This window comes from Copidosoma floridanum, unplaced genomic scaffold (assembly GCF_036245765.1).
Source record: "Copidosoma floridanum isolate Cflo_tuat_1 unplaced genomic scaffold, Cflo_Japanese_pri ptg000011l, whole genome shotgun sequence".
Taxonomy (NCBI): domain Eukaryota; kingdom Metazoa; phylum Arthropoda; class Insecta; order Hymenoptera; family Encyrtidae; genus Copidosoma; species Copidosoma floridanum.
In genome coordinates, this window is record NW_028321888.1 from 6,486,848 (window position 1) to 6,631,026 (window position 144,179).

Consider the following 144,179-nt stretch of genomic DNA (forward strand, 5'->3'; position numbering starts at 1 on the left):
GCCAGTAGGATGTTGTGATTTCTGCTTTCTCTGCTATCACCGGAACCACTTTTAGTGGGCCTCCTTTGCTGTACCTCGCTCCTTAGCGTGGTCCAATACTATTAATGTTCTTGATACTCACACAAGTTGCCTCAGCCAACACTTTATACCTTACGTGTATAAGGTACTCACGAGTCGCGAGAGTCAAGATTTGACTAAAACTTTAGAGGACAGGTGACAGACGTAAAGAGAGCAATTTTTCCTCTTGATGGTGAGTTTTTATAGCGTCAGAGCGAGTAAAAGAGGCCTTTGGTTGAATTAGGTCAACCAATGAGCGATGTTTATTGCAGACTGCGTTGACAGAAAAACAGTAGGCTTGCACGATGATGTTACATGTTACGATTGCTTATACTAGAAAATAACAATACAACAGTACCAATTGCATTTTTTTGACAAGTGCGATTGAGTCTTTTTTGGGTCAGTGATGATAAAAGCTCGCATCAGCAATATAAGAATGCCAAATACAAGTTCAATTGTGACAGTAAGTTTACAAATTTCGAAATTAATCTTTCTGGGAATTTTACAGTGAATTTTGAGTATGATAAAATAGTGTATTAATTAAAAATTTTAAAATCAGTGTTACTAGAAGTGGACAATCAATGCGCAAGTAAATTATTCATTTATACATACAATACGATTTCAATACATAAGTACATTCTTACAAAGAGGTTGGCTGTATCATATGTCAGCATATTATTGAACATTTACCTTTAAGCTATTGCACACATACATATAAATGACGTATGAGCTCCTCTTGTCATATGAGCTTGCCCTATATTCACAATACGTCTTGTCTGAATTTGACCGACGGATAGCTATTAGTTATAATATAATTCGTATTAACTCGGGATGTAACATGTGTGTGTACCTGTTAAGAAGTATTAAATTGATTAACCTTATTTTTTTCCCGTAAAGATTTATATATATATATATATATATATGTATAAATATATATATATATCTTTTTAATCTCTCTTTACAAGGTTTCTTATATGACCTGTTATTATTTAACTAAATCAAAATTTTTATTTTCTATATCTTTATTTAGATTTTATTACTCTCATTTATATTGATGAGAACAATATTGGGTCACGTATAATAAATTGACTAGTAGTACCTCTGACAAAATTAACAGACAATTAAGCCACACTCGATGAGTATTAGAAAGCTACTAACTTAAACGGCACGAGAAGAAGTGTACCTTGCACGAAGCTTTAGTTGAAACTTGTTTTTCTTACATGCTATGGGATCAGTCCTTTCTGACACTATGTGCTTAAGCTTGGTAGTCACTTGAGTCACTTATCCAAGAGCCACGAAGGACATACTCAGCTTTTTTTGATGACTACTTTCGTTAATTATGACTCTTTTCAGAGTTTTAGAGTTTTATCATTGAGAATGGTGATAAATATGATGTAAAATATAAATTAATAAAAAATTTATTCATTTACGCAAGTCGTCACTCAACACGATAATTAAATGAAAATTGGCGTATATCATTTATCATATCAATGAGTTGAATAAGCGATTCAATTCTTCAATTAATTTAGCACAAGTTTCTTACATAGAGCTTCAAACAATAAATTGGAAATTACTAATTCTTTAGCATGCCATACACTTCATGGAAAAAGAATCAATCACAGTTTAGTAAGTCTGTATTAAATAAGAATAGCTATAGTCGTCACGCATCATAATACAAAAGAACCTTTCAAGAGTTCATATCAGCATTATACAAAAAATGCTTCACTAATACTTTTAGAAATAACGAATAAAAGACTTTATAAAGCGGAATGCGCAGAAAGAAGAAGACTAAATATAAAAAAAAATGTACAGATAAGGTAATAATACTTAGAAGTCTTATAGGAACCAACATCTTGATCTTGACAAACCTCCAAAAATAGTTAACACGTTATAAGAATAATTCATAGAAAGATTGAAAGCAAACTAAGGAAATCGTTAGAGTTGATACCAGAGGACAAAGAAATTCTCCATTATGACATACTTTCATAAAAGATCCACCTATCAGCGGAGGAATGCTTATTTTAAAATATGGTAATGATCAAGAAGAAGTAGCTGAGAAAAAATTAAGAAATGATCATAAAATAGAATTTAGTTATTGCAGATGGCATATTGATAAGAAACTATCCATGTTAGCATTTTCTCCACATGGCCTTATAAAAAATGATAGACTTGTGGAGATAAAGTGGCCCTCACGTTACTGCTATAATGACTTTTGAAGAGGCCTTACAAAAGTGTAGGCCAGTTAAATTTATGTTTGACTGTAAAGATATATGTTTAATAAACAAATCACTAGATTTTTACTATCAGATTGAGCTACAACTGAACATTACTTGAAGAACTTATGTCTATTCATAAAGTACACACCAAAAAGCTTATATATGATTGTAGTGCCTGTTGACCATGTTTTTTAGACAGATAAAATGAAAAACCAATGAGTTAGACTTTATACAGAGTGTCTCCTCTCAGAAATTCTAGATAGTAGACATATTAGACATACCTGGTATTAGCAATTGTGGTGTTTGACTAGTGGAGATCCTGCTGGAGATAATTGTTTATTGAATACTGCAAAAATAATAAGCCATTTTTTGAAAATTATTCTCACTTAAAAACCTATACCGTTTCCAGTTAAAAAGAAAGAAAACTAAGAGCAAGAAGTCGATGAAGAGAAAGAAGAAAACGAAGAGAAAAAAAAAGAGGAAGAGGGAGAAGAATACAGCGAGAAAGATGAAGAGTTGGATGGGAACGTTGATGATAAAAAATATTCTGATTGAAGATCAGACGTAAATCAATGTAACAAAAACAACAGAGCGCTTTTGAAGAAAAGGTCAGAAATATTCGAAGGGAGGTCAAAATCAAGGGCATATGAGATAAGATAACGTTCTGATTAATAAAGTGACAAATTCGCTCGTTATTATCGCAGTTAGTTACTTTCTCACGAAAAAAAGTTTTGGCCTAGTTAATAACTTTTGTGTGTTAAGTCTACCACTTTTTTTCGATGAGTGTTAGCTAGGTGGCTAGATGGAAGTTTTAGTTTGGTCAGTATTCTTTAATAAGATTTTGACAATGCAGTAAATTAGTTTGATACATCTCTGCTAAGTCTAACACTACGACTCGTCTCTGTGGTGCTCGTCAATGAGTTTCTCATCTCCTTTCCTTAAAAAAAAAAATTTAGTTTACAATCTTACTTTTTGTAATTAATCAGTAAAAATAATCCAATCGTATAACTTCTAAGTTTTTGTACTATTTCATTTCTTACTCTGTCCAAAAAAAAAATTTAGAAATTTCTACTAGCCAAAAATTAATGAACACATCATCAGCTTTAGCTTCTTTTTTAAAATATGACCAAAATTGGTTCATGTCAAAAGTTTGTCATTAACTCTGACGGGATTGCTGCATACTTATTTTACAAGTATTAGTTTATTACAGTAGGATGCATGCTGGTTTGGTAGAGTTCGATGCTTCGGCTATATGGAAACTACGTTGAGTATGAGTTTGTATGGCTTCGGCTGAGTTATTCACTATTCTTTTACGGCAAAATGTATTTTATCCTGTGTTCATTTGCTTTAGATGACCAGCACAGTGAGAAAGATAGCCACATTTGGAGAGTTAATGAAGGAAAAGATTTTGTCCTCATAGCCAAACCTCTGCACGTATTCTTCGCATCTCTGGAGGCTATTGAAGCAATAAATGAGCAAGTGAGCGGGGGGGAGGGGGGTAAGCACATGTTTTCATAGTAGACAGAAAGTACTACGTTACATAGTTTAAATTACATCTGTATTTTCTTAAGATTCATACGATGTAACTCCAAAAAGTATTGTCCTACAGTATGTTGTGCACGCCTGACTACAACCAAAACTTCTACGTCTACAATCAACAAAAAAGTATATCTTTTAAGTATTTTTAAGGCCATTGTGTATTATTGGTCTGTGTAGATGTACTTGATATATGTTTTGTTGCTTGACAATATAGGCATTCACTTCGTCGTTGTAATACATTGTTCATAGCTGTTAAGAAATGCCATACATATAGATATACATAAATACATGTTACAGTTACAGGTTATATTAAAGCTAAAATACTTTAGTCCTGCGCACCTCCGTTAAACAAGTAATTTGTAAAATTTAAATAAATAAAAATGCCTTGACTATTTTTCTTAATGATTTGTTGTATACTTTTAACATATATAGCCAATGTTCTACTTTTTAGTGTACATTTAACCTAGAATATTGTACTAAGTTCATGAACAAATACAACAAAGAATATTCTGCAGTTATTTATAAAAGTCTTAGACAAAAATTGACTTTAGTGCTTTAACAGCTGTTTGAGAAAATCTTAATATACCAAACTAAAACATAGGAATGTTCTAAAGGAGTTATTTTACTCATGACGATTCAAACTTTTTCAGAATTGTTTTACTCCAAGAACGAGGGAGAAATGTCCCTAAGACCGCTGATCAACTCTCATTGACAAAAGTGCTCGAAAGTGGTAGCACAAAAGCATTAATTACTTGGATTGTAATTATACATTTTTGTGAAATCTATAAAATAAAGACTTATCTTGTATGGTATGGAGATGCTATATTGGAACCTGTAAAAAAAATTTGCAGAGTCATGAGAAAGTGATTGATGTAACAAATTACTAAGAGCATATTATTATAGTCTTGAGGGAAATCTTTTAGGGGGGTAAATAACTTTTCAAATATAATAAGTCATGTGTGAACTTAGATATTCATTGACATGTAACTGGATCTAACTTTGTTTGATTGCTTGTCTCGTTAAAAACTTCTAACAATGTTATTTATACTTGAAACAGTGTGAGAAAATTTTTCAAATTTTTAAGTGAACTGAAAAGACGGTAAGACAGTGTTTTCCACAAAAGTTGGCTTAGAACCTAAATTTGACCCAAAACAACATGTTAAAAATCTACTACAACGTTGTTTATACTTCAAACAGTAGGCACAAGATTTTTTAAAATTTAAGTTCATTGAAATAATAGTAAGGATACGTTTACTGGGGTCCAAAGGTCTGGAGACTAGCAGACCCATGAGCTTTTTAAAATTGTATTTGAATTTTGAAGCTTGGAAAACCAAGAAATCCAGGACTTTCACTAATTTTCAAATAGTTTACTTTTAAGGGTCTTATTAATTTTTTTCCTTTCAATCATACTTTAGATATTGAGGTTTTTTGTAGAATAAGTTACATGATTCTTGTTACGTTATGTTATACTTAGTTATGTTACTAGAATTAATACAAATGTGCTGTTAATGTAAGTTATGATACTATAAACTTAAACTCAATACATAATCAAATTACTGATTCACTTGGTTGATTCGCTTTTAATATTGTGTAGTTTTAAAAAATGTTTCTATAAATTATCGTTAGTTATTACATAGATTATAAGTATATTTGAACATTAATTTTTTCATCTCATAAACTTGATATTTTATCCTATACATTATCTTATACATGTCGAGTGGTGGTTTTAGCGGTGAAGAATGATATTTTTGGGTTGCGGCATCTTCTTTGAGAGGAAGAAAAAGTGATTTCAACTGCCATTTTTTTGTTGGCTAAAGGTTGGTCTAGGTCTTAAGGAGGATGTATACAATCCAAAGTTATTATTTACTTCTGCCGAAGTTACTTTTGATACTTTTCCAGATATATCTGAATAGGTATGTGACCCAACCGAAGAGCTGAAGAAAAAGAAACACAAGAAAATTAAACAAACGATATTAAAATAAATATATAGTGTGAAGTACAAAATTATATTTGTTTTTTTATTTAATAAAGGATTTTACGACTATGAATTGGATTTTTATTTAATCATCCCGATTTCCCTACAGTTTATAGTCAAAATATTTCATTATATTATATCTGTACATGAAAATAAATCGCAGAAATATTAAAATACAATATTCTGATGCATGCACGGACAACCACTTGCATCTGTACAATGTACGTATGTATCGCCAAACTGCGCCACAGCGCCACACTACTATGTTCATACATACAGCCGCCGTTCCTTACTGCACATAAAGTAAATGTGTATATTTGTGTAACGCAAAAATTTACGTAATCATCAACCAATTTAAGTGAGAGGAAGATAAAAAATAACTTTTCGTTCCTTTTTTTTCTTTTATTTTATATGTATGTTTGGCTACGTGAGAAGGATGAAAGGAAAGAAAGAAGGAAAGATGGAGGGATACGGAAAAGGAAATAATAATAATATAAGTGTATGACAATACTAATGTATGCCTCGTGTGAGTAATTTGATATGTTTCTTAGAGGGTAATGTTCTGGTCCCCGCAATAAGATCGTAAATAGTATCTGTGTCCTTAGAAAAGCACGTTCCTTGAGTAGGTATATGTTGCATTGATGGTCTTGCTGAGGTTGCAAAAATCTTGGGCTCTTAGACCAGTTGTCTTATGTTTAGAGATATTGGACAATCCACAGCGTAGGACCGTTGGCTTCTGATTTGATATGACCAATTTAAACAAATCTTGTAAGTTATGTGTATGATGATTACGATAGTTAGATTATCTCCAAATGTTGTAGCAAGATAGATTTTTCCTGGAGATTTTTCTCTCTTATGGTCTGCAATTTCTCTCAGTCTTCTTTTGATATCTTGTAACAACAAGGCATCACTCGATTTAGACCATTTAATAATTATTATTTGCTATTCTTCCTCTAAATCAAGTGTGTTATTCGTAATACGAGGAAGTACATCTCAAGATAATAGTATGAATAAATTTAGGCTTAACTCAGATTTGTATATGAAGGTGTTATTTAGTTTTATTAAGTTTATGCTATATAGGGTGACATCACGGGAATGTGCTGTGCACTGCCCACTTAAAGTTAGAATCCTAGTACCGTTAAGTGTCAATTCTTGGCGATGATCATGATCACAAATTATACGAAGTGTAAGAGAATCTTTAGTAGAATATGGCCATTCCTGAGTGTATGTATACCTTGTCCAATAAGATTTTTCCGATTTATACAACATAATTTCATACTTCTTAGAACCTCTTCTGTAGCTTTTGTAAAAAGGAGAAATTCATAAGTAGCGTCGTCGATTTCTTCCATTATTCCATAGGTAGATTCACATAGTAGTAACTGACCATTGTATTTAAATTCATTTAAGTAGTTTTTAGTAGCTAGAAAATAATTTTCTTGGCTGTGGTTTATAATTAAATAGTCTGTTTTGGGCTTATTACTGGGTAACCTTGTAAGTTTTGGTATATATTTTGTGGCATAGGTAGTGGATACATTCTGTAAGTGCTATATTTGTCGTTTCCGATAAAAGAAAATGTCATTGTAACTGCTAATTGTCCGTCATTCATTACAGCTGTTGTTCAAGAAAAGCTATGTAATTTTTCAACGGTGATTCGTTCTTATCTATTGGTAGAGAATGTTTGTTATTGAATGAGTAAATTTCTTTTACTATTTGACTCATCTGCTTGTATGAGAGTAGAATAGGGTAGAAATAACCTTCGGCAGCAGTTTCGATTGCGTTAATCAATGTTTTATAGGATTATAGTATGTAATTCAGAAATTCCTGAATATGTATAACCCATATACTAGTTGATCGTGAGATTGTATGAATTTTTACCTGTTTTGATAAATACGTGGTACTTTTAGTTAGTTCTCGTATCTGTTGGGTAAGCTTCAAATTATTGATTTTTGTTCGTTCCATTTTCTTGTGAACGTTTCTAAGTTTGATAGTACGATATGCGTTGGGTTTGCGATAAAAACAGAAATATTTTTCGTTTTAAAATAGATATTGTTTAATTCAGAAGCATTTTCTTTTCTATCACTTACGTCCATTGTTCCAAAAACTTTCTTAGACATCCATCCCTCGAGTTTAAGAGGGGCACCTCTTTTCTTCATACTATGAAATTAGATTTTTGAGGAGTCAAAGACTTCAATGGTTGGTGAGAAAAATTGTTGTATCTCGAATTGTAATAAGTCGTTGTTTTTAAGTAATTGTCTTAAGTGTGATAGAGGTATTAGTTTTTTGCATTGGTTCGTATTAAGCTGTTCATGGCAGTGATTTGACAAATCATTCATTTGAAAACCTAGTTGTTTGGTATAGTTTGTGAAATTCTTACAGACCAAAAGTACGGTTATTATTCATTGTGTACGGATAAGATGAACTTCATTCTGGTACACATAATAAATTCTAGGATTGTTGGATATTTCTTCATTTTCGTTAAAGCTTTTCAAAGAAGAGTGGTCCATCAAATATGCTAGGAGTTCTTTTGTTATTATAAGTTTCATTATAAACAACCTGAAGATCATCTTGTTGAGTTGTTGAGATTTTCGAAACATGAGAGAAATCTCATTCGTAACTGCGTTTCACTTTATCTAAATGTTTGATAATTATTTTCCCATTTTCTGATTTAAGTGTTTTGTGATCATAATTTTGATTTATATAAATGATTTAAAAAATTGTATCGTAATATTTATCCAATTTTCCTTTCCAAGGTTCTTTTATTGCATAAACTTTCATACCAACTTCTAAATTCTCAAGTCTAGCATATTTATCATAATTTTGTTTACTTGTATGTTTACCTTTAATAAGCTCATTTTTTCATTTATGAGCTTTTTCATACATGTCTCTTGAACAATGGATCAAATTGATAAGACAATTATTATAATACAACATTTGATTTTCAGTTGAATATGAATTTGGCAAGCCTGCTTTTCTGCCAAATGCTAATTTATATGGTGTAAACCCGGTAGCTGTAAGCAATGATGTATTGTATTCATGTATAGCAAAAAGCAAAATTTTGTCTCAGTCCTGTTTAGGTGTAGTATTTATTTTTAAAAAGCTTGCAAGCATGGCATGGTTACGTTCTAGTAAATCATGAGATGGGAAATGCTAAAGTGTTGTATTCTCAAGGTGAAAACCGAAAATTCGGGCAAAATTTGTTAGTATATTATTTCTAAAACTCTGTCCAAAGCATCTTTATGCGTTGATCTGCAAGCAGTGGATTGCAGCTTCGAATTTTGTTTTATTTTAACAAACTGTTCATCTTATAATGTGCTTAGTAAGTCAGTGACAAACTTTTATCCTACTGATTTTTGAGGTGCAATTTCAATTTGTTTATTTGTAGTAGTCCTAAAAGTTGATGGTTATGCTAATGGGTTAAATATTTTTTCTAAGTCACTGGCTCCAGTAGTAGCTTCTTGTTGTGACTAATTATCTGTTTTGGTTTTATTGGATGATAAATCTGGTTAAGTGTTCGAGAGGCTAAGAATAAGAGATTTATCTTTTTGGGATATCAGTTTGGCTGGTTTTCTTCATCTTTCGATGTATCTAGAATTTCTGTGTCACCAAAGTCTGAAGTGGTCGTGGATCTCTCTGTAGGACATAAATTTTGTTTTTCTTGAGCTTCTCGCTTAAGTAACCTCTGAGCTATTGACGGTCCAGTGAGATCTTCTTTTCCTCCTTCCATTCCTGGTGATGTTATGAGAGGAGAATTTGTAGAGCCCTTTTTTCTTCCTCTCGTTACCTGCTTCGCTGTAGTAGTGGATTTGAGCTTATTTGAGTTTTGATTGATTATATCACTTGCTCTCTTAGCACGTACAATAGATGTTTTTGGATTTTGGGAGATTTTTTAAATAAGTTTTAAATGTAGCATAAGGGACTCTAATGTTTTATGGATACTAGACTCGCTGTCAGAACTCGAGCTGTTAGAGCGACTACTGCTTTGGTTACTGCTGAATGTTTGAATTTTCCTAACTTTTGTACGCCTTTCCTTAAAATCTATGTCATTTTTACAGTATTTATTTCATAAAAATCTGTAGAGTTACACGATAAAGCGTCAGTATTTGAATTCAAACGTCCAGGTTTGTACTTATAGGTGAAGTTGTACCCACGGAGTCTCGCTCTCCATTGATTTAGGCGACTCACAGGGTCTTTTATTGATTTGATCCATATCAAAGGCTCATGATGTATGTAAACTGTTAATTTTCGTCCGTATAAATAGTGTCGAAAATGTTGTACGGCAGCTATTACTGCTAAACACTTTTTTTCAGTAGTGGATTAATTTCTTTTGCATTTATTGAGAGTGCGAAGCATGTAGGCTACATGAAGGTCTTCTCCTGGTTATCCTTGACTTAAAACAGCACCAAGAGCTAAGTTGGAAGTGTCCGTAGTTAGAATAAGTGGTTTGTCGAGATGGACACATGCAAATACTGGGGCCTCACACAGGGGTGATTTAAGTTTTTCAAAGCTCTCTTCTAGAGTCTCAGTTCAATCGAGTTTTTGTTTTTTCCGTAATAAAATGGTTAAAGGTTCTGTAGTTTTAGCATAATCTTCAATAAACCGTCCATAATATCCCATGAGTCCAAAAAATTTTCGAATTTTTGTACAATTTGTTGGTATTGGGTGCTTCAAGTTTCTTGGGATTCATCAGGAACAGTTTTCGTGCTTAATTTTCTGCAATCTATTACAAGACGATGTCTCTTTTCTCCGTTGGGTCCTGCTTTTTGGGGACGATTCACAGTGAACTTTTTCATGGGCAAGAAAAGTAGTTAATGGTTCCTTCTTGTAATAATTAATTGATCTGATCTCTAACTGTTTTGAGTAGAGCAGGAGAATATATAATTGCTTAATAAAAACAGGTTTGTCTTTAGTTGCTGGTATATTATGTTGTACACACGATGTATGTGGAGTAACATCACTTTTGATATACCATAGATGTGAATAATCTTTTACTATTTAGAAAAATTATTTATAACTTGTCTTATTATGATAATGCCAGCAAAATTTTTCTGTGATACATTTAATTCTTTCCTCTGTTCTTGTGTTTGAAACATCATCACTAAAATCTGAGTCGAGAAAATTTTCTGAATTATCTAAATCAAAAGGTACGAGATTTTGTGGAGGGATCTTGATTTCTACTGGCTCTTCTCTAGTATTAACAGCCATCGTGAAAGAGTGGCCTTTATCGTATGTTACTGCTGTTTTACCTTTGAATATACCAGAAGTAGCTTATATCCAGTGTAGGTGTGCTTGCCCGTTGCTGTTAGTTTACATTACAGAAATTTCAGAAATTTCTATGGGAACTTTTATTCTGGCTGGTATTTTGTTTACACGATTTTTACCAAAGGTACTCCTGTGGGCTTAAAATGTTGAGAAGTTGGCAGAGATTCCAAGTTGTCATTATTAATGTTAATATCATCCATAATTTCGTAAAAATTATTTTGTTTACTCATTAATTTTGTCTTTGTATCAAGCTTTTAAAAAGTACGTTTTTCGTCGCTTATTGTTGCAATTCTTGCTATAAATAAAATGAAAATTATAGGTCTTCTTTTTAGTATTAAGACTCTTATGTTATAACAAAGCATGGCCTGTTTTTTACCTAGGAATCAGTTTCCTAATATTTCTGTCTCACCAAAGGGTGTTTCTGTTATAAGACTTCAAAAGCGTAATTTTTATTGAATATGTTAAGCGTTACTGTTCCTAATGTTATAATATTTTGAGAAGTGAATTCAATAAGAACAATTTTTGTATTAGTATTTATAATAATATTTGAAAGTAATCAAGATAGCTATATTTTAATAGCATTCACGTCTGCTCCTGCATCTATAATATAAGTGTCTTCACTTTTATTTAATTCTAAAATTTTAGGTCTTAGTATAGGTGCATTGCCAACATTTCTTGCGACGGACACTCGGGCGATTGCACAAATTGGTTTATCAGTGGTTGATGATTTAGGTTTTTGCTCGCTGCTGCGTCTGGGGTACGACCACCGTTTTCGTTTAAAGATGGCTTTGTTTAGAAGAAAAGGTCTGAACTTTTGCTAATTATGGAAAGAATTCAATCTTAAGTGAAAGCGAGTATAATTTCACGATTCTTGTGGTATCTGAATGTTTTTGCAAGTACAGGGATAATTTCCTATTAGAAAAGTAGACAAGTTACCAAATACACACTGCAGTAAGCTCGTGTGAAATGGGTTATTCCTATAGGCTGATTCTTGATTATGATGTTGTATTGGTTGTGTGGAGCCAAAATTTTGATGATCTTTCCACGAATCGTTCGAAGGTGGATAAGATTGTGTTTTATTTGATTCTTGTGACAATTTTATAGATTGACCAATAGAGTCGTTTCCATATTGGAAAGCTGTATGTGATACTTCTTTGTCATATGAATTTAACGTAATAGGAACAATTTTTGATTCTTTAGAATTGTAATAGTAAGATACATTATTGTGACTGTATATGTTGCGATCATCAAATTCAACATATTGTGTGCTGGTTTGATTAGGTTGAAAATGTGAAACATGCTCTTATCTGCCCTGCTGGTGTACTGATACATTTTGTTTTGCTGTAGGGTCTAACTGCTGAGCAAGGTACATGTGTGAATTCCGATGGTACATGGTAGCGTGAAAAATGGGGTATAATTATTATTATTTACCAACTCCATCTACACCTAAAGATATCTGTCAACCACTGGAAAACTAGTTAAGACAATGACGTGTAATTTTAGTGTCGAGAAAAAAACCGGAAGACGCTTGGTATATTCGTTCTAGAGGCATTTTAGAAACCTTTTCGTCATTCCACCATAACCTTAAAATGGAAGAGATCGGAGATAGACGCAAGGTGTTGAAACGTAAAAAAAATCATCAAGTAATTAAATGGAAATACAGAAACATTTTAGTACGTCTACCAACTAATGTTTCCAAAAATCGTCATCTTTAATCTTCGGGTGGTTTGCGTGCACTTATTTTTTTAAAATCGGAAAAAAAATCGCAACAACTCCGATTGGAACTCAATGAAAAATTCTTCGTTTTTTTGTAAAAAACACAAAAAATATTGTCATCTGTTTCTGCTAGGCAGTTTATAAAAAAATTTGCGCTTGAAGTCTTATTTTTCACGTTATTTTCGTTACAAATCGTTAAAAAATTGCTAGTTTTGTTCAAAAGAGATCACGTTTTTATACATATAAGAACATGTATAAATGTCCAATTACTTGGGAGGTCCAACTAAAGCATGTATAAATTTTTATTATTTTTATTATGTTAAGACTACAGATTTTTAGAAAAATTGTCATACGTAGCAATTGAAAAAAAGTGCCACCTCGACAATTTCTAATATTCTTATGTAACATATGAGCAGGCGTTGATAGAAAAATCGCCGAAAAACTATAAAATGTAGTAATTGTAGAGAAGAGTCACTGAGACATCAATGGCGAAATTAGTAACGCACTTTCCTGGCAAGAAAAGAGTTCCAGGTTCAAATCCTGGTTGAGGTGGCACTTTTGTTTCCATTGCTACGTATGACAATTTTTCTACAAATCTGTAGTTTTAACTGAAAAAAATCGAGTTGCCTTGGCAATCTTGAACTGGATGCGAAAGTCGATAAGTTGAATTACTTGCATGAATACTTACCTATCAATAAAATTAGATTTATTTCTAATATTCTCATGTAACATTTTTATTATGTTTAAGTCCATTTTTCAACCCCTAGGGGGTGATATTTTTGAACGCCTATTGTATTCTTTCGAAACTACTTGTGTCTTTGTTATTACGCTTAATATCATACGAAAATAGGTAAGTTACAGTAAAATTGTCAGTTTGCATGTATTGGTAGATATTTTAGGCCGATTGCAACATTTAGTTTCATGTGCAGTTCTTTATTTAGGAGGTTTATATTTAGAATATTTTAAAATGCTTTGCTCAATTGCTACCATTTTTGTTCTGCATGACATTACATTCATTTGACGGTTAGAAAAAGAACGTTTCTTTGCTGCACGAAGATACTTGGTCAATTTTGAAAAATTTAGCTCTTAAAATATGTCTATGGTAGCTAATTTATCAAATATACATATTTTCAGAGACTTTATCAGTTTATCTTATTTTTTGTATAAACATAATGTATAGAAATCATATAGAAATCATGCGAATAACTCAATCACCTCTTTTTAATATAACATTAAATTGTACCACAAATAATATTATGTACGTGCTATCCTGCCTTAAAAACCAGATTGGTCACGTGATGAAGCTTTTTTTTCGGTGTGATTGGTTTACAAATTAATAAAGCGTCAGAATAGAAAATTTACTCATTAAAATGAAAGTAAAATACATTTAAATGAGACTATTAGAAACAATGTCATTTATTTTTGTCGAAGAGCAGCTAGCTACTTGATATTTCTCTTACAACTATGTCGTGTAATGCAGATTGAAAATGGTAGCAATAAAGTGAAGCATTTTGAAACATTCTGAATATGGGCCCCATAAATAAAGGACAACTTATAAAACTGAATGTTGCAACGGACCTCAAATGTCTACTAGTACATGCAAACTGATAATTTTACTGTAACTTATCTATGTTTGGGCGATATTAAGCGTAATAACGAGGACAGAAGTGGTTCTAAAAGGATACAGAATGCATTTATTAATGTCACCCCCTATAGGGGGTTGAAAAATGGGATTAAACATAACAAAAACAGACGACATCAATACATGTCATAGTTGGACCTCCCAAAAACATGTAAAAAAAACGCCATCGGTTTTAAACGATACTCACAATTTTTGAACGATTGTTAACGAAAATGACTTAAAAATTTTAACTTTAAGCTCAAATTTCTCACAAACTGCTGAGCAGAAACAGATGACAGTGTTTTTTGTATTTTCTACAAAAAAAAATAAAGAATTTTCCATCAAGTTTTGATCAGTTTCGTTACGATTTTTTTTCCATTTCAAAAAAAGTTGGTACGCACAAGCCACCCGTAGATTTTAGATGACAAATTTTTTTAAATGTTAGTTGGTAGACGTACTAAAATGCTACCATATTTCCATGTAACTACTTGACGAATTTTTTTTACGTTTTAACACCCCCCGTCTATCTCCAATCCCTTCCCATTTTGAGGTTATGGTGCAATGACAAAAAAGTTTCCAAACTTCTTCTAGAACTGAAATACTAAGAGTCATCCGCCTTTTTTCTTGACACTAAAATTACGCGCCATTGCTCTGAATAAACGTTTTTGGTACGTTTGACATCATGTTGGCTTTGACTTCATCAAGTAGGCTTCGCATAAATTCTTTACGGCCAACCATTTCTAGATATAACTTACAATCAGACTATTAGTGCTCAGAAATGTTGTTAGAAGTGGCTTTTTTTTTGCTGCTCTAGAGCTTGATTGATGAGTTGAAAGATTCCCTCATAAAAATCGCGAACAGTTTCTCCCTCTTTCATCTGAGAATTATTGATGTCGGTGATATATTGAGCATAAATTTTAGAAGAAGTGAAGTGTGCCTATAAGTAGTTTATAAGATCATCTAATGTATTCATTGTTAATCTATCTCGACAACTTTTTTTTTTGGCCTTATTGTAAACGAGTACATATAGCCTTGGTACAGTAAGGCACATTTTACATTATGTGTGTTACATATTACAAGTATTGGTTACATATTACATTATTGGTTACACATTACTGGATAACACTTTGAAGTTTTTATTGGTACGGTGATGATGTCACATAGACCACCTCAACGAGAGTGGAGGATCTATGTGGAAGGCAATTTTTTCTGCGAAAAGGTCGCCCAAACCCTTCACGAGAAACATTGCGTGGTGAAAAAGCCCATGTGAAAAATCACAGAGGTACTTGCTCGGGAGAGTCGCACTGGCCGGGAACCGAACCCACAGTCTCCCGCGTGCCGTCCCACAAATCAGCCGACCGAACCACCGCGCGCTCATCTAGACAATTTTTTGCCTTATCCTTTAGCCTAGGAATGACTGTTTACCATTCTTAACATCTTGCAAAAAATCTCTGAGAGTTGTATTATGATCACTGTATATGAGTGTGTGTAAGGCAGCTTGATTAATACGTAAAACTGAATTATTAAGGGCTACGTTACGTGATAATTCAAGGAACTAAAGCAATTTTTACAATACAAGTGATTTTTCGGCTTTCCTTGTCCTATAGTATTGTTCGGGTAACTCTACTCTTGTAGCTAGATCAGCTATCTTGCTCATATCTTTAAGTCTCTGATCCATTACAAAATAAGTTTTTGAAAATTGATAAAAGAAGACAATAAAGAAATTTTTTTACATAAAAAGGAAATAAAATGACAAAAAAAAAATTAAAAAACTGAAAAGAAACAAACCAGAAGGTATAATTACGTCATAGGACCCACGGTAAAAACGAAGTTACTTAAACATAAGATAAGTGCCGAAAAATAATTAAATATAAGATGTGTGTCGAAAAACATTATAAAATAAAAAAACACGATGTCTCAGGTAACAAGGGGGTTGCGAGACCCATAAAAAGAACGGAGCTCTATAAGAATAAGTACTGCATTCATGTAGTGCAGTAAAACAAAAACTTGAAAAACGAATGAAAAAAAAAAAAATGAAAGAAGTCGTTCAGTACTCACGATGGTTAAACTTTGTGAGTACTGTATTTATGCACGACGTACTCACGAAGCTCAACCATCGTGACTACTGAACTACTTTTTTCATTTTTTTTTTTTTTTTTCATTCGTTTTTTAAGTTTTTGTTTTAATGCACTACATGAATGCAGTCCATATTCTTATAGAGCTTTATTCTTCCGATGGGTCTCATGACCCCCTTGTTACCTAAGAAATTCTGTTTCTTTATTTTATAATGTTTTTCGACACACATCTCATGTTTTAGGACATTACGATACTAGTGCGCGAGGAAGGCGATTGACGCACTCGTAACAGTTCGTACACGAGCGTTTGCGCGTGTACGAAGACACGCGTGTGTCAATCACCTAACTGCTCGCACATGTGGTGTATACGACTGTTCGACACATCGTGCGCAGAGAACAAAATTATGAGACACCTAATGTGGCTCTAAAGATCTTGACGTACACACGCACTCGCACGAGTGCGCAGCACAAGTTGTGAGTCGCGTGTGTAAATCGAGGTCGTTAGAGCCATGATAGATGGCTCATAATTGAGATCCCTGCGCACGGTTTGTCGAAAAATTATTTTTCGGCACTCATCTCATGTTTAAAAAACTTTGTTCTTACCATGGGCCCCACAACCCATTAATGCCCCCTAGTTTGTTTGCTTAAATTTTTTCATTTTTTAAAAAATTTTTTTAAGTTTATTTTTTTTTTAATTTCATTTAGGCTTCTTTTTTTTTCTAGTTATTTTAATTTCATTTTTTTATTCCATTGTACTTTTTCATGTCAGTTTTGATTATGTTTCTTTTTTTTTATTTTTTTTTTATTACTTTTTTGTTTATTTTACTTAATCTTCTTTTTTTTATTTTTTTTTTTATTTTATTTTTTTTTCATTCCATTGAATTTTTTCGTGTCTTTTTTTATTTCATTTCATTCTTTTTTTTTCAATTTTCGTTTTATTACTTTTTTCTTAAAATTTTTTCTAAATTCATGTCCTTACTTTTTTTTTTTTTTGTTAATATTGTTAGTTTTTTTTTGTTTAATTACTTTTTTTATCAATTTTTTTACTTACTTTTTTTTTACTTTTTTTTTTATTCCACTTCTTCTTTTTTTATTTCGATTTTTTATTTTTTGTCATATTAATTACCTATTTTTTTTTCATTTTATACTTATTATTTTTTTTGTTCACTTATTTTTTAAATTTCATGTCATACCTTCCCTTTTATTTTCATTTTTAATTGTTTATCATTGCATTTTGTTAAACTCATCACTTCCTTTGACTTTTTCGATTTCTATTTCGAAAGACTTGAACCCTTTGAACCCTTTTCAACTGAATTCATTTACAACTAAAATTGTCTTCTAGGCTGTCAACTGTATCACTACCAATGACTTCAAAGCCATAGCATTAATTTAATTTCGAAATGTTTAGCTAAAAAAAAAGCTTAAACTTAAAACTGAAAGTTACAACTAAAAGAAGAGTTGCAACTGAAAGTTGTAACTCTTCTTTCTTCCAGTGGCAACTTCCAGTTGCAACTCTTCTTTCAGTTGCAATTTCTAGATTTAAGTTTAAGCTTTTTTTTTAGCTAAATATTTAAAAATTAAATTAATGCTATGGCTTTGAAGTTATAAGTAATGATACAGTGGGCTGCCTAGAAGGTAATTTTAGTTGTAAAAAAAATTATTAAGTTTAGCTAGGGCCTAGTAAACGAAGATTGAAGAAAAATACTTTTAGAAAATCGTTCTAACAACTGAAACAAACATTCAGACGGTCCACTATGTATATGTCTCTATAGATGACTACAAATCCATGGCATTACGAAAAATTCGAAATTTTTGAGATGAAAAACAGCCAAAACTCTTAACGCCCATATCACCGTAAGTAATGGATAAATTCAACCAGTGGATAGTGGGTGCTTGGGCATCCAATAATGAAGTTGTACTTCTTAAACATTCTGTGTCAAACAATGCATAAATAAAAATACCGAGAAAAATACCTTGTATGAAACGATATTTTAAATAATCCTATGCGATGTATCGCAGGTGGTGCAGTTATTTTTTGAACTATCATATTTGGTAATTGGGTGTGGCTTTAATAAATATTGTAATATCAAATAAATAAACAATTATTAACAACATATTATCTAGATAAGAATAGTTTAGATTAAAGCCACGGCACGATGTGCTGACTAGCTGGCCAGTACAAGACTGTGTGCTTTCATCTCCAATAGGGTAGTATTACATCATTACATGGCAGTGAACGTCACTGCAGGAAGTTTATCACACGTACGTTTTTTGATTGATATCATTGAAACGTGCATTTGTTATAGCATAAAAAATGCACACAAAAAATTGTCGTTTTTTGTACCGTTTTTTATATGATTAATTTGAAAAAAACCTCAATTTATTATTTAATTTTATGAAAGAATCACGTGAAATTGCATTTACAAGGAAATGATCTGTTGAAAGCTCCTAATGTTTTGTATAATAGATTTCTATTATATAAACCTATAAAATTTTGAAATTATTCCACAAGTTGTTTTTTCAATAAAATAAGAAAGAAAGGGTCAAGTATTCATAAGAGCGCATGTATAGGTATATTTATATGAAAAAAGTAATTGCCAGCGTTGATACATATTTGCGCTTCTGTTACCTCTCTAAACTTTCCCCTCAGAAACTGCGATGAACGTTCTTAACTCAAAAAAATCACCTAAGTTTCGAATACAAAAGTCATGAAAGAATTAAACACAATGAAAATTAATTAACGTATTTATAGAACCTCTTATGAATAAACCATTGATAAAAAAAAGATAGAAAAAATGTAAGACTGTTGGAAAGAAGTTGCAAAACTTTGAAAAATTGAAAAAATTGTAAAAATAGTTATTTATTGATTTATTTCAAAATTAACAAATTAATTAAAATTTAATAAATATTCAATATAGTATGGAAAAGCTGCTGCTAAAAAAGATTTTATTTTAAAATTTGGAAAATAATTATTTAATTTAAAAAAAAATAGTTAGTCAAATGAATAATTTAAGAATTAATTAAACATATTATCGAGCCATGTCAACTTATAATCACTAAATAAATATTCAAATTAATATTGAGTTACGAACCACAGTATAAGTAAAAGAAACTGAAATCCTCATGTTGAAAGCGCTCGTAGCAGAGTGGGTAAGATACTCAGCTAGTATGCAGGAGGTCAAGGGTTTAAATCTCTGGAAAAGTTTTTTTCATTTTTTTTATTTATTTATTTATTTATTTTTTTTTTTTTTAAGAATTGTAGAAGAAAAAAATTTAAGATTTCGTAAAAATTATTGTGGAAAAAAAAAATTATGATTTAATGAAACATTCATTGCTCGGTGTATGTATGTGCTTTGATGATGTAGTGCGAAGGGAAATGGCGGGGCGAGGCAAAACGGGAAGTGATGAGAGGAGGTGTGCAGGAGACTAGTACAGCACAGTTGGAAGAGATAGGGTGAGGAGAAGTGTGTAGGAGACTGATGGTAAGGATGACGGAGTAAGGGGGGAATAAAATAAATTAGAAGCAAGAGACTTCCAGTAAGCGACTACCGTTTCATAGAAATCTGTCGTTTTTAAAATTACAGCCCCCCAAGCACGTGACATAAAGAAGTTCGTTCTAAAAAAAAATAAAAACAAATATTTTTATTTAATTAAAGTATACTTTAAGTAAACTAAAATGCTTAATTCCTGATTTAGTTTTGTTCATCAAGAACTAGCCGTCAGCCCAAGGGCCTCATTTGCTTTTACTTACAGTATACTTTTCTTTTAAATCGTTGACTTGGCGTTGTGGTGTTAGGTTTCACTGAGCGATACGTAGAGAGTGGTGTACGCTGAGCTAGCAGTGACTTAGCGTCTGATCGAGGTCTTTCGATATCTTGCAAATCGCTGCAGCCAGCTCACAGCGATTTGTGAGATATCGAAAGACCTGTATCAGACACCTCTGTGGGTTTATGTTCTATATCTTACAGTAGTAGCGTATCTTATTCGTTTTTGTTTTTCTCACGTCCTTACAAAAGTCTTTGTCATATGTTGTTTATTAAATTTTTTCATGATATTCTATTTATTCGTCAGAGTTAGAATTATGTTTCTAGAATTTTGAATCTTGGAATGTTTCATATAATTTAATAACTAGATCATTTTAAATTGAGAAAGTAAATTTTGATCAACAACCAAGTTATGTCTTATCTTATAATTTAATTAATTTAGAAAAGCTGGAAATAGTTGATTTTACAAATAGTGTAAATTATAAAATTCATATTCCCATTTACAATGATTATAAAACTTATAGTTTTTTTTAACTTAACTTACATTTATGATTGTTGGGTAGCTGCTGCTGGCGTGCACGCAGTCACAAGATCTTACAAGGTTTACCACAACGATGATCCTAATCCTATAGGAGAGTACTGGTGGCAATGACAATAGTTAGGCTGCTGCTTTTAACGTTGAAACCTAAGTTAACGGTCCTTTCTTTCTTGTTCCTCCTTGGTTTAATTTTCAGCCGAGTTTTCAGTAGCCCGGTGTGCTCGAGCTTTTCTCACTTAGTTTATTGACTGAACTAAGTCTTACATTTGCTTGAAATGCATGCTTCTAACACAGCTTAGTCACCAAACTAAGTATTACACTTACTTAAAAGATGCAACAGAACTATTTTTCCAACCTTTACAGTTACTTTAGAGCTCTTGACCAAAGAGAAAAAGCGAATATTCTCATGTGCAACGAAGTTTTTTGTACTTTTGTATTAAAGGAGGACAAATCAGGTTGGAGATCTGAATGACCGATCAGAGCTTAACCTAATTACTCTCGATTAACACGAGCACAGTCATAGTGCAACAACTACACAGTAATTAAAGGTTAAAACTGCTGATCTTTTGGATTTCACTTTAAGTACAAGTTGTCAAAATTGTGTGATATTTCTTGTGGACGTACGCAATAAGGAATATTGAAACTGTTGATTATTTACCGTCTTGGATGTACCACTGCAAATTGATGTTGTGAGATGGAAGCTTTATACGATCGTTAGAGGTTATACGTGCAGTTTAAGTTTTGCGACGGTAGCTTGTTTTAAAAGAAGTGAGTTGTATGTCATGTGATTGCAGAAACAGAGATACCGCTCGATGTTTGAAGATCGCTGAGCGCTTGCTTTTTTAATTTAAAAAAACGGTACTATGTATTTTAAAGTCATAAATATGAAGTATACGACTTGAGATGTTATACTCTAAAAGAAAAAGGTTATTTGTTAAGACTTTAAAAGTATAAAATTGATTAAAAATGTACAATCAAAATTTTTTTCTTGCAATTACAAAGTTTTACAACCAGATAAACAAAGTCCTAGAGCCTAGTCTTTTTCATACTTTAGGGTAACAGATTATAACTTAACTTTTTTCCTATGACTGCTGACGTTAGTAATTAAGTGGTACACTATCTTCCGTGGCCCTAACGTGGCTTATCTGATAAAAAGGATTGATACATATTGAGTAAAAAAAATTTTGTACGATTTAGTGATACTAATCGTAAATTTTAGGTCTTAGGAGGTTTGGGAATATTAATAAAATGCACGTATTATAATGATATTAGGCTTCCTTGATAGTATAAAATAATACCAACGTCAAACAGAAGTAAAATATAGATGAGTTTGGAAGGTGCAAGAGGGGGCGCATGGTAAAAGAAACCAAGTTGCACGGACAGGGGGGCTGCTTCCTTCTTTTTCCCTTTAAATGATACTCCCGAATCTCCTTTAAGAGAAATAACATCTTTTCAGCAAATATCTATAATATCTTATTTCGAGCCCTCTGTGCTTTTCTTTAAATTGATGTAAGTTTCATCGATTCGAAAAAACAATTTAGGCAAATTATTTTTAGTTGACAAGTCTTGATCTCAGCTTTTATTTAAGTCAAGTATGAACGTTCCAACTAAGCAAGCAGCTTACCTATACGCAGAAACAGACACAATTTTTTTTTAAATTAACTAAAACTCGCTTTTACGAAGTGTCTTGCATTTTTTGACAATGTAACTTTATAGTAAAATAGTTTTACATACTTGTTGCATACGTTACTTAAAGAATAGAAATCCATGTAAAACAATTTTTTTTAAATCATTTTTTTTACGTTTATTTTTAAAGTTTGGTTCAAGGTACAGCGAGATAACGCAGGTATATGGGGAGATCTACACAAAAAATTAGATTTTTTTCCTCAATTTGTAAATAACAATTTTTTTGGCACATCCTTAAGATTAAGCTTTTTTTCATTACGTGTACTATGGGGGAGAAATTAAAATAATGAATGAGTGTCAGTATTGAAGAAAACGTTTTTCCGAGGCTTACGTGTTAAAATCGGATATGTACAGATTTTTTTTTTTGTAGTGCTTTACGTCCGGCTCTCTTGTAGAGGCACTACTTAGGGCACTTAGCACTTGGGAGTGGGAAGAAGTTGGGATGGAATTCGAAAGGGGGAGAGCCCTAACAACTGCTCCGCATTTGCTCATGACAATTGACATGTGGATTAGGAAAACCTGGGACATCTCCCGTAGGAAAAACCTGATCCAGAACAGCCCGGTGTATCTGCCTCATTTCTGACCTGGTGTATAATCTGCAGACTTAGACAACGGGGCAGAAATTTGGCACTCTCCCGCTCACGATGTCAAAAAAACAGTGAAACAGTCAATTAATCCACGAAGCAAACAGCAGAGGCGAAACGGCGAAACTTGAACGGTCACCCATCCAAGTACTTAGCGCTGCTTAATCTTAGTGATCGACGGAGCTGCAACTCTATCGCTGAGCCATCGTTCGGTGTATATGTATAGATGATGTGCACTGATATAATAATAGCATGTAAATCACAGAAAAAGATGTCACTCTGTCACCTATATTGAAACCTGTGTTTATTTGTTCCTTTATAGAGCACAACGTTACGAGTAAAACAAACCCAGTTCAATGGTATACTTCCAAAAAAAAAAGTTTTATCTAAAAATTGAGCACAAAAATGCGATACTCTTTGTGTATTTACTTATATAAGAAATAGATTAGAGCAAGTTAGTAAGCGATGAAAATTCAAAGCACTTATCTATTTTATGCATTTAACATAAGATTCTTTCATTATTTCGGATAACTTAAACTCTTGTCTTGTCTTGTTATTTATTTCACTATTCGGTACCTAACTGGACTCTGTTGGGCCAGAAGCTATCACAGTGATAATGGAACATGTCGAGAAAAAAACCAGCAGAGGGGCTGCGAGAACATAGAGCGGAGATTGAATCCTAGCCCTCCAGGTGGAACGCTCTACCACTGACCTACTTGTAGCTCATAAATTTAACTTAAATAAACTAATTTAACTAAAGTAGATTAGATTTTCGAGATATCAAGATTTTAAATTCAATAGAGACTTTTTTTGCCATTTAAACAAAGTCTATTAGGCATTCAGCGTTACATTTTCAATAGAGACATTATTCAACTTGATATGCAAGGGAATGCATTTCTATAAAAGGGATCGGCAACGGTATTCAAAGTAAAATACCATCTCATATACATGTATGTAGTATGAACGTGTACGTGCATACAATAATACAGAAAAGTAATTATGATATGGCAAACATACTTAACATTTGTTTAGTGATTTATCATATAATTAACGATGCTTAATGCAGATTATGTACTAGCGGCTTCACCCAAGATTCATTCAGCGGAGCACCTAAGTGTGTTGATTCGTTATGTTAAATATTCTTAGTGATCTGCAATACTTTAAAATTTCAAATCGATTGTTCACACTTCTTGGAGTAAAAAAACTATGGTTAAAAAAATTTCTGTTTCAAATGCGTGCAGTTTTGGTCGAGTAATGAGCTGTAAAAACGTAAAGAAAATGTTATGGTGCTGAAAAGTGTCATACGTTCCTTCTGTCATATAATAGTTTTTGGCACTAAAAAGGCCGTTGGTTTCCACTTTCTAACGTTACAATATATTTTTGTTATCCCTGACAGTAAAATTTATTGTTGACGTCCGTGTTGGGGACAATACGAACCCAGTTTTTGTACCTACAAGTCCTTATTGTCTCCTATCCTTCTTAAAGGTAGATCCATAAAATAATAACATACATTAATATACGACGTCAGATATCATTACCATTTAATAAAAGTATACGTTTAATTTATAATTGACAAACATCTATATACAATCACGACCCTCACAGTACATCAGCTTCTTTACAGCCTCGTGTCGTAATATACTAAAATAAAAGGCTGTTCGTAAAAGTCGTAAGGACTCAAAGCTTATAACAAACGTAGAAGTTAAAATACCAAACATCTACATTTGGTGTTTATGGAAGTATCATTGAAATTATGAGTTCAGTTGATCATTTTAAAATAAATAAGAGTTATGATTGAGGATTTAAATAAAAGTTATTTATCCAAAGACTCGTAAATTGATTTACGATTCCCTAGTACTGCAGTCCAATAAAAACCAATAAAAAAAAATTTTATAAGACAGTGATGTGCGTTTGCACCCGTAATTTAATACAAAATCCATAGCAAATCAAATATTTATTTGTGTTTATGGGAAATACCTTACAATTAATAATGTGATGTTATGATGATATGCAAATATTTAATAAATAAGAAATGTAGCGGTATTCATAACAAGCGACTTTTATAGGATTTTATGGGAAACATATCAGCATATGTTAAATACTAATTCATTGTATTGGATTTTATTCAACTGGAAAAAAAAGACAGGTCACTGAATTATTACTTTTATGAGAGTTTACTGGAGAAGCCTAGTAAGAATTATATTCACCTTTATTGGTCATAGTAGAATTTGGTAATGTCATTTAAATCATGTTTTTATTGGCTTTTACGACTATTTAATTTAACAATTTTTATAGGACACTACTATCATTTTAACGAACTATCGAGAAGTAAATCAATGATTTGTTGGTGCTTACGGAAAATACCTTACAATAAATCAATGTGATTTTACGATGATGTGCAAATATTTAATAAATAATAAATGTAGATGTATACACAACAAGCGACTTTTATTGGAGTTTATGGGAAATATATCAGCACTCATTGAGAGTTAAATAAGCTTTGTCCAGTAAATGAATTTTTGTGGAAATTACTGCATAATGGATTTTTATTGAACTTTGCAGGTGTATCTAAAATCTAAAAGCCCTGAGTTAAAATTTATCTTTGTATTGGAATTAACAAGGAAAATCTAAGCACAGCACGATACTTTTGTGGAAATATTGGTTTTTATTATACATAAAAGCGATTTAAAGCATTGATATAATTGGTTCTTATTGGGAATCCCTGCACAATTTTAATTATAGTTATTTGGTACTACTAAATTAGTGTATTTATTTTCTATTATGATTTTTAACAGCATTTGTACTACTACATGATCAGTTTCTTATGGATTCTTATCGTCATTTGTAGACATACCTGTAGCTCTCCTTTAGGCCGATAAAGTTTATTGGAATTTCTGAAAAAAATGCAATTTCTGCGTGCGATTGTTTAAAATCTGTTGAAACTTATTTTACTTAACAGCTATTTATATGATTATTTCTATTGATTCGTATTGAGTAGTATACTATTGTATTGAAAATCGTATAAGATTCGATGTTAGAAAAAAAATCATCCACTGAAGAAGACGGCACATTAAACTGAACGTCAAATTGATCGTAAAAAATAATTTATTTCAAAAGTACTGCATATTGATAATGACCAACATAGGTTTGTCTATAGTTTTACGATTTGTACTCATTTATATGTAAGTTTTATTGCCAAAATTGGATAAGTATCAATAAAATTTTATTTGCTATAAGCGCTAACTGTACAATAAATAACAGACAAATAGTCCAATGTACAGATTATAAAAAGTGCGTATAACATTAGCTACATGTAGTATGCAACAATTACGTATGAGATTAATTAACTATGTATGCTATGAAATAGTGGTTCTCAAATTAAAATACAAATAACTGATGAAGACAATATAATTATGAGTCAAAATATTTCTAAATAGTTATACAGAAATAAGAGTTGACTAATTCCTATAAAATTGAACTCATACTAAATTCCACTTCGCAAATAACACGTTAACTATTCACCAAAAATAATGTATGGGCTGTATACGATAAGTATACATAGAATTAATTTATCGCATTAAAAGCATGAGTGACGCAATGGTTTTACAGATGAGTCCCAACACGTTTTTTTAATGTTTTTTTGTCAGCTGTAAACTTTTTATATATAATGTAAACTGCAAAAATAAACATCGAATATTACACACTAGTCAATGTAGATATTTGTTATTTAGCTAAGTCAAAACGATAATTATTAGAAAACATTACCTGTAGCAGAATTAAAGCTTGTTACAGCATACATGCGTTATTAAAATTAACTAGTATCCTAATAAAAAACAAAGTTTTAGATAAAAGGATCGATGCCTAAAAATTAAATACAATAGATTACGGCCATCGGCATTTGCACCCGTATACCCTAATTCGGATATGTAGAATTCTAATCATATGTTAACTTTATGAGCATAGTTGAAAAATTTACTTATCTTTTAAATTGCAATAAAAAAAAAAAAAAAAAAAAATTACCTGATACATTTGACACATCTGATAGAAGATACATGAGGCAACGGTTTAAGACAATACTTTTCAATAAAAATTTAATTGGTTATTAATAAGAAAAAGTTATTAAAATATCTGTTATCAAATAAATAAACGCAGATAAAAAATACGATGAGAGTAACAATGGGAATCGTCACATAAAAATAAAAAATAATTAAAAAAAAAAAAAAATTTTGTACACTGATGAATCAGGAGAGACAAATAAATTCCAATACGTTAATCAGGCTATTGGCTTAATATCGATTCCCATTCAGTCATATAAACTTGCAAACGTTTGATAATATCACAAGCATGATTACGAATTGTGATTTGACTATAAAATAAAATAATAAAATTATAAGAATTATCTGATAAATCTTCCAATCGTTCAAAAAAATTCTTTTCAGTAAAAATTTGAAAGGTTTTTGCTCATAAACCGTATAACAATTTTATCAACGAATAACTAGAAACACACATAAAATGTATGATAGGATTACCTCATACGATTAGATTCAATTTTATTCCTATAAACTTTAATAAACTATTTATTTGGCTCTGAAAATACGATCTTAAAAACTAGTATTTGAAAAAAAATAAGAAATGAAAAAAAAATAAAGAAAAAAATAATTAAAAAAAAAAAAATTAAATAAAATATGAAAAAACAACGGAATAAAATATGAAAAAAAATAATGCAAGAAATGAAAAAAAAACAAATAAATAAATAAATGAAAAAAATATAAAGGAAATTAAAAAAACAATCCAGGGGGTATAAATGGGTCATGGGACCTACGGTAAAAACGTGGTTCTTTAAACGTGAGATGAGTATAGACACAATTTCTCAGATAACAAGGGGGTCACCAGACCCATAGGAAGAACGAAGCTCTATAAACGTTAGTACTGCATTCACATAGTTCACTAAAACAAAAACTTGAAAAATGAATTTAAAAAAAAAATAAAATAGTTTAGTACTCACGATGGTTAAACTTCGTGAGTACTGTAATTATGCCTGACAATTCATTACTTTTTTTTTCATTTTTTTGTATTTCCTTTATTTCATTTCTTTTTTTATTTTTCTATTTAATCTTATTTTTTGTCTTCCATTTTTTATTTTATTTTATTTTTTATTCCATTGTATTTTGTCATGTGTTTTTATCTTTATTTTTTGTTTTTTAAATGCATTTCGTTTTTTTTTTTTTCAAATTTTATTTTCCGTATTTTTATTTCATTTCCTTTTTTTTTTTTTTTTTGTTTCATTTTATTTTTTTTAATGTCTTTTCGGATTTCATTATTTTTTTTTTATTTTATTTCTTTATTTTTTTTTATATTATCTTCCATTTTATTTCTCTTCTTATTTCATATTTATTTATTTTTTTTTTTTCATTGAATTTTTTTATTTTGATTTAATACCTTTATTTTCATTTTTATTTTCAATTGTTTATCATTGCATTTTGTTTAAATTTGTTTCATTTAATTTCTGTGTATAAATTTTTTCCAAATTATTTTTTTTCTTACTAATTTTTTCGCACTTGTATAGCTAATTAATACAATTTTTGTTTTATTTTAAAACTTATATTTTTATGGAAGGGGATAAGAAATAAAACATTGAAATTTAATGTAAAATATCTTTGTTACTATAATATAAAAATACAAAATCTGCGAGTATGTTAATATATATTTAATTACATACAAAAAACTGAATTTTAAAATTAATCACATTCTACAACAGCAACTATTGGTTTATGGTAACTAAAATAAGATACGTATGTTTCTGACTGTATTTTATTTAGATATCAATTAAAAGGACATCTATCGTGGTCTCATACTTTGTTGTATGCTTTTCAGGATCATTATTCATAGTTAAATTTAATTTTTGGAAGAGGAAATTGGTCAATGGCTCGGAATTTTTATCAGCAAAGTTTATATTAGAATCACCAGCTAAAATAAGTGTAAGTTTATTAAAATCTTTGCCAAGCAATTGTGCACCTCCTTCAGTATACTCCAGTAGTGTTGTGTGAATTGTATCAATTATATCTTCTATTTTTTGATTCTGAACATGTATGGCTACTATTACTATTTTTTGGCCATTTTTTATTGTAGACATGGCTGAAAAAGTGTCTGCAATATCTGTTGTTCGGACATTAAAATCATGGGTATTTTGTACAGTCATATCCGTATTTGGACCAACGATGTTTACTGGATCATCAATGTTATGATACATTGCAACTCTCGGTGACCGTGCCTTGTCATGTTTAAAATGGACGATACAGTTAAATTGTGGTATGTCGATTTGTTGATTAGTGTCCATCCATGTTTCAGTGAACATTAAAACATTACATTTTCTAGTGACTGTATCATTCAAATCAAGTAAATGTTTCCGTAGACTTTGAGTATTAAAACATAATATAGACATATTTTTTTTACCAGAACTGAAATTGGTAATCATTTGAGCTTTATTTTCAAGATAATTTAAAGAGAGCCTTTGAAATTCTTGTACTAAACTTACAGTCGAAGCAGCTTGTCGACGGTTATGATGAAATTTAAACTTAGTCGGATCGTTATCAGGTGTTACAATATTCAAGCCTTCAAGACTTGTTACACGAGAAAGTGCAACGTAAACGAGTGATTGCGAATACTGATAAACAACTTGATTGAACGTTCCACCTTGTGATTTGTGAATTGTCATAGCACAAGCTGCTATCAATGGGAAATGTTTTCGTTTAACGGTAACTTTATTGTCTCTTGTTAAAGAAATATTCGATGTTCGTAGTTCGATCGGTACGGCAGATCTATTAATTCCATTTTTTATATCGAATGAAGCAGCTTTTTTCTGATTTTTTCACCAATTTTAAAGTTACCAGAAAATTCTAACCAAACTCGACAAGCAATATTATCTTTATCAAAATCCAAATGTGCTAACTTACTAACAGCACTGTTGGCTAAGCAATCAGATACATCAATATTTAAAGTAATAAAATAATACTTATCTTTAACAAAAGTAATAATGTAAGATAAACCACCTGTATCTATTACTGAGATTTTGTGTTTTTTTGTCTAAAAGCACTTTTCTGTCGAGCATATTGTGATCCAACAATGACATCATTGGCTGTAGAAATTATTTTGTGTGGTGATTGTTGTAAAATTTCATTATTGTAACTATTAACATCTACATTTGTAACATATAAATGAACTCCATTAGGGCACAATCTTTGAACTTTAGATTTTGTAAAAAATCTTGATTCAAGAATATCGAGTTCAACATTTGATAATATTTTACCATTGCCAAGTTTTGTTAATGTAGAAAAAAACGTTCCATTAGCTTGCCTCATTACTTGAGTAAGATGGTAAAATTTCAATTTTCGCCATAAATAAGGCCCAACCATACAATTTTTAATTGATTCGTAAATAGGCGTTGATCTAACTGGTGGGAGATGACGTAAATCGCCAATAAAAATAACGTCAATATTTCCAAAATCATCTTTATGATTTCCCGTAATTTTTTTTAGACGCGTGTCAATCTTAACCAAGAGTTCTGTACTGACCATGCTTATTTCATCAATGAAAAGTACTTTAAGGTATTTAAAAAGACATCTGTATAATTTTAAAAGTTCTGATAATAACGGTAATAGATTTGAAAGAGAAATTTTGAGAGCAGTGTGAATGGTTGTACCGTCAATTGCTACAGCAGTTTTACCAGTAGAAGCACAGGTTATGTAAGCATTGCAATAACCATCGGTGTCAGTGAACCTATTGTATAATTCCATAATTAGTTTGACAACAAATGTTTTAGTACACCCAGCAGGACCAGTCAAAAATATTTGAAAAGGTGACTCATGTTTATTCTGAAGATGATCAATAATGATATCTAAGAGTTCTCGTTGCTCTTTGTTTGCAGATCTCATTAAATTGTAAAACTGTTCAGTATCCATTAAATTTTTTTTTTTTTTTTTGCTATGACAAAAAATTGATTTAAAGATTCACGTTGCAAATCAGTGTTAACAGCACCTTCAGGATCGCAAAGCAATCTTTCATACGGGTTGGGTTCAAAAATTATGTTAGCTTGATTTTGTAAATCTTCGTTTTCAACGGCGATTTCATCATTTTCTCTATGCAACTGCTTGCAAATTTCGAGAGTTTTTAGAACAAAGTTCTTTATGTCGCGTTACTCGGGGGGCTGGAATTTTAAAACCGACAGATTTTTTTTTTTTGAAACGAAAGTGGTTTACTTTTCCTCTCAAGTTTCCCCCCCTTACCCCGTCCCCCTCACCGACTATTCTCTATACACTTCCCCTCTCCCCACTATATATGTGTATCGGCCAACCGTGCCGTGTTACTCTTCCACACACCTTTGCCCACCATTCTCCCTCACAGTCCCAAGCAATTATTATTTTCCCACAATAATTTTTATTTCACTTTGAATTTTTTTTTTTTTACAATTCTTAAAAAAAAAAAAAAAAAAAAAAAAAAAAAAAAAAACATTTTCCAATAAAGAGTTTTGAACCCTCGACCTCCTGCATGTGAGTCCAGTACCTTACCCATTCTGCTACAAGCGCTGCCGTCTATAGAAACTCGATTTCTTGTACTTATGGTGTGGTTCGTAACTATAACATTCCATTTTTACATGCTTTCACTGATAATACATTCGAATCATGATAAATTATATTTGTATTTTTTTTCTAAATACTTGATTAAAAAAAAAAAAAAAAAAAAAACATGTGGAATAGAGTTGAAGAATGTATCAATGGTTTTTAGAGGTGCTTATTTCGAATTCGATAAACAAATTATGTTACATTATCACATAATTATATAAATAAAGTAATTCAAAGTAAATCAATTATAAATGAATTATGTAAGATCATTATATAAATATAATTCGAGTTTCATATCATTTTCATGGTTTTTAAGGGTACTTATTTTAAATTTGATAAACAAATAATGGCACAATGTCATTGAGTAATTATATAAAAATAAAATAAAAATTGCATTTATAAGCTATAAAATCGCAAAAAAATAAGTGAAAAAAAAAATTTCAAAAAAAATTAACGAAATGAAATATGAAAATAAAATGAAATAAAATTACAAAAGACATGAATAAATACAACGGAGTAAAAAAAAATAAAATAAAAAAGGGAATGAAAAAAAAAGATTGAATATGAAAATAAAAAAAGGAATTAAATGAAGGAAATACAAAAAAATGAAAAAAATGTATTAAAATGAAATTTAAAAAAAAATTAAAACAAGTAATAAAAAAAAAAAATTAAAACAAGGAACAAAAAAAAAATAAAACAAGAAATTAAAAACAAACCAGGGGGTATAAATGGGTCATGGGACCCACGGTAAGAACGAAGTTCTTTAAACATGACATGAGTATAAAAACACAATTTCTCAGGTAACAAGGGGGTCGCCAGACCCGTAGAAAGAACGAAGCTCTATAAACGTTAGTACTGCATTTATGTAGTTCACTAAACAAAAACTTGAAAAACGAATTAAAGAAAAAAATTAAAAAAATAGTTCAGTACTCACGATGGTTGAACTTCGTGAGAACGGCGTGCATAAATACAGTACTCACGAAGTTTAACCATCGTGAGTACTGAACTATTTTTTTAATTTTTTTCTTTAATTCGTTTTTCAAGTTTTTGTTTAGTGAACTACATAAATGCAGTACTAACGTTTATAGAGCTTCGTTCTTTCTACGGGTCTGGCGACCCCCTTGTTACCTGAGAAATTGTGTTTTTATACTCATGTCATGTTTAAAGAACTTCGTTCTTACCGTGGGTCCCATGACCCATTTATACCCCCTGGTTTGTTTTTAATTTCTTGTTTTATTTTTTTTTTGTTCCTTGTTTTAATTTTTTTTTTTTATTACTTGTTTTAATTTTTTTTTAAATTTCATTGTAATAAATTTTTTTCATTTTTTTGTATTTCCTTTATTTAATTCCTTTTTTTATTTTCATATTCAATCTTTTTTTTTCATTCCCTTTTTTATTTTATTTTTTTTTACTCCGTTGTATTTATTCATGTCTTTTGTAATTTTATTTCATTTTATTTTCATATTTCATTTCATTAATTTTTTTTGAAATTTTTTTTTTCACTTTTTTTTTTGCGATTTTATAGCTTATAATTTTTACATCCAAGTTAGATTCAAACTCTTTTCTGCGCTCTAAAATTAAATTGTCATTACCTTGATATATTTGAATGAACTTATTTTCAGCTAACACATCATTTTCTTCGCTTTTAAAAGGAATGTGCAACAGTACCATTTCTCGTGCATAATCATTGAAGTCAGACACTTCGTAGTTACGGTACCTAATAACTCTAGGCTTATGCCTTTCAATATATTCTCCTTCATTATTTAAATAATACTTAGCAACAAACTGTGCCAACGTAACGTCTTCGAGACTGTCAGGTCTTTTTTCGTAAACACATATTTATCAAACACATTTTTCTTCCAAATATCAACACAATCGTCATCCATTTCGTTAAGTTATTTTATAGTTTTTCTTATTCTCATACGTTCTGTAGGGTGAATAGTAGGTATATAAACGACTACTGAAGATGATTTAGCCATTGGTTTGCCCAATAAGTACCAAGCAGCTTCCTGTGCTGACATTTCATCAGAATTAAGAACGTCAACACTCATTTTTCTTGTAATTTCAACTATATCAAACTCAGGATTTTCATCCATAATTTCAATAATTTGTCGTTGTAAATTATTTATACCTCGATTGTGTTTGTTAACGTACTCGACAACGTAAGCCGCTTAAGAATAATCCATATTAGGTTTTAAATGATTCAAAACAAATAGATTGAATGTATTGTGTTATTTTTTCGACGGCGTTCGACGATAAAACAACTTTGGTCGAGTGATACCAGCATGGATAATGTTATAATAATGTTTGTCAGACATGATGACGTTGTGACTATAAAAATTATCAAAGTCTTTGTAATCGAAATTTTGTAAATTTTTTCGAAAAAGACTGTAATGTTTCTTGTAATTATTAAAAGTTTCTTCAGAAAAATTCGAATCAGTATCTTTCATGGGTATCAATGTCACAGTTTTTTTAGATGGCACGAAAAGTGCTCCAAATCTACAATTTTCTTTTTTATTTGGATCCATTTTTTTATAACAAGTAAAAGTGTGTTTATGGGTTTGAACTTTAATATTTCTCGATGCTTCAGATGCTGCTGCTAAAACTAATTCATCAATCATATTGATCACATCATCGTCATTTTTTAATAAATTTGCAGGTGGATTATCTAACCACAAAAGAATATGAGCATGAGGACTACCTTGATGTTGAAATTCTATTCTTTTACAATGATCTAGCACCCGGTATTTTCCAAATGGACTGTTTGTTTCGTTTTGCAAAATATTCAATAAACAATTTACTAATTTATTAAAATAAATTGCACAAGTAATAGCATCGTCATTGATTAGTTTGGCTTTTCTGACATAATGTAGCTTTGCAAAAAATTTATTAGAAACTTCTGTTTCATTATGTTTTAATTTATATAACAATTTCAATAAATTGTTCCATCCAACTTCATTTTCACTCATAGTCATGAAAGCTGTTGGTGCACCTAATTGTCTAATAATCGCAAGATCTTTTTTTTGATTAGCCCAATACCAAGCAGAATCAGGTATACATCGAAGAAAAGCAAGGTTACCTTCGATACAACTGTTTATATAATTTTCTGATTGAATTTGCTCTTTTGTAATATTAGTATCATAGCCAATATATTTGAAAGCTACAGTAACAGCATCTCGAACTCGCTGTCTCATAATTTTAACAGCCAAATATAAAAGATGTTGTGGATCTGCACCCCAACGACCTGTACGTCGAAGTTCACTCGTAGCTTGCATAAATGAAGTAACATTAAGTCCTTCCTTGTAATTTCTAAGCTGTCCACAATAAATGGTTGGAAATGAAAGCTCTTCAGCGTGTTCATCTAACAAAATACTAATAGGCACATTATTTTTGCCAGGTGCAATGTGTAACATTTTGTCTTAATTCCACATTAGAGTTTGTTGTTGAGCTTTCAGATTATCTTCCCTTCAAACATGTTTACTAACTTTATCATGATCAATCTTAGCATCATCTAAATAATTATTTAAGGCTTCCTCTTCAATGGATATATCATAAAATAAGTACAGTGGTGTCTGCACTAAATTTATCAACCAGTCCTTGATATTTTTTTTTTTTACAAGACCATGATCGTAACTCGATTTATGTATTAACTTTTTCCTAATGTGTACATAAAAAGAATGGTCATCTTGAATATTTCTTGGAAGTTTATTAACTATTGTTTTAACATCAATTGGAACATTATGAAGTTGTCCATAAATACCGAATTGGCCATGAACATGTCTGAGTCTTCTTATTTGCATAATAGGGATTCTTGGAGAAATAAGTCGCTGTTCAATAAGATTTAACTCTGGTAAATGTGATGGATTGACTGGATATGATAATCTGTTGTATCCGGATAATAATGGGATTTTTTGTTTGTCCAAAGATTTTTTACACGTAGAACAAATTGCCACTACAGTAATGCCATTAAAAAAATTCTATTAAAATACAAATAATTATTAAATATGAAAATTTTTTAAGAGTATAAATGAAAAAAAGTGATTATTTACCGGTAAAATTGTTTTTAAAATATTTTCATGTGCTGCAGGCGATGATTTTTTGCACGTAGAACAAATTGCCACTACAGTAATGCCATTAACAAAATTCTATTAAAATACAAATAATTATTAAATATGAAAATTTTTTAAGAGTATAAATAAAAAAAAGTGATTATTTACCGGTAAAATTGTTTTTAAAATATTTTCATGTGCTGCAGGTGATGATTTCAAATCTTTTTTCCACCCAAGCCTATCGCAAATTGCGCAAGAATGAGTAAGAGTATTATTTAGAAAATTTTTGAAAAAATTTTAATGTGCTTGTGTGTGTGTTGATCATAGTTCGTATATTTCGCCACAACTTCATTAATATCTATTTCCGAGTCGATGTCAGTTTCCGAAACATTATCTGAAGGCTCACGAATGTTTTCAATATCACTTCTGTTTGGTAAAATAATGTTTGAAACTGGAATTAATGGTGTGAAATGCAAGTTTGTTCAATGCAAATGGATAAAATTCGGAGAATAGTTCACTTTAAAATGAGCGAAGATTTGTCTTTCCATATTAATATTTACATCAATAAAGTAATAATGTATGCATATATTTGTATCATATAATCTTGCAAATATATGTATGCAGTCCATGTCTCCGTATTCGTGGTCACTAGAGAGTATCTCATTTGCACTTCTGGGATTCGAACATAAACACAAAAAAGGTGATTATTGTAGTAGCCGTCTCAGTTGTAAAGGTATAATTGTAAGATTTGAAAGTTTAAAAAAACAATAGAACAAATAATTTCTAGCTGGCTCAGATGGAATATCTCTGTTATGATTAAAAATAAGATGTGGTTGAGCACATGTAACATTATACTTAAACAGGGTATTATTAAATTCTATCGGTATACAGACAGAGTCCTGTATCAAACATGGATCATCGTGTAACGAGGCATTCGTCTGTAAATTTGTGCATATGTTTTGTCTTGGCTCCTGATTATTTGTTTTTTTGTCTCTAAAATAAGAATAGAAAAGAAAAAAAAATTTATCAAAACTAATAGTATGATATTAATTTAAAAACGAAAATTAACACAAATTGAAATTTTATTACGTTACAAAATTAATATTGAATTCATAGCAAATACAAAAGATGTATTTTTTGTTAACTTTAAGTAAAAAAAATAATTACGTGTAATACCCTTGAAGATCATAATTCTGTGAAGATAATGCAGCGTTAAGTTGAGACATTTGTTTTTGTAATTTAAGTTTTTTTCTACATTTTTGACAATATTAAGCATTTGTAGATGTACTAAAAAAAGTATAAAGTAGATTGTTTAAAAAAACTTATAAACAAAATGATAACTTACTGGTCAGATGTCTCATCAGAATATCGCTTTCGTAAATTTGACAATTGTAATGAAGGCGTACGTAATTGTGATATCAGTATGTCTGTATGTGTTTTCTCCAATTCATTTAAAAAAGGATATAGACTTTGTTTTCCTGTGAAGGATTTGCTTCTTTTTTTATCCTCATTATCACAAGATTCCTGTGATTTTACTTGAAACATAGTACGTTGTACTCTAAATTCCCTTACTCTTTCTGTTGAATTACATAATGGTAAAATATTGTTGTTACATATTACTGCTCTTTGTTGCTCATTTTGCTGTTGATTTTGTTGTCGATTTTTGTTTTCGTTAAATGTTACTGTATGTCTTTGATGTAGCCTTAACAATTGAGACGAAGAGTCAGAATTTGAATTGTTTTGAACTGATGTTTTGGAATCAACAAATGGACTCGTGTCTCCCCTTATGCTTGGATTAATTTTAAGAGCACTAAAATTCTGGTTTGGGGTGGCAAAATATGGACTCGTTTATGATGTGGCATACTTATGTACTTCAAGAGACTTTGTTTTACATTATGAGGAGATTTAGTCAATTGTTTTTTCGTCAATTCCTTTGACTTTTTTGTTTTTGATTTTGAAGGACTTGAACCCATTTCAACTTAATTTTAAGAACAAACAGATTCTTGAACTGTTGATGTAGTTATTGCTTACACGTACAAACTGAAGATTAAAACGCACTTTGTATTAACAGAAAATCACTATCACAAAATATTAACACTGAACTCATTGACACGTTGCAACACGATGACAACTAACCTCAAAATGAAATATACATGCTTTCTACGTAGCACTAAAAATCGCTTCTCCTTACAAAGATAACTGTCAGAGAGGGGAGCAATGTCTTAAGAAGCCTGTTGCGGTCGTAGTTCATAACTGATGACAGTTGGCGCCACCATGTGAGAGCCAAAAAAAACCTTAAGCGGGCATTCGAAAACTATTTGAAATACATTTCACATAGAATTTGATATATATATATATATATATATATATATATATATATATATATATATATATATATATAAAGAAATTATTAATATAACTATTTAATGACATTCCGTCGTTATTTGCTTATCAAATGCAAAATAAGCGCCCTTAAAAACCATTAAAATGATATGTAATGCAAAATATACATATGTAATGATCTTACATGATTTATTTATTATTGATTTAATAAATTACTATATTTATATAATTATGTGACATTGTAACATAATTGGTTTGTCGAATTCAAAATAAGCGCCCTTAAAAAGCATTGGTACGTTCTGCAACTATATTGTAAATGTTTATTTTAATAATTTATTTATTTATAAAATAATCTATTTATAACAGTAATTATAAGCATAACTTCAATGCTAAAGAAACATCAGGTTTAAAAAAAAATCAGTCGGTATTTTATGCATCAAAGGACAAGAAACCGGATCCCCACAGTCGGCAGCGCACGTAGCAGAGTGGGTAAGGTACCCGACTCGTATGCAGGAGGTCGAGGGTTCAAATCTCTTTGCTGGAAAGTGTTTTTTTTTTTTTTTTTTTTTTTTTAAAGTTGTAGAAGAAAAAAATAAAATTCAAAGTTAAATAAATTATTGTAGGAAAACAAAATTCATTTAAAATTAATTGCTTGGGAGTGTGAAGCCAACGGTGGGCCACGGTGTGGGGGAGAGTAGCAGAGCACGGTTGAAAAATATAGGGCGTATTTATAAGTAGTTTTAGTGGTTAGCAAACACAACGGTTTTTGAGACTTTGCTTTACATATTAGTAAGACTGAATTTTAGTTGGATGTCATGAAAAATTGATAATTCAAAGAGAAGTAGGTATTATTTTCTCATGCAAAAATTAAGCATGCACACATGAGTAGTTAAGTATTCACGGTTTTCCTAAAAAAAAAAAAAAGTATTTATTTGCAAAATTACGAGGATGGTATTAAAAGATGTTCAAAGAATCAAAACTAAACAAGTTAACTTCGATAATAACAATGATTTCACGCAATTGTACATTTACTTTTGCGTATCTTATGCTTAAGGCAAATTTCGAGACTAGAGCTAACAAAATCTTGATAGTACCTAAATGAAAAAAAACCCCTACTTGCATAACATAACTCTTTAAATTCGGTATGATAAAAAGCCCTCTTTGAGCTCGCCCGAATCGGGGTGGAGAGTAAACTAGACAAAAGAGAACTATTCAAGTATAATACTTATAGTGCTTTCATTCAATGTCTATGTACAGTAATTAATAGTGTGGCTCATGGCTCAGATCAAGCGGGACGACTTCCGCTCGACTGCTCTCCCCAACGGCCTCTCTTCTCTCCTTAGCTCTCCCCACTCCAGTCGCATGGATAGTGGGGTCCCCACATGGGATATTCCAATACGCATGGCGTCAAGCAGTATTCTCATGTTGTACGATACGCTTTAGTTAGTCTGCCACTGTGTCACCAACAGTTCAGTGAAGCTCATGTGCTCATTCTGTATAACTTAAATACATATACTTATACGTACTACTCATGTTACACGTGATTTGTGCATTCTAAGTACTTTCATGTTTGCTATGATATATTTATTAATACATGTACAAATTGTTGTTCATATAATGTAGAACAAAACAAAAATGTTCACTACATTGCCCCCAAAAAAAGTAATTTTGTCCAGTTATGCGGGACAAAACCTCCTTTTTTTTTAAATTACTATTCGTGCTTTTGATATGACATCATATATATCTACAATAAACTCTTGTTGCAATAACTTTAATAATACATGATAAAAACTAGAAAATGAATCAATTTATAGCTAGAACGTATAGGATTTAGCTTTGCTATCAAGATATGACTCATTATTTTTAGAATTATTACGACTGTTTGTGTAAATCCATGTAGCATATATTTTTTCACCTCAGTATTTGTTTTTTATACGCAAAATTACTTTTTCCCTTCGAGATACAACTGTTTTTTACTTTTGAGAGCTTAATATGTTATATCAAAAATTTTTCGGAGAATTTTTCGACATCCGTATTAATATTTCATACATGCCATTCCTAATAATAATTTTTTTGGGACTTTTTCTTTTGAAGATACAAGATACAAAATTGAAGTTATGTTTGTGCATAGTCCAACCCCCTTCTATTTGCGCGCATCTATCGTGTAATTATCTTTTAGAAAACCTGAAAATATGGTTATGTTGGGTCTATCTAGCTTCCTTTTTGAGATATAACTGTTTTTTAAATTTTGAGAGATTATCTTGTTATACCCCTAAAATTTTTCGAAGATGATGTACTTATCCATATTAATTTTTCAAACACAGCATAGAAAATACAACATTTTTTTATTCGTCCTTTTAAAGATATATTTGAAAAAAGAAACAGTTGAGGTTATGTTTGTGCATAGTCCAATCCCTCTATAGAGATATGTTTGCATATCGATCATGTAGTTCCCTTTCGGAAACCCGTGAACACTATTATTTTGAGCCTATTTTGCTCCCCTTTTGAGATGCAGCGTTGTTTTTTATTTTCATAGGTTAGGTTGTCGTATTATACATATTTATTATTTTATGCACATTTTTTACGTACATGTATACATATTAATTTGTTTGTAATGACCAGGACGTGCAACACGTACACATGTACACAATAGACAGACGTATACTTTGCTTAAAGTATAGGTATGTACATCTTTTTTTCTCTTCCTTTATCTCTTTGCCATACCTACACCTCAGCTTGAGCAAACGCATTGGTTCAGTCGTAGCGTAGAAACGTACATACCATATACCGATAATACTTGTATATATAAAGTTATAGTAGCAGTGTAAGGGGAAGGTAGCGCTCAGCGTATATGCGAGAGAGAGAGACAGAGTAGGAGGAAGTGTGTTAGAGAAGAGATTGAGGAGAGAGCCTGGGCCACAGGGTGGGTGGCTACGTTTTTTTTGTGACGCATTTCTTCTCACGCGGCTGTTCATGGCCCAACATGAGATTGCTTAACAGCTTAATTTCACTTCAAAAACTCTCAGCTTTCAGATGTTACCTTGCAATGCATAGGTAACCTTGAAAAAATTGGAAAAATTCAGTAAAGTATTCGTCAAGTCGTTGTATTGCACTTGTATGAGCATTCAGTTCTCAAGATATACATATACACACATAAAACTCGCACATATACTTTTAGCAGTGATACCAACTGACACATTTATTTTTGGGTAGATACCAGTGCTCACTGGAGCCCCCTTAATAAGTTTTTTTTTGTCAACATTATTGAAAATTAAATGTCAAAAAACTTACATAACTATACAAAGGCAAACTTACTAAGAAATCATAAATAAAAAAATAAAAAAGTAACTGCTCCTACAAATCAAAACCTTAAGGAGGTTGACTACCTTTGGAGGGGGGTGCGAGAGAGGTCAGACTTTGTTTTTTTTAGGTTCGAAATTTGTAATCATGTCCCATAATAAAATATTAAGTTGTATTAGCACTCCAGATTACTAATTAGTAACTATTTTTTAAACAACCTTATCAACCCGATTATTTTATATAATAAAAAGGCAGGTGTTAATTTACTGTTAACAATAGTTTTGTCCAAATCTGACTGTTAATTGTATTAGAATTTTTGATTATAAGAGTCACTTTTTACTACCTCCTATAAGAACGCATGTAAAATTTACTAGATTTGTTTAATTCATTTCTCGTTTCATAAGCACCCAGATTTGTTGAATCTTTACATAAATTTGATTTATATACTTTTTAAGCTCTGCACAAATTTTAGTTAAAAACTGACTGTTGATTGCTTCAGGTAGTCAACCTCCTTAAGTGCGAGAGCAAGTGGATCAATCCTAATTGCTCAGCCATCGATGCAACTCCTAGTTCATGCACCAAAAATCCAATAAAAATGTACTGTATAACATGTACTAGCTGGCATCCATAATCCTCAAACAGTTTTTTAAAAATTCAGTGACAAACTTGTTTTGGTATTCTCAAAGTGTTTCTGAAGTATTCTTAAAGTATTCCTATAGTATCTCACTGATGTCCCCTTTTTTTAATTCTTTGAGAGTTCACCAGGAGTTCTTTTTTCTACAATTTCAGTATTTTATGAGTTTCAAAAGTATTCATTTTGATCCCTTTGCAAGTCAAAAATAAAATTTAAATGAAAAACTATTTCGTTCAGAAGTAGATTTTTCCCGTCTGTAGTTACTAACTCCAACTTCTGATATACACTTATCCTATCTTAAAAAGATGATGGGTCACCTGATAAAGCCTGTTTATTCGTTGTGTGATTGGCCGAGACAGATCAAGCGCGGGTAGATTTGAAAATAAGATTTTGAAAAATCAGTGAAAAGTCATTTGTATATAGAAAATGAATGAGTGATTAAATTTGGGCGGTAGGCACGCGGAGCGCGCAGGGGGCGCAGCCCCTAGTAGAGCCCACCTATGACACAAACACTCTTTACCACTCGACTATCAAGGATTGGGAAGTTCAGAAAGATATAACGCCTACATTAACTGTATACAAATACTATGATCTTTGTTATTTAATTAGCTCATCGTTATTTTATAACTTTTTGTTTCACGCGCACTTGTTTGTACATATTATAGTAACGTCCTACGATCTAGATGATGTATAATTGTAAGTACATGATCGAACCACGGAAATTATATCAAAAACGAAGTCTTGAAACGTGTTATAATAATGATTATCAACACAAATAAATACCAAATTGAGATTGTTAAATAAATGTAATAATTATAGCAAGCCTTGATATTTTGGACAAGCTTCGGAGCTTCACTATAAACATGATTAAATCTTGACAATACGATACACAGAGCTTTCGTAGCATAGATGGCTCGCACGCATATATATCATTTTGTTTTTGCATTGTCGGGTTTGAATCTCAGTATTGACAATGATTTTTTTTTGTTTTAGTGGTCTTACTGGTTATTTTTTAATTCTTTTTCTTCACACTTTTTTACTATTAATACTTCTGCAAACATTTAAATTCAAATCAAGTATTAAATACCCTGAATAATTTTATTGTCACTATCCAGTAACCTCCAAGCTTGTATTTTTGTATCTTATGAGAATTACTTTTCTATATTTTTTTTTTCGATACAAAAAAATAAGTTTTCTGCTATTCTAAGAGAAAAATACTCAAGAGAATGTCGTACATAAATTTTTCATAACGTAATTATAAATCTTTAGTTTTTATTTTAAATTACACAACTTATTTCATGTCGTTGTAGGTGTAAAAAATGAAGCATTGTTTAAAAACATTAAAAAATTCATGCACAAACGATAATGTCTAAAAATTATTGATTTAAAAATTTTAGTTATTTTTATTTTTTGTAGCAACGTGCGAAAACATTTAAGTTTTGTACCATAATAAACATTTGCTACCGTATTTAATATGTAATTTTAACTTACGTGTATGCCTAATTAATAGTATTAGAAAACTTTGAGGATAAAAAAGTTTGTAAATAACTAATAAAACCGTCAAAATCGTAAAAAAAATGAGATTACATCGACGAAGATTCGAGCCCAAGAATGCAAAAACAAAACGATGAACTTGCATGCGAGCTATCTGTGCTGAGGAAGATCTGAGTAAACTACAGTCAAAAGTTACTTATGTTTATAATAAAGCTCCAAAACTTATCTTCAACACTGGGGCTCACTGGAATTATTACATTTATTTTACAATCTCAACTTATGTGTTCTTATTAATAATAGTTTTGATTACGGGTGCAAAAACTTTATTTAATAATTTGCATTGTCACAAATGAGAAATATGTGAAATTACATCACCGTAACCACAACCTTCGACCAGTACACATCTTGAATTTTTTTCCATTCTAAGGAGAATTAAATGAAATTATACGAAATTACGTACTTCACGATTACAGATGATTACATTGAAAAAAAATTGGCACTTGAAGATGACAAATTTACTGATATTTTACAGTTCAACAAATATTGAGCTGTTATATTTCTGAATTCGGGTTATGTTAACTCTGATTTAAATGTACGTCAATTCAAAAATATTCCAGTTACACTGTTTCCAAATTAGGAGTCCCGCAACACCAACTTTGAAGTAACTGACTTCAAAACAGCACTGACTGTTGCAGCTCCAAGCTGGTAGCGCTACAGCTCGGAGTTGGGCGTTTGAGATGCCTAACGTCGCGCGTCGGTGCTACGTCAGTTCAATGGTTTTTGGAATGTCTAGGCTCTTGTTTCGAGTAGCTTCGTTATAGTAATTTAAAAAAAAATTGGAATACCAATACATAAATTATTATATAATTCTAGAAAATATATTATGTAAATATAACTTCGTTGTAATCCCTATTGTTGCGGTCCAATAAAAACCAATAAAAAATTCATTGATTTTACCATAGGATTTTTCTATTGGTTTGTTATCGGTATTTGCACCCGTAAATCCAAATAAAATCCGAAATGGTCAAAAACAGATATTCTATATCATTTTTTATAACTAGGACATGATTGAACAAAAATAAATTGACAAATTTATGTCATACCATCCGGATGGTAACACCAAAACGGGGGGACTAAAGTATTTTTTACAAAATTCTAATAAAAATTAATAACTAACTTTTCTTTCAATTTACATATAAAATACTCTAATCCCCCCGTTTTGATGTTACCATCCGGATGGTATGACATAAATTTGTCAATTTATAATAAAGTAAGTTATAATAAATGATATAGAAAATCTATTTTTAACCATTTCGGATTTTATTTGGATTTACGGGTGCAAATACCGATAAGAAACTAATAGAAAAATCCCATTGTAAAATTTTATTGGTTTTTATTGGACCGCAACAACAGGGATACGTTATGTAGGGATGAAAGTAGTGCCATGTAATCAATTCTAAAAACCAGCCTAAACTTTAACCAATAAATAAAGAATAGAAAGTTGTACCAGTAAGTGCCATTTGCGGCAAGATTAAAATTCATCTTCTATTCAAAAATAGACCACGAATCTATTTTTTACAAAATCAAGCAGCAAACTCCCAAGCAGCTTATCCTCAATTACTTAATTCGATCACAAACCTAGATTCATCATTAGTTTCAACATAAACAAATACTCAACAAGTTAATTTCTGGAGTCCTGCCGCACTTGCAGGTCCATGCATAAAAGCTTTTCTTCAAAAATCAAAAAAAAATAAAACATCCAAGTAACTACAACTTATGTAAAATAAAAATTCAAACTAAATCAATGGAAGCATATACAAGTGAAAGTTAAGCTTTGGTACATACCATGAACATATGTGAATTCTTAGTACATTACGTCATACCGTATATTCCCAATACGCAGATTTTCACTGTCAAAAGACTTCCTTAAGGATAGGCGAATGTTCGTAATAAAAGAATTCTTTTAAAATTCTTATATTATTCAAAAAGATGACTAAAAAAATTCTTATTAAAGTAAATGAAGTATTCTTTTGGTACTCTTTAAACAATCTTATGTAGTATTTATACTGCAGTATCAATACTGTAGTATGAAAGTTATAGTGAACATTTTAATAAAAAAAAAACACTTACAAAATTCTTGTGCTGTGAGAAAACATCCATAATTGCAATAATAGGAATCTAACTTGACACTTTATTGTATTTTTGATGGTAAAAAAAATTTGTGTTGCATTTGGGTGTCAAAATAATCCATTTTTACGTCTTTGTTTTATCAATATACATCATTATAAAATATTTTTAATGAAATAATGATTAAGTTATGAAAAAATATTCTTATCAAATATTCCCTGTCTGTGACTATCGCATGAGATCTCACCTATGATCTCAGGTAACTATCTCATGCCTAAAAATTTACTACCCCGTCAGTGAAATATTATCAGCTATAATTTCATCTACTAATCATATCTGTATTTATAGCTATAGTTGGGAACATTAGTTTTGGACCCAAAGATTTTGAGTTCAAGACCAACGCTCGTATTTTTTTCAATTATTTTTTTTTATCTGATGCTTAAGAATATTGAAATATTCATTTATAAATTATTAACTACAGAAATGCATGCATAAATAAAAACCTTACTTCAGTAACCCAATATGCTTGGTCTACACGTTTTCAGATATACTTATTAATCTACATTTAAAGCAATTTACTGCTAGCTACCCAATACGCTCTACTGCCTGCACTTTTGTCTATTTCATAAATGAACAAAATTTCAAGCAGCTCATACTCAGCAACCAAATGTGCTTGCTTGTTTACACGGCTTTTTATTAGGTAGATAAACAACTCGTCAAGAATGTAACAACCAGTAATCAAGAGCACACGCTTCCATGCTCTTTTGCTTATTTACTAAGTAGTGTACATTGCAAGAGCGATTTCTAATATCAAGTAAGCCGAAGTGCTAACGTGGCCACGCTTAAACGCTTTTATTTATTAATTAAATATTCTACAGCTCAGAAACGTATATTAATGTCATATAATCCGAAGCACTGACTTGGACAGGATATTACTTATAAACTACATATTTGTAACTTTAAAAGCCTCATTCTTGATTATATGAAGAGCTCGCTTGTATGCACATTTGTTTATTCATTGAGAATTATAAATTTTAAGAGCCTAATACCATGTACATTTAAGCACTTGATTGGCCAGCTTTCATTTATGTACCATTTATTTTAAATTTTAAGAGTCTCATCTCAAGTATTTAAAAGCACTTGCTTCGGTGCACTTTTATTTATCTGTACAGTATTTTTAAATTTTGAGAGCCTCATTAAAAAAAATTGAAGCACTTGCATGTCTACGCTTTTATTTATCTGCAAAATATTTTTAAATTTTGAGAGCCTTATTAAACATATTGGAAAGCACTTACTTGTGTGCGATTTTATTTATCTGCAAAGTATTTTAAAATTTTGAGAGCCTTATCCCAAGTATTTTAAAGCGCTTGCTTGTATGTGCTACTATTTATCTGCGAAAAGTTAAAAAATTTTAAGATACTCATCCAAAATATTTAAAAGCGCTTGATTGTGTGCGCTTATATTTATTATTAAGTAATGAGGGAAATTCACACACGACATGCTCTTGGGTATTTTTCTCTTAGAATAGCAAAAAACTAATTTTTTCGTATCGAAAAAAAGATATAAAAAGTAATTCTCATAAGATGCAAAAATACAAGCTTGGAGGTTACTGGATAGTGACAATAAAATTATTCAGGGTATTAAATGTTTGATTTAAATATAAATGTTTGCAGAAGTAGTAATAATAGAAAAGTGTGAAGAAAAAAAATTAAAGAATAACCAGTAAGACCACTAAAACAACAAAAAGTCATCGTCAATAATGAGATTCGAACCCGAGAATGCAAAAACGAAATGATATATATGCGTGCGAGCCATCTATGCTACGATAGCTCTGTGTACCATATTGTCAAGATTTAATTATGTTTTTAGTGAAGCTCCAAAGTTTGTCCTAAATATCAAGGCTTGCTATAATTATTACATTTATTTAACAATCTCAATTTGGTATTTATTTGTGTTGATAATCATTATTACTACACGTTTCAAGACTATTTACAAATAAGTGCGTGTGTAACAAGAAGTTATAAAACAACAATGAGCTAATTAAATAACAAAGATCATAGTATTTGTATACAGTTAATGTAGGCTTTAAATGCTTATGGACTTCTGAATCCTTGATAGTCGAGAGTGGTGAAGCGTGTTTGTGTCACACGCGGGCTCTAGCTAGCTTGGATTCGATTCCACTTGGGTGCAGACTTTTTTTAACTCATATAAGTGTATGTCAGAAGTCAGAGTTAGTAACTACAGAAAGAAAAAATCTACTTCTCAACGAAATAGTTTTTTATTTAAATTTTATTAAGTTCCATTGGATCAAAATAAATACTTTTAGAACTCTTTCTGAACTGAAATTGTAGACAAAAGAACTCTTAGCGAACTCTCAAAGAATTCAAAAAAGAGGACATAAGTGAAATACTATAGTAATTCTTTAAGAATACTTCAAATAAACTTTGCGAATACCAAAACTAGTTCGTAACTGTTCGTCACAAAGAACTCTTTAAGAATTGTGGATGTTGGCTGGGAGCTACATTACCAATGGAGCCATGGTATTTTAAAATTTGCGCCAAACATACATATCTTGGCGATACGGGAGTCTACGAAGCTGCCATTGTAATTTTATTTAGCCTCTGAATGGTAGTATTATATTAATAGCTTTTGGATTACAGCAGCGTGCTCTGCTAGTTTTGTTAATAGATGTATTTTCTTAATATTATAGATTATATTCATTCCCAAATAATACTTTACTTTTTCAAAATTTCTCATGCAAATTGCTTTTTGACAGCTTTTCCCTAATTACATCAGTAGTCTTTCAACTTTAACAACAAATTAATTGATCATTAACAAATAAAATATCGTACGCTTCATCTTTCCCGATTTTTTTATAAATTCATAAAAATATTTAAACCAAGCTCTAGAGCTTTTTATTTAACCATACAATGCTCTTTGCTTTTTACATACTTTATTAGAATTATTGTCAAAACCGTGTGGTTGTTTGCCATATACCTTTGATTTAACTTATCCATTAAAAAACATAGTTTCAACATTTATCTGATCAATAATTAAACCTTCTTAGCAACAATACGATAACAGAATCTTTAAAGTACGCATCTTAGCTACAGGAGAATGAATATCTTTATTAACTTCCTTTTATTGAAACCATATCTAACTACTAATTTAGCTTTGAATTAGTTTTTATCTTCTTTTGAGTGAACCTATTTTACATCTAAAACTTTCTTATATTTTGGCTTATCCACCAATATCAAAGAGTAATTTTTATTTAAACAATTACTTTCTCTTTTCATCGTATTTTTCTAATTATCAGATTCAAAACTTTCCATTGCTTCATCAAAACTTTTAGGATTTTCTGCCCTAAAATAATTTACATAAATAGTAGTATACACGTAATTATCATCAAATTTTTCTGGAAGCTTAACATTTCTTTTCGGTTGCTGTTAACATTATTCTCTTTTTGATTTAGACATTTATTTTCTCTCTTGGTAATATCGTTGTCATTTTCATACTCAGCATCTTCAAATTTTTTACTTAAATCAAACATATTATCATATAAAATTTTATCTTCATTTTCCAGTTTATCATCTTTACAACCAATACAATATCATTTTTTTCAATGCCATCTACATGTCTTGCTACGATATCTCTATTATTAATCAAAATTCGATATCCTACATTTCCATAACCTACAATAATTCTTAAATCTGTTTTCCTATCCCATTTAGACCTTCGTTTCTGTTTTGGCAATGCTCTGGTATAAATAATCTGCTTCCATACATTTTTAAATGCCTTACATCAGATTTAGTACCAAAGAAAGTTTTAAAAGGTTTTTTCAATTCAACAGTATTTGTAACCCTACTAAAATTCCTCAGGTGAGATCTCAGGTGATTACTTGTTTAAAAATCTCACCTGAGAAACAAAAGTTCATGCTTCGATTTTTTGACGTTATCAACAAACTTAATTATTTTCCGACAACTTTTCAAAAATTTCGACGTAGGAATTTTTTTTGGAAATTTCCAAAAAAAATTCAAGTCTGAATTGAAAAAAAAATTTCCAAGTCCAAATTTTTCTAAAGTTGTTAGAAATTGATTAGTAAGTTGATAACGTGAAAAAATCAAAGCACGAAATTTTATTTCTCAGGTGAGGTTTTGAAATGAGAAATCACCTGAGACCTCACCTCAGAAATTTTAGTAGGGAAGCGTTCTGTTCCTTAAATAGGCTGCCACACATATGATTTCCAGCCAAAACCTTTTATCCATCCTAGCTTCACTTAATAAACATCTAGCAATTTTGCTCCGGTTTATTCCAATCGGTCCAGTGTGGCTTCCCAGCAAAATGCAGAAAATCTCGTTGTTTGAGCAAATATTCCAAAATTAATAACTTTCTTCTGTATAAACATCATCAAATTTAGCGGAGTTGTAGCTTTATGAGTAATCTTCAACAACCACACTAAATTTCAGCAAGATCAGATGAATAGTTTTTGCAAAACCACAGCTAAATGCAAAAAAAAAGGTACTTTGGCAATACGGCCTAAAAAAAGTTATTTACAACGTTAGATAAAATTTTTTAGTTATTCATTCCCAAGATATCGTTATTTTTAAGCGTGCTTGCAGTTTGAGCGTACTCGATCGATAACACCAGAGTCCAGCTTCAGAGAATGAACGTGATCTATGCATCGGCCGCTACAGCGGCTCATTGTCCCTCACGCCATGCGCCAAAAATACCCATGCGGTTTATCGTTTTTTAACCAACTTCCACACTGTAAAAAATTAGATACTTTGGTAAGTTGTAGAGCAAGTATTAAAGAATATGATTTTACCAAAAAATCGCATCCAACGTTATTAACAACTTTTTTTAGGCCGTATTGCCAATCTGCGATTCTGGTAATGTCCTCAATGAATAATTCACCTTTTTTTTCTGACACCGTAGCACTTGCAGCTTTCATCTCGTTCACTGATTTTTTAAACTCTATTATAAAGGCTGATGACTCCTGGTAATCTTTTAATCTGATTCTTTCCAATTTGTTTCGACACATTTTCTGCATCGCTGTTGATTCCTTTAAGTATATTTAATCGAACTTTTTAATTATTTTAAATGTCGTGTCCAAATCACCGACTAATATGAGCTGCTTATTTGAAATAGCACTGTATAAATGTTTGATGTTTTGAGAGCGGGATTCTTACAAGGCGAAATAAATACTTGCATGGTTATAAACTTGAAGAATAATTATTGACGGTAATAACATAAATGTTACAATAAGCAGATTGATTACGTAGAAAACTTGAGATTCATTTTGTAATTGTTTCTTGGCACGTGCTCCATCCACGAGTACGGTGCGCAGCACTTGCTTTTAGCTGAACGGCTGAGGGCTGAATAGGCTGAGATGGAGGGCTAGCTTCTGGCACCTCAGCTGAGGTGTTCCGCTGATGGAAGATGAGCGAAAAGGACAGCAACAGTACCACGGTGATCAGTCACGGCCCTGCTTGCTGCCTGCTGGCTGGCGCGAGTAGGAGAGTGCTTGACTGAACTAGTCAAACTCTTTCCTCGGCACTAGCGTCTGCTTGCGTGAGTGGTATGAAGGTTGTATGCTAGGTTGATTCGCTACATATATAATTAATGGCGTTTAAATCTATTTCAGCCCATTCGTCTTTCTTGTCCATCAATATTCTCTCTCTTTTTTTATTTATTTAGTAAGGTAGGGCTTAGCTAGGCTGCCTTGATAGGGCCTAGGTGGGCGTGAAATGGGGCGTGAGGTTAGTGCTAGATAGTGCGTATAGTAGTTAGGTAATATACATAGATATATTTGGCTTTTTCTTACTTCTTTAGTCTTACGTTACTTACTTGCTTACACAAATACACAGAGTACGTATTCATATGTGTTCTTCTATATTGTATTTTTCGACTTAATAGTTGAGTACTCCCAATAGCTATTTAATAATACATGTGACATAACCTACTCATCTTATGTTTAGCTGAGAATAGTTTAGATAATTAGTTAAATGATTGTTGAAAAATGAGCGGAAAAGTGAAGAGCTCCTTGTTACTAAGATCGAAAAAAAAGGATTCAAAAGCATCGCTCCTCGAAACACATGAAAATTTATGACGTGGGTGTTCAGGACCCTAAAGTTTATAAAAACTGCCCATTAGTTATAAAACGATAAATGTATATTTTTGTAGAGAGTTGAGTAGATTAATTTTTTATGATAAATTTTTACTATAAGTATGGTTAACACTAATAGTTATATTTTCTCTAAATAATAATACACCTAATGTAAAGAAATAACCTAACGTACAATGGGGGCCTCTACGTAAGGCCTACTTAGCACTCCATATTACACGGCACTATCTCACACTGTATATTAGCCTCGCTAGGAGCGAGGTGGATTAACTAGGCTCCCTAGTTAGGGCCTACCTATCGCATACTTACGCCGATTTCCGATCGGGGTGTTTACCAATAACTGTCGATAATAGTGGTATAGATCTGTTTGGTAAACTATCGATGAAATATTATTGTAAAACATACGTTTTTTAGGCCACGGCTTCATAGACAAGTTCAACTGCAATCGTTTACGTCTGACCGTGTTTGACGTCCGTCAGAATCGTGCCTAGTTCTTTGCTGCCAATGAGTGCAAACCTCAAATAAACTGCAAAAAAATATGAATGTACGGTATGTGTTTGAGAATAGTCATTTGAGGTTGGCAGCGAAGAACTAGGCACGATTCTGACGGACAATAAGTTAGTTCTTTTATGAAATGATTATATACAGAATATCATGAAACCTTTGTTACAACCAGCTTTTTGAGGAGGTTGGCATCTTTGAACAGAGAGGGAGAGTTGAGGGTGGCCGGAGTCGTCTTCGAGAGTATCGATCAGTAGTTGGGATCGAGCAGTAGTAACGATCCTGTGCTAGAGACTCTAGGCATGGAGAGATAGTGCACTTCTGCTGGAATTCCTTTTCACCGTTGGAGTTGGGTGCCACTGGTGGTTGGTTGGGCAGTAACTCACAGCAGTCGAGAAGATTCCATCGCCAGTGTATTTGCCTGGTCCCCGCAGTGGTTGGACAACATTACCACATAACACAGACAATAATGGCAAGAAAGGATAAAATAAGAGTAATAGTCGATACACAGAGCTTTTGCGTGGTTTTATACATTAGTATTTATTGCAATTCACTAACGCTCTAGCCTCTGCCTTAGCGCAGGTCTTGTCAAGCGAGACCCTGGCTTAGGCTCAGATCGAGTGAGGCTGGAGAATGATTTCAAGAAGTCGCACAGCCCTTCTTGTATACTATAAGTAGTATAAGCTACTTTCTAAAGTGCAATATATGTTTGCTAGAAACTAGTAGTTGCCACCTAGTGAGCTGTAGGTGGTACTATCAAGCGCAAAGTTTAAAATTGGAACCGCGCGTGACATTTTAAAAATCTATTAACGTAAAACGATTAAAATAAATGAATAGTAGTTATTTTGATAAAAATGGCGTATCAAATATGGTGGACAACATTTTTTTAAATTAAACGATTTGTTCCAAATTTGATGTTCAAGGGTTCTTGAGATCACTGATCACGAATCTGGAGTTATATTTGCAAAATTGAACATGGCGGATATAACATGGTAGACAAAATTTTCAATCATCAACCAAATTGTACCAAATTTAGTGTACGGAAATTTTTGGGGTCCTGGATTACAAATCTGAAGTTAGATTTGCTAAATTAAAAATGGTGGATTAAATATGGCGGACAAAATTTAAAAAAATTAACCGATTTGCTCATAATTTGGTGTACGGGAGTTTTTGAGATCGCTGATCACTAATTTGCACACTGGGAGAAGGATTTATTCACTGTTAACATGCACGTATATTAAAAGAAAGTTAGTTGGCATATTCATAACTACCATGATCTATTTTTTATCTGAATAGACAGAAGTTACTATACAAACTTTTTAACTGTAATGGTAAACAGATGGTATCTAAATATTTAATAGACAAAAATTGAGTTGCACCTAGATTACGACACGTGCCACACGCGGGGCAGCAGAGAACTAGCGACAGTGATTCAGGAAAATGAGAAAATTATCGAAATCCGTGATTTCCGCAAATTTTCACTCAATCAACACGAATTTTGGCTTATTTGATTCGTAAGATCATAGGCTATAAGGGTCCGATTCCTTCTGAGGTGTCATCCATTTTTACATATATGTTATCATGGTGTATATATATATAACAAATTTTAACAATTTGCATTATTTATTATAATAGAACAATGAAAAAAGTATAAAAACGACCAAACACATGAGTTTTATTCTATATGTCAATGAAAACATCCCAAATTACCACTTAGGTGGGCTACATATGCATATGTATGTAGTAATGGACACACATGCATACACACACACATACACAAACACATATATATCCATATTTCCTTATATACCAGCATAATACCCTCAAATGTGACTGGCAAACTTGCGGGAAATTCAAATTGGCTATATGGGCCAAGACGCAAAAACCCAGATAACGTGACGAAATTTTATACATAATAAATTAATACATTAACTCCAAGCTATTTAATCTTATAACCCAGGACGCTTACTGGCCACTGTATTAAATAATAAAATGTTAATTAATAACATAAGCTCCAATCACCAGACGACACAGGGCGCTAACTTAACACTCTTTTAAATAATAAAATGCAAATTAATAACATAAACTCCTATCACCAGATTATCTGGAGCACTTGCTGGCCACTCTTTTAAATAATACAATGTTAATTAATAACATAAGCTCCAAACACCAGACCACCCAGTGCGCTTACCAGCCACTGCAAAGAATAATGAAATGTTATTAATAACATTAGCTTCAATCACCAGACAAACTAAAGCCATTACTGGCCATTCCATTAACTTTATTAACTATTAAAGTAGCCAGTAACCGCCCTCGGTCATCTGCTGATTAGTGCTTATTAGATTTATTAACATTTTATTGTTAAATACAGTGGTCAGTAAGCACCCCGCGTCGTCTGGTGATAGGAGTTTATGTTCTTAATTAACATTTTATTATTTAAAAGAGTGGCCAGTAAGCGCCCCGGGTCAACTGGTGATAGGAGCTTATGTTATTAATTAACATTTTATTATTTAAAAAAGTGGCCAGTAAGCGCCCCGGGTCGCCTGATGTTAAGAGCTTATGTTATATATTAACATTTCATTATTTAATACAGTGGCCAGTAAGCACCCTGGGTTATTGGAGTTAATAGCTTGAGGTTGATGTATTAATTTAATATGTATGAAATTCCGTTGAGTTATCTGGGTTTTTGCGTCTTGGCCCGTATAGCCAATTTTAAATTTTCCGCAAGTTTGCCAGTGACATTTTTTTTTCTATTCGAGAAAAATTGTGAAACAACCGTTAAAAATTAAAATTTTTATTTCCTTACTATCACTGATTTCACTCGCCAGTCACATAATCCTGGGAGATAGAAAACATAGGTATTGTATCTTTGCATTTTTCCATAGTACTACTGAATTCCAAAGGTTGCAACCAAAATTTTTTGTCAACTACTTCACTTGAAGTAGAATGCTACTATAAGTGTGTGTATTTGTGTGTGCGCATGTGTGTGTCCATTATTAAATACGTATGCATATGTAGCCCGCCTAAGTGGTAATTTGGAATGTTTTTATCGATATATAGAATGAAACTCATGTGTTTGGTCGTTTTTATACATTTTTAATTGTTCTATTACAATAAATACTGTGAATTGTTATAACTTGTTATAAAGATACCTAGATTACATATATATAATGATGGATGACATCTCGAAGGGAATGGGACCCTTGTAGCCCATGATCTTACGAACTAACTAAGCCAAAATTCGTATTGATTGAGGGAAAATTCGCTTAAAGCACAAATTTTGATAATTTTTTTAGCTTCTTGAATCACTGTTGCTAGTTTTCTGCACGTACTGTACCAGCCGTGATAAGGGTGCAACTCAATTTTCGTAAATAAAATACTAAGATACCATCTATTTACCATTACAGTTAAAAAATTTGTAAGATAACATTTTTCTATTCAGATAAAAAATAGATCACGGTAGTTATGAATATGCCAACTAATTTTCTTTCAACATATGTGCATGTTAACAGTTAATAAATCCTTCTCCCAGTGTGCAAATTTGTGATCAGCGATCTCAAGAACCTTCCTACACCATATCAGTCATTTTTCTCTTTTTTACAAGAAGCTCATAAAGTCCCGGGTCTGTGTGTTTCATGTTTTACGTGAGAGTAATCGGATACAAGAAGTATTGCCAAGGAGGGAAAAAAAGACAAGAGAGTTACGGGAACCTATGTATCGAGAGTTACGATGTACAAAAACACACACACATATACTTAGTAAATAAGGATTTGTAGTACCTCGCCACATATGTGTACATGCTTGTTATTGCCGTGCCGCGAATAGGTACCGAAAGTATCGTCACCTATTGTTGTAAGCAGCGCCGTGCCCGAGTGTATGTGTATGAGCAGGAGTATATGTGTACGAGCAGGAGTAGCTAGTACGACTGTCGATATACCTATGTACGGATACATAGTGCGGTAATGTGTGAGGCTACACTAATTGGTGGGCCTGAAGCGTTACTTCTGTAGTAGCAACCGCGCAAACCAGAGTTCCCGAGTTTTTCGCCATTTCGGTAGTTGAGAGAGAGAGAAGGAGAAAAGGACAAGGAAAGCTAGTGATAACGATCAGCCAGCCGTACCCGACCTTGCGCTTGACGACCGAGGAACCATCACCGCCGTCATCAGTTGTCAACTGCGAGGTTAAGGTCACCAGCTGATTCAGTCGCTAAAGAAGAGAGTGAGATGGTAAACCTCGAGGTCAAGTGGCGTGTAGTGTTATCGCGAGAAGTAGTGCGTGGGAGCGTGTCTGTGTGTTTATCGACCGCGTGTGGCCAGGTTGAGCTGTGGGAGCCGACCCCTGGGATCGTGCATTGAAGAGATTAGAGCGACAGCGGGGAAGAGAGAAGCGTGATTGTCAAAATTCGTGCCGTGGCGTAGCGCCGGATCGTGACGAGATTTTCCGGGCCTAGACGCCCGCGTAATTGTAGTTACGAATAAAGTAAACCTAATAACCCGAGAAATCCGCCTTTCGTGTCGTTATTTGCAGTCCATTACCAGACAGCGTTTTCTTTCAGGTCGTGGGACTCGTTTCTTCCTAGGAGAGTAGCTTGTTTCCCGACGGGCTACCCCCGACGGGACTTCCTCTAGGTGAGGGTCTCCAGGAGCCGAGCTGAGCTTGGCCGAGCCACGAGCGTCGTTAAGCAGTGGTATTTTTCGTGTTTCAGGTGCAGTGCCATTCGCGTCGTTTCCAGTGCAGCCATCGGTAATAATTTAAGTGTCTTTGAGCGTTGCTTTGGGACTGCCCTGGCCGGGACACTCTACGTGTCACAGGGCGAGAAAACGCAACGTTACGAAATTTTGTCCACCATTTTTTATCTGTCATTTTTAATTTGGCAAATCTAACTCCATATTCGTAATCAGTGACCCAAAAATCTCCGTACACTAAATTTGATACAAATTGGTTAACTTTAACAACGTTCTTGTGTATACACAGTAATTTTACTATTGAAATTTGCTAAATGTATACATAAAAAACATATATGTAAAAAGTCATCGCTGGACTGAGGGAAGCATATTCTTATAAGTTATGTCTTAGGAGTAAAATAAGTCCAAAATTGATTAAATTAATCTAAAATTCGCGGGAAGCATGGATTTTGATAATTTTTTGAGCGTTTGAGACCACTGTGCGGCTTTTTAAATATAGATGGCGATCAATTTCTTATGTGCGGGTGCACTTAGGTAGTGTAACGTTTGACGTGGAGTTAGAGCATTGGCCTCGAAGAGGAGCATCGGCGTGATGCGAAGCACTGGTGCTGGTGTCTTGAAGACGGTGTTCGAGAGTGGATGACGATCCGTCTCTTCAGTTTAGGCGAGCTTGGGTGCTGTAAAGTCTGACGTGGAGTTAGCACATGAGTCTCGAATAGGAGTATCGGTGTGATGGGGAATACTGATGCCCGTGTGTTGAAGCGGGTGTTCGAGCATGGACGATGATTTGTCTCCTCTGTGTGGGCAAGCTTGGGTGGTGCGTCGTCTGAAGTGGGGTTGCAGCATGAGTCCCGAAGAAGAGCATCAGCATGATGCAAAACACTGATGCTGGTGTGTCGAAGTGGGTGTTCAAGCGTAGATGTCGATCCATCTGTTCAGTTCGGGCGAGCTTGGATGGTGTAACGTCTGACGTGAAGTAGGAGCGTAAGCCTCGAAGAGGAGTATCGGCATGATGTGAAGAACTGATGCCCGTGTGCTGAAGTGGGTGTTCGAGCATAGATGACAATTTGTCTCCTCTGTGCTGGCGAGCTTGGGTGGTGCGTCATCATGTAACGTCCAATGTGGAGTTGGAGCGTGAGCCTTAAAAAAAAGCATCGATGTGATGTGAAGCACTAATGCCGGTGTATCAAAGAGGCTGTTCGAGCGTGGATGGCGGTCAGTCTTCTGTTTTAAGGTGAGCGTGGGTAATGCGTCGTTTGACGTAGACTTGAAGTGTGAGTCTCAAAGGAGTGCATCAGCGTGATGTAAAGCACTGATGCCAGTGTTTTGAAGTGAGTGTTCGAGCGTGGATGGCGATTAGTCTCCTCCTCTGTGTAGGTTAACTCAGATTGGTGCGTCGTCCGACGTGGAGTTGGAACTTGAGTGCTAAAGAGAAGCATTAGCGTGATGCAAAGTATTGATGCTGGTGTGTCAAGCAGGCGTTATAGCACGGATGGTGATCAGTCCCCTCTGTACGGACAAGCTTGGGTGATGGCAGTGTAGTTTTGAGACAGTTTAACCTGGAGACCTAAGTGCCTGATGAGTTGGTTGAACTAGGTGGATGGAGGCTTCTGCATATTTCTTAGAGGATGACAATGCCATCTACCGACTCGCTGCTTTTTGTGTAAAGAAGTTATATTCCAATTGTAGCTGGGCTCGAATGACTTTAGTGGCAATGTTATACCAATGATTATTGCGGAGGCTGTTACCCACTTCCATTTTCTTTAGACTCTTGTTGCAGGGTGCAAGTATCCGTTGTGTAACGGGTGCTCACGAGTTTCAAAGTTGGTTAATTCTAGAAGTCCATATCCTTTTCGTGCTTATTGTTAAGTATTTTGTGTGTTAGGTGGGTCAAGCGCCCCTTGGCCATCCTCCCCACCTAAAAGGAAAGTTGTTGGTTGCTTATTAGGCGTACGTTAGTCGATGGTGATGGTTGACTCTGAGGCTTGCTGATACCTTCCTGTAGCAGCAGAGAGTTCTTTAAAAATGGCCCTACGTCGAGCGCGAAATCGTTACAACCGGTCTTGAGGGGGTGGAGGGATGGTAGGCGGCTTTCAACAAAGAGGGAGAGTTGAGGGTGGCTGAAGTCATTTTCGAGGGTGTCGATCAGCAGTCGGGATCAAGCAGTAGTAAGCACTCAGTGCTAGAGACTCTAGGCGTAGAGAGATAGTGCACTTCTGCTGGATTTTTTTTGTTTTTTCCGCCACTAAAGTTAGGTGCCGCTGGTGGTTGATTTTGCAGTGCCTCACAGCAGTCGAGGAAAGTTTGTTGTCAGCGTATTTGTCTGGTCCCCGCAGTGGCTGGACAACAATACCACGTATCAGTGAAAATAATGGCAAGAGTGGATAAAATAGGAGTAATAGTTAATACACAGAACTTTTGCGTGGGTTTATGAATTAGTATTTATGGGCTTGTTTCTAGCATCAGGTAGCGCTTATTTGCCCAGGTAAGATTTTCATAAAAGTAAACCTATAGGTTGAATGGATTTTATTTAATATATAGATATACTCCTGAGGAAATCTCACCTGGGCACGCTAGCACTACCTGGTGCTAGAAACAAGCCTATTGCAATTATCTTACCCTCCAGCCACTGCCGTAGCGTAGGTCTGGTCAATCGAGAACCTGGCTTGAAGTAAGATGAAATTAGCAGAAAAGCATAGTTAAATTTGCGAATTTGCTATTAGCGCAAAAAAAAATTGGTAGTAGTTATTCGGTTCCTAATCAAATCTTAATAGTCTTAGATTTCAAATTGTGTCAGCTGACGGCCCAGAAAAATGGTAAGTGCGGTCGAAAATGGTTTTTCACATCTAAAAAAAAACTGGTGAGTCGGACTAAAACGTTGTACTGTTGGAAAAGATGCGCAATTTTAAGATGAAGGAAATGGGCTCTAGGAAAATGAAATTGGCCCATCAGTTTGTTTGCAGTTTGCCAAAAAGAGCTCTTTTAGACCGTTCTTTTTTAAATCTATAACTCACGTTCATTTTAATATTAAGACTTAAAACGTCAATATAAGGTAGATCTTGTTCCCCTTAATATCCACACTTAATTTTAAAAAGATTGGTTGTAAACTTTTTGCAAGCCACTGCAAGAAGCAAAAAATGGTACCCCCACAAAAAAATTGGACTTGGCTAGTTTTTCAACATATTGCTATTTTTCAACCGGCATTATACTCGTTGAGAGTTATTCTACAACCTATTAAAACGTTATTCCGGTCGACATTTTGGAAGTACGCAAGAAATCGATGTCAAAAAGCAGTTATTTTCCGTAGATGCGGTGGTGTGGCAAACCGCCGACGTAGGCCACGCCTGCTCTTCCCATCATGACCGCGGAATTTCCGAGCTGCCACGTTCCAAATGAAAACGCGCATCTAAAATAACAATATCTTGGGAACCACGTAAAATAAATTGATGATTCTGTTTTAAATATGGCGTAGCTCTTAATACTATTGAGATTGCACATATTTTCAATTTTATACAAATAATTGGAGAACCTATGCAATCAACATATGTTGACAATAATTTTGAAAAAATTTCAACCATGTTAAAACCCTACAATATTCACACTTACCCTCTTATTAACAATAAACTGCAGCATATCGTCCGCTTAGGAAAAGATACAACGAATGAACATAAACAGACAAATGTAGTATATAAGTTTTATTGTAAAAATTGTCCTGCGTCATATGTGGGTGAAACAAAGCGAGCGGCGGAGGTCCGCATCAGTGAACATATGAAAAGTAAATACTCCGATTCCGTTGTTTGTGCACACCAAATCAATTTTGACCATGAATTCGATTGGGATAACTTTAAAATCCTTGACAAAGAATCCAATTATAAAAAAAGAATTATTTCCGAAATGCTTTATATAAAACTCGATAAACACAACATCAATAGAAAGGAGGATGTGCTTTCCTTTAATAGAGCATACCTTCCTTTACTACGAAAGTTTAAATGTCCCGATCGAGTTCATCGCCCTTTACCGTCTACCTTTGCGGCTCCGCCTATATAAGCGCTGGCTTGTGGTTGTAATTTATTGTCAGTCGACAGCACGACAGGTGACGAGTAAGTCAACCAAACTTACGAATACTCGCGTACCTGCGGTAACAATTTACAAAAAAATTTATTGTATTTTTGTGTTTGAGCCTTCCAGATCACTCATTGTGTGTTTTTAATTTTAATTTTGCAGCCTGATGAGGCTGACGCATATTGTCAGCGAAACGATGCGCATCAATAAATCAACGCAGAAAATTTAAATACACTTTATTTGTATTTATTTATTTTCTTACATTTCGCCCCCAACGGATCACTGATCACTTTGAATTTCCAATATTGATTTTGTATGTGCTTTGCTTTATATTACAATTATATATTAAATTACCACGAATTGAGCATCTACTTACATTAAAGGTTCTTTTATATACAAAATAATAAATTTGGAATTAAACGTTACATTATTTTACATGAATTTTCTATTTTATCATTTACTATATGGTTATTTATCATTTGTTTATTTTTCAAAAGAAAAATTTCATACAAATTTCGTACCGTCAGTATAAAAGAAAAAAAAGACTTTTTCTTGTCTTTGTCCTACGGACTGCGCCCCCCGATACATTTGAGCGACTTCTGGCGCTTATATCTACTTATTTTCTTACTGATTTATTTTATGTGTTGTGATCAACGATAGTTTTTTTTTTGTATATAATTAAACTTAACCGTATTTTGAAAAAAATACAATTCTTTCTTGGCCTTGTCCTACGGGCTGCGCCTCCCGATGTAGTTGAGCAACTTCTGGCGCTCACTTTCGTGTGATTTTTTTTATAATTATTATTACTATATTTATTATTATAGCTACAATTACCATGTACTGTGATCTACAATTGGTTTTTTTTTTTTTTTTTTTTTTTTCACATTAAGCCCTAAAATAACTTCCTTATTTCGGAAAACAGAATTTTTTCTGAGTCTTGTCCTACGGACTGCGCCCCCTCATATAGTTGAGCGACTCCCGGCGCTCATTCTCGTTTTACCCATCATTATTATTGTCATTATCATTCTCATGATATAATTACGTTATTATTCATATCATGATTACCGAATTGTTGTTAAAACATAGTTATTATTGACATTATAATATACTTGTCATTTCACTTATGTATTAATTATTCTTTAATTTTCCTTAATTTTATTCATTTTTCCTTCGGTAATGATAAGCACTGTATTACGTCACGTGTCTTATGCAGACTCGCAACCCTTCAAGGATGTTTCCATGCTGATTACTGGGATGTTAATTAGGCGACTTGGTGTCTTCTTCTGCATTTCGATAGATGTTGACTGAGACGCTGAAGGGTTTACTGCCATGGTCCCATCTCTTTCAGAGTTTCTTCCGCACTGACCACCTGCAAACTGACTTAGCCTTCCTGCTTTATTGGTAGGGGTAAAATTCTGTATAAATCGGCGTAGTCTTTATCTAACAGTGGGATGTTTATGTGGTATATTAACTGATTGTTCTGCATCAAAATTGTTGACCTAGATATATCTATTATCTCGAGCGGACTTATCTGAGATCCCGCTCCTGGAAAAATTAGCTCAGGTCTGGATAGTTTTACCTGTATTTTGGAGTTATCAAAAATCGCAAGCGATATGAGCCTCAGATGTACTAGTCCTCTAATCCTCTTGCCGTAAAGAGGTTTTTATTTATTGTGGAATCGCAGTCTGCCATGTACTGCTTCATGTTTCCATCCAGTGTATTTATAGCTGCAATTGTTGAACTATCTATTTTCATTAAGTCATCCATGCTTTCCATTTTCCTTATATCTGCTTTTTTTGCACCCTGTCCTCTGCATCGCTCACTCTGTTAGACATTAATTCTGTCTGTGTGGCCAAAAGTTTTCCTATATTATGCGTGCTGTTTTTATTAAAGTCGAGCGCATCTGTTCATGCTTCATGATTGCCACTGTCCAACGTTCTGAATAGAAATTTTATAATAGTTTTCCCCCAGGGCATCATTGATCTTATACGGCGGTTGTCTATTCCCTGTAGCAGGTTTGTCAATCGCTTGTAGGACTCTATTGCTTGCATTATTTCATCTCCTGTTGTTTGTAGTCTCAACCTCTGAGTGGCTTTAGACGCTAGTTGTTCACTTTTTTTCACAATTTTCTCCATATCAATCTTAATGTGGGTCCCAGCAAGAAGTAAGATTATAAGTATATTTTTTGTACAATTTTTTAATTCGTGCTAGTTGTAGCTAACGGGGAAATATTTTCCACGACTAATCCTGAATTATTTTATATTTGTGTTATCGACCACTGTATCTATTCTGGTACCTCCAATTGTGCCCTGCAATACATAAAGCTGTTAGCTATACATTGATGAGCACGCGGTGGCTCGGTTGGCTAGGTTGTGGATTAGCATGCGGGAAACCATGGTTCGATTCCCCGCCAGTGCGACATTTCGGGCAAGTACCTCTGTATCTTTCACATGTGCTTTTTCACCACGCAATGCTCCTCGAGGAGGGCTTAGGTGACCTCCTCGCAGCAAAATTGCCTATTTCCCCCTACCCCCCTCCTGTAATGGGAGGCCTCCCATCCTTTTCCTTGTTTTCTTGTCCCTTTCCCAAGTGCTAAGTGCCCATAGTAGTGCCCTTATTAAAGGAGCCGGATGTAGAGCACTATAATGAAAAAAAAAAAAAAAAAAAAAAAAGCTATACATTGCGCACCCTGGTTCCTGCCTTAGGGCCCGTGTTTTAGTTTCTGTGTTCAATACTTGTCCTAACACTATTCATACCCCATTGATAGCTATTTATTTAAGTGTATAACCGTATGTCCCTTACCATTTCTCTCATATTTCCCCTGCATTCGGTCAGCGTTGAGCTGCGAGTGTGGCTCTCTCCGTACATAAAAAGTATATGATAATGCCTGTATCTTTTAGTTATCTTACTTTCCTTTTTGTATAAATATTATTGCCTATTCATTATTTTTATTCATGTAAGTACTTTCGTATGTTTTAAAATTTCTTATCGCAAATATGTTTTTTTTTTTTTTTTCTTCCTTTTTTTTCCGTCTTAACTTGTTTTACATCGGCTTCACGTGCGCCTATGAGTTAGTTGTTGGGTTTGTGAACAGTTGGTTATAATATTGTGCGCCCTATCTTGTCTGTGGAGTCATAAAATATATTCAAGAAGTCTATATATTCAGATAGTTTGACGATCGGTTATCTTACATTTGACTTGTGTTTTGGTAGAGACGAGCTTTGAGGTGTAAGTAAAAAAGAATCATTTTACGGTGGTGCATTCCACATTTACGTTAAGACCTGTGTCGTTCATTTTTCTAGTGTTTTTTATCCTTATATTTTCTGATACTATGTTTTTCTGCTACTCCCCCTTTTTGTTTTTCCCGTTTGGCTTCCACCCTAAAACTTACAATAACAAAAAAAAAATGGATACTTTTCTTTATGATTCTTACGTTCCACCTCCTTGCAAACTACTTCATAAACCATTTAAAGAGAAAGAGAGAAGAAAAAAAACTCAACCTTGAGCGTGACCCGTGCACGGCTCTTAGTTACCCTTTTGAAGCCTAATATTTCGTACAGTCAATGTCAATAGCCAAAGCAATAATTTTACTACACGAGAAGTTGTGTATTGTATGTCAAGTCGAGAGTATAGCTCTACCCTTACATATCACAGTGCTTGTGCGCTGCTTAAATACTGTATACTGTATGATAAAATATTTATTATGTTATTGTACTGTTGAAAAAAAAGAACAAACAAGTACTAGTTGATTTCGATCATACAAATCTGTTGACATTCAACATTTTTATAAGATTTTTGCGAAGAAAGAAAAAAAAAAGAGAGAATAAAAAAATTTCTTTTTTCTTTGTTTTTCCGAAAAAACGTATTGAATACTGCTTTTTTCTCTCTTAAATAGCTATGGTTCATAGTAAATACTTAAAGTACTAGCCTAGTTATCATTTACTTATGTGGGCCATGTAACATCTATGCAAACGTGTTCGAAGAAAGTGTACGCGTGTATTGACATTTATGGGTACACGAGCGGATTGTTGTATCGACTTCGCTCTGTCGTATCGTATGACGCTGTGTATCATTCATAACAGAAAGGTGAATATCGTGATGCGGGTTTTTTTTGGTCGTCTTACGCCCCTTCCCTTCTAAGTTTCTTTATCATTGCTAGCCCTGGCCCTGTCATGTTGCGTTCTGTGGACTTCTTTCCAGTGCTCTTTGGTTCTTTTGCTAGTCAAATATTCGGCGTCCGTTGGTTTCGGCCCTTGCTTATTCTGTTCGCCACACTTTTTTTTTTCAAACATTACCCCCCTTTTATTATTTCTCTCTTTTAAACACAATGTCATCCTTATTCTCAAACGTGTCCAGTTTTATCAGCCGACGGCGAGACTTCGTTAGCTTACCTCATGACGATACGCGTAGCCCGGGGTTCATAGCTGGAGATGGCAGCATATGCCCTGTCTTGGACGGCGTCGTGATGGAGGAGGCGTTGGTGTGCCGTGATTGAATCCATGTAAGTACTTCTAAGCTTCCTTTGTTTCAATTGGTTCCTGTATGTAACTGTATGTAAATTCCTTGCCTTTCTTCCTTAGTCTATTGTGTTGTATATTGAGAGTACACATATAGGGGTGCCTTATGTGTGTGTGTGCATGAGAGCATTGGGGAACAATTTAGTATGGGGAATGCACAAGAATTGAGTTGGTAAGGAACGCGCATCATGACGGCGGCGTTTGGTAGTGGTCCGGGAGTGAGGCCTCGCTGGAGTGGAGCTCGCTAAAGAGAGCTCGGGTAGGCAGTTCAAGTAGGTAAGCCCAAAGGGACGACACAGGGATCAACGAGAGACCCATGTGGGATAGCCAGCACTTCTTGTTTGCCACTGGAACTCTCCAAAAGAAGCTAACTGCATCACTACACACTGCTGCACGATCGAAAAATTGTAAGTGTTCCCTTTGTCTGCTGGCATCGTCTTCTTATCAACTTTTGTTGATGAGTTCAGACTCAGGACAGAAAATCTCCCTGGCTGCTTAATTCATTCAACCAAGTGGTGGTCCTGAGTCAGCAACCAGTAACAAAGGAGGGCTATTTTCTTTGTGTGTTAAGTTTCTCGGTGCGCAGTGGTTTGGCTTTGAGGAAGATCCCCGGTGTTTCCTTGTGTTTTTTTTATTAGACGTCGCGTTTCTTTGGAAATTATTATTTGAGTCGTTGGTAGGAGCGGAGTATTTTTTCTATTTTTTGACTGGTAAATGATGAGCGTTGATCTCACTTACTGAGACCATTTAGTTGGCAGGTTGAAATCCCCGGCTGTTTAGTCAACCGAGAGGTGACCTTCCGACCGCTTGTTTATCATCCTTGGGGAGTTTTCGTTTGTTGGGAATCATTTTTAATTTTCCTTGATGAGTTTTTGATTGGGTAAACGACGCTCTCGTGTTCTGATCTGCACAGTGGCACGGGCTGTATGTGTACGCTGCCTCTGGATTTCTCTTTTCTTTTGATTTGAATATACCGTTTCGATACATCAAAACTGTAGAGTATGAGCCGCGGTGCATTTCGATGATATTACTTTAATCTATAATAATTTTACACGTAGACAGTTGTTTGTGGTGGTATTCCAGGACTGCCCCTGGGGTCCCCTTTACCTCTTTCGGGCCGTGTCGTCCGAACTCGGTGTGACGTCCTGGAGTCCTGGACTCCAGGACGTCCTATGCCGTGACTTTGGGCTGTGAGTGCGATGGAACTTTCCTTGCTCTGGTGGTCCATGTGGTGGTAAACGATCCTGGCGGATTCCCCTTGGGTGGCCCTGCAGCCTCGTGAGTACTGTCTTTCTCATACATTGTTTATTTTCTGTCGGCTTACATTGATTTTCCTGTTTGTTCTTGAAGTTTTTTTTTGTAGGTCCTACCAGCTGATGGTGGGCTATTCGTTGTAGTAGAGAGGCTGCGGTGCCCCCATCTTGCGTGAGCTGTTACGGTATCCTCGGTGCCTAGCCGACTTTGCCCGAACTGGGCCACGTCCAGCCTATGGAAGGAATGCCGGGAGCCACTATCGCGCGTCGATTCCGTGGGCGGGGATGAAGACGGGAGGACTCTTGAATGGATGAATATAAAAGAGAGAAAAAAAAAATTTTTTTTAATGATAGAAGTCGCGTATGTATGTAAAAAAAATACACCCCTTTGTTAAACAAAATTAGAAAACATTTTCCGAAACCATGTTATGTTACTTTTCTTTTGGTTTCGAGCAAAGAAAATTTAGATCTATTTGAATTACGATAACTTATACATTAATTTAAATAAGACACTTGCATTAGTTTGTTGGCATATTTCTTCTTTCACGTTGTACATGTTTTAATATTCATATATTTATAAATGTATCTTATGCAACCTTTACGCTAAAAAGTCATTGGTCTGCAATAATATGTGTATTTGTTATATAATTCTTTTTGTTATTTTATTGAAACGCTTGCATTAGTTTGATAAAATCTATTATTTATTGTACATCATACGGCACTAGTATGTGTCGAGGAAGAAAGAGCAGTTAAAAAAAAGTTCTCTTTTTTCTTGTACGTGTATGTGAAATGGTCTATTATGCGAATAATTCTCTGAGTACCAGGGGATACACAGTTCCTTGTTCCTACCATGCTTTTTACGCTCGTCTCCGTATTAATTATCCTAGGCACAGCTTTTCTCCTTTTTTTAGTTAACAGATTACTTAAATAAGGTAGCGCTATACGCCCTGCTTTTGTGTAGCTGGAGTTATTTGACATATTGAAGCCCTATTTTATTCGCTTACTATTTCCCCGATAATATTGCTCTTATCATTGTCTGTACTATTTGCTGACCTAATCCCTGCATCTCCTTTTCTACAGTTCTTTCTATCTCTTTCCCATTTTCTACTTGTATTTTCGCGTGCGTTCAGAGGCCGTGAAAATTTCGTTGTAAGTCTAGTTGATCCCTCCTTTCTGTCATATTTTCACGCCACGTCCAGGGCGAAAATTTTAAGCGAAGTCAAATGTTTAAGTCTGTACCTTTGTGTTCCTCACCCTGTTTATATTCTTTGGCAGTGCCTTTACCATACATGCTTTTTTGATTTTATCTACGTGGAATACTCTTATTTCGTTACCCCCCTGTAGTTTTACATTTTTGTTGATATAATCAGTACCTGTTATTTCATACGGGCCCTCGTACTGCGAATCATATTTACCCTTTGATGGCTCTTTCAGCACATAAACCATTTCTCCCTCTAAGAAATATCTTGTATTCAGTTGGCAGTCATAGTAATACTTCAATCGGTATTTCGCCTGAACTTGGTTCATTGCTGCGATGGTTCTAATTTTTGTCAGGGTCTCAACTAACTCTTTGGAATATTCGTTTGAAGTTTGATCCTTGGGTGACAGTTTGATACTAGATGGTGTTTTAGCTCTTTGTCCGAAAAGTAGTTCGTACGGTGAGTATTCCGTACTCTGATGGTCCATGGTATTATATGAGTGCATGCACATTGGTAGATGTTTGTCCCAGTAATCATTTTGTTCTACGTAGACCTTGATGAACTCCGTGAGAGTATGATGCATATGTTCGATGGCGCCGTTTGTTTGAGGGTAGAATGCTGTGCTGCCCATTTTGTCTATTTTAAACAACCTTGAAAATTCGTCCATACTTTTGTTCAGCAAATGAGTGCCTTGGTCCGATAATAAATGTTCCAGTGGCCCAAAGTACGCTATAAATTGATCTGTTATCGTTCTTACTGCTTCTTCGCCTGTTGCTCTTTATACAGGACGATACATTTTGTTAGCCAGTTTTGCATAGATAGTCTTTGTGTGTACTAATTTTTTCTGAAAGTTTACTGATGAGCTCGTAGACGTCAATAGAAATCTTTTCGAACGGTCTACTCGGTGTGTCGATGATAAGCATGGCTTGTTTCGTTTTAAATCAGACGAGTTTCTTTGGTTAACATGATGTGCATCCCAGGATAACTTGTCTCACATCCGGGTGGATGTTTCTCTAGTAGTAGTCTTTGGCGACCCTGTTATATGTCTTATTTATCCCCCTATGTCCACCTATTGCCACTTCGTGATATTCTCTAATGTTTTTATATCTTTAATCTGCTAGTGGGATCACTAGAGTGTTCGTGTAGATTACTGCTGGTTATTTAATATCTTTGAATATTTTCTCTAAGATATCGAAAAAGTTTGCCCACTAGGTCAGATTTATTTTCTACTGTTACCTCTTTAAGGGCCTTAATACATTTTATAATGTTCGATTGAAGCGCGCTTTCTTAAAAATGCGGCTTTACGTACATGTGCATGATTCTTATTCTTCTTGCATTTATCATTTTAGTGTCTCCTACGCCTTCTTCGTTGTTATTCATGCGTACCAGATTAATGTATCCCCTTTCGTGCAGCGCATCTATGACCTCTGTGTTGGGTACTGCTTGTTTTATAAAAGCTAGATTGTCTAAGTACCTAAATGGGTGGCCCTCAATCCTGTTTAGTTTTTGTAGTAAGGGTGGGTCTTCCCCCTTTTTTGGTGCCCATGGTGGCCTTTCCGTTGGTAGGCGTGTTCTGCACACTCTATATTTTTCCATTAATGTCGAGTATATAACTGTGTTGGCTTCGTTCTCGCTCTCTGTTTCACATAGCGCGCCATTTAACTCGTTGATCTCTTTCGTTCTCTACTGCTTTTTCATTGCTGTCGTCATCGCTGCTCATTTTCTATCTGTTCTCTCCCCGTTCTTTCGTATGTTTGCTTGTATCCACTGCTCTTTTGGAAGGGTCTCACTTTTTTTCCAAATAACTTTCGTCCTCCTTCTCCCGCTTGCCTCTGCCTACTCTTTCGTCTAATTAAGACCCATTCTTATGCTCCTGCCTTGTCTCACTACTGTTGCGATCTCTTTGTGGGGTCTCTATTTCTGACTCAATTTCTGCATTCATTGCGCTAGAAACTTGTATAAGAGGCATATAATGTGCATTTTTACCTACGCCTTCTAGATGTGAATGGCTAAATTTATTGTCTGTCGTAGCAATATAATGAGTGTAAGTATAACTTCCATTGGTTAATGCAAAATTAACGCAGATATTTTTCTTAAATTATTGAGAGAACAGATAAGTACAATAACTTTTGCTATACATTGTTTGCGACTCAATAATTTCCTTTGTTTCTTCGACCTCTCTGCATTTTTTAAATAAATTAGGGTTGTGCAAAAATGTTTGTTACTCAGCAGTTGAGATATCGAGTTCGTATAACCATATAAGGCTGTGAAACAAACAGTTTCTGGTGGGTCGTATGGTGTTTCCGATATTTTTGCCAGGGTACTGCCAGCTTGTGCGCATTCACAAGTTTTCCTTTACGTTTCGTTTTTTAAATATTCCAGCCACTTATCTGGGAATGCAACTTTCTCCAGCTGCTCCTTGCGTTTGTTTCGTACCGTGATCTCATTTTTCTCTGACTGAGGCATACTCCCTCAGTTATGTGTGTTTTCGTTTACTTCATCTCTTGTGTGTAGCGCTGCTTTGTCTGTTGTAACTATCTTTCTAGGCTCTCATATATCTATTCTCATTCCTGGTCTGCCTTCTACATTTTGCTTTTTAATGTCAATAATAACTAGAGCTAGCAATTCATCAGACCTTCTCTCCAATAATTCGGCTCTCCTCGTTTGTCTGTTGAAAATTTCTTCGCTTGTTTCGTGCTTCCTTCTTTTTTTTTTATATCAGTTCTCTGCTCTTCTATAAATAACTCTTAACTTTTATTTGTAATACTAGGTAACGGTGTGTCACAATTTGCTATTATTATTTCTTTTGACGGGTTCGGCATCAGTTGCGGGGCTGAAAAAGATGGTTTCTGTCTGTGCAAAGTGTCAAGTTTTCGTTTACGTACTTTTCGTAATTTTTTCTTTTTATTCTAATATTGCTGGCGTGCTCGTGACCATTATAATTTTCAAAAGCCTAGTTCTTTCACAATGTAGTCTAATTTTCTGTCTCCTGGCCCCTGTGAAATAAGTCCTCCTTCCTCCACAACATCTCGTGTTTTTAACTTGCTTAGACCCTTCAGTGCTTGCTGCGATGGCGAATTCTTTTCGTAAGGCTCCTCTGATTCAGAATCCGCATTGCCATTCTCTTGACTTTCTGTACTCATATCTGAACCTTTTCCAATATTCTCACTGCAATATCGACTTTTATTCTGTATTACAACGTTTGATTTTTCTGAATCGGCACAACGGATTTTTATTTTTTTTGGATTACCTTGAATTCTCTTCTTAAAAATTACTCATATTTTAAATATGCTCGCTGGTGGTAACTTATACCCTCTTGGATTCATTTTGAACTTGTTGAAACGAATGTCAGGTTTTTTAGATGAATGAAAGTGCTTAAGCGGTTCGTGATCTGTAACCACCGTGAATTTGCGTCCGTATAAATATGGTCTAAATTGCTCTTTTGCAAAAACAATCGCCAGCAATTCCTTGTCATATGTCGGGTAGTAGACTTCGCTCCTCTTAAGGTATCGAGACGCGTACTCGCATGGTCTATCTTTTTTGATCTCTCCCTGACTAAGAATCGCTCCAATCGCGTAATCTGATGCGTTCGTCGTGACAATAAAGGGTTTTTCAAAATCTGGCCCGATGAATACAGGTCCACTGCACAGTGTATCTACGATAGTTTTAAACGCCTGCTCCTCTTGGTCACCCCATTTAAATGCAGTACCCGCTTTTAAGAGCCTTGACAGCGGTTGGGCAATTTGTGCATAATTTTTGACAAATCACCTTTAGTAGCCTACGAACCCTAAAAACTGTTTTACTTTCTTTACGTTTGTCGGTCGAGGGTAGTTTTTAGTCGCTTCAAGTTTCTTTGGCTCAGTCATTATTTGTCCGTTGCCTACATTGTACCGAGCACTTCCACTTCTTTTTTTAAGAATTGACATTTTTTAGGTTCAATCGTGGGATTTGCAGCTGTCAGCCATTTTAACAGTTTCGTTAATCTCCTTTCATGTTCTTCAAGGTCAGCGGCAAAGACCATTGTGTCATCAAGGTACACTTCTATTTTATAGTCTTGCAATCCTACGAGTGCTAGTGCAATAGCCCGCAAAAATGTGTTTGGTGAGTCCTTGCACCCCATTGGCATTCTTTTGTGTTGGTAGTGCCCATCTGGGCCTGAAAATGCTGTCTTATTTGTATCGTTTTCATGTATTTTCACCTGGGAAAATTCCAATTTGAGATCCACAATTGTAATGTAACGTGCTGACGCGAGGTTCTGTAAGATATCACTCTGAAACGGTAGTGGGTAACACGAGCCTACTGTAACTTTCTTAATTAGTCGGAAATCTGTGACTACTCTCGCCCTTTTTTTATTGTTTGGCCCCGGTTGTTTTGCCACTATCCAGGTGTTCGAGCAATATGGCGAGGTGGAGAGTTCAATTACTCCTTGTTCGGATATCTTCTTTATTTCGATTTTCTTTTGATCTCTTATTGCCGGTGAGTATCTAAATCTCGATCACGATGAGTTTATCTGATGTCGATGTTTGTATCATGATTATAATTCGATATTTTAGCAGGTGTGTTGCCTTGAGAGGTACTCCGTCAAGATCAAATACATAAGGGTTTGGCTCGATCAGTCTTCTTACGTGTTCTATTTCTTCGTGGTTGCAACCAGCTATGTCTACAAGTTGCATTATCTTATCTACCCGTTTTTCTTTCTCTAGCTCCTCTTCGTCTCTTGCAAAATTTTCCATTTTTTCTTTATCATAGTTACTTTTTTTATTAAATAACCTTATTACTGCTTCTCCCAAACTTTCGACATTGTCCCCTTCAACGTCTTCTGAATGCTCCTGGTAAGTTTCTTCATAATCTAGCAGCTCTACTTTCGGAACAGGCACGTATTTTATCTCGTCACTCATATTAATGCATTCGGCAACTAATTTCTCTTTTATATTACTGGCTATAAAGTTTCCAAATAATATTTCCTCCTTTATCTCTTGGAGGGGTATCCAGCCATTTTCTGCTAGACTCCTGCTTTTAATTATTCGCGCATAAATTATTTGTCTCGATTTTGCAGGTATTTTCAAACACTCCGGCTTTAACAGTTGTATCTCAACATCATCTCATCTAATCATTTTCTCAGCGGCGCTTATCTGGCCCCAGTATCGCTTAAAAGTATCCCACCCTATGATTCCTTCCGCGTCAATTGGGAAGTCGTGGGGGACAACATGTAATGTGCACTTCAACCCAGGCAACTGAGCCTATACTCTGCCCAATGATTTGCGTGCTCCGTGAGTCACGCTGATAATAGCCACTAGATACCTACTGTCTATGAGCATATCTGGGCTAAAAAAATTTTTCTTTATAGTCGAAATCTCTGCGCCTGTATCTGCATAAAAAGTCGTCTTTGCATTCTTTAATTGTGGTCCCCGTAACTGGACCGATGGTGGCATTTGCCCTGTTCTTACGAGTTTTATAGTTATTTTGGGAAGCTGCTCTATTTCTACCTCACATTCTAAAAGCTTGGGTTCGTTATTCTCTTCATGTATGTCCAGTGCCTTTATCCGACTACTTTTTCTGCGGGATTTCCTGCCTTTCCTCGTGTGTCTGCCCCTCCGTTGTGTAGGAGTGTCTTCGCACTCGGCAGTATTGCGTTCTATATTTCCCCGCACTGCGTTAGTACTCGGGCTGTTAATATCCCATTCTCTCTCTACTATTTTTTGCTCCACCTTCTGTGGCTCTCACACGTTTTTCTCACCGAACACGCTTTTTTCCGTCTCTTTCTCTAATTTATGTTTGGCGTATGAGAAGCATGCTGAATATCTCACGAGTTTAAAGCTGCTGGTGGGTCTCTTCTACTGTCAGGGCGTAAACACCGTCTTCTTGCTGCTGTGGGCCCCTATTCTGTTCCAACCCATTTCCAATTAAATCTCTATTATAACCGTCCCTGCTGTCTTGATTTTTGTAGCCATTTCCATAACGGTTAAATATATTTCTATTGTTATTGTTGTATGAGTCTCTATTGTCGCGGTTGCCATAATAAGTATTACTTCTGGGGTTGTATGTAGTATACCTAACATTATAATTTTTATTTCCATTATAAGGCTCCGTTGGGCCATTGTAATAGTCCCTGTAATAATTATTGTAATTATTGTAATTACGGTTACAAAAGTTATCGTTCCTGTCTTTATAATTATAGGCATTTCTGTTGGCGTGGGTATTATTTATGGCTTGGTTATACCCCTCGTTTTGTCGTCTCTCCTCTTTCTTCCTATCTAGATTGCGTGAGCAGCAGCAGAGATTAGTAGGGAGATTGCTGACTGCCATGCTACGGAGTGTGCCCACTTTTTTCCAGTGGTTCGAGCGCCCCGCCGCGGCCAAGCGGCCGAACCAGGCGCACATTTTTTTTTTTATTTGAGAATCACGGTAGGGGTATGAGAAGAGTAAATTCGCGTGGAAATGTCCATATAGGCGCACATTTTGGAGACGCGTGAAAGGGGTATACCGAATGTACAAAGCAAGCGACGACACGAGTTTTGCTTTTTTGAGAGTCTTTGGACTCTGCAACTGAATACATGCTATGTATATATTTAACTGACTTGCTCTCGCTCTGGCTTCAATGTTATCTATAAATCTTATTTAATTAAATCGTGGAACTAAATGCTCATTAATTATATACACATAATTTTGATTTCAATACATTATGTTTTAACTCTCCCGTACTCTTGAAATTCCCAAATCCATTTATGTTTTCAAAAAATTAACCACTAATTTATTAATTTCACACATCCTAACTTCTGTAAACTGTAGGACAAGCTCCGGAGGATATCCATGAACATATGTGACTTCGAAAGAGTTACATCCCGTCCTTCGAATAGCTAAGATGGATAAGGCTTATGCCCCTACATAGATTGTTTTGCACTTAAGGGTTCAAATCCACTTTATGGTAGATATTTTTTTATTTTTTTTTATTCAATGTATCATTTTGTCTTCATTTCTTTTATTTATGTTTCGTTAAAATATATATATGTAGTCACCATTTTTTTTCGGATACATCAAAACAAATTAAATTAATATTGATACTTTGATAAAAGGCAATTCTATAATTTTATAATACTAAAATAACTTTTAAGGATTTTAACGTAATTTGTGTATTTTAAAACTCCTAAGAAATTGTGAACATCCTATTTACGACAAAAAAAGCCGAAGGCAAAAGAAAACTCATTCTTTTACTACGATTATATCAAATATGATCATTACCAGTAAAGTTCAACTTACATCCAATTATACGTGAATATTTATCTACGTACGTATATTATATTTTTGAGCTTATATTTACATCCCTTATCAAAACCTTGTGGTTGTTGCATTGACAAAATTTGTACTACATATCTATACAAACATAAAAGTAGATTCTTTAGTCTTTACAAACAGTGCGTATTTTAGATTAAAGAGTCTTACAGAGACTGAACGAAGCTTTTTTTCTTTAACACATACTTGTTTCAACCACTTGTAACTCAGACTATGGTTTAAAAAAAAAAATTTATATTCTGTGTAAGCAATTAATCTTTTTACCTATAACCAATTGTTATTGTAATTTTTCAGAAATAGTTACCGAAATTTTTGACAGTGCGTCAATCATATACAGTTAACAAAAATTGTTTTTCCTCTGTTTTGAAGGTGGCACTATATATATTGTTATAGATGAATAACTATACAAAATATCAAAATTTCACAATTGACATTGCTCTTTTAACTATTGCAATCGATCAATTAATTTTACATCGTATGCAACACACAATGATTCGCATAATTTTATTCGATTGTTTGTAGTTGATAAGATAAACCATCAAAAAACACCTCTTGCCACACAACGCAAGGCAGCTAATATTTTTTTTTATAGTTATATTAGCACAGTCGTATTATTGGTATCTTCAACCACGTGACACAGGTTGCTTTTATTAAAAAGTTCGCGGAACTCTCACGACGAGTAGCTTAACTTTAAAATCTTTAGAATGCCTTTTTCATAGCTCTACATATTAATTATTAATAATCATAGCTGAATTAATTTATCATAAAGAAGTATGCACTTAACTACAATAAACAATAATAGTTTGAATACTTCACGATTTTAAGAATAAAATGGAAAACTAGAATAAATAATTGGTCGATTTTTTCAGAAAACTGCAGATTTTTAAAAGATTTTGCACTACAAATGTATATGTTGATACTATTTTGAGGGGGTTGTCGTGGTACAGTCAATTTAAAAATTGAATTTTCGTGTTAGAAATGTTTTTGTTGTGATTATTCTTAACAAAACAGGTAAATAATTTAAAAATTAGGTGTATGGAACAGAAAAATGCCCAGGAAAGTAAACACAAACGTTAAAACAACAAATTAACCTAACTTTCGCCTCGGACTGTACCACTATTTAGGTATTCTAGTAACGTTGTAACTGAACTTTAAACTGTTATATTTTAAAAACAGTGAAGCTAAGCTTCCTCAATTTTAGTATACTTATTTCAACTATAATAAACCCTAACATATTAATTTTCTAAAAGATTCTTAAGAAAATTTCAAAAGTTATGAGTAAAAACGTGCATTTTCCGACAAGTCCATCTAAAAGCATGTGTATAAGTGGCCAACTTCGCGATTTTATTTCTCTTAAACGGTGAAACTAGGCTCTTTGAAATTTTAACATGTTATTTATGATACTGAAACATACCTATACAAATTTTTTCAGAAATTTCTTAAAACAATGAAATATCACAACATCCCCGTAACTTAATCGAAGTTTTTGCTAGCAGAAATAGACCCAGACTCAGTTTTTACTAATATAGAAATTCGTAGTTAAAAAATTTTGTTAGTTCTCACAATTCCTGATTCTAAATAATTTATCACGTTAGCATAATAAAGAGTCTTCTCAGAGTAATAGGCGTAAAAGAGCCTTTTCAAACTTAATATAAGAAAGAGCCTTTAATTTTTATTTCTCCGATTTTAAGTTGGTACTACATTTATGTGTGTATGTATATAATTGATCTATAAAAATGTATACATTACTACCTTAAAATAGAAGTAAACAAATTAGTTAAAAAGGCATTGATGTCTTTTTGTTAAACTCCTCGTTTTGCTCTCAAGTATAGAATAAATGTGTGGATTCGTACAGGGGTACGAGACCAACCGAGAGCTGGGTGAGGAGCAAATAAGAACTCAAAAATGTTGAAGAATAATCTTGAGTGATGATTCGTTGGGCTCAATCATACCAATCGACGCCAACACCTTCAGTGCGAGTGTACCTGTGTATAAAAAGGCTTTTTCTTTTAGTTAAAGAGGACTTTATTCTGCCCGAAAATTTAAAAAGACTCTTTCTTGCACTCACCCGATTGTATCATTTGTTAAAAGTTTTACGATGCTTTTCCTGCATTCAATATAAATGATTAAAGTTCCTTTATAATCTACAGCCTAAAAATATGTTTATTACAATCATCACCCTTAAAGGTAATTCACTTTTTTTTTTGTTTTTAACAAAATACTGCAGTATTATAAAAAATGTTTAGTCTCAGAATCTTGCCGAATAAATTTCATTACTTATTCATCGAACTGTTTCATTCATTATTGTTCTTCTGGCTGTCTAAAAATAAATAAAAGTAGCACACGTTATTAAAGATTTGCAAACAATTTTAAAATATTTACAAAACTATTTTATATTGTGTTCATTAAATTTATTTACTGATTAAAATTTCAACATTAAGTAAATAGCAGTAAACGGGCGGCTTTTTTTTGTCGCAAATAGGATGTTCACAATTTCTTAGGAGTTTTAAAATACACAAATTATGTTAAAATCCTTAAAAGTTATTTTAGTATTATAAAATTATAGAATTGCCTTGTATCAAAGTATCAATATTAATTTAATTTGTTTTGATGTATCCGAAAAAAAATGGTGACTACATATATATATTTTAACGAAACATAAATAAAAGAAATGAAGACAAAATGATACATTGAATAAAAAAAAAAAAAAAAATATCTACCATAAAGTGGATTTGAACCCTCAAGTGCAAAACAATCTATGTAGGGGCATAAGCCTTATCCATCTTAGTTATCCGAAGGACGGGATGTAACTCTTTCGAAGTCACATATGTTCATGGATATTCTCCGGAGCTTGTCCTACAGTTTACAGAAGTTAGGATGTGTGAAATTAATAAATTAGTGGTTAATTTTTTGAAAACATAAATGGATTTGGGAATTTTAAGAGTACGGGAGAGTTAAAACATAATGTATTGAAATCAAAATTATGTGTATATAATTAATGAGCATTTAGTTCCACGATTTAATTAAATAAGATTTATAGATAACATTGAAGCCAGAGCGAGAGCAAGTCAGTTAAATATATACATAGCATGTACTCAGTTGCAGAGTCCAAAGACTCTCAAAAAAGCAAAACTCGTGTCGTCGCTTGCTTTGGCTGTGCGTTCAGATATATACAGCTATATAGCCGATATTTCTACTCCTCTCCTCGTAGGCGCACATTCGGTATACCCTTTCCACGCGTCTCCAAAATGTGCGCCTATATGGACATTTCCACGTTAATCCACTCTTCTCATACCCCTACTGTGCTTCTCAAATAAAAAAAAAAATGTGCGCCTGGTTCAGCCGCTTGGCTGCGGCGGGGCGCTCGAACCACTGGAAAAATGTGGGCACACTCCGTAGCATGGCAGTCAGCAATCTCCCTACTAATCTCTGGCAGCAGTCTCTCGCATAGTGTCCCGGCTTCTGACAATAATTGCAATGCCCCTTTAGTTTTCTTCCGTTATCCCTTGAAGCCTTTTTGTTGTTTATCACCGCTAGTAGCTTCCGGCATTTCTCGACTGAATGCCCGGTTCGGCCGTCACAGTATATACAGCGTTTTTCGTTTGCTGCTACTGCATGGACCCCATTGGTAATTTCCGTTATTTTTTCTCTTTTTCTTGCTAGGTTTACTAGTGGCCCTCACTCAATTGTGACTTCATTGTATGCGGGCAGTGCACTTATTGGTATTGCGTGCCGCAAACTAAGGTCGCTCTTGATTTTTAATGCCTCTATGATGGCTTTCCCTAGTGCTCCCGGGTTAGAGCTTGCCATTCTTCAACTAAAAGTTAGGAGTAATTCATATATATATTGTTTTACCACTTTGGATTCCAAGTTTGCTTTCAGCGTTTGTTTTTGGATTGGAGGAAAGTATAGGTTTAAATCGTATAACATGGTTAATCTATTATACAATTATTATACTCGTCCGCCGTAGTTGTCTATTGCTTTACTGTCTTTGCGTTGTTATTTTTAATTTTTCCATGAGCGAGTCTACGTTGTTAATGCTACAGTATCTATTTGAGAGCTCTCTAATGAACTCTTCAACTGTTCTAAACTGCATTAATCTTGGAGCAAAATGTTCCGCTGCTTTCCCGAAGCTATTTGTAAAAGTGACTAAAAAAATAATTCGTTTTCCGGATCAATTGTTTGTGCAACCATTCTCACCATTCTCTCGAACAGTGGTAGGTTGATTAGGTCCCTGTCGAAGTATTTGGCGGTGGTACTGTTGCTATAAACGTGGCTTCCTTCATTCTTTTAAGTTCATCGCTTATATCATTTATCTTGTTCAGTAGCCGTTGATTGTGCGAGTCTCTTATCCTGGGGTTTCCTGGCTCTTTATATTCGTAGCAGTCTGCAGTGAAATTTGACCACTCTGTGTCCATAGCATATTTGTTTTGTCTGCTCGAGCTCTGCATATCTCTTCAGCTCTCCTCGCATTTTGCTCGCTGACTCGTCCAGATGGAAGACTTGCTTCTTCGTTTATACGTCCTGTGTTTACGTCTGTGTCACCAGATATATCCCTGTGATCTCTACCTACTGGTAAAAAATTCTGAATGATCTCTGTAACCACCTTGTGAGGGACATCCACCTCCTCTGCTTTCTTTAGCTTCGCTATAATTTTTGAAAATAAGCCCATAAATATTGTTTTAGTATTTTCGTCTAGGGCATCGAGTTTTTTACACCCTTCTGGTTCAAGCTCTAATTTAAACATTTGTTCTATTCATACTTCTCCTTCGCTGCCTTTTACTGGGCCCTGGCCTGCACATTTCAATTATTATATTATTACCCGGGCCTTCGTTATCGCTTTGCGATTCATGGGTCATATCGCTAAAGTGAATCATTTTTGTTTTCTAATTTTACACACAAATATATATACTTATCCCTATATTATTTAGTTGTGTTGAGAAAAGTGAGTCTCAGCCCCTCCACTCCCCCTCGATTCACATAGTTATTCGCTTGTTTTTACGTCATTTTTGATCAAATTATATTTGAGTAACCTCCCTTCTGCTCCCCCCGCTATTTGAACACCAATAAGAATACAATTTTGGAGGCCATTTCCCTTCAGCGCATGTTGCTTGTCTCCTTGACCCTGTGATTATCTGCAATTGATATTATGGTACTGTGGGCTTCCAGGCTGCTGTCACCACTGCTTGTAGAATATGACCAGAACCGTCGTCTTTGGTTGGATCCTTGGCCTCTTGATTTTTGATCGTTGTATTCTCGCAGCACTGCACTATGTGTGCTTCTCGGCGGAATTGTTTCAGACGCGTCAAAAAAATTTAAAAAAATTCTGACTCTTACCGTACCCCACACTTAGCACGAAAACTTTGACGTGGGAAAGAGATTGGTAAGGAGATGCGTCATGAGAATGATCAATACTTATCACCTTGAATACTTTCATTGAGAATACCTCATTTATAAGGTAAAGTCACGCGTGTGTTGCCGTTCTAGGCTCATCGTTTCCTTCCGTTGTAATCGCTCGTCGTCTTGATTTGGTAACGCTCGAGTATCTTGGTAACGCCCGATCCGCTTGAAAGCACTCAACTCCGATTTCCAAGTGCGTGAATGAATCCTCGAATGCGCGAATGCCTGACTGTCACCCTTGGCAATGTGCGAGAGACAGATACCCACGTTCGATGTTGTCTCCTTCTACTTGTGCTTCAGTGCCGTACATTAGAAAGCAATCTATATTTCTTGTATGTCTATGGTGTTCACACTTTTTTGACACATCGTGCGCAGAGAACGAGATTAAGGGGGCTTGGGCGTTTGGTGTCGTATCTATTGAGGGGCCCCTGTGGGGTACTTGTCATACAAATGATTCTTTGTAATATTTTTTTTATAATCATTTTGATTATACACATGTGTGAACAAAATAGCAATAATACGCGGAAAAGTCATTGAGAAAATCGATATTAAAAAATTTATTAGTTTTCCCGAGGTACCTTGTGTAAAGATGACGGCCATGTCACGATAAAGCTGACAACACTGTACTCTCTTGCTCTCATCTGCTATTATATACCTATACTTGTGTAAGACTTCTATTTTCATGCTTGTATCCCAGCCGGCCATCATAATCGCTGTGGACTCGGAAATAATTCATACATTTAATTCCTACCGAATTCGTTAAACTGAGTTCAATACGAATTCCAAATGTATTCATAACATTCTAATAGTATTCTTGTGGAATTCCGTAAGATTATCAAAACAAACCGATAATAGTTCTTACAGTATTCGCCAGTTGTTTAAACTATGTCCCGTAATATGAATTCTGTCAAAGTTCAGAACGAATATGTTTTTTGTACATCTTTTAAAACATATGTTAAATATTATAAAAACGTAATTAAAATGTCTAATTATTGTCTACTCAATGTATCATAAATTTTTAAGTTTTTTATCGACATTCTACGCATGAGTGCATATATGTTGAACGAAATGTTAAAGTTATCGTTACGTGTGTACTGTGTGCTCGTACACACGCAAACATGTGTGAGTGTATTTATGCTCTATTATACTCATAGAGATATATACTACATATATATTATATACTTACGTGGCGTTTCCCAATACGTGTATATATAGTATACGAGCATTACGGGCTGCTCAAGTGACAAGTCAAATAAGTTGATTTTGCAATGCACAACATAGAAAATATGGGCACAGCTGTTTTCTTACAAAACGACATTCAATGTAAGAAACTGACCCAGGTAATTTACAGATATCTTACATGGAAGAAACTAATTAAGTTACCTAAGGTAACTTACCTACCCACCACTGATCGTAACTCGTCTTGGGATTGGCAGGGGTTCTGACCTTACCTCCCGCACGTAAAGTAACAGTCAAAGCTCGAACTCGATCGCGATATCGAAGTGATCGATCGAACCCCCTGCATAGCTGCGTAGCACCTCTATGTAAATTTCCGTACAGTGACAAAGTTTGAAAGCAGTGAGAGAAGGTTTATGATTGACAGCGCCACCAGCTTTCCTATCCTTATACATAGTGGTACTTAAATCTTCGAAGCCCCGAGAGGAGGCTCTATGCTGCCAATCCCAATAGGTCCTCGTATATGTAACTCGTAACTCGCATAAGGTAGTATACGTGTGCGCGTGCTCAGCTGTTATTCAAGCGAGAGGACTGAGAGGGAGAGCTAAAAGCTGTAGAATTGCAGATCGTAGGCGAGCTTGGTACATTATTAGTAAATATTAATTTCTGATCAATAATTCTTACTTTGCATGAATTGTAATATATATTTTTACGCAGTGTCTATTCGCAATTATACTTTTTTGAAGGTGTAACGCACACACGTGGTCGTATTGTCGATAAGCCGGTGCTATATGAGTTGGGTACTTATAACGCAGTTGGACAAAACCGTTTTCTCTCGATTTGCTCAGATTCATAGCTAGTTTCATGATAGGTAAGCGTTTGTTTCGCATGTTTGTCTACGTAATACGCACAATTAAAAACTTCAAAGGTGCACTCTAATTCAAAAACCTTTGTTTACATATGTGATTTTCATATATCGGTTTTTTCTTTACCTAAAGGTACACTGATCGAATTGTGCTTGTGTGATTCGGTGTGTCAAGATCGAGGTGACTCTTTTACGGTATTCCAAGGTATACTAGCAACGTACAAGTTATTGTCGAACAAGTTGTGTTTTATTTGAAAGGTAAAGATCTTTACACATTTTTATTGATATTTTTATTCACTTGAAACGAGTCACCATGCATTATAAGCAGAACATATTGTTTTTTTTTTTCAGATAACTCTTTGTTGAGCGTTTGATTGCTTGGAACATTTCTAATTATTTCTTGGAGGGCAGAATATCGGATCTTATTTTATTGTATCCTGAATATACTGGACTTGATTAAGGTATGCAATAAGGATTTTTAAAGCATGTTATTCCCTTCAGTATTCCCTGCTCACGATTGACCCGGTTTCTAATTCACTATTCCAATGATTTGCTTCTTAATAATTTACTGTCTCACAATGGAGCCTTTATCATTTGTGGTCGTATCAGATTTTTTTTTACGTCGAAATTGTTAGCTAGCGTAAATATTAAAAACACATCCCTTCACAAATAAAAATACTAAAGTAAACTACGTAAACCTAATGGGAACATTTTTTAGATTATTTGTAACAACATAAATATTAAACCATTTTTTTGGATTTTTCAAAATTAATATTCTATTTAACTTCTGATTTGTCATTTTGTAAGTAGAACATTGTGGAATTCATTGTATTTTATGTGCCAAGTATAATCCCCAGTTTAGTTTCCCCAAAATATAAGCTCTGGGATTTGCTTAGTTTTGATGGACCCTAAACTTTCACTTTGCGCAGCCTCGACTAAAGAAAATTTAATGATGTACGACTTAAATGTTTTGTAGTCATGTAGATTTATTTTTCATTTGTTTCTACGTGGTATTTTTATTAATGACCAAGTTCAAACAATAACTTATTTAAACAAATTAGTAATTTTTCGAGTAAAGTTTCATATAGATTGCACATCATGTATACAGGTATAAGATAATATCAGAGGAAAACTATAATACAGTTCCAGCTTCATATTTAAAGAATTTGAGATATGGCGTATCTGATTAAATATATAATAATAAGCCCTTTTCGCATAGGGAGAATTACAAGTAAGGTGTAAATTTTTGTTATTGTTCATACATGAGACTTGACGGCTTTATTTCAGTTTTGTTGAGACAGTTAATAATTTAATACCACAAGTATAACATACGCGTTTCTTCACAGTTTCAGGGAGATACCATTTTTAATTGATACTGAATTAGGAGAAAAAGGCTTTGTCGATCATTTTCATCAAAATTTCAAATCTCAGCTTCTGTGATAGCTGCCGAGCTCAAACTTTATAACTTGCATTGATCAAAGACATTGAAGCCATGCTCAAAATTTAAGTTTCCTAGCTATCCCAGAAGCGTAGATGTGAAATGTAAGTGAATATGAGAAGTATAGGCCCCGAGCGTATAAAAAATATAAGGCGTCAATGTTTTGTTTCCCTTCATATACATTACAGCTTACTTTGGATTACTTATTTTGAAACATTTTGTAACTCAAAAGCACGTAATAAGAAACATTAGTTTCTCTAGAGCCATTGCGAGATTAAAATTCTGATTGATCTCAAATCTGAAGAAAAAAAAGCTTTGTCGGTCATTTTCATCAATATTTTACATCTCAGCTTCTGGGATAGCTGCACCGCTCCAATTTTGTACTTTGTATTAATCAAAGAAATTAAAGCCATGCTTGAAATGTTCATAAAAAAATGACCGACAAAGCTTTTTTCTTCAGATTTGACATTGATCGTCTCCGTGGCTCGTATATTATTATATTCTCGCGTGCGAAGCACGTATAGTTAATATTTTCTGCACGTGTTGTTGATGTCCGCCCCCGACCAGCAAAGCTTCGGCCCTGCAAATATCAGCGGGCATTAACCACCACATGCAGTACACCCAGCTGACCTGTCACCCTATCAACATTACAGCAGCAGAACTATTTGCTCCAAGATGATGCAGAGGTTGTGCCCCCTCTAGCCAAAATCAGGCAAAATTTCTTGCATGTAAACAAACAACTTAGAACATATATACATGCGTATAGCTGCTTGTGATTGGCTGGATAAGACAGCAGGAGAAGCAGCTGTACGCATGTATATATGCTCTAAGCCGTTTGTTTACATGCAAGAATTTTTGCCTGATTTTGGCTAGAGAGGGCACAACCTCTGCATCGGCTCGGAGCGAATAGATTAGGTATTTTCACTTTGATTTTGTCCCCCAGTGATTCCTTGTCTAACTCACTGATTATTATATCTATATATCTTTTTTTTCTCAGCGACTCCTTGTCTAACACACAGCTTACTATATCTATATAAATTCGTAGCAGACGATGTGAAAATACCTAATACAGCAATACAGCAGAAGTCGATCGAGTCTTGTGCGCCATGCTACGCGAAGAAGCCGCGAGAGCGCACTACTGTCGCAGGCCAGAAAATGAAGTTGTAGATATAGGTATAGCTGCGAGTGGACTAGCAGCCGGCAATGCTATTTCTTGGTTTATTATTGATTATCAAACGTACTTTCGACCGAGGGAGAAGAAAAATTGTATACGACCCATGTTCAGCAAGTTAGAAACCCTGGCGTGCGTTTGTGACCACGTAATATACTATTTGAGGCACACCCTTTACGCAGGGCTTAATTTTCTCTTAATTTCTCCCGCTATAGAGGATCCATCGTGAACCCGGGTTTTAGCTCTTGTGTCATCCTTTCTTCGTGATTAATATTATAGCAGAATAATCTATTTACACACACACACGCGCGCGCGCGCGCACGTTAAATTGTGTATATATGCGCATTAACAAATTTTTTAATAATTCTGCGTAACTTATAAGTTGCTGGGGTAACCTTCAAAGATAGCATGTTCGATTGTAATATTACAATGTATCAGCAGAGAATATAGAATATATCTCTTTATGTATAGAAGGCCAGGGCAGGCCTTTTCTTGTTTCCAACTTTTGAGGCACATAAATTTAGTTAGGTACCCCATGAGGCAGGTGGCGTTAGCATTAGGGGAAGTGTACCGAAGCAAAAACTGTCGTTACCATCATACTCAACAAGCTCCAGTGGGGAGCTATACCTATACTTTAACCTAAGCTCCGCCCACTTCCTACAACTTAAATATGACATCTTGTATAAAATAAATATGATTACCGTTAGCTGTGCGGTCTAAGTCTTTTGCTCCAGCCAAACATGCCAGCTATCAAATCTCGCTAATGTATTTTTTTTTTTCTTTTTTTTTTTACATAAATGCTTGGCGCATATAATGTGTCATTACTAAGCACAATTTTAACAAAGCTAAATGATAAATTAATTTTTTTTATTAAAAAATACTCATCTTTTTTTTTAATATAAACGAGAGAGTACATGAAATGTAATACCACGTTTATTTAATTATGTATATACATGTATAACGGTTTGATACTAAAACATATTTTTTATAAATACTTTGTACGAGATGAGGTATAATGGATCGGCAACAGTATGCACCCAAAATATTTAAATCAGCATAATTTCCTGTCAAGGGGTCGATATTCATCAGGTTCGATTTACAAAATGTACAGAAAATACGGGCTTAACGTGCCTCACCACTACAGAAAATGCTTTTTGTAGCATCGGCTGATAAATCATCTAATCACATTTTTACTCACATCTTTTAAAAATGGTCGGTGAGCAATACTTTTTAAAATACCAATCGGTTCCGAATTGCACGAGCTTTTTTTTTATTAGTGTATCATTAACAACTTACTTCGCTATAAGTACGTATTAATTCTTGGAAATACGTGTCAAAAAATATGGATTGCCATAAAAGCTCATGTTGCAATTTTTTAATGTTTTTCTATATAATATATCTAAAAAACACTCGATAACAAATGGTAAAAAAAGTGCATGCTGATTTCAGACAGTATAATGATTAAATCCATAAATATTTCGTTTTTTTTAATAAAAAAAAAAAAAAAAAGATAAAACAAAATTTATCGCTTGGAATATGAAAATTTTTATCAAAGCACGCTCTGTAGTTCATTCATTACGTGCGTGTTTATTTATTTAATTTATTTATAAGATGAAAAAAAAACATGAGGAAAACAAGTTCTAGACAATAAAATTAAGAAATCAGTTTAACATATTGAACAATCAAAACATTGGTATGATTCATGCCTGCTGCAAAAAATCAAAAAGGATTTTATTATTATTATTATTATTATGTATATACATAATTAAATAAACATGGTATTACATTTTATGTACTCTCTCGTTTATATTAAAAAAAAGATGAGTATTTTTTAATAAAAAAAATTAATTTATCATTTAGCTTTGTTAAAATTGTGCTTAGTAATGACGCATTATATGCGCCAAGCATTTATGTAAAAAAAAAAAAGAAAAAAAAAAAAAAAATACATTAGCGAGATTTGATAGCTGGCATGTTTGGCTGGAGCAAAAGACTTAGACCGCACAGCTAACGGTAATCATATTTATTTTATACAAGATGTCATATTTAAGTTGTAGGAAGTGGGCGAAGCTTAGGTTAAAGTATAGGTATAGCTCCCCACTTGAGCTTGTTGAGTATGATGGTAACGACAGTTTTTGCTTCGGTACACTTCCCCTAATGCTAATGCCACCTGCCCTTCGAGACTTGTATTGGTCTCGTTGGTCTCGGAGATCAATCTCTAGACTGAGTTTCGACACTTAAAGGGTTCTTGGAATGATGTCTATCGTTTTTTAAATAAAATTCATTTACGGAGAAAAGAAATACAGTAATTTTTACCGTGACTTTACGGTAATCTTGTGAAAAAGAAATTTTTTAATGAAAATCACATTAATTTTTACCATAAATAACGGTAATTTTTAACTGGATTTCAAGATATATTTTATCGTATTTTTACTATGAAAATTCCCTTTTTATACGATTACCGTAACGGCACGGTAAAAATTAATGTTTCTTTTTCTCCGTGTTCCAATATGGAAAAATATATATTTTATTTAATAAAATTAACAATTCAAATAAACTTTTTTTTTTCAATCCTATTTTTCATCCAATTAAAAGAATAATTTAAAAAAAGTTACCCGTGAATTGTATTAGTGAAACTTCTTCATATTTAGTATAATACATACATACAATAAATATAAAGAAATTTCACTAGTACAATTCACGGGGGAAAATTTTTTTAATCATTCTTTTATTTGGATGAAAAATAGGATTGAAGAGGAACGTTTATTAATTGAATTGTAAATACAAGTAACTGAATGAAATATTTATTTTTCTATATTTGAATGAATTTTATCTAAAAAAGGATAGAAATCATTCCGAGAATCCTGTAAGTCTTGAAATTGATTCTTGAGATCACCAAGACCATGACTCGAAGGTTTCGGAAAAAGTCCCATGAGTCTCAAAAAAATTTCGAGACCTTCGAGACTCTTGTGAGTCTCGGGAACTTTTCAAGACCTTCGAGACTCATCAAGACTCCGAGACGATACCGAGACGAGACGAGATTTTTTGGAAGTCTCGTCTTAAAGGGAGTCTCGCACTTACCTAATACAGCATTATTTTGTAAACTTAAAAAGAAGTCAACTTTATTACAAAATTATTTGTCAATAAATGTCATTGTCACGCTTAGAATTTTTTAAGTGAAGTTTTTTTTTATAAACAGCCTCACGGTCAAAAATGTTTTGTCTATATTGTAGGCTGCTTACGTCAAATCATTTGGAGGACATGATGAAGGGGAGGTCGTTAGATCCTGCTTGAGTGCTATCGTAGCTGACGAAGTTTTAATTTTATTTTCGTGGTCTGGCCAGCGCAACAAAAACAAAAAGAAATTTCAAGGAACTCAACTGTGTACGACTTTTATAAGTAAGAAAAAACAAATTGGCTTAATCATATAGGTTTCACAATTTAAAAATTCTTCGCTTTTATTGCAGATGGAATAAAAAAAATCAATAAAAATTTCACAAATGAGCAGTGTGAGAAAGAAATAATGAGACGAGTTCAACACACATCTGACAGACTGAAAAGTCGAACAAAAAATGCAACATTACCTGATGTGAATTAAACGTAGGTATTAAAATGTTTTGGTGAACAGGGTGATCTGATGTTGTGATAAAAGTATTAATAGTGAAACAAAAGTATTCTATAAAAAAAACTGAAGTCAGATCTAAATTACGATTACTGTTCGTTAAGGGTTTCACACTGATTACATCAATAATAATAGTGAAAAAACGATTTTTTTTTTTAAAGATTACTTCATTTTTTTTTATAATATATAAAAAAGCAAACAAATACCAAATACGAAAATCATAAAAAAAATATCAAAATGATAAAATCATTATATAAAATATAACGTGTAATTTGATGCGTATAAAATGTTAAAGTATATTTCATATAAATACAACAACATGTTAATCCAAAAACAAATATGTTTTTGTAAATTTTATTTCATTTTAGTTTTAAAAATTATATTTTTTTTTGTCATGCTCAATCAAACAAATAAGAAATATGACAATGATAAATAGAAATATCAAAATGATTAAATCGTAATATTTGATATATGTAATTTAATAGGTATTACACGTTAAAGCTTAGTATATATATATGAGCACAACAAAGTCCTAATGAGAAAAATCGAACATTGTTTTGTTAAATTTTATTTTTTTTTTAAACAAACAAACAAGAAAGAAAAAAACGATAAATAGAAATATCAAAATGATAGAATCACAATCTTTGATATGTGCCATTTGATAGGTATAACACGTAAAAGCTTAGTCTATAAATATATAAGTATAACAAAATCATAATGATAAATTGAATATCGTTTTTTTTTTTTTTTTTTTTTTTTTTATGTTGAAGCAAATAAACAAGAGAAATATGATAAATAAAAATATCATAATGATAAAATCATAATATTTAGTATTTGTAATTTGATACGTATATAAAATATTCAAGCTTATGTCGTATAAGAACAACAAAAATGTGAAACAGTTGATTGATGTAATAGGAATAATGTATAAAGTTATCGTAAGTTTATGGTTACTAAAGTCTAATTTTTATGTCACTCAGATTTCATTATGATCGTTAATTAATAATTGTTAAAAATTAGTCATATAGTTAAGCACTTGTTGATGTTTTTTTTTTAATTTTATATAAAGTGTAGGAAAAAAAAATAAATACTTAATTTATTACAAAATTAAGAATTCCATTTATTTTTACATACATGTAAAAAAAATTCGTATATTATTCTTTTTGAACTTTTTCAGAATTCCATTTTGTAAAAAAACAATTCTCTACGAACTCGCATAGTATTCATTCCGTATTCTTGTATACTATATAAGGTCTGCTCTATTTTTATTCGATCGTTTTTTTTTTCGTTGGGTAATTCTTTACGAGCACTGTAGGAATTCTTTTCATGGGACATAATCTAAATAACCACAGAACTCCTTAGGAATTCTTGTAGTTTATATTCCAAGCTCTTTAAGAATTCGCCAAAAATTCGCGAATACACAAGGAATTCAGTAGGAATTATGATTGCCGGCTGGGTATGTTTATGAATGTACAGCGCATGCGCACTTAAAGTACCTGAACAAAACAATTCTGATGTTCGATGTTTTCCTCGCTATTTTCTCAAAATTTAACGTGTTGATCCTATTCTTTTTTTTAAATAATAGATTCTTTATACTTTTAAGTTCATGTACCAATTTAATGTGTGGGCCCACAGCTTTTTATTGCGGTACGGTAGTCTATTGAATTTCGGGTTCCGTAAGGTTGCGTGTTAAAATGACGAATTTTCACAAGCGGTTTTCTCGAAAATAAATGTGTTGACCTACCTATTTTGTTTTCCTAAAAAAATCTAGCAAACTTTATCTATATAATCTCTGAATTTCAGACCTAGCCAGCATTTAATTCAAAATCGCCCAAGCCTCCTTAAGAGCCATCTAATGTGGCTCTGCAAGGATCTCGACGTACACTCGAGGCACTTCATATCCCTCGGAATGATTTGTCTACACACGGTTAATGATGTATCGTAACCTATAATATAATAAAGACTTACTGTCACTTAACAGGTAATATTTTTTACCGTTCTGACAAATACATAGTACCTTGAGCATATTCGCTATGCGCCTATGTCAGGTGGCGCCATTGAGTGAGAGAAATTGTCCCTCGCTAAGATCGCCAGAATGCGTGGAGTCTTATAGGAAAATTTTTTACTAAATTAAAAAGAAGGTCATTAAGAGTGAATTGACCAAATAAATTAGTGATTTGAGTGTGTCTTATGTTAGTGTACAGTAATAAATTTTGTTTGGTGTTGCCATGTGTACTACAAGATTGGAAAAAATGAAAATATGGATTGCGACTATGAGAACACAGCAAATTTGAGTGCATACACGTGCTTACACTTGTGTAAAGCTTAAAAAACAAAAGTAATCCATGAAAACGTAGTATAAAGGTGTAAAAGTTAACCTAACCTGTCATTAGTATTAATTTTTATTGAACACTGTGTTGTGAGAAATAGATAACTGTAAGCAGTACTTGTGTTTCTCAAGCTCCATACAAGTGCAAGCATGTGTATACACATATATATGTTGTGTTAGCACAGTCGCAATCCATGTTTTTATTTTTTCCAATCTTGTAGTACATATGACAACACCAACCAAAATTTATTACTGTACACTAACATAATACACACTCAAATCACTGATTCATTTGGTCAATTTACTCTTAATAAACTTTCTTTTAACTTATTAAAAAGTTTTCCTATAAGGCTCCATGCATTCTGGCGATCTTAGCGAGGGATTATTTCTTTCACTCGACGGCGCCACCTGACATAGGCGCATAGCGAATACACACTCGCAGGAGTAAGCAGAATGAGCTATGAGTCACGTGTGTAAATCGAGGTCTTTATACGAACTTTTATATCGAATATCACAACGAAAAGTTTGTAACCGATGCTTAATTTAACAAAATAAATATTATTTACAAATGGTTGTATGAAATTTGAACACTATTAATAAGTAGTATCTTAATAGTCACACATTTGACTCAGGAGTCATGAAAGAACCACCTTAAATGCGTGCGGGTGCGAGCGGACGTCATTAGATGGGAATATGTGGCCACGGCCTTTGAACGTTAAGATTTCTACAAGAATAAAAAATATTCTACATTTAACAGTTATTTAAGAACAACTGCCATAGCACACCGCTAAAATTAAACTACTTATAATTCATTGCTAGCTAATGTTCGAAGAGTAGAAAATCGAATTGATTATTGGATGAAATTTTGAGTTTTTCCTGTGACAAAAATAACTTTACCCTGTTGTTGCGGTCCAATAAAAACCAATAAAATTTTACAATGGGATTTTTCTATTAGTTTCTTATCGGTATTTGCACCCGTAAATCCCAATAAAATCCGAAATGGTTAAAAATAGATTTTCTATATCATTTATTATAACTAGGACATGATTGAACAAAAATAAATTGACAAATTTATGTCATACCATCCGGATGGTAACTTTAAAAACGGGGGGATTAGAGTATTTTATATGTAAATTCAAAGAAAAGTTAGTTATTAGTTTTTATTAGAATTTTGTAAAAAATACTTTAGTCCCCTCGTTTTGGTGTTACCATCCGGATAGTATGACATAAATTTGTCAATTTATTTTTGTTCAATCATATCCTAGTCATAATAAATGATATAGAAAATCTATTTTCGACCATTTCAGATTTTATTTGGATTTACGGGTGCAAATACCGATAACAAACCAATAGAAAAATCCTATGGTAAAATAAATAAATTTTTTATTGGTTTTTATTGGACCGCGACAATAGGGTATGTTTCCTCACTATGCTGGTAACATCTATACCCAAAGAGCTACTTTTTTCCAAGCAATCCACATTTGAAATGACAAAAAAAGTCAGTTGACAGAAAATCATTTTCAAAAACTGTTTTTTTCTTAACTTTATTAGCATAGAAAAATCGGAAATTGTAACGAAGAGCGTAACTTATACAAGGAAATTAACGTAATTATACACTAAGAAAATTGGTGTTAGAAGAAGTTTTACAACTATAATAAAAATAACGATATTTTATAGGGAAGCTGAGACATACTTGCCATATTATAAAAATTACTATGCTACACAGTAAAACTAAATTATGCTTAAATTTGCTATTTCACCATAGTCATTTTCACTCTAAGCAGAAAGAATATTTGTATAAAGTAAAAGAAGAAATATATATATATATATATATATATATATATATATATTCCCTAGAAAATATATATGTTAAACAAAAGACTAATATATAACATAGGTTTAAGTAAATATAGACTTTTTTTATTATTGTATACAGACACTCATAAATTTGAAACATATTATTTATTTAAAAAAGATCTGCAGCAGCCAGAAATTGAGCCTCCGTCCTTTGGTTCCCGAATCTGGCTCCGCAACCACTAGACCACGGGATATGATGTCCTTGCGAGTATGGGTAAAGTACATGTGGGAATGTGTACTGTTTATCACACACACAGTAAAGCTAAAAATCAAAGGGTTTTCTGGTGACCAATGTATCAACAACGGATAATAAGTCAATTCGAAATTAATTGTCTGCACGCATCAATTTTTAACCCTCATAAAGAAAAAAATGTGTTTCTCTTCATAATTACATTCGTATAACCTCAAATTTGAAACTTAATAGGCGTATACACCTATAGACATCGTACAAAATTACTTTTGAACATGGTAATTTTTATTATACTGGATAGCAATGCAATGAAATAAGAAATTTTACTACGTCACATAGCAATTTCTACTTTGGAAGTGGGACATTTAAAAACTATAACACTGAAATTTATTGTGTTGTATAGCAAAAATTATACTATCACAATTTTTACTGTTAGGCATAGTGACTTTTGTTATGCCGTGTAATAATTTCTGTAGGGCTACGGCTCCATAAAAATTATTTAAAATATGATAAAAATTACTTTTAACGTAAAAATTGTGTCATCAGGTAAGTATGTCTAAGCTTTCCTAAAAATAAAGTAATTTTTAGTATGGTTATAATACTTTTTTTAATACTACTTTTCTCAGCGAATACCAAGAATTTTCATAGACAAACTAGAAGTCGTTAAATCTATTTATAAATACATATTAATAAATACTATTATACACATATGTTCAGAAATATGTATATGTACAAGGCTATATTCGAAAATATTATTATTACCAATAAAAATATCTGTCAACAAAATAAAAAGATGAGGTAAATTAAATGTGCTTAGTAAATGTTTTGTCAGGAATTTCGCAAGCCTTTATACACTGGTAATAAATAGTATTGTTTCTATTGAATTAAGAAGTTTTGAAATCAAAATATAAAAACTGTAAAGACTTATTTTTTTGCGATCTGCATTTTGTATGACACTCATTGTATAATACTGTTTAGTACTCATGTTTTAACAGAATTGAGCTAAGTTATGTAGACTTTTGACTGGTACTTCATGCAAACCCCACATCAAATACAGTAAGGGGGTTGTCGTGGTACAATACGTGTTAAAAATTTGTGGTATCAAGATTCAAGCTGATTGTACACCCTCCTCTTTCTGTAATGATGAATTTTTATGAGTGAATATACTCGTGCATGCGCAGTTCGAGTCTAGTCATCTGTTCTGTTTTCTTCGTTTTCATCAAACTTTTGGAAAAATATGCTTCTTTACATTACAACATCTCATAAACTATAAAGCTAGGCCTTTTGAAATTTGGGACAATGCTTCTTAATATAGTCAGCTTTAGCATATTAGTTTTCTTCGAAAATCTATAGAAAATTAAACGAGTTTTATGAGAATAAGCATCTTTGACAGTGAGCTCACGACGACCTCTCCATAAAAGCCCGTGTATAACAGAAGAACTTTAAGATTTTTTTTCTCAAAAACTGTAAAGCTACTTCTTCTAAAATTTTAACACAGTATGTGCAGTAATACCATAAATGTCTCATAATTTTTTTCATAGTTCTATAGCGTATGAAATATCACGATAACCCCCTTAATTCTCTAAAGGAAAGAGAAATATTAAAATATGTGGAAAAAAATTGTAGTGACTGAGTTTCGAACTCGGGCTTTCTGGGTGCCAGCTTACAGCTCTACCATTGAGCTATAGAGAACTTCGACTCTAGAAGCAATCCTGTTCTACTTAATATGGAGTTGAATTTATTTTATCTTATTTCGCGTAATACTTACGAACAAACCATATTTTCTTCATCATAATATAGATTTTTTCAAAAAAATATTTAAATATCACCAATCATTATGCATTGTAATAAATAAAGGTAATGATGCAACACGTACACTAAAAGTATTTTTAAAGAGTTTATTAGGGTTTCATTTTATACTACAGTGTTGCCAGATTGCAAAAATTTGCACTTTTCTAAATAAGTATTTCACATGTAAACGATTTTGTATGTATGAAGAAGAATAATATTGTCGAAATAAATAATTAATTTTAGCTTTTAAATAAGTAAGTTTACATTATAATCGAAGTAAGGTCCAGACGTTGTCATGAGCACAGGGGTAGGCCAACGAACGTATGTAATCATACTGTCGTAACATATCTCATTGCTTATAGCAGAGCAGGGGAACTCTTACTTACTTTTGGTCGTAGAGATCGTGGGGTTCATTCCCCGAGTCTGATTTATAAATTTATTTTTATATTTTTTTTGGTTATTAAAATATTTGTGATTAAAAAAATTTTTTTAAACGTTTATTAAGCATTAACAACGACTCAAATTAATAGGTTCTAAATTATGAAACAATTAAGCAAATAATTTTACACATTGATTTTCAATCATACGAAAATTATTTTTCTATCAACCTTACTTACTACTAATGTTTGAAGAGTTATATTTTTTACTAAACATGAATTGCTAGACATTTACCAAACATGAATATTAAGGTAATATTTTTAACATAAACTTTATAACAAAAATCAAATTAAGTGTGCAATCATTGTTTGTTTTGTAATACGCAACCCCTTACTTACTTAACATAATTATTTATTCAAAACATTTTGTAATCATTGTTTTCATCAAAATAAATGTAGTCACCAAAGCGTATTATTCTACTGAAATTAAAATGCATTAATCAAAGTGTAAGAATTCAGTTAAGAAAAGTACATATAAGAGAGTACAACGCATTACCAAGAATAAGCTGTTAGTAAATACAATTATTCATAATATGAATTAAAGTGCCCACAATAAAGCATATTTCGAAATTTAGAAATATTGTATACAAACACGAAACTATAAGAACTTACAGACATATCGTACTTCAAAGATTTTATTTATCAAACGAAACAAATTCATTAAATTAGTGAGCAAAAATAAGCTCTACAATGATACATTCAAGTAACATCAAATCATCCAAAACATTGAAATGTAAGCTAACAAATCTAATATAATCATATCAACGGCTCAGCAGAAGAAGGAGTCACCTGAAGGTTTGGTTAAAGAAGGTGTCAGTTTAAAATTTCATTAAAAAAGGTGACAGCTCAAATTTTCCTCCAAGCAGGTGTCAGTTTTAAGTTAAGGTAGGTGTCAGTTCAAAAATAATTTTTTTTTCGTTAGTTTTGTAGTGAAAACATTGATCGTAGCTCAAATCCTATAATATTTTAGTCAAGTCTTAAAGACTTTTTTTTTATTTATTATTATCTAAGCGCTATTAAGTATAAAATGCACTCTGTACCCAATCCCAAGAAGTTAATTTTAATCAACCCAATAAAGTTACTGGTATTCAAATAATATTATACGTACTTCCTAAAAAATTTACCACAAACAAATTATTTCCAATAACCTTATGCACTTGGTTGCCTGCAGTTTTATTTATTCCCAAATAATTTAAATCCCAAACAGATAATCCCAAATGACCGAATGCGCTCGCTTGTCTGCCCTTTCGTTTGTTTCCAAGAACTTTGCACATTTATAAGCTCTTCTTCAAAATTAAAGAAAATAGAAACATCTAATAAGTAAGTACAACTTATGCTAAATTTAAAATAAAATGAATTTTTGTTTCGGACACATAGGTAGTGTGCAAGCTCAATTGGAGACGCACTTTGTTATAGACCCAAAGGTTGTGAACTCGAGACTCTTGAAATCACTTTTTTTGTACTTCGTATTTGTATAGATTAATATATTTATTTATTTATTTATTTAATTATAACTTACTATAGGAAAGCTTACATGCATAAAAAGTAACTCTAATAACCCAAAACACTCGGTCCACTCATGCTTAAATACATTTATGAATCGTGATTTGGAGAAATTTATTGTTACCTACGCAATACACTTTACCGCCTGCACTTCTGTTCATTCAATAAATAAACAGGATTTCCTGCAGCTTATACTGAATAACCTGATGCGGTTACTGATCCACTTGATTCTTTGATGAAGCCAACAATCCACATCTCTAGCATGTAATCGCCAGTATCCCAAAATGCCCGTTTGACCGCCCTTTTATTGATTTACTGATTATTCGATATTTTAACAGTTTAATTCCAAGTTACTCGAAGCACTCGCTTGTGTGCCCTTTTATTTTATTTACTAAGTATTTAAAAATTTTAGAGCGTATGCTAAGGCCAAGTTATCTAAAGCGTACGTTTAGCCATGCTTTTAATGCTTTTAAGTTTTTATTGATTAGGTCTTTAACATTTTAAGATCCTAATTCAAAGTTTTTGAAGTGCTTTTATGTAATAAATAAATATAATTATAATTAATATCATGATAAAAAAATAATTGTTATAATCAAAATTCAAAAGCAACATAAAGTATTAATATAATATTAGAACTGTTTACGATAAATAATAAAAGCGCACACAAGCGAGTGCTTCGAGTAACTTGAGATCAGGCTCTAGAGCTGTAAAATACGTAATAAATAAGTTGAAGCGCAGCAAAACGGGCGTTTTGGGATTATAAGCTCGTAAGAGCTGTTCTTCTAAAAGTGAAGGTTGAGCTTCGGTATGTATTATAAACATACTAGCAGCCCCCCGTCTCGGCTTCGCCCGAGACTTACTAAATAAAGCACCGTAGTGTGTTAACATGTAATGTGAAACATTTTAAGTTAGAAATTTTACACTTACTCCTGATACATCTCAAAACAAAAATCTGCTTATTGAAAACATACTTTTTTGGAATCCATATATTTTTTTTTGGTCAAATAATAAGGTGCAAAAATTAAAAAAAATAATTATGCTGAAAAGTACCGTGCGTTCTTTATGCCATAAAATAATCGGTGGCCGTAAGAAGCCGTTGATTTACAGTTTCTTCTGTGTAATTCACGAGAACGGCTATTTTTTAAAGCTGTTAAGATTCCAAACCCTCAAAAAATTTATGTTAAAAAAAATTTTTTTTCTCTTATCTTACAACTTTATCACCAGAGCAACAAAGTCCTGGACCTCGAACCCTACATTTTTATTGCCACAAAAACACAAATACATTTTCTGCTTATTCAAAAATCTGAAGTAGGATCTTTCAAAATTTCAAAGATTGCTGTGAGGGTACAATGAAAAGCTGATCTCTCACGTAATGGACTCTTTAGTTGTCGATTTTGACGCTGCTGTTCCAATCTCGATAAATTTTCTGCGTCAGTTTCGTGACGCCTTAGTAAAATCGTATTTATTAGATACACTTGAAGTTTTTCTTCCAATTCACCCTCTTGCGACTTTTGGCATGCTTAAAATTTTTGTGACCCCTAAAGGCTGTTTTCTGTCAACTTTGTTAAGTTTTAATATATTTGTTGGCAAGGTAGTTTGATGTCCGATGGCCCTAAAAAAGACCGGTGAGCTTCTTAAGTTAATTCTTTCTTGACTGCAGTTAACAGCAATTCCGATTGCCTGGATACCTTAGGGTGATCTTCTCTGGCTTGCTGTTGAAGACCCAGACTGATTGGGAGAAAAGTTACAAAGTCCGAAGCTTTGGGGATAGTTCTAGTGCTCTTTTCCAACGTCTCCCGTCATAACGTCGAAGATGTTGGTGTCTAAAGCACCTTTTTCATTTGCAGATTTAGTTGTTTTGGTGATCTTAGATGGGGAGATTGGTTAGTGATACTTGTCCAGTGGAGGCTGTCCCGTTGGCTCAAGTTTTTTTCCTTCATAGCTGTTATAGGTTTGCCCAGCGCAGACCTTGGAGAGGATCAGTGATTCCTGGTTGAATGCTTAGAGTCGAGAGGGTAGTACAGGGTCGTCGGTCACCGGGTTTTCCAGCCTTGCGAAGAACAACTCCACAGGTGACGTCTGCTAGTGAATGGCTGACTTGGTTTAATAGTGGCCATCTTTAGTTAAAATAGTCTTTTAGTCGACGAATCGCTTCCGGAAATGGTAATAAAAATGTAGTTGTTGGCAAGGTAGTTTACACTTAGGTGGATTTTAAAAAGAACCGATGAAATTGATGGTTAAGTAGGGAACGCAAATACTTATAATGGCCCTAAAAAGTGCCAGTGGTTAAACTTTCAGGCTATTCTTTCTAATTATTCCTGATGATGAAGAGCTGGCTACGGGTTGCTTGATTCTTACCCTGTAAGTTTCGATGTACGGAGACTGTAATGGAGGAAGGTACGCCGCTGACCAAAGAATATCTCGTCTCGGGTCGTTCCCCGGATAACCAATCGCTCATCGTAAGACGGGAACATGTGGGTAAGCACGTTGGGGACGCGACGACCAAGAAGGTAGCCGTTGTCGCTGCCCGTGCCCCTCAGAGCTGTTTTCCCTCGCTTACATTTGTAGCCACAAATTCTCTTACTGCACCAGGTGGGATGGTGGGACTGCCACACAACTATGAAGAGTTGATGCAGATTGTGCTCTGGCTAGATATATCTCCTGGTATTGTGGCAGAGACGGCATCGATTGGAATTAATTTTTTTTATATGATCGCACTCGTCGAGAATTAGGGTGAATGGACACCTAGGTCCCTTCCCCCTTAGAGAAGAGTGTCGTCCGTAGCCGGGATACCCAGCTGCAAGACTATTATCAGCATTCTCTATACAGCTCGTTGAAATGCCGACGCTCGACTACAACAGTACGGAGACGCTCCAGCCTATTATAACCGCACTTAATTAATTATTTTGCAGGTAGCTTCGATTTTATGTCGACGCCACCTAGCAGATTTTACTGAACTAAAGTGAAAAGCTGACGTATTTTTTCAAAACTTTGAGCTCATTTATTGCTATAGTGATTTAATTTTTTAAGATGAAAACAATACTAAAACCATCTAGGAAGTTATCATGAATAGTGTGCAAATGTGGTAGAAAAAAAAAATTTAATTTAACAAAAAAATGTTTACCTATCATTTTCTTATTTAAGAGTACTTGAAGCCCTCGGTTTTGGTGTGACTATATGGATGATGACACCACTAATAGCTATCATAATTACAAAAAAAAATAGATTTAACAAAATAGATAACATTTTTTCTTTGGAATTCGCGCAAAACTTATAGCTTTCATTAAAGCTACTATTAGTAACTAAATTTTAAGCTAACTTTTGACTGAGATAACTTTAAATTACATTTAATATATATATATTTAAGCATGAGTGAACTGAACGCATTCCGTGACTGGAGTTAGCTTTCATGCATGCAAGCTTTTCTATAGTTGATCATCCATGAAAAAATAAATATTTTAATCTATATTAGTACAAGAAAATAAAAAAAAAGAAAGAAAAAGAAAATGACTCAAAGAGTCCCGAACTCTCAGTCTTTGGGTCCATGAAAGAGTGCGTATCCAATTAATCTAAGACACTTCACAATGTAAACGACAAAAAACCTACATATGTATACAATACATACCGAAGCTCAACCTTCACTTTTAAAAGAAGAGCTTAAGAGCTAGTTAACTTAAGTTCTAATATTATATTAATACTTTATATTGCTTTTAAATTTTGATTATAACAATTATTTTTTTATCATGATATTAATTATAATTATATTTGTTTATTACATAAAAGCACTTCAAAAACTTTGAATTAGGATCTTAAAATGTTAAAGACTTAATCAATAAAAACTTAAAAGCATTAAAAGCATGGCTAAACGTACGCTTTAGATAACTTGGCCTTAGCATACGCTCTAAAATTTTTAAATACTTAGTAAATAAAATAAAAGGGCACACAAGCGAGTGCTTCGAGTAACTTGGGATTAAACTGTTAAAATATCGAATATTCAGTAAATCAATAAAAGGGCGGTCAAACGGGCATTTTGGGATACTGGCGATTACATGCTAGAGATGTGGATTGTTGGCTTCATCAAAGAATCAAGTGGATCAGTAACCGCATCAGGTTATTCAGTATAAGCTGCAGGAAATCCTGTTTATTTATTGAATGAACAGAAGTGCAGGCGGTAAAGTGTATTGCGTAGGTAACAATAAATTTCTCCAAATCACGATTCATAAATGTATTTAAGCATGAGTGGACCGAGTGTTTTGGGTTATTAGAGTTACTTTTTATGCATGCAAGCTTTCCTATAGTAAGTTATAATTAAATAAATAAATAAATAAATATATTAATCTATACAAATACGAAGTACAAAAAAAGTGATTTCAAGAGTCTCGAGTTCACAACCTTTGGGTCTATAACAAAGTGCGTCTCCAATTGAGCTTGCACACTACCTATGTGTCCGAAACAAAAATTCATTTTATTTTAAATTTAGCATAAGTTGTACTTACTTATTAGATGTTTCTATTTTCTTTAATTTTGAAGAAGAGCTTATAAATGTGCAAAGTTCTTGGAAACAAACGAAAGGGCAGACAAGCGAGCGCATTCGGTCATTTGGGATTATCTGTTTGGGATTTAAATTATTTGGGAATAAATAAAACTGCAGGCAACCAAGTGCATAAGGTTATTGGAAATAATTTGTTTGTGGTAAATTTTTTAGGAAGTACGTATAATATTATTTAAATACCAGTAACTTTATTGGGTTGATTAAAATTAACTTCTTGGGATTGGGTACAAAGTGCATTTTATACTTAATAGCGCTTATAGATAATAATAAATAAAAAAAAAGTCTTTAAGACTTGACTAAAATATTATAGGATTTGAGCTACGATCAATGTTTTCACTACAAAACTAACGAAAAAAAAATTAATTTTGAACTGACACCTACCTTAACTTAAAACTGACACCTGCTTGGAGGAAAATTTGAGCTGTCACCTTTTTTAATGAAATTTTAAACTGACACCTTCTTTAACCAAACCTTCAGGTGACTCCTTCTTCTGCTGAGCCGTTGATATGATTATATTAGATTTGTTAGCTTACATTTCAATGTTTTGGATGATTTGATGTTACTTGAATGTATCATTGTAGAGCTTATTTTTGCTCACTAATTTAATGAATTTGTTTCGTTTGATAAATAAAATCTTTGAAGTACGATATGTCTGTAAGTTCTTATAGTTTCGTGTTTGTATACAATATTTCTAAATTTCGAAATATGCTTTATTGTGGGCACTTTAATTCATATTATGAATAATTGTATTTACTAACAGCTTATTCTTGGTAATGCGTTGTACTCTCTTATATGTACTTTTCTTAACTGAATTCTTACACTTTGATTAATGCATTTTAATTTCAGTAGAATAATACGCTTTGGTGACTACATTTATTTTGATGAAAACAATGATTACAAAATGTTTTGAATAAATAATTATGTTAAGTAAGTAAGGGGTTGCGTATTACAAAACAAACAATGATTGCACACTTAATTTGATTTTTGTTATAAAGTTTATGTTAAAAATATTACCTTAATATTCATGTTTGGTAAATGTCTAGCAATTCATGTTTAGTAAAAAATATAACTCTTCAAACATTAGTAGTAAGTAAGGTTGATAGAAAAATAATTTTCGTATGATTGAAAATCAATGTGTAAAATTATTTGCTTAATTGTTTCATAATTTAGAACCTATTAATTTGAGTCGTTGTTAATGCTTAATAAACGTTTAAAAAAATTTTTTTAATCACAAATATTTTAATAACCAAAAAAAATATAAAAATAAATTTATAAATCAGACTCGGGGAATGAACCCCACGATCTCTACGACCAAAAGTAAGTAAGAGTTCCCCTGCTCTGCTATAAGCAATGAGATATGTTACGACAGTATGATTACATACGTTCGTTGGCCTACCCCTGTGCTCATGACAACGTCGTGACCTTACTTTGACTAAAAAAAATGTTTTATTTATTCTTCAATTAATTATTATACTATTTTTATTCTAGTATAAAGGTATATGTTTCGGCCTATACTCACTATGTTTCTGGTCATAAATTGTTGATTTATCGGTTTTATGGCAAATACTTCGTCGAAAGATAGAAATGATAGGCTTGTTGCAATTTGGTAACGCTGCACAGGAATTTTTTTAAAACACTTTTGAAACATTTTTCAGTGGACATAACCTGATTATTTTACGAATACATAAAAAAATTTATTAAAAATACTAATAAAATTAAAAAAAATTCATAATAAATCAATACTGAGTTTTTTTTTATGTATTTATTAAGAATTTATCTTCATGAATGTATGTTGGGTATACATTTATGTACAAAATGTAGGTGGTGCCATACAAAGTCTGACAGATTTTATATTTTGATTTCAGAAGTTTTTAAGGCTACAGATTTATTAGAAAAAATTCTTTTTATTGCCAGTGTATATAATATAAAGACTTTAGAAATTTCTTACAAAATATTAACTCAACACATTAAACTTACCTAACCTTTTTATTTCCTTAAAAGGTATTTTTATGGAGATATAATTTTTAGGGAAAATATCATTTTTTAATGATTTTTTCAAAAAATCTTATAACATTAATAAATTGCTCTTACTACAAAGTACTGGATGAAAACAAGTTTGTTCAACATAGCTTTTCTTTTTTTTTTTTTTTTTTTTTTGTGGAGAAAGTAAAAATGCATTGAGGCACACTGCAGGGATAGCGGTAGTGTGGGACTCGGTGGATTTTTTTTTTTTTAAACCACCCATACCCACTAAACCCCCTCCCCCCATGTCACGTGATTTTTGATCTACCCCGGAACCGCATTAGCATTACTTCAGGGTGGAGCCACCAGGGAGACCATTGCGTCTCACAGTATTAACGAGCTAACTCGCCACCATTTGCTAGAGGTGCTGATGCTCTCGAGTCCTGTAAAGGACTCGGGGTCCCTGAGGACCAGCACCTTGTCTAGCGCTTCATAGTAGGCCGCCTGTTTAGCCAGCACCACTATAAGCTTAATGCTTTCCCTTACTGATAGGTAAAAAGTACCCAGCGCAGCGTGGGTCCACATTAGCCTGTCTTTCAACTCAAGGCCTTTTTGCCTTATTTTAATCCTGCTTGGGCCTTATCCCTGGCCTCTTTTAGGGCTCTTCTGAATAAAGGGCAGCTCCCGCTGCCTGCTTCATGCTTGTTGTCCGTTGTTGGGCAAAGGAAGCACCGTGCTGGGCCTGGACACTCTTTTTCCGGTGGTTTGAGCTTACACACCGGAAGCAAAGCTTGGATTTGTTTTCGTTTTTACAGTTGCCTGAGATGTGTCCATATCCCAGGCATTTGTAACATCTTGTTACTTCAATTCTTCTTCAAATTCGGCAGCTTACAAAGCCAACTCGTAACCTGCCTTCTTTTTCTACTTGTCTGGCAGATGCTTCGTCCACCTTTATTAAAGCCAGCCTCTGTCCTCTGGCATTTGGCTTTAAGAGGCTTCCTCTTCGTTCTCTGTCTGTAAGAAAAGGCCATGGAACATTTAGCAGTCCCTGTTGGCCATGAGACACGTCTTCGTGCCCCCCCCCCCCCCAGAATCCGTGGGGCCTGCAACAGTCATCCAGGCTATCACCGGATCAGAACTGCCGACGGATTCCCTCAGAGAGGTTACCGCCTGGGGTACTAGTTTTGCATCGACGTTTTTCATTTTGGCATCTTTTTGAGTGTCGTACTGACCCGCGAAGGCCAGCACTATTTTTTTTTTCTAGAAATAAGTATTTGGAAAGGGTTAAAACCAGGGCAGCAGCCCTCTCTGTTACCAGAGAGAACCGCTACTTGCTCGGGCCGGCTGGGAGTCGACACTCTCCCTCAGTCCCACCCACGGAGACTGCCCTGGCGTTGAGTAACAAGTGTAAGAATGGTGTTCATGTTTAATGTATGTACATGTTGGTACACAACGGTCATTCCAGCGAGACGAGCGGCAGGTGTACAGTCCCACGAACGCGCAGACAACCCAACAAAACGGGCTGGCGTAAGGCACTAAGGTGCCACCATATAGCCTCCTCAGTGGTAGTAAGCCTAGATTAGTCGGCCCACCACTTTTTTTTTGTTTATGAGGCGTACAGCCGTATTAGATGTGGTTACCCAGACTTACCTGGGCCTCATCGTCCGGCTTCACCCGCCGCGCGCCGCCAGGCCTCCAACGCAAGCCCGGAAAAGGACCCGCCATACGCAACCCAGAACAATCCGTAAGTGTCCCTGTTTTTGTTTAGTGAGAGTGTGATACATGTATCTGAGAAGAATGTTTTAACCGCCGCTTACTTCTATACACGACGGGTGCTAGTTTTTGTTGGCCCGCATCAAGCAATGGAGTACCACCCACGAAAGCAGCAAAAAGCAAAGAACAAGGAGCACAAGCAGAGCCGGCCCATGCATCTACACCGATGGAGACATGGGGCACTAGTCCCCCATCCACACCACCGCAGATACACACGCCAACGCCACACACGCCTCCCGATTCCCACCCCCGACCACCACCACAGAGAGCCACCCCAGCTGCCCATCGTCACCTTATATTTTAAGAGGATGCCCCTATCTGCCACCCAGGGAAGCGCCCGGTATGGAGAAACTAGCGAAAACCCCACCCGGGTGTTAAACATAGCTACGATGATATACAATGGTCCCACTAAATTAATACTTATAATCGCGCATACGTAGATGTTTTTAATATATCAATGTGTGCAGAGGTTAATTTGTACAAATTGTTTATAAAATTTATCGAATAAAATAAATTTTTTTTTAAAATACTGGTTCAGAATTTTTATCTATAGTGATTTTTTTCCTTTCTTTTATTAAACTACTTTATTGTATAGTTCTTAGAAATTTTTTCTTTAAGCTAATTACATGAATTAAATTTCTCTTTCTAACATAAATTTAAGGTGGCTCCAGTGGCCTCAATGTTAAAATTATAAATAACCCAACCGAGGTTAATAAAATTGAATTATATTCTTTTAATTCCCATCTTTCTATTCGTATAAAAAAAAATTAAGGTTGACGATGAAAATTGTAAGAAATCATGCTTACAAAATCGTAGTTTTAAGACGGGTTGGATAGGAAATGCAAGCTTACGCGATGTACAACCTACTGCTGCACTTATATAAATAACCCGTAAGGTGTAAAAAACATATACTATCTTGTATTTATTATTACGCAGTTTTCGATGACATGAGAAAAGTGTCTTGTTATCGAACAAAATCCTTAAATAATCGGAGACCAAGTATACAGTTGCGAGTGCAAGTCAGCTCTCAGCTGTCTGCATTCTGCAGAGTACATATATATAGGTATAACTACTCTTGAACTTAGGAGCATACCGTAACAGTTCATCAATTAGGGCACCATAAAACTTTTTTGTTTTTTTATATTAATTTACTAAAGTAACAGATAAAATGTAGAATATGGCTTACAACAGTCTCTACGATAATTTTGTACCATATTTTAAAGAAAATAATGATTGATTTTTAGTCTCCCCATTTTGATACGGCACTAGGCGCTGGAGCCACCTTAAGTTAACGTACTAAGTAATCGTACACAAAAAAAATCCTAAATGTGTCATTTATTTAACCAGCTTTTATTATTACATCTGTTTATGTACGATGAAATCCAAACATTCCAAATTACAGTTTTTTAATAACTAAGTGATTCTCAGAATTAATTATTGATATTAAAATACGTACAAAAACTGTAATAGCAGTGTACTAATTACTTGAAAATTCGTTTTTACTAAACAATTTGTTATTTTACTACTACTTAAAACATTGATTAGTAAAATACGATTATTAACTGCCCAAATTGCTGAGTTCAATGAGGCTTAGATTTATAGCTCGTTATTCAGGGCACTCTGGAAAATAATTAGAGTTTCGTGTTCTATCGATCAGATTATAATGATACTATTGCAGCTGTGTTACACGAATCATTGTAAGCAGCTGTTTTAGTGACCAATACGTAAATCAGTGAGTTTTTTTATTGTGTCTTTGGCTCAAGACAGACGGTTGAAAAAAATTAAAAATAAGGTTATGCTTTAATCGTCTGTTATCTTATTTTTCTTCATAATCTTTATTTATGTCACCAAATGTAGGCTAGATTTATAAAAAACGGTAAAGTTCAGCGGCAATACTTCTTTTTCCAATAAAATAGTTATGTGTTTGAAAATTTGGTTAATTAACTAAATACTTAAAAGGATTGAATTTTTAAGGTCAACAACTTTCATTTTCTTTAGATTGTTAGTTTATTATCATGTATAATTTATGTTTATCATAAATATCAAACTCTTTCTACAGGTAATGCGTGTTTACCAACTATGAAGACCGTAGGAACGATACGAGTATTAACTTAACACTGTTACTAAGAAATTATTTAATTTACTGCTGATAATTGATAACAATATATAACAAATTTTACTTTGGATTTTACCTTTAATGTGGTCACGTTCAAGGAACACGAAATTTCGAGTTAGGTTAAGAAGATTCGGTCGTTTTTGAGGAGATTTATTCACTCGCTGAAAAAAACAAATGTTGTACTTTAACATGCTGGACGTACATATGAATTTTTTCAATGTTTTTTACCATCCGAATCTTCAAGAAAAAAATTCCTGAAATTGCATGATTTAACATTAGACTTATGGGCGAGAGTGATTATTCAGCCTTTGTTGCACAAATTTCAAGGCTAGAGATTTATTCATGATGAGAAAAAAGTTCAAATGGATAGCTTAGTTTCTAAGGAAGACTATCGTATCAAAAAATGTGCACCTTATCAGGCATTTGGAAGAAATATCTGTGCAAACGTAAACAAAGTCGCGAGCAGGTCTTTTCACACGGAGCAAGACGTCTTTACAAAATTGCTTCTAGAATTTGTTAAACTGGAAATCATGATTTGGAACTTGGCCCAATTTTTCTTAAGACTTCAAATTATAATGCTGTGTAAAAAAAAGTTTGTTTTTCGAAAATTTATAGCACACGTTTGTTGACGAAAGTTGAGTATCTTCTTACTTTTTTTTGTTATTTTTTATCATGCAAACAACATGTTTTCAAGTTCTTTTACTCGAACCATCGAAAACAAGTTGCTGTCAAGTATGTACCGTAATTTGTTTGTAACATTTAATGGTTTGACTTTTGAGTACTGACGAGTTCAACATAATTAAGGTAGAAAATCCGTCTTTACAAATAAATCGAACTTTTCTTGAATTTGAAGTATGTTGTACATCAAATTATTTCATGTTTTTAAAAATTTTTTTAAGTTAGGGTATCGGGACTAGTTTTTAAGATATTTAAGCTCAAAATGCTTTTTTTAGCATAGGTTAAATAGGTTATACCAATAACAGATTTGAAGACATACGTAACAAATCAAACTATTTATATAAAAAATACTGTACAAATCTTGAAAATTCGTACTTTATTTTGGTCCTTTAAAATTATGGTGTGACGGCACTAAACAAAAATCAGTTTATTGATTAATATTTTTTCCGCTACAAAAGCATACGGCCATAACCTGTAAGACTGTTACAATACGGTAAATGACGCCCTTCACTCGCTTGATTAACTCGGTCCACGGATTTTCTACCTTAAATAAACCATGATGCGGTGAGCGGACGCTTTTATGCACGGTTAGTACATCTCACTTTAACATGGTGTCTAATGGAAGCCCCCGCACACCCACTCACCACCCCGGGAAAAACGACCGAACCTCCTTAATAGGACGTTTATGTATTCAAGATATAAAAACTTTTATGCATCATTTGAAACTTGTCGCCAAGTAAGAATCCTAGCAATGCCACGTCTTGTTTGGCGTTGTTCAATGGCTGTGGGTACACACATACATATACATGACTTCGATTTGCCACGTATATTTTATTGTTTGTATAATGTATATTAATTATGGGGCAATCTTACTATGAGAGAGTCATTAACTTACCCCCCTTTTCTGGGGTCATTGTTGTTTTCGGGCCGAGTCTTGAACCCAAGCTCTCCAGGCAGGATTCCCGCCGTAGGAAGTTAGCGTCTTAGTCACTGAGAACTCTCATCGCTGCGTGCTGTTTACAGTGACGTTAGAAAATACCTGCATCCAATACCACACTGTTGGCAGCTTTGCTTGATTTTAAGAACACGCCTATCTTAACTATACACAGAAAAAATTTGGCTTGCATCTAATTTAACGATAAGATCACTTTTCGTTAAGGCTGAGCCTGGAGAAATTTTGGAAATGAATTTGAGCATTTTGAGATTCACAGCTAGGTATTGTTGTCGTTGTTTTGACTAATTTCAGGCCTATATTTGTAGGTTAAGTTGTGAAATAGGAATAAAGAGAGTGCATTAAACCAAATACATCGGGCATACTGTGAAAAATACTTATTTTTCGGTATTTGAAAATTTGAGTATGCAAATCTGAAGTAAATAGTGACGCGGTCGCTGAGTCTTCGTCTGCCTTCTGAAGGTCACCTCGTCGCGCTCCTTCGTGACTTGTTTATGTGTATTATACTGACTAAAATGTTTTTGTTCTGATATTAACAATATTTTTAATACTAATAATTAAGCCTTTATATATCGGAACCATTGACAGTCCATTTTATTATAACTATTGATGTCAGTTAATGATAGTTTTCTTAATATCGCACACCTCTAAAACTCTATAGCCCCTAGTCCCCTCATACTCAAGGGCATGCATATAATCTAAGGGTCCGGCTTACCTAGATTATAGTTTTTTCTTTGACGTCGTTAAAACCAGTCGAAGAGAGTTTTCCTTTTCTGAATCACTAAAAATATTAAAAAATGAAGATCGGAACGGTCTTATTACCATAAAATTCGAAAATCAGCTTTGGTACATTTTTGATAAAACACAGCAGGAGAAATCATGGCTTGGTCCTGATATATATTTGCTTACAATAACTGACTGGCTACAGAAGCAAACTGCTCGGCTGACCTTTATACATATATGTATACATGCACTTCTTTATAGGTGTACGCAGTCGTCGTGATTTTTTTGCTCCGTTTTACTAATAATGTACAAATGCTTATTTGTAAATTTCTTGGCAAAGAGATGGTTCCGCTCTTTATTTATAATTATTTTAGTGATTCAGAGAAGGAAAAGTTTTTTCAACTAGTTTTAACGACTTCAAGCGAAAAACTATAATCGAGGTAAGCTGGTACCGTAGAGCATATGCATGCCCTTAAAGTTTGATAACGTTTTTTCTTTCAGTTACAGCCAGCATAGTAGCATACTATTGTGCTTTTTTTATACTTCTATGATGTCGATTGAAATTTTCGTTAGAGTAAAAAACAAACAAGTTACAACCATTTGATAAACAAACAACAATAACGATGTTTGAATTTTAACTCAGGGACGTTGTCTGTACTTATTAAAAATAGTATTAGAACAATGATGATTAGAGGAAGTCGAAGTTCAGACTGTCATGAATCTGTTATGATCTTATCAGCGCATGTCACAATGATGAATACTAAGAAACATCATAACACAAATAGAGTAGTTCCAGTGTGTTATATTGTGCTTGCTACAAAATCATTAGTTAACAATACTAAGATAGAAATAACACGTGCTAAGAAAATTGCAGGGATGCATAACAAAATGTGTAACGATTTGTTGCAAAAAGTTTCAACTCATGTGTTACAAGAATATATCGAAAGCTATTAATAAAATACTACTATGAAAAGGCTGAATATAATTATCATGACAGCTTTTTATAGTCTTATTTCGTAGAGATATGTATAACTGGTACGAATTTTAAAATGCCACAGCTTCATCGGTAATATACATATGTGGTGACTCCGAGGTCAGAGCTATTCAGATACAAGCAAGTGCTGGTTTCGGGGCAACATCTTTGCTTAGCAACAGACGGTGCCACCGGTCGGGAAGTGAATTTGGGCTACGCAGCTAGTTTGGCTGACAATACCGTTTTTAATTTAATTTCAGTTCATTGGGCTTTTGGTTTTATGGGAGCAATATGTGCATTTTTCTGAACTTTGTCTTTTATAAATGACATTTATATTTTGCTCATGAAAGCGACCTTCTTTGCCTATATTCTACTCCTTGTTCTACTCTTTCTTCCTCAACTAAGCATAACTTAGTCCCTGGCGATTAGGATAGTAGAAATCAGCACATATTGCACGTTTTAATGTCCTTATGGCATGTTCTTTTAACTTTTACATTAATGACACATCGTTGCCAACTTTCAACTCTATATTGGTAATATACAACTAACTACCAAAAAAATTCTTAGCCGTGCAACGTCTAGGACTCCAATTTCTGAACATACATTTTATATGTGGCTGTAATAAAGCATATACTGGAAGTCACATCGATATCTTCACATTGCTTTGGTGCTTGTGGTTCCGATTTGTAAAAACTGTCTTTTTTATTCTTTTTTAATTATTTTTGAAGAAAGTTACTTATCTATAATTATGATAATTTTTTTAAACTTCATTTTTTATAATGTACACAAAAACAAAGTTATCGAATTAAATTAAGCTGTAACTCTTGTCTAACGCCAATAAAAAACAAATTCTACCATAAAAATTCCCATTTTAAAATACACACACCATTACTGGTTATCAAGAGCATTAGTTATCGACGAAAAGTATCAATTTTGTAAGACAAAAATATCAAAATCACAAAGTATCAATCAATATTGCACACGTCTAGAAGGGACTCCATTTTAGTCTTGAATACCTCAATTAACGATAAAAAAAGTATTATTTTCACACCCTCTGAGAGTCAGAAAATTTCTACAAATTTTGTTTTACTTATAAATTATGATAAAAAACGTTTGTAAAACTATATCATTAATTTTTTTCGTAGGGGGGGAGGGTGTATACATTTTCCTAGGCTCATTTTTGGATAGCATAGAGTTTCAATCCTGCTGTAAATGGCGTTTTGAAGACAATTTTTCATTTACTATCTATTTAACTGGGTTGTAGCAGTAATATAATTTTGACCATGGGACTTTTCGTATCACAATATACTTCGTTATTAAGAACAGAGATTGCGGAAATACTTCGGATCCCCCTGAATCACAACGTCTCTTTTCTGTGAGAGTTGTGGCAGTTTTTTTTTTCACCTAAGGCTCAGCTCTTAGTCTCAGACGAGATACGTGATTTTTTTGGTTTTTGGCTTTTGCGCGAAGCATAAGAAACTAAAAAAACTGGCCACAGTGACACTGTGTTTGCTTTGGCCTTATAATGTAACACACCATACGTATAGAGAGAACATACAATCCAAGTAATAAAAAATCTAGGTACTTAACAACGGAGAATATAGAATATATCAAGTCGCGCGGGAGCACGACGAGGTAAGTTTAAATTTCTTTATTTTAAAATCTGTGATAGTACCACTACTGGGGTTGTATTGCATTTTTTATTCTGCAAATGTACTAAAAAATGTTATGTACCATGTACCACTCCAGGTGCCAGCCATCCTTGCCTACTACTTACACTACAACTTATTCTTATCAAGTAAATATTAAAACACTTTTTTATCATTTGTAAGAAAAAAATCGTAGAAAACTGAGCAAACCTAATGAATTATCCCAAAGTCTTAGCCAAATTCACATAACCTAACTCGTCCGAAGTCTAGCTACTTATTCCTAAAAAAAAAAAAAACAAAAAAGAAAAAAAAAAAATTGTTTTCGAAACATTTCTTATTCCATTCATCATTTAATTAGGAACAATGGTGTGTTAATACAATTTTGTTTTGGTTTTTTTTTTTTTACAAATATCTTAAAAAATTTGACTGTTTATCTAAAATATCTTCTAAGCAATTAGAACAATCACTTCAAAATGAAACAAAACTACAACTTTCAAGAAATATTCAAGATCTTAAGCCAAGCATTTTCTACTGATTCATGATAAAAAGTTCACCTACTAAAGCAAAAAATGTTGCAGGTAATCTTCGATGCCAGAAGTATACATTAACACACAAATATGTTCGTTTATGTATAATTCATGAGTAGTAATTGTTTGATAAAAGTGGATATTGCGTTGATAAAACTTAACGGTTAATTTAAATTTACAGATTATTTCGGTCTTTGTTTTAACTTATATTTAATAGAAGAGAGACTACTAATATTCTTACTAAATTCATTATGAACAATTCTTTTAGCATGAATCATAATATATATTCTTTCATAGGAATTTGGCGTTGCGTAGAGTAGTATCGTGACAAATAAGACGTTTTCTGGTATTTCTGCGAAAAGGTGTCCCAATTCCAATCTGTAACTAAAATTAAAAGTGACCCTTATTTTAAATATCAAGTTCAACTGAGATTATGTATATTTATATATATATATATATATATGTGTTAATATGTTGCTATACATACAAAAATCATAAAAAAGATCTGGATTCTAAAAGTCTAGCTCATCTCTATTTAGTAACGTAAATAAATTTTATTACATCTTAATCCGTATTCAAGTAATCAATAAGTGACAAATTTGACTTTTAAAATTCAGTCTTTGATTGGGTAAAGTTCAAGATTTCAATGTGCCAGTTTCTAATATATTTATATTTTCTTAACTGGACACTTCAGCTAAACGAGATTCATTCATTGGGTGAAATATAAATACAAAATTTTGGTGACGCACAAAAAGTTTTGAGAAGCATCTGAAAATTCATATTCATTTTCAGAATGGTGATCACTATTATACGTAAGTAAAGTAAAATATTGTTTTTATTGCTTAAATTTCATGATATGTTCTTACCGGCTTCTATTAATTGTAGTTTAACGACGCCTTCTGGCCCTCATAATGTATTTGCAACGCTCTTTCCGTGACATTTGTCTCCAACATCTCCCTGCCTGCTTAGCGACACGCGTAACACAGGCCCTTGGGTTCTTACGCAGCATCCTCAAAAAAAAAAGAATGAATCCATTCACTTGCGGTTTAGATGTGCGCTTCTTTCTTCTGCAAGCCATATCAAGTTGGTACCCGTTAGCCACGAAGTGTTAAGGAGACTTCTGGAAAACAGTAAAGTATTGCAGTGCTTATTTACACAAATCTAATAAAACATTTTCTGATACATCCAATGACTCGTTTTTAAAGGTTAATCAGCAAATATTATTAAAACTCTAGGTTTTTAGTTTCAACAAAATTTCAAGTCTCTTGTAACTCACAAATCGCACTGCACAGAGATTTTATTTAATTCAATCTACACAATGTTTTTTAGTAAAAGGTTAGATTGCTATTGGCATTAACCTATTTTTTTGATTATAGGTACTATTTTGCAGCCAAATTAAAAAGTAAAACCTTAAATCACAAACGTAACAGAAGAGCATCGAATTATTCATGAAGAAAAATAGCCTCTGGTTATTAAAATTGGATGTATCTAAATAAACATTGTTTCTACTTTTTGCACTAATTAAAGCCCAAAATAATTATTAATTAGTCGTCAAGAAAAACCAAAACGTCACCAAGACATTTTTTTTACCACTTACTCTAACTAATAAGTATATCTGTTGTGCTCAAAACAAGATATAATTTTTTATTATATCTTGTAAACTTACAATGCAAATAAAATTTTAGTTTTTTCAGTTGAAAACTATTTGTCGATGCTTTCTACGCTCAGGATCATAAAAATCTTACATGGTTGGAGAAACTATTTGATTACATACGGTGTTAGGAAACAATACAAATTTAATAGAAAGTGTTAACTATCTGAAGAAAATTCTTTGATCATGAGAAAGGATATGTCAAAAAAACTGAAAGTTTGTTACATGACTGTTTCTATAGGCAACGCAATCATTTTAAAGAATATTGTGTGGATATACATTAGGCTATTATATACATGGTTTTACATCATTTTGTTTTTTCACGTCTAACTGCAACCATTCTTAAATTATTGTATTTAATAAAAAACGTCAATAACTTGAGAAAAAAACGTTGTTAAATATTGAAGGTAATGTATGTTTTGAATAGTTCTATATTTTTTTATATAATTAAAAATCGTCACCTAGTAAATTATTACATTTTTATTGAGCTATAAGCTTGCATCAATATAAAGTAAGTCTCAATAGAATAAAAAAATTTTCATCAAATTTTGTATCAAGGTAAAGATAAAATTTATAAAATAATATTCCATTATAGAAACTTTTTATAGAAGAATAGGTTTGTTTCGTTTGCCAGTAAATATTCCATCTATTTTCGGACAGTGGAATAAAAGAAACCAGTCCAATCGCCTTACCCTTTGAGTCTTAAAGTTAATGACAAAAGAAGCTTATACATATTAAAGTATACTAAGTGTCTTTAAAAACAATGTTACAGCTGTATATTAAAAATTACTTCGCGCATATCTAGTAACCAGTGACGGATAGAAAAAAAAAATAAGAATACTAGCGTTTAGGACGGAAAATTTTTCATATCCATCCATAAGGTTTTTGACTTATTTTTTGACTGGCGCAAAAGTTAGTAAAAAAAATCCATAAAGCTAACTTTCACGTTGACTGTAAAGAAGTGTGAGAAGAAGATAGCAGCCATTGCCAGAATTTAATCAGAGATTAGTAGAGAGATTGCTGACTGCAATGCTATAGAGCGTGCCTACTTACCCATTTTTTCCCACTGGTTTGAATGCCCCGTTGCAGCCAAGTGGCCAAATCAGGTACACATTTTTTTTTATTTGAGAAGCATGGTGGGGTATGCACCTACAAGGAAAGAAGTGTATTCACGTGGAAATATTAATATAGGCCCACATTTTGGAGACTCGTGAAAGGATATACTGAATGTGTGCCTCTGATAGACTAAGAGCTGGATCTTATCAGTGTAAAAAAAGATGATTGCCGCAAACCTCACAAAAGTTAAAAAACATTATGATTCGTAGAGATCCGAAGTATTTTTGTGATCCATATACTTGATCAATAGTTATATTGTCATTTGAAAAGAACCATATGGTCCAAACAAAATGATTATTGTAACCTGACCTACAGGATAGATGATAAAAATTTATCACAGAGAAGGGCCGTTTGCAGTAGGATTCAAATACTTCTACTGCCCGAAAGTGGACCGCTATAAAAATGTACCCTCCCAACAAATGAAATAAGTACCACAACTTTTTCAAACTGTTTTTTGTGATAATATTTACCTAAAACCAAAGTTGCGGCAATCCCTACATTGAAAGGTGGGTAAATAACCTTTTGTCTTCGGAAATTTGAGGTGATTATCATTGCGTTTCGAAATCGGAGAATACGGGTGGAAACTGCCGAGTTTCGTGGCCAATGTCAAGAAATACCCCAATACTTTAGAGATTTAGGCGGATTAAATCACATCTTAATTTATAATCATTAATTCTGCCCGTATTCCCTGATTTGGAAAGGCAATGCCGATCACCTACAATTTCCGACAAAAAAAGGCTAATTACCCACCTTCCAACGTAGGGAAATTGCCGCAACTGTAGTGTAAGGTAAATATTATCACAAAAACAGTTTTGAAAAGTGTGGTGCTCATTTCGTTTGTAGAGGGGATACATTTTCTTAGCGGTCCATTTTCGGGCAGTAGAAGTGTTCGAATCCTACGGCAAATGGCACTTGTCTGTGACAAATTTTTATTATCTATCCTTTAGGCTAGGTTGCTATAATCATTTCGTTTGGAACATACAGTACTTTTTAAATGACAATGTAACTCATGGTCAAGTATACGGATCACGAAAATACTTCAGATCTCTAAGAATCATGATACTTTCCATTTTTTGTGAGGTTTGCGGTAATCATTTTTTTTTACACTGATAAGACCCAGCTCTTAGTCTATAAAGACCGGAGTGGAAATATCGGCTACAGCCGTATAGCTGAGCGCATAACAAAAGCAAGTGATGGCGACTGCAATAAATCTTTCTCACTACTTACACTTTAACTACTGGCTCCGTGCACGAAGTTGGAGGGGAGGGTCGGCACTGGCTGTCACTTTAACACGGAGTTTAATGGAAACGGGGGTATGGTGTCATCGGGGGCTGCCACGGGTACTATTTGCTTCCATAAGATTTAAGGGAATTCAGTACATCGTCCGAAGTTTCTACTTTACCAACTTTTCTATTGTGAGAAATTATGGTTAATAACTAATTTATCTAGCTGTTTAAATCTAAAATAACAAGAAGAGCCGTCAAGCTGGCACTTTGAGGAATCTATCGAGCCCAAATTCAGTGCAATCTGTTGCAAATTAAGAGAGAAAAGTTACATTTCCTGATCATGAAAGAGTGCGTCAGTGTGCATAATCTGAAATGTAAGTTTTTTCAAAAAGTAATGCATTGAATTATCTGAAGTTTTGACAGAGCCTCTAAAATAAAAAGACAAACGCCGTTTCTCTCATGGTTTTTAAAAATACCTACTTACGTAATGTATTTATTTTTTAGGCTTTATTGTAAACGAGTACATATAGCCTTGGTACAGTAAGGCGCATTTTTACGTTATATTGGTACATATACAGTATTGAGATTACATGTTACAATTATCGGTTACATTCTCATTTTGTTGGATATTATAGTTGTGGTTTTGTTGGTACAGTGATGATGTCACTTAGACCACCTTGAGAGCGAAGGATCCAAGTGGTAGGCCATTATTGCTGCGAGAAGGTCGCCCATCCCTTCACGAGAAGCATTGCGTGGTGAAAAAGCTTATGTGAAAATTCACAGAGGTACTTGCTCGGAAGTGTCACACTGGCCGAGAATCGATCCCGCAGTCTCCCGCACGCCGTCCCACAAACCAGCTGACCGAGCCACCACGCGCTCAGATAGGTAAGGTGGTTAAGGCATATGCTGCTTCGTGGATCGTTTCGCATTCTTGGGGTTCGATTACACATCGTGACAAGTTTTTTTTTTTTTTTTCATCAATGCAATCTATCATTTTGTTTTCATTTCTTTTTTACTCATGTTTCGTGAGAAATGTATGTGTCATCACTATTTTGTTTTTGTATCAGTCAAAATAAACATATTTTTAATACTGGTTCTACGGACTTACTTGTTACTTAGGTACTTTTTGTTAGTAAAGTGATTACATGATTTTAAAATACTAGAATAACTTTTAAAAATATAAGCATAATTTATACATTTCCAAACTTCTAGGAAATTATAAACATCCTATTTGCGAATGAAGAAAGCTGGAGGCAGAACAAAACTTTTACTTTTATTACTATAACATTAAATGCGATTATTACCAGCAATGTACAACCTACATCTAATTATATGTAAATATTTGTCTAGATGCATGTATTACATTTTTTGGCTTATATTTATATTCCTTATTGATATTTGTGGTTGTTACATTGACAACATACGTTCTACATACATGTACAAAACTAATGTAGATTCTGTAGTCTTTTATACTAAATACATAAGTAGTAGTTTCAACCTCTTGTAACTTGGAGTATGAATTAAAAATAAAGGTTTCTTATTAATAAGCCATAAATCTTTTTACTCACAATACATTATTAACATCATTTCACAGAAGTGGTTTTCAAAGTCTTTCAACAGCATGGAAATTATATACAGTGGAAAACTTTTGTAACGAATTATTGGTAAAACCAAGACATAATTTTTATTAATTCATAAAGTTTTTTTTTGTTTTTTGTTTTTTTTTGTCTGGTGATGACTTAGCTGTGCAAAACAAGAATGTTATTTTATTATACAATTACAATAATCTTCTGATTTAAAAATACACTCTCGAGTTATACATCAGAATTCTGAAAAATATTTATTAACGAATAAAAACACCACTTTTAACTAACTAAAACAAAAACATTCTTAAGCATTTTTTTTTCTGCCTTCTGATGTAGAAATTTTTGGATCTGGCAGCTATACATTTATGATAGTTTAATGTACAAGTAAAATTTCAATTTTATAATGTTACTTTTGGGAAAATTTTTTTTTAGTGTAGATATCAAATTTAATGGCTTTATAAATTACTAGCGGCCCTGGGCTTCACCCGAGACTTACCAAATGAAATACAGTTAATGTATTGACGTACTGTAAAACGTTTTCAGGTAAAAATTTCACATCTATTCCTGACACTTCTCAGAGAAAAATTTTTTCATTAAAAAGATTTTTGTTCAGAAATTATGCAGTTTATGTAGTCAAATAATAAGCTGTACAAAGTGAAAAAAACTCGATTTTGCTGAAAAGTATTGTACGTTTCTTACGCCATAAAATAATTGTTGGTGCTAAAAGGCTGTTGATTTGCACTTTATAATGAAAGGCTATTTATCAAAACTATAATGATTTAAAACTGACAATTATCATATAATTGAAAAAAATTTTATTTCGATATTACAACTTGTTAGAGTAGCAGGGAACTTGGAGTTCGGCAGGAAGCACATACGAGTTGTAAAAAGCAGGCACTTAGTTTGAAAAGCGTATTTATTTATAAGAAAAGGCACTAAGGTAATACAGTGAGACCATGAGTAACTAAAAACTGAGAGAGAGGCAATTATGTATACGTATATGCAACCGGTAGCGATGTTATTTATGGTGAAGCTATAGCGCTGGAGTGAGCCACCGTTCTGGAAGGAGGAGACGAAGAGGAGAAGAGCCAGTAGAGAGAGAGTAGGCTAGCTACACGGAGGAAAAAATCATGGAAGTGCCCCCCCTTTTTTGAACCTATGTGATTGGCTCATGACGTGTGTGCCTTTAACGCATGTAAGCTATAGCCCACAAGCGTAAGCCCTAACCACGGAGCAAACGCATAAAGGCACTGGCTTTTTTTCCATTGTGCCTATGCGTTTTTGGGAGAGAGGGGATACCGTCCTATAGCAGTCAGCATAGGTACGTATACATTTCTTGTCTGCTACGCACTATAGCTGACTATAGGACGGTATCCCCTCTCTCCCAAAAACACATAAGCACGATGGAATAAAGCCAGTGCCTTTATGCGTTTGCTCCGTGCTTAGCGCTTATGCTTGTGGGCTATAGCTTACATGCGTTGAAAGCACGTACGTCATGAGCCAATCACATAGGTTCAAAAAAGGGGGGGCACTTCCATCGCCGCTATACATTTGCTCCATGATTTTTCCCTCCATGTACCAGGCCGCTAGATGGGCCTGACAAACTTTGCTCCTAGGTGAGTGCTAAGTAGCTTTCCTGACACAACTTTATTACCACAGCATTAAAGTCCTGGAGCTTAGACTCCTCATTTTTCTTCACTACAATAAGTACAAATACATATTATTCTACCTATTAAAAAATCTGAAAGATTAAAGTGATAACTTGAAGTGTTATAATATTAAGCAAATCTCTCATTTAATGGATTCTTTATATATTGATTTTGATGCTGCTATTTCAATCTCGATAAATTAAAGTTTTTCTTCCAATTCGCTCTCTTGCAGCTACAGGTATGGTTAAGACTTTTGTAAGCCCTAGAGGTTTTTTTTTGTCAACTTTGTTTAGTTGTGATATATTTGTTGGCAAGGTAGTTTGAAGTCCGATTGCCCTAAGAAGGACCGATAAGCTAAACTCTTTTTTGACAAAAGTTTCCAGCACATATGACTGCCGGGATACTTTCGGGTGGGTGATCTTCTCTGGCCTGCTGTTATAGCACCAGACTAATCGGGAGGAGAACTACAACGTCTGAAGTATTTTCCTGGTAGCACAATCTTATGCACTGGCAAGACTTTTGCGTAAGAAGCGCACAAATCTGACGATCAGTGGATCAGTTGAGTGCGTTATTATTTTGACTTGACGGACTTCCACTTGCGGCAGATTTACGCAAGATTCGTGTGCAGGCAAGTACGCAAGACTCTTGCATAAGAAGTGCACAAATCTGACGGTCAATTGAGTGCGTTATTATTTTAATTTGATGCACTTCTCCTTGTTGCAGAATTTTGCCAAATTTTTGCGAGAAAACTATCAACACAAGCTGTTTTCACCCCAGTATTAACTTATTCTGCTTGTAATAAATCGGTTTTTACGTTTTTGCTGGTGTAGAAATTGTGAAAAAATTTCCTACGTAAGATTTCAATATCAGAAATTTTTTGAGATTTTTTACTATGGTTGTGGGAGACATTTATTTTTGTGCATTGACATTTTTTTTATGTACAATCAGCATCTCAAGATTACAAATTACCTTTGTATAAGCAAATATTATGAAAATATTATGAATATACTAGTTTTGCTAACTCATTAAGAAACCTTTATGGTATCAGTAAAAAAAAAGAAAATATTCTGGAAATCAGTTACCAATGTATTTTATAGTATTATAAATGAAAATAGTTTATTATTAACAAATGTATGTACATGTGTGCATACGTATGTATCTGTGTATGTATGTGATCGGTCATGTCTCAGAGTCTTGTGATCCGATTTCAATAGTTTCGGGTTTCAAATTATTGTTTTTGCATACTTATACCAGCTCAAAAAAGAAATTTTAGTTTCCCACCTTATCAAGATTGATGCTGTTCGTTTTCGATTTTTGACACGATTTTTTACCCTAGTAACAATTTAAAAATTTTTTTTGCTTTTAAAATTATTTTGATTTATCCAGTATATAATCAAAACTGTTTTGTATTTTTAATCCTTTTGTAAGGTTTTTTTTATTACTTTGGAGTTTTACAATACTAAAATTTCAAGATTTGTTGATGTGTTAGAAAACCACCTATAGATAACAATGGTTCTGGGCTTAAAATTCTGTTTGTTGCGTACTTATAGCAGTACGAAAAATCAATTTAAGTTTCATAGCTTATAACGGTATAATGTTACATCGAGGCTGCGCTCGACGTACCTTTTTTTTTTTTTTTCCCTCTCCTCCTCCTCTCCTTATCCTCCTCGTAAAGCCGCGTTTTCGTAGCAAGCTAAATGACATACACGCACACATACACCAAGTACCGAAACTAAGGCTTCGTGACACACAAATAAGGAGAAACCGAGCAAGACAAAGAAGAACTAGTCTACATCTCCCTCCCTCCTTATACGTCGACATCGCCTGATGAAATTTAATAATTTTCTATCCTTTCCCTCTTCTGTGTCCTAACCATTCGTAAATAACCCGACGCGCGAGCCGGGATGTTGATCTACACATCGGCCAGCGTTCATGCAACGCGACTTGACAACAGCATGCTATACTCCTACCACCTTCTTTCTCTAACACTCACATATCCAGAGACGCCAAGCCGAAAAATAACGCGAACTATAATACGACCTAATCCCGATAAGCAAGCACTGGGACCAGTATCGTTACTATATTATATTCTTTAGCGAGTAAGCGTCACCCCAAAACCAAAACAACATATGTAAAGGAAGACGGAAAGCATATAGGAAATCTTTCCCTCTCCCTGCCATGAGATGATGCAGACTAATTCTGAGAACCTATGTGCGTCTCGTCGTCTCTGGCCGTAGTGGCAGTGATAAGGAGGCAAGATCTTCGGCTATATAAGCCCATGGCCTCCTGCACGAGCAGCTCAGTCTCAAAAAAATTCGTTCAATGGTCAGGCCAGCCTGGGTGTATACCTAGAGCAGTAGCCAGACTAAAGGCATACGACCTGGAGAACCCGGTCGATGCATTCAATGGTCAGGCCAGCTTGGTAAACCACCGAGAGTAGTAGCCAGACAGGAATACACGACCTGGAGAATCCGGTCGAAGCCTATTCGTGACCTGGAGAATCCGGTCCACAATTTCAATTTAAATTATATCCGGCCACCCGGATCTTGCCTCGAGAGCCAATTATATTCCCCCTTTGTTTCTTTTTAATAAAAGTAAGTAACAATACTTTTTAAACTTAATTCTCATATATCCCCTAATAGTTTTTTCTTCTTCTCTTCGTAAAACCCACTTTGCGTGCCGTTCAATCCGGATATTAATGGCCAAGCAGGTGGTGGAAAAATTTTTAATTCAAAAAAATTTTAATTTAAAAAATCAAGCAACGCTAAGTTGTGTGCCGGTTGGTGCAAATGCCGATGGCCAAACAACTAGCCTTCATTTAAAAAAAAATCAATCAAGCAACGCTAAGTTGTGTGCCGGTTGGTGCAAATGCTGATGGCCAAACAACTAGCCTCCAATTAAAAATCAAGCAACGCTAAGTTGTGTGCCGGTTGGTGCAAATGCCGATGGCCAAACAACTAGTCTCCAATTAAAAATCAAGCAACGCTAAGTTGTGTGCCGGTTGGTGCAAATGCCGATGGCCAAACAACTAGCCTCCATTTAAAAAAAAAAAATCAATCAAGCTACGCTAAGTTGTGTGCCAGTTGGTGCAAATGCCGATGGCCAAACAACTAGCCTCCATTTAAAAAAAATCAATCAAGCAACGCTAAGTTACGTGCCGTGGGTACAAATACCGATGGCCAAGTAGCTAGCTAACCCTTTTCTAATCATCTACCCTGTTCCTACCCTAGTGCCTCGTCTTCAACCCTTGCTGTCGTGTCCCCAGGCTATTGAGCGAAAGCTTAGGCCTTAGTACAGAATTTACTATTACGCCGTCTTCGACGTAACAGAGAATAATTTTTGGAGGCTCCGGAGGGATAGATAGTGTTAGGGTCGCCGTAGCAACGACGTAGAGCACTTGTGCAACAGAGGAAGTTAAAATTTCCAAAAGGAATTTTTTTTTTATCTATAAAAGGATTAGGGCGAAGAAAATCAATTAGTTGACCCCCTTTTATTTTTATTTGTATGTGTGTGAATTCAAGTTTTTCTTTCTTTTCTTAATTAAGTGAGCCTTCAACTCACCGAAGCTGCTAAAAGACGGATCGAACAGGCGCCGTCAGAAGCAGATAAGAGAAAAATTATACGATATATAAAGAAACAGCAGAGGTGGACCCTGAACAAACGAAACAGAAAATTACTTGGGGACTATCAAAAGAGAGGAGAGTCCCGGGAACCATCCAAGTGAAATCCGGACTTACCAGTACCGCTGTGGCCAAAAGAAGAGAGTATTGCGGTGAAATCAAGCCATCGCAGAAAGCGATCTTCCTGGCCCAAAATTATCAGCGACATTATTTTACCTACAACATCGCACATAAAGGCAATATATCCACCAGCACTAAGAAGGACGTCACACGATCCAAATGCTTATGATCCTGACTATCCGGAGATAGTCACAGCTGCTGATCGCGAAATAGAAGCGATCTCACAACAGCAAACGCCCTTACCCGACCGTCTGCAGCAGCTGATATACGATCCGGAACCTGCTCGTAAACAACCGGAACGCCCAGTGACGCCGGGCAAATGGTATGTGAGCGGGAATACAAGTGCAGGTGCGAGTGCGAGTGAGAGTGTGCAACAATAAAAAAAAAAAAAAAAAAAAAAAGGGGAGAACACACACACAGAAAAACTAAAGTGATTTGAGTGTAGTTTTAAAATAATAATAAGTGAAATGTCCTTAAAAAAGGGAAACATTTAGAAATAAATACAGTAAATAAGCGCATTTCTTGTGTTAAAAAAAAAAAAAAAAGAAAAAAAAAAAAACCTTAGATTAATTTGCTTTAAATAATAACGAGTTTTACAAAAATACAAAAATACAGCTTTGGTTGTTCTTTTTATTTGTGGTGCAGGCGGGCTACTAGATTTGACTCTGAAGTCTGAAGTGACGCGACTCTAGTGCATTCATTTGCGCAGAGGCGTATCGAGTAAGCTAAGTCCCTGTGCATTCAATTGCACGGGCTGGCCGTCTCTACGCAACGCCTCCCTTAGGAGTTCAAATTGGAAGCTTGTACGCTCCAAATAACACCTCATCTCTATAATACACTGAATACTATATTTTTTTTTTTTCATCAGTAATTATTGTTTTTTTTTTTTTTCTTTTCCTTCTTCTTCTTTTTTTTTTAAATTCTGTTTAATGAAGAGTCGAAGGGCAGGAAAACACAGGAGGCGATTTTTAGAAAAGGCACGGCTAATAAACGGGTCAGTTTCAAATCAGAGGACGGTCCAGAGCACCGCCTCAACTCAAACTGATAAAAACATATCAATTAATAAAGGTGACTACAAAATATTGCAGCCTCGCCACCAAGGGCCCATACCCGTAGCCGTAGTAGCACCATTGCCTAACCCGAATCTACCAGCGCTCGACCAAGTTGCTCAATTACGCGCGATACAACGCATGCCCATACATGTTCTAGGCATTATCGAACTCGAATAAAAGATTTCAACTAGGAATTATTAAAATAGTATAAATATTACTAATAAATTAGAAGCATAAAACATTCGGTATTTTAAGCATACTAACTCTTGTAAGGATAAAGGGCCACTAAGCCCGCACCTGTATAACTAAGGTAGTAAAGAGATAAAGGCAAGCCTTGTATTAGAGCTAGAAAGAAGAAAAAGAGAAATAACTGTCAGCAACGACCGAACAGAGATTCTAAAATATTATCTCAAGGTCAGGGACCGTTACGGCCAGACAAGAAGTCAAGGGCTTTTAAAGGAAATAAGAGCGAGGAAACATACGAGAGCTCTCGTCTTGACAATAGGCCTCTATACGTACAAATACGTTGACCGCGGAAAATTCTCACATAGTTATGCTCGAAATTGACGATATCATCGAATTAGAGATCGAAATTGAAAGGGTAGAGCGAAAAACTCGCAAAAATTCATCGTTAATTTTTATGCACGCTGACAAACTTGTCGAATTCGAGGAAAAATTAGATATTTTAGACACTTTTGACAAAGACCGCTGGGCTACTGTCGCCTCCCTGTGCGATCAAGTAAAAGCCCTGCAAACGTACATCAAAACCTTACACCGAGTCTTGGAAAAAAATCGAAGTGATAAAAGGGATACGGATTTCGACGAACTGAGTGATTTATTCGCACAAATGCATATAGAGTAAATAACACTCAGCGTTTGGATTATGTCACGTGTAAACACGAGCCTTACGGCATTTGAGAAGGCCGCTTTCAATTTGCACTATTCAGCAGCTATCAATTTAACGGAAGCGTTCTACATCTCAAGGCGCGAAGTAAGAGTATATTTTTATCACAAGAACGGATGTAGATCAGGAATTTTGAAAACCATTCCATACAAGGGACGCATTATAAAGTATTACGAAATTGACGCGACCGGTATTATTCCGGTCACTTTCTGCGATTTGCCCATAAATATCGAATATAACTTGAAAACTGCTGCATCACTATTATGCGATAATGATTATCTTTGGCTCGATGCATGTTCTGGCTATTTCATTTCCACTTGGGTCATTTTAGATTTTGTAGCAAGTAGACCGGAAACGCTATATAGGAATCCCTTTTACTTTTTGAACAACAATTCGTTGCAAGAATACGCCAGACTACTTTGGGATTGCCATACGTTCGCTATCGATGAAGCTCCTACATTTAAGGAAGTCGACATTCGTATGGAAAGACTTATAACATCTTGGGAAGAAAAATTAAGGCTAGAAATACGTCACATTTAACGCACTCTTACTATCATGTATAGTAATGAGTGGTAAACGCATTACACGGCAACAAGCTTTGCAAAGTAAAACACTTCAAGGCGAAGTCGATAAATTCGCACAATTTCAGCCTCGTTACCCGAATTTAAATACCAATGAAAGCGAATCGTTAGATGATTCGAACTTACTCTTTGATCGAAGTTCAAGTATCCAATCATTGGATATTGATAACAGTGAGTTAGACGAAACAATACGAGAAGTGAATATTTTTCACTCTACCGCAAGAGAAGACAGTGAAGACACTTTCAATAATACTGCTATCGAAGTAAAGGAAGAAAGTGTCTCACCCCCACCGGTCGAGCCCCCTGTACCTAGACCTGTAAACCCATTAGTAAAAAATATGGCAGCTCAAACTGTCACATTGAAGGACGCCTTAAAGGTGGTACCCGAATTCGACGGAGAAAATATACCATTGAGTGTATTTCTCGAAGGCTGCGACGAAGCAAAGGAGATAGTAAGCGCCGCAGATGAAGCCAATTTGACCAAGCTATTGAGAAGTAAGCTAGTTGGAGAAGCACGTTCAGCTATACATGGAGTAGTCTTCGAAAATATCGACGCCCTCAAAAATCACGTAAAAAATATTTATGCGCCAGCAAAAACCATACACCAATTACAAGGAGAAATGGGCAACGAATTCCAAAGGGATGATGAGTCTGTGATAACCTACGCTAATAGAATCAGAGATATACAAAAACGAATTTTAGAGGCTAAAAGGTTAAAGGACGGAGCTGCCCCACCTGCAGCATTTACTGCAGCTCTTCAGCAAAGTACTGTAGAGTGCTTTAGAAATGGACTTAAACCCGAAATTGAAACTAAGCTAAGCACTATTGCCAACGAGGAAATAAATGACGTACTAACAAGAGCCATCCGAGCTGAGAAAATACTTGAAGTACAACGAGCTTTACGCAATCAAGGAGTAAAACAGGAGCCACGTATAGAAAAAAAACGGTATACTCTCCATTGCAACCTATGTCAATCAAGCGAACATACCGTAGATGACTGTGTACTAAAAACAATTTGCCAACTGTGTAAAAAGAGAGGCCATACTGCAGACAAATGTAAATCGATAAACCAAGAGACCGCTGAAAAATGCAGAATTTGTCGACGAAATAATCACACTGAAGAACAGTGTAGATTCAAACAATTAAGTTGTCAAATATGCAGAAAGGTAGGCCATACGGCAAGAGATTGTTTCAGAGCCAACAATCAGAATACTCAAATTGTATGCCAATTATGTAATGCCATAAATCATACTGCCACAAATTGCACCAATGTAGCTAGAACGCCATTATTTTGCAATATTTGCAATAAACAAGGGCATAACAGAGACAACTGCTATCTTGCTAAAATGGTTTGTCAAATATGTGACACGTCAGGCCACATTGCTAGAAATTGCACACAACTTCAAACGCAAGCCAAGAATTCGCTGCATTGTCAACTGTGCAATAAAAATGGTCATACTGCCGCTACCTGTAAGGTATGCGCGTATTGCAAAAACACCGGTCACACGATACAAGAATGTAGAAAAAAACAATATAATGAGCATAAAAGACAAGAAAACCAGGGAAACGATTCGGCCCCTCAGGTTATGAGCGCAACTTTAGGGACGCCGAACAACCCGACGCGCTCAGCAGATCTGAATCGCTTACTCGACGAGTTAATACCCTTGGTATAATATATAAAAATGAATGCATACCTTACGTAAATTTTCACTTAGGCGGAAATCCGATAAGCCTCATGATAGATTCTGGATCTCATGAAAATATAATCAAAGTCGGAAGTTATCCTAATGGGATTGACATAAACTATCACGACGCAGTAGAATTTCATGGAATAATAAACGAAACTATTCCTTCAATTGGAAAAATTATCTTGAAATTATTTGGGATGGAGGTATCATTTTATGTAGTTGAACAGTCATTTGCCATACCGCATGATGGAATTTTGGGGATAAAATTTTTACAAGATACTAAGTGTGAACTGAATTTTGAGCACAAGCTCTTGAAACTCCCAGGACGAGTTATAGGGTTTAAACAAATTTTTGGGTGTAATCCAACACCTACATGTCACTTGAATATTAATGAGACTCGTGGAGAATTTTTATACTTTAACATATATAGACCGAAAAAAACAACTACTAGTAGACACTGGATCGGAAATCAGCATAATAAAAAAACGGCTAGTTTCAAAAAATTGCAAAATAGACAAAAGTAACACTAGACTTATAATGGGAATCCGGCAAATTCAAAAGGAAACTCTCGGTTTAACTACTATTAATCTAGGAGGTATTAATGTAGACTTATAAGTAATCAATGACGACTCTAACCTACCATTTGAAGGGATTCTCGGCTCAGATTTCCTCACTAAATTTAAGACTAGACTCAATTTTTCAAATAAAATCATGGTAATGAATAAAGAAAAAATTCCCCTTTCAGTAAGAGACGCACATGTAGACTTAGAAAACCAAAAAGAATCCGAACTTAGATATAGCGATTCGAATGAGTCAACGAGTGATGAGATTGATGCGTGCGAATCACAAGCAGAATCGCTCTCAGAATTAGAAGACGATGATATTGAAGACCTTTTCAGTAACGGAGCTATAATCAACGAATTTTATAGCCTTGGTGAAAGGGAAACGTACATAAACTCAATAGACGAAACTTTTAATGAACTCGATATACCAATCAAACCAGTGGATGTGTATTTCATACAAGAAGATAGCAGCAAACCTGCAAACACTATCCCTGGGCCAAGAACAGCTCAACTAAAAAAAATAGTGGATTTAAATAACTTAAGTAAACTCGAAAGGGAACAAGCTTATAAATTGCTTGAGCGACACGACGAAAGATTTTACTTAGAAGGAGACGAGCTTACGGCCACTAACATAGCCACACATCGCATACCAACAATAGACGACCTTCCTGTAACTACTAAGCAATACCGGCTTCCCCATGCCTTAAGGGACGAAGTTGAGCGCCAAGTACAAGAACTACTTGAAAACGGTATTATACGGCGGTCGCGATCCGGCTATAACACAGCTCTTTGGATCGTTCCAAAGAAAAGTCCCGATGGGAAGCCTAAATGGCGTGTAGTTCTCGACTTCAGGCCCTTAAATAAAAAAACCATACCAATGAGTTTTCCTCTCCCCAACATAACTGACATATTAGATCAAGTAGGAAACTCTAAATATTACACAGTCATAGATTGCAAGTCAGGATTCCATCAAATTTTAGTACACCCCGATGACGTACATAAAACAGCGTTTTCTACCCCAAACGGACATTATGAATTCGTCAGAATGCCTTTTGGCTTAAGGAATGCCGCTGTCGAATATCAGTCAGCTATGTCACGAACTCTTGACGGATTAATAGGCAAGGGAACTTTTGTGTATATGGATGACATTGTCATTTACGCAAAAACACTCGACGAACACGAGCGACTTTTCGACCTTGTAATGGAAAGATTGAAAAAGGCAAATTGGAAATTAGAGCCTAGTAAATGCAAACTAATGCAACGAGAAGTAAATTACTTGGGGCATATAATAACCGAAAAAGGGTTAAATCCTGATCCTAAAAAAATTGAAGCAGTAAAGTTATACCCTCGTCCTAAAAACATAAAAAATGTTAGGCAATTTTTAGGATTCGCAGGATATTACCGGCGTTTCATTAAAGACTTTGCTAAAAAGGCCAAGCCCTTAAGTAAATTGCTCCAGAACAATGAAAATTTTCATTGGACAAACGATCAAGAAACGGCCTTTCAGGAGCTAAAGGAAGCATTGTATACGGCACCGCTCTTACAATTTCCCGACATGAGTCAGCCGTTTATTATAACAACAGATGCCTCAGGCTACGCTATAGGGGGTATTCTGTCATAAGAAAAAATCGGAAATGATTTACCCATCGCATATACTTCTCGCGTATTGAGAGGACCCGAGCTGAGATATGACACATATGAGAAGGAAGCTCTAGCGATTTTACACTCTGTGCAAACTTTTCGCCCGTACATATACTGCCGAAGGTTTACCATAGTCACGGATCATCAACCACTTATATGGTTTCAAACTGCAGACCTCAATACACGAATACAGAAATGGCGATTCAAATTATCCGAATATGATTATGAAATAATCTACCGCCCAGGTAGACTGAATTTGCCTGCAGATGCACTATCCCGTAATCCGATAGTAACAGAACAGGTAAATGTGTTAACCAGAAGACAAAAAGCTCTACAAAATCTCGAAGAAAAACACCTCAAAAAGGGCTTGACGAGTGTCACACCAAATTTACCAGATAATACTAAACAAAAAATTTCACAAGTAAGAATCAAAAGGAAAAAACAAGACCGAACAAGAAAAACGAAAACCAGTGATAAAAATAAGGAAGAAATCATTGATCAACAACGCTTAGAGCAAGGAAAGGTCAAGAAAAAATTAAACAATCCCACAGACCCGGAATCATCAGACGATAACATCGATCAAGAAAGCGAAGCTGAAGATCTTAACCTTAACAATGATGAACCACTACCTAGGAAGGACTCTATTACCATTGGTGATGAAATCAGCAACACTCAACATGGTGTTAGCAATATCATCGAAACAAAGGACTTATTGGAGCATAGATTAGATAACGTAATATATTTTGTCGACACGACGGGCGCTTCGCTAGACGAGGGTGCGCGTAGATTATTTAAGGCTAATAAAATACCAGCTAACCAAAAATTAGAGTTAGGAAGCATTAAAATTAAGAAGTTAACGAATAAAAGATATCAATTAGCTCTCTGCATCACTGATAAAGAGCAAGTATCGCAAATTATAATAAAAACCCAGATGCAAGATTCTTTCAAAAAATTGCGACTTGTTTTGACAGATAAAAATTTAACTACCATAAGCATATCTAAAAATATAACCATATGTAACTTAGATTGGGCAGAAATATATAGTATGCTCAAAGGTACATTTAATGACAGTAATATCAAGGTCATAATATGTAAAAATTCCCTTAAATATGTAGAAGATAAGGATAGAGATAAAATTTTTTACGAACTCCAGAAATCACCCGTTGGAGGACACAGAGGTGTCTCCAAAACTTTCGGTCGCATACGCCAAGAGTACTACTGGGAAGGACTAAAGGATGATATACAACGACGTATTCAGCAATGTCTAGAATGTCAATTAAAAAAATTAGTAAGATTAAAAACTAAGCAGCCAATGCTAATAACAGACACGCCTGGCACCGTATTTGAGAAGGTTGCACTAGATATTGTCGGACGCCTACCTAAAACTAGAGAAGGAAATGAGTATATTTTAACGATGCAAGATCAGCTGTCGAAATTTTGCATTGCAGTACCATTAAAGGATGCAACATCTTCCACGATAGCTGACGCATTTATACGACGTTTCATCTGCATTTTTGGAGCACCTAAGGTGATTTTGACAGATCAAGGAAGAAATTTTCTAAGCAACCTAATGAAAAATGTTGCGAAACGCTTCAAGATTAAGAAAGTAAAAACAACAGCTTTCCACCCCCAATCAAACGGATCACTAGAGAGATCGCACAATGCATTGGGCGAATATCTCAAGCAATACGCTGATAGTGAAAACGACTGGGACGAATGGGTAGAGCTGGCTATCCTCAACTATAATACTTGCATACAAGAAAGCACCAAACATACGCCCTACGAAGTTGTGTTTGGAAAACTTGCAAGGTTACCATCATCTGCACCATCAACGAACGAGGATCATCTGCCTACGTATCAAGATTATATTATTAATTAAGTATCTAAGCTTAACAACATTAGAAAATTAGCGTATGATAACTTAGTTAAAACAAAAATTAAGTCTAAAGAATATTATGATAAAAATATAAACGAAAAATTCTTCAGAGTAGGCGATTACGTTTACTTATTAAAAGGGGTTAAAAAGGGTAAATTCGGAGATTATTTCACTGGGCCTCATAAAATTCTAGAAGTGTTAAATAAATATAATGTTAAAATACAGATAGGAAATGAACACAAAATAGTTCATGCAAATAGGTTAAGAGTATCTAAGATGCTTCCTCCCAACAGAAAGAAAATTAATACGGACTCTAGCGAGTCAAGCAATGAATAAATTACCGAGTAAGGGCTAATTTTGTACATACAAATACTACCCATCCTCCCACCGATACCTTTCTTTTCTCTTTCCTTCTTTCTTCTCATTTCTCACTTATCCAATATGTATGATTTCAGACCTTCAAAATGATGATTCTTGGCTTATCACTCCTGATAACAGCCCATATAGCTTACGCTATAGTAGGATTCGATTGCGGAGCTCAAAGCGTGAACGTAACAATCCTACAGCTACTAGAAGTCGAGCCTTGCGATATTCCTTTCGATACCATTAATATAACCAAACGCTACATACAATTGTTACAACTAAATAATTTCGCTATAACACACGTTGTGCAATGCAAAATAACGATCCAAAGAACCATCAATTATTGTGGCATGCACTCACACAGTTCTATAGTGCATAACGGTGTAGCCAATTTCATAGATAATATTAATCGTGATGAATGTATGAGAATATACAATACTGGCATGTATCAGCGTGACCTACTGACCATAAATAGTGTTGCGGTAAACAGATCAACTAGTGCCGCTGTGACCTTCGCAGGTTCGGTAAACTCTGAAGGAAAATGCAGCGGGGCATACTACGCAGATCGCTATGGGTCATGGAGTGACGTCACCGTAGTTGGTACCCTCCAAGTAAAATTACAAGAGTTTTACGCTCGTATAAATTTGCTTGAAGATAAAATAATACTACCTTCTGGAGTTAGGTGCCCTTTTAACGCTGGCCACTGTATAGACCTAGACAGTAGCAACACCTATTGGGATGTACTACCCAAATCTTCTTGCAACTTCGAATTATATGACGTTTTATTTGAAGGTATTGCTGACCGACTGGTGGACATAGAAAAACCTACAGGGGAAATAATATATTCGTTCAAGTCGGACGACGTAACATTCGCTTTGACAGTAAAGGAAAGAGATAATATTTGCGGGTACAACATAATCAGAACAGAACATCCAAAACTTCTAATCTTCGAAACAGAAAGAGGTCAATCTTTTGCCACCAATAATGTAAAAAACCCCGATAATATGGATTTATTCGCATACATAAACTCCAAGTTTATCTACGTGGAAAAACACCTTCGATCACAAGTCAAATCTTTATACAAGGACATCTTGACTCAGCGTTGCAGAGTAGAGCGCATTGCGCTGCAGAACGCTTTGGCAATAGCTGATAAATCTCCAGATCAATTTGCTTACAATGTTATGAAGGGACCCGGATATATGGCCACAATTACCGGCGAAGCCATACGTATAATCGAGTGTATTCCAATAGAAGTAGCGTTAACAAGGACCGAAGAATGCTACGCCGAACTTCCAGTAAATAACAACGGAACTACAATGTTCCTAACACCTAAAACACGCATACTAAAAAGATATGGTACGAAAATTACCTGTGACCATATTTTTCCACAACTATATAAGATAAACGATAAATGGTATCAAGTATCAGGTACTCCAGTAGAAGTAAAACCGCCCAAGGCCTTAAAACCCATGACACAGGCCACATGGCACTATATCAAGCCATCTAATTTAGCAACCAGCGGCATTTATACAGCCAGTGACTTGGAAAAATTAAGAGATCGCATAATGTTCCCGATTGAGCAAAATTCACTCCTCAACGATCTAGCCCGTGATATGCATGGCCAATCATCCGGCCACGAAAAAAACTCTATATTTAAACTACTGAACGAAGAATCTCTTAAAAAGCTAGCCAACTCAACGTGGAAGAGAATCTGGGACGGACTAACCAATTTCGGAACTGCAAGTGCCGGTTTCATAGCGTTATATATCCTATTTCAATTCATAAAAACGCTAGCAGAAGCAATGATAAACAGTTACCTACTACATCAAACTTATGGATGGTCTGTACGAATGCTCGGAGCTTTATGGAACAGTCTAGCAAATTTGCTACTTTTTCTTGGCGAAAGAAATAATAATAATTATCACAGGCCTAGAAATGAAACTCAATTTCATCAAGAAGATGTAGAACCCCAATCTCCGCAAATTCCTCATCAGAATCCAACATCAATTCAACAAGAAAGGTCAACAATGCAAGTAAAGATTCCATACTACCCACAAATTATATACACTCCCATGTTAGCAAACCAAGGAAATACCCCACCTTCTTCAACCATTACACAAGCTACAATTCCAAGTGCCCCAGCCGTCCAAGCCATTCCAATTATTAACAAACAAAACGAAAACCAATTCTTCGCTGTTCAGTAATTAACATACCTCACCAATTTACATGTGCACTGTTAGACTTTACTCCTTAAAGTTTTTGTAACTATTCTTGTTCAAGGAAGCTTCTAAAATTTAATAAATGATTAAGTAAACGATAAGTTGTACCTACGAAATTATAAGCACATGTCTGCGCAATACCATAGGTTATACATGTTTTAACAAATATATTTTAAACCTATAATCTAACTAACACTTAGTTTGTAAGGGAAATTATAATCTTTACCAATACTACATTATGAATTATATACCATTATGTACCGTCCTTCTCCTAAGGCAATGTACTCAGCGGACTGTTCCCAGGTCATCATTGGAAGCCCTAGTACCAGTTTTAGGAGGGGGGTGATAGGAGAGAATTCGACTAAAAATTATAAAAAAATACCATATTTTTTTTTTTTTTTTTTTTTTTAGGTGTAAGTTCTTGCTAGTTACCATTAGAATATCACAATCATATAACCAATAAAATTAACATTAGAATTAAACAACTAACATTACAGTATAAAAGTAGTAATAAGTTTTTGCAAAAACCATTATGTAATAGTTAGTAAGACCAAGTGCGATAAGATTTAATGAATATATATTTTCACACAGCGAACTGTTCCCAGTTCTTCGTCCGAAGTCCTAGCAACAGTCTTAGGAGGGGGGTGTTACATCGAGGCTGCGCTCGACGTACCTTTTTTTTTTTTTTTTCCCTCTCCTCCTCCTCTCCTTATCCTCCTCGTAAAGCCGCGTTTTCGTAGCAAGCTAAATGACATACACGCACACATACACCAAGTACCGAAACTAAGGCTTCGTGACACACAAATAAGGAGAAACCGAGCAAGACAAAGAAGAACTAGTCTACATCTCCCTCCCTCCTTATACGTCGACATCGCCTGATGAAATTTAATAATTTTCTATCCTTTCCCTCTTCTGTGTCCTAACCATTCGTAAATAACCCGACGCGCGAGCCGGGATGTTGATCTACACATCGGCCAGCGTTCATGCAACGCGACTTGACAACAGCATGCTATACTCCTACCACCTTCTTTCTCTAACACTCACATATCCAGAGACGCCAAGCCGAAAAATAACGCGAACTATAATACGACCTAATCCCGATAAGCAAGCACTGGGACCAGTATCGTTACTATATTATATTCTTTAGCGAGTAAGCGTCACCCCAAAACCAAAACAACATATGTAAAGGAAGACGGAAAGCATATAGGAAATCTTTCCCTCTCCCTGCCATGAGATGATGCAGACTAATTCTGAGAACCTATGTGCGTCTCGTCGTCTCTGGCCGTAGTGGCAGTGATAAGGAGGCAAGATCTTCGGCTATATAAGCCCATGGCCTCCTGCACGAGCAGCTCAGTCTCAAAAAAATTCGTTCAATGGTCAGGCCAGCCTGGGTGTATACCTAGAGCAGTAGCCAGACTAAAGGCATACGACCTGGAGAACCCGGTCGATGCATTCAATGGTCAGGCCAGCTTGGTAAACCACCGAGAGTAGTAGCCAGACAGGAATACACGACCTGGAGAATCCGGTCGAAGCCTATTCGTGACCTGGAGAATCCGGTCCACAATTTCAATTTAAATTATATCCGGCCACCCGGATCTTGCCTCGAGAGCCAATTATATTCCCCCTTTGTTTCTTTTTAATAAAAGTAAGTAACAATACTTTTTAAACTTAATTCTCATATATCCCCTAATAGTTTTTTCTTCTTCTCTTCGTAAAACCCACTTTGCGTGCCGTTCAATCCGGATATTAATGGCCAAGCAGGTGGTGGAAAAATTTTTAATTCAAAAAAATTTTAATTTAAAAAATCAAGCAACGCTAAGTTGTGTGCCGGTTGGTGCAAATGCCGATGGCCAAACAACTAGCCTTCATTTAAAAAAAAATCAATCAAGCAACGCTTAGTTGTGTGCCGGTTGGTGCAAATGCTGATGGCCAAACAACTAGCCTCCAATTAAAAATCAAGCAACGCTAAGTTGTGTGCCGGTTGGTGCAAATGCCGATGGCCAAACAACTAGTCTCCAATTAAAAATCAAGCAACGCTAAGTTGTGTGCCGGTTGGTGCAAATGCCGATGGCCAAACAACTAGCCTCCATTTAAAAAAAAAAATCAATCAAGCTACGCTAAGTTGTGTGCCGGTTGGTGCAAATGCCGATGGCCAAACAACTAGCCTCCATTTAAAAAAAATCAATCAAGCAACGCTAAGTTGTGTGCCGGTTGGTGCAAATGCCGATGGCCAAACAACTAGCCTCCAATTAAAAATCAAGCAACGCTAAGTTACGTGCCGTGGGTACAAATACCGATGGCCAAGTAGCTAGCTAACCCTTCTCTAATCATCTACCCTGTTCCTACCCTAGTGCCTCGTCTTCAACCCTTGCTGTCGTGTCCCCAGGCTATTGAGCGAAAGCTTAGGCCTAAATACAGAATTTACTATTACGCCGTCTTCGACGTAACAATATATACAGTGTATTTTCGATTCTTGACAAACGGTTCTTACTGTGAGTCTTTTATTATTTTTACTGAGAATCAAATAATTTTCATTTCAGAATGATTTTGCTCTATAAAAAATAAAATTCATAATTCTTCGTACATTTCATTACTTTTAAAGGTTATTTAATTTTTTTTGTATTCGACAAATACTACAATTTTAAAAAGAATCGAATCGTTTACAGGACAGGAAAGTGACAATAAATGAAAATAACCAAAGGCTTTTCGTACAATGTTATTTTTTCGTATATTTATAGTGGTTAAAAAAAACATTAATAAGTTGTACATTATTAAGAAATATACAGTAGTTTTTTTTACAAAATTCTCTAGTATTGAACGAGTAAAAATAATTAAACAACCTTTCATAATGATTGAAGATAAAAAATAACTTACCTTTTATGTTCCATAAAAGAAAATCAATTTAAAAAAAAAAATTGTTTCAGAAGAAAAAGTTTCAAAATTCTATTTATTTTAATAACTTGGTTACGACTAAAAATTAATGAAACATTTTATAATAGGAAAAGAATTTTCTTAGAGAAATTGAATGTATATGGATTTGGAGTAAACTTTTTGCTCATTTATTTGGAGCGGTTTCAACTGTACTTTGTACATTAAAAAAGTCTCGATGCCTAAACTATTATTTTTGCAGGAGCAATTAATTTCAGGAATATAATTAGAAAGTAGGCATCTTTTTATTCACGATAGTTGTCGTAAGTGTAGAATTAATAATACAAGATTACTTTGATATTGCAGGTTATGGTTTCCAGAGAAGGCCGAACATTTATACAGTGGTGGGTCTTCGCCTCTTTGGGAGCGAAATGGTACATTAGGTCACTGGGGCGCCATGTAAAAACATGAGCACCCAAAGGGTGTGGTTGTTTTTCTTTTGTGCCCGAGTGACGTATATTAAGCAGTGGAGCGTTTGCACCCTCACCTTGCCCTTGGTAAGAAAAATAATATTTGTTAATTGTCATTCATTTTAAAAATGAAAAAACAAAGAATTTCTTTAGTTGTAGATATCAGTTCACAACTTCATTTCTTAAACGTTAACCTCTGAAGACAGATACTATGAAAGATTTATTTCAGTACTTACCTAGAATGGTCTTTGACTATAACTGCGCAATAAGCTGTACAAATACTGTACAAAACTTCGGCTTACTTTATAAGGACAAAAACATAACTTTTAAAACAAACAAATAGCTTTAAAAGGACGAATACATACTTAATACAAATATCTTAAATTAATAAATTATGGAAGTAAAACATTTACAACGCTTTACCATCCCTGCATTCTCATATTCTTTTATACTTTCCCTTGTTTTCTTGAGTTCTCTTTACTTATCTCAAGTCTTCTCTCTCGTTCTCTGAAATTTTCCCATGCACTTTTATGAGCATATGTATAAAGTTCGTAAGACACTTGTGTTATTTAATCAATATTACATAGCATTACTTTGAGGGTATTATTATAAGGTATTTGAGTTTTGGATATAATAAATGCTTTAGGCACGTTGCGTTATAGCAATATAACCTTGCTATTGTAACTCATGTATAACGAAAAATACTAGACAAGGATAAAAACAAGATCCAAACTTCCAAACTTCTATCTATTTTTTTACCGAAATTGTTATACTTACTTAACAAAACAGAACAACCGTGTTACTTGTACTTTTTAAAAATCAATTTTACCCAAGCCATTTCTGTAAAATTTATTTACAAAAAGTATCTTAATTATGGTGTAATTTAATAGTATAAGTGTACTACGAACTTTGTACAAATGCACCTAAAAGTGCACCGGAAATCTTCAGAGAACGAGAGAGAAGGCTTGAGACAAGTACAAAGAACTCAAGAGAACAAGAGAGAGTATGGGAGAATCTAGGAGTGCAGGAATAGTAAAGCGATAGTAACTATAGTTTCTCTTTATTACTCCCACCACTTAATCCATTTATTCGATGATCGCGCTAAATTTCATAAAAACTTTCAGGTTCTCTCTAGCTTTCTTAAGTTCTCTTGTGCATTATCTCTTAATCTCAAGTCTTATTGCATGTACTCTTCCATTTTCATGAATTCTCATTTGTACTTTTCGTTCTGTAAATTCTCTTAAGTTCTCTCAAGCTCTTTTAAGTTCTCTTTGAGTTCTCCCATTTGATATTTTGTTATCTATGGTGAGAGAACTTAAAGGGCAGCCCCTCGGTTATTGCTATAACGCAATGTGCCTAAAGCATTTATTATATCGAAAACTCAAATACCTTATAATAATGCCCTCAAAGTAATGCTATGTAATATTGATTAAATAACTCAAGTGTCTTACGAACTTCATACATATGCTCATAAAAGTGCATGGGAAAATTTCAGAGAACGAGAGAGAAGACTTGAGATAAGTAAAGAGAACTCAAGAGAACAAGGGAGAATTTATAAGAATATGAGAATGCAGGGATGGTAAAGTGAGAGCAACTGTAGTTTCTGTTGACCTCCACCACTCAGCCCATTTACTTGATGATCACGCTTATTTTCATAAATTCTTGTAGGTTCTCTCAAATTTTCTTATGTTCTCCCAAGTTTCCTCTGTATGTCTTGTAAAAGCTCCTGACAACTCCTCAAGTTCTCTTATATACTCTTTATTTTTATTCCGGTATGCAGAGCTAATAAGAGCGTATGAGAGAACTTAAAAGCAACAATGAGTACTTAAAAAGGAATCTGGAGTATTTCAGGAGAATTTACGGGATGGTTCAAGTAGTCAGCCTCTTGCATTTTTCGCCAACAATTTTTTATGATTAATATAGAAAGTAATGCAAGAAAAATAACAATTATATAATTAAGAAAAATTGGTATCAATAAAAATTATGTCCGTAGATTATATTTTTTATAATGAAATTGCAAAAAATTGTTAAATTACAAAGTGCTGAAAAAAATGAAAAGTCAAAAAATACTTTTATACATTTTTTATAGGAAGCAAATACAAACCCACGATTTGTGAACTTCTTACGCAAGGATTTTGCACACTCGCCTAAACACTAACCTGCGCAAATCTGCTGCAAGCGGAAGTGCGTCAAGTCATAATGATAACGCACATGACTGACCGTCAAATTTGCGCACTTCTTACGCAAGAGTCTTGCGCACTCGCCTGCACACAAATCTGGCGCAAATATACCGCAATCAGGAGTGCGTCAAATCAAGACAAATAATGCACTCGACTGATCGTCAGATTTGTACACTTCTTACGCAATGAGTCTTGCTTACGCTTCGTGCATCAGAATTACATAAGATCTTGGAAGCTGACTAGATACAGACTTACACAACTTCGCTGTCGATATAAATCGTGTGCAAAAAGTACATAAGACTTGCAAAGACTGTGCTACCAGGGTGGAGATAATTGTAGAACTCTTTTTCAACGTTTTCTGGAGTTACGCTGGAGACGTTGATGTCTAAAGCACCTGTTTTTTGCAGAGCTAAGTCGTTGTGGTAATCTAAGGTAGGGAAATTGGTTAGTGATGCTTGCCCGTTGCAGACGATCCCGCTTGCTTAAGTTTCTTTTTTCTTGATAGCTGTGAGGTTTGCCCAGCGCAGACCTCGGAGAGGATTGGTGATTCCTAGTTGAATGCTAAGATTTGAGAGGGTTATGTAGGGTCATCCGCCACCGAAGCTCCCAGCCTAGCAGCAAATAACTCCACTGGTGACGACTGCCTCTGCATCTGCATTTTTTCTTTTTAGATTATTTTAATTAAATTAATTAAATTTACTTTATTTTTAATATTATTTTTTTTTTCAATTTAATTTATTGAATTTAGAAAAAAACTGTTTACCAAGTTAGAGAGACTTTTTTAAAACTTGCGTTTAAAGTTATGACCAAGTTTCGATTTGTCTCAAGAAAGGACTTAAAAAAAATTTTTCTGAACATGAACAAAAAAAACTTCATTAAGTTTTTTTAACTTGATTTTTTTACGCGGAAACCGATGAGATCGATGGTTAAGTAGGGAACGTAAATACTTATGATGGCTCTGAAAAGGGCCAGTGGTGATACTTCCAGCGCCATTCCTTTTATTATTTTCGATGATAAAGAGCTGGCTGCGGGTAGCTTGACTCTTACCCTTGGAGTCTCTGCGTACAGAGATCATGCTGGAGGGAGGTACGCCACTGGCCACCAAATATCTCGTCTTCGGGTCGATCCTCGGATAACTTACTGCTCATCGTTAGTCGGGAATGTGGGCCTGAAGAATACTGTCTCTGTGGGTATACCGTTGGAATGAACCCCTAAGAAGGAGGCCGGTGTCGCGATGTAGCTGCCCAAACTCTTCAGGGCTATTTTCGCTGGCTTGATGTTGTAGCAAAATCTACTCTGTGGGTACCAGGTCCATTAGAAGAATTGCTAAAGCTGATTGTGCTCTAGCTAAACATCTCCTGGTATCACGCTGGAGATTTTGGTGGCCAGAACGCCGTTGAATTGGTGGCACTCACGAATTATGGTGGTTTGGTAATTTGCTCTGGGATATTATAACCAGACTTATCTAATTCTATTGCAGGTAGCTTCGATTTTACTTTTACGCCAACTAGCGGATCCTACTAAACTGAAGTAAAAAGCTAGGGTATTTTTTGCAAAACTTAGAGCAACATCGGTTAAGTAGTTTTCACGGTTAGTGATTACAACCAATTTTGTGACTTTGCTTTATATTTTAGTAAGATGGAATAAAAATTTGAACAGTAATGAAGAACAATAGATCGAGACAGATTTTGTATTTCTCAGTTGGGGCTATGCTCTTTTCTTGCATGCTATCATAGATAAGAGTTACTCAACTACACTTCAGAGATTATCTACACTCTTTATTGGTCTAAATTACAGTGCAATCATCAGCATATGTGTACTGCAAATAACTAAATGTTGAAATTTTAATTAGTAAGTGAATTTAATAAAAAAAATAGAAAAATTTTTTTTAATTTTAAAATTTTTCCAAATCTTAAATAAGGTGTGCTACCACTTTTTAATTTAAGACTGCAGCAAGTATACTAATAAACTTAACAACTTGATCGATAAGTAATTGAAGTCATTCAGCAACCTTGAGGCAAAATATTTTTTTTAAATACTGTAGTATTTCATTGAAAAAGAAAAAAACTTAATTAAAATTATAGTATTAGGACTATAATAAAGTTATTTCTATGCCACGGATCATTGAGAAAGGAGAGTAATTTTTTTATTAAATGCAGGAAAAGCATTTTAATTCTTTTCACAATGATGCCATCATGTTTTCCATCCCCCCCACTAATTATGAAAGTAAAGAACTACTAATAGGAATACTTAAGAACGTTCATTACAGTTAGAGTGAAAATGTAGAGAGTACAGTGAGAGGGAAGCAAGCATGTGGTAGCGCCAGCAACTGTTTTGCATGCATTTATCTATATACAGGTGTCTGATACTGTTTTAAAAAATAACTTGTCGATCCCTCTGAAAATTCATTATTATATTAGTATGATGGTTTTGCGCTAGAAAAAAAAAAAACTTAAATGAATTCTACCAAGCGTTTTCTCATTAATTTCATTTTCATGAGACTTTTACGTAAGATTACGTGTTGAATGAAAGTTATTTCAACATTTAATACCTGAAAAATGGTGTGGTAAAACAGTCTTAAATTTTACATGTAACTTTTTAACATCATTGCACATATTATGTTGAAATTTCAGAAAAATTTTACCCGAAACGCTATGTCAAATGAACATTTTTAAGGAGCCATGAAAAATCATGTGGGGATGGAGGGGTCAGTTGGTTGTAGAATAAAAAGAGATGGTAGAGGTTGATGGTTGCATTTTGTAATATTTTCCAGTGAGTCTAAATAACAGAGAAACTCATTGAAAATGGTAGTTATAACTGTACTGATCACCTACAAAAAAAGTTAAAGCAAAATATTTTTTTTAAATATGACTGGAATTTGGAATGCTAAAACTGCAAAATAATTAAGAAAGAAATGTCTCCAAATCTAAATGAGCTTATACAAATTAATAAGTTTCTTAAACAATGTGTGGCATAAAAATATCTTTATAATAATCCTTATCCTAAAATATTTTTAAATTTTTTGTTTTTTATACAAAATACTACAGTAGTTTGAAAAAAATATTTGGTAGTCTAATATAAAAAAGCAGTAGTACTTCTGATTAACGATTCAGAAAAGTTTTAAATTTTGACAAAACTGCTCTTGATTTTTCTTATTAAATTTTCTTACTGATTAAAATTGTAACATTTCGTAATTTGCAGTAGACGGGAACTGATGATTTTACTCTAATTCAAACAAATAAAAGGTGTTGGTAATCTGTGGAATGAAGCTGAGTAACTTTTATCTGTGACTAGTAGTACCCCCCCAGTTCTTAGAGATTAGTAGAGAGATTGCTAACTGCAATTCTACAAAGTGTGCCCATTTTTTTCCACTAATTAGAACGCCACATCGTGGCCAAGCGTCTGAACCTGGAGCATATGTTTTTTTTTTTAACTTCAGAAGCACGGAGGGAGTATGCCGAGTATGTGCCTACGGATTCACTTGGAAATGGGCATGTAGGCGCATACTTTGGAGACGCATAGAAGGGGTATACTAAATGTGCGTTTACGAAGAAAGGAGTGGAAATGGTGACTACAGCTTTATAGCTATATGCCAGCGCATAGCATAGCGAAAGTAAGTGACGAGTAGGAAGTAGGGGTAAAGGGTATAGTTATTGACACCTTAAGGTAGTGATTGACCCCTGTATAATTTGTATATCTATATGTAAAGACTCCATTTAAAAATGCATGTGGCGGTCAATCACTATCGGGGGCTCAACAACTGTACCCTTTACCCCTACGATGAGTCTTTCTCGCTGTACTTCATGGATGAAATTTCAGAGATTAAGGGGGAATAAAAAAAAACCTGCGTGTGGGACTTGGAGTCCCCCGGTAAGAACGAAGTTCTTGCATGTATGTAG

The 144,179-nt window shown here is 34.2% G+C and overlaps 1 pseudogene; it reads right to left on the reverse strand.

The window, feature by feature from the left end:
- Positions 1-9,337: 9,337 nt before the first annotated feature.
- LOC149375154 (uncharacterized) lies at positions 9,338-50,636 on the reverse strand (annotated as a pseudogene).
- Between the last annotated feature and the right edge of the window lie 93,543 nt (positions 50,637-144,179).